This window comes from Anguilla anguilla, chromosome 9 (assembly GCF_013347855.1).
Source record: "Anguilla anguilla isolate fAngAng1 chromosome 9, fAngAng1.pri, whole genome shotgun sequence".
Taxonomy (NCBI): domain Eukaryota; kingdom Metazoa; phylum Chordata; class Actinopteri; order Anguilliformes; family Anguillidae; genus Anguilla; species Anguilla anguilla.
This window is the reverse complement of record NC_049209.1, coordinates 6,446,779-6,590,957: the sequence shown is the minus strand read 5'-3', so window position 1 is coordinate 6,590,957 and position 144,179 is coordinate 6,446,779. Positions and strand designations below refer to the sequence as shown.

The window sequence follows — 144,179 nt, the reverse complement described above, 5'->3', positions numbered from 1 at the left end:
TCAAGCACTACAGCATCACCCAGGGGAACTGGAGGTGGCACCACATGAAGAACAAAAGAAAAAAAAAAATGTCAAGATCATCTCAGAAAAGAATCTGCTGTACTATAAACTAATCCTTCTGTAACATGGTAACTTTGTTTAGGATTTGATGTTTTATTTTTCATTTACGTAGTTGTTAGTATTTTCTTTCCTCACCTTTCCCCTTTCAATTATAGAGGGGAATTTTATTTCGGTTTTGATGATTTGTGTATTTTGCTTTTCTCTTAGTATATTAGTGTAAACTATTTTATTTTATTTTATTGTCTTTTTTCCTTTGGGGAGGTGAATATGTTTGCAACAGTTGTGTTTGTTTTACCTTTGGTACCGATCCTTAATATCGATGAGGTCTTCAGGTGTCATTTTTGCACACAAGAAAAATAAGTACTGGCAAGTCTTTGATAAAAAAGCAAAGGGTTTGCTTCAAGTGAGAATCTAGAGGGTATCTAATAAATCTTAGTAGCTGTTTTTATTTCTTGTGATGTCTCGTTAACCATAATTACCTGTTTTGGGCAATAAGAAGAGGACTACAATATTTTCACGGTCCTTTTTTATAAGTGTTGTTTTTGTTGTTTAGGAAAAAGATATAAAGTTTTTTTTTTTCATTTGAATAAATTGTGAATTCAGATTTAAAAAAAGAAAAATGTAACTGTAAATATAATTCCAGTCACTGCATATAACACGTTCAAAAAAAGCAAGATACCATATTTTTGTGGTGGTTTGTCAAAAAAAGGCTGTACTGTGCTAAAGCAGAAAGAAAAGTAAAGGAACGGGTTCGAGCTCTAAACGGTAACTAAAATCTATTTGTGGCACAAAGGCCGTGACTGCCCCATTGATGTCTAGAACATATAGGAAACGCTGTTGGCTTGCTGTGTAAATACTGGAGGCCAAATAACTATACTAGTGTCATACCAGCATATTGACTAGATAGTGAGTTCATGTGTGCACAGCTTCTGAAAAGAACAAAAAAAAAACCTTTCAGTTAATGTCTTTCACAGGAGAACTAGTCATTTTACAGTAGTGAGAACTGACACACACAGATTCAACAAACAAACAAAAAAAACAGTTAAAAAATTGTTACAAAAGAAAATCCAAAGCACACTATTTTGTTTTGAAATATGAGACTGAATCTTGTCCAGATATTTCATAAAGCTATCTGCCTACAAACGCTTTTATACCACTGGTCAGAAATAAAATGTCTTTTTTTTTTTCTTACTTTCCCTGTTTTTTCCTTACAGTTTTTGGGAAAGAAATGTGATACTTGGCTTCAGTGTGGCAGTGGCAATATTCAAGGCTGTTCTTTCCCCTCCGTCAGTTTCCACACTTCTCCTCTTGAGTGAATTAGGAAGGCAAACGTTTTATATCATACCTCAATCCTGTGAGTTTTACCTTAGAAACATTGACAGATTAATTTATTTTAGGGGTAAACGGATGAAATGAATAGAGAATAATAAGATAAATAATTGCACTGTGACTAGTAGGAAAGAACTTACCGTTTCCAATTTGCACATGTTCATGTTGGCTGTTTTAAGTGGTCTGCACCAAGGGGTAAAGTATGAAGGATTATTTAGAATAATTGTTGCTGTTTTCAATACAGTCAGACATCTACAGAAGCATAGATGGGTAAACATCTTCACTGATAGTGACGAGAATCAATATCCTGTGCTGATGTCTTGGAATTTCATTATATGGGTATAAGTATGCCAACTTTTAATATTTCTAAAACGATCTAAAATATTGCAGGTATTTTAGATACAGCTAATAGAAGACACTGAATACAATGTTCATAATGTTAACAATAGCTGCTGTGCTAATTTCCTGTATATGTAGAGACTGGATTAGCTCAAATAGAGAGATATGGCATTTAATGAGACGATTTAAACTGCAGAGATTTTAAAGAAGATACTGGGTTGATTGATGTATATGCTGATGTTCTTTGGTTTTTCCTGCTGCCAATTTATTTTGTATTTTTATTTTGTCAAATTTATCCTTTTTTATTTTTATTTTTAAAGTTCAGAACAACCAGGTGAAGCAAAATGCTGGATGCTTTTTAAATAATATGGAGACTTGATCAAGTAATAATTTAAACAGAAAAAGAAAGCGATTATAATGTTATAATCTGTTAAAATTTAAAAGAAAAGAAATACAAAAAAATCTTTAAAAAAATAATAAAAATAAAAAAAAGATGTTCCTTCACTGATTTCAATTTTGAATCGGGGGATTTTTATTGATATTTTTGTGGTTGTTAATAATATTAATAATTATAACAATATAATAATGTACTGTACATCCATCAATTTCTCTTTCCATTCCCTGTCGCCTCATACAATCTTTTGTTGATCTTCATTGTATTTTGGTAGTGTGTAAAAAAAAAAAAAGGTAGAAAACAAAAAAAAACAAAAAAACACAAATTACCTTGTAAACAGAGTGCTGTCTTTGATGCCAGTGTAGTGGTCTATACTCTTCTTTGTCGTTCTCCTTTTCTCTACTGCTCTCTTTTTCTCTTTCTCTCTTTCTCTCTCTCTTTCTCTCTCCTCCTAGTAATTAGTAGTAGATGTTATGTAATTAAGATTAAGAAATAGATGTAGTTATTAGCAGATTTAGGACCAGTAAGGATAGGACTTTCTCTCATTGTCAGAGTTTGAAAACAATCGCAAACAATTATGTTACTAGTGATTTTTTTTGTTCCATATTTCTTTTTCCTTTGTTTTTGCTGATCTCACATGGTTTCAACTAACCAAAGCTCTCACAGAAGAAATATAGAAAACAAATTGCTGTAAGACAGAATCTTAAACAAGGCATTAATTGGATCCCCACCCTTGAATGTTTTAAAAGGGGTGTGCCATACTACCTTAAATGCTAATGCTAGATATGCAAAACTTTTATTTTTAATTATTTTTTAAGAGGGACACAAGCTATAATTATGAAAAAATTTATTACATGAAAGAAAAAAAAATCATATTTTTTTAGAAAGTTCTAATAGATGAATGATGATAACAACAATAATAATGATAATAGTAATAATTATTATTATAATAGTAATAAAATAAAACTGTAATATGTTTTGATGTTTGTACACTTTAAAAAATATCCCAGTCGCCTGTGGCACTACTATTTTTGGATACTGCTATGTTTTTTAAATTTGTCTGCCTAGATTACTGAGTACTTTTGTTTTCACTCATCAAAAACATCCTTTGAAGACTTTGTGAATTATTTTTATACTCTTGAACCAGGTCACCAGCTCTTTATTTTAATCATATACAAAAATTTGCAGATCTTGTCCAGTATGGCACAAGTTTTCAGTGGGATGGAAAATTGTTTGACAGTTTCTTCTCTAGAGTTGTTAGAACCCTGTAGCACATCAGCTGAATACAGTTTCAGTTGCACAGGAAACGTTTTTTTTTCCTGGTAACATATGAAAATAGACGAGTCACGATCGATAGGGCCCTTTTAGGTCTGTGACACACAATATATTGGAAGTGCGTCAATAAGAACGAAATATTTAGGAGCAATGTTGTTCATGTTTAATTAGTTTGGTCAGTTGTGTCCACAGTTGTGGCAGCTGGCTGTACTGGTAAAAAAAAAAAAAAGATTCAAAAAGCACTCAGAATATTTATGTGCTTTTGGTATTTTGTTTGATGAAGTAGTTTTGTGCAGTTCTAGTTAATCGCTACTAGAAAAAGGTGTTTGAAGGGGGTGCAGAAATCAACAGGTGGCCGAATGCCAGTGGACTCCCCTATTTTTATATTAGAACAGCTAATATAATATTGATAAAAAAAGCAGGCTGTGCTTTCTCTGTGATGGATTATGTGTGATGGAACTGTGAGTGTCTCGTTTGGGGAACCCTTGGCTCCTGTACAGTCTGCACAATCTGTACAGTCTTTTCTTTTAAAACGAGGCTAGCTTTTGATTAAAATGAAGGCCCGGTGATCTTTTCAGATAGTTTGTGCCATTTTTTATTTGTGTTTTATTTATTAGATTTTTAATTTGATCCTGTAGCTTGGACTTTAAGGTAGCATGGCTCTGTTGCTGTAATTTTATTTTTCATTGTACAGCAGTTTACAGCTGATGAATGTTACACATCTCGATAGACTAGTCAATTCATTGGGTAAATGTTGGTTTTAAAAAATGAAAAAGAAAAAAAAAAACGACCTGGAAGGTGTTGGCATTGGGAGTAAACTACCATTTCTATTTAAACTTGAATCTTGAAGGCAAGTGCTAGGCAAGGGCCAAATGATCACCCCATCTGTCATAAGTCACTCAGTACACTGCACATTGTCACTCACACGTGTGTGTGTGTGTGTGTGTGTTTGTATTTGTGTGTGTGTGTGCGCGTGTGTGTACTGTATATGTGCACACACTCGCATGTGTATATATATATATGTGTGTGTGAGTGTGTGACTATGCACACACCTACATATATATGGTGTGTATACAGGTGTGTGTATATCCTTTATGTGGAAACGTTTTACTAATTTCTGTTTGAAAATAAGTAAGATTCTACTGTACATTTTAGAGGAAACAAAATCCCCCTCTTTGTTCTGAAAAGCTTTGTAGCCAACACTGTTTGTGTCAGTCGCTGTTAAAACATTTGACATTAGTATGGTGAGTCCTTGTGCTATTTTGGCAAAAAAAAAATCGTGATGTACGAAGTGTAAACCACAGCCCTGGTCTAATGGTATTGTATACATAATACATTACTGATGACTGTTAATCATTAAGTGGGCCACCACTTGGTTTCATAATATGGGTAGTCTTAATGTAAAAGAGTGGGTGTACGTCTGTCATTTAATTCTTGCTATAAAAAAAAAAAACAGGCAGTCTTTTGTGACTGTGCAATATTACAAGGGTGGTTCTCCTCAACGTGCGACTCTCTTAACCCTGTTTGCCTGAGCAGAGGAGCAGCTCGGTGTTAAGGTTTGGTCATTCGCGTGCTGTCCTGCACGTCTGTCTACTCCGATTGCCTTGCCCATTCCTAACACTTGCCCGTTTTTAACGTTAACAGACTTTTTACGGCGAGAAACTGACTGAACTGACTGACGTCTTGAAAGCATCTTTCAGGTCTTCTTGTATGGCTTGCTCAAGCCCTGTTGTAAAATAAACAAAAGTGGATGGGGGTCTCTCACATCTCAGATGTGGAAAGTATAATTTTATATTTGTATTTTCAAATAATAATAATAATAAAAAATGTTTGTGAAAGGTTTCCATCCTCTACTGTGGTCCAGAAATCGATGTGTCTGTCTGGAAAAAAATAAAATAAAATAAACTGTTTTATCCTTTGTTTTACTTTTTTAATTTTGGAAAATGTACATGTACACACATTTATCCCAAAGTACTGGAACAGTATTTTGATTTAATACTGATTAAATTGGGAACATGTTATATTTGAATCTTCACATTTGTATTATTCTGACTGACATGTTTAATTAAAAATATTATTAACTGTTCTGAATTTGAAAGGAAAAATTATTTTGCAGTTCAGTTTTTATTAAGCAGCAAATTTCAGTGCTAAATGTAATTGGATATTACAGCTAGCAACTCTGTTATCACACAAAAAAAAAACATTTTAAACGTTAAAGATTGATAGCGATTAATGACCTGCGCAACTGGTGAAAGTTGCTCTGCATTTTGCAAAATTCATGCTGTATTTTTAAAAGACAATTTATGAAGGTACCCTCTCAGTTGTTACTACGACTACCGGCTTATTGTTGCCTTATTCTTCCAGGGACATTATTGTCCAGGCTCCGGCAACTAATAACACCTTGTATGTAAATTCTATTAAAACAGCGCGTTTCCGTGTCTGAGAGTTTTGAGGAATCGGACGGCATTTTCACTTGTTCATTAGATTGAGTGCGAAGCAGTGCTGAAGAAATCAGTGCCACCACCAAACTAATATTAATATTTTAAAAGAGGACGACGATAGCTTGTCGCAACTTCATTATTCCGTGTGGTGTACTACTGTTAAATGCGGTTTGAGTTACAATATTTGAGCATACGGTGTCGTCATTGCTCGCCTGACATAAAAAGGTGTTTTTAAAATAGAAATGCACACTGCAATAAATATCATGTAGCGCATTTCAAACCCAAATATAAACTTTCATATTGGTATTGGTTGTAATGTCCCACCTCCCTTACCTCTCAGAGGAGGACGTGGTATTTTTACATCCGTGTTAACACTCACTGAATCATCGTATTGACGTGCAGATGCACAAAGTGGAGGTGAATCCAACAGAAACACAATGTGGTGACAGACAGACAGGCTGAAAATGCCCCCCCCCCCCCAGCCCCCCCCCCCCGTGACCACAGACAACACTGCATTTAAGGACCATTGACCATGAACTACTTAATAACAACGCGATGCAGTGCTTCGTGAGAGCTCACTCACCCTAACCCTGCCCGATCCCAGACTCTCATGTTGCGGTTGGTTCTGCGCTGGTGGCGGCCATTTTACTAATGCCGGATCAGTTCTGGGGGCCGATGGCCCAGACCGGACCGAGAGGACCGGGCGCATATAGTGAACGTTGCTTTAGCCGCGCTGTTTGCGCGGTTGCTTTTTCTGAGACGCTTGCAGAACGAAAATGGCGGGAAGCGGAAAGCTGGGTAATGACTGTACGGGATTCGCTGTGCAGCGCTCTGTTTATCTGCCCTTTTCTACCTTGTCTGCTGGTCCCCCCCCCCCCTATCTTTTATACCCCCTCACTCCCACCACCCACCATCATATACTCCTCGTCATCAGCCCCCCCCCCCCGGCGTAGCCCACTTGGCACGCTAGGACCGAGTTCAGACAATCGGAGCGCATTGTAACGCTGCCATCTCCATGACGACCCCCGGCGCTATTAATCGCGCCGCCCACGACCCGGCGGTTATTATCCGCAATTATCGGCGGATTTGCCGCCTCGTCGGGCGACTGTGTCATCGCGTCCCACGCCTTAGCCGCTCTGGCCGAGGGCCGACGTAGGTTTTTCCGACGCCGTTCTCGCGCTGCTCGCGTAAGAGCGTCCGTCTTCCCTCAGGACGGGGGGCTGAAGCTTCGCCGTGAAGAGGGTACGGAATGGAAATGAAGTGGGGGGGGCCCGTTCCACAAGGAGGGGTCAGGGCGATTAATAGCAGGTCCGTTTGTGCTCTCTAGAAAACTAAAATTTCGTTATCTTCTGTGATCCTCTGTTTTTTTTTTTTTTTCCCCCAGGAAGGGTCTTGTTCCTGCTGTTCACCCCAGTTACCAAAACAATAGAGGACCTAGGACCAGGTTTTGCCCAAGGCACCTCTCGGTTTTGACTGTTTCAACAGAAAGTACAAAAATAGTTATACTTAAAGAATGTTTATCTCTCAAAATATGAAGACAAAAAATGGCCTAAACAGTACCCTCCTGGGTTCTCAAATGCATTGTCTTTCTTCAAAAGGAAATGGGATTTTTTTTGTGCACTTTTACGCTGTCCCTCAAGGCCCTCATAATGCATCCATTTTACGGAAGCAACAGTTCCGTCTGTACAAATTTAATCGACCTCTAAAAATCACATCTTAAAAACCCTTTGCAATGAACCCAAGCCACCTAAAATGCAGTCATGCTAAAATTGCACACTATGCAAGTTAAAATACATGTACAAGAACATTTGAAAATTGGTACAGAGGGCAAAGGACATAATCTTAGGGAGGAAAAACACGCTTGCAGGAACAAGCAGCGAAACGGGTTGTGGCCCACCAAACCAACGCCCTTCCCACAGACCAGCCAAATGTTTATATCCTCAAATAATTGATAGAACTTAATCAGCTCCTGTTTTACCTGAAATGGAAAAATGCGATGTGTGGCGTCAGCAGAAATTAATGTCATTTTTTTTTTCATTGGAGCCGCTGTCCCATTTTCATATTTTAAATTGCTCCTGAGGATTAAAGCATGACAGCTATTATAAATGTGTTGAAATCTATCTACCTGCCTCCCTCTCCTGCTCGCTTGCTCGCCCCGCTGTCTCGTTCTCATCTCCCGGCAGATGGAGCGTGCGCTCTGAGCGCTCCTCCGTTATGAAGACCGTCCTCTTCCTCTTCCTCCCTTCAGCCCTGCAGACCACCTGGATTCTACCTCCGCTCACCTTGGGGTTTGTTCACTCGGTGAACACATTGGTAATAACGCTTTCATTCGTAGTTCGCTTTTACACATTCTGTACTTTCATAAATGCTGCACAGCACAATAAATAGTCTTGAATTAAATTAGATAATTTATTGATACAGGCATATCATGCTGTACATATTACATAATTTTCTAATAAACGTTTTCACTTCTTTTGTGTAAGGGGAACCCTGTAACAGCAGGGGGACGGCCATGGATGTCTTCGTGACTCGAGAGACAGCAAGTGTTTGGAAAAATAGCTTCGTGTGCCGAGGACTTGAGGAGGACTTTGGTAAGCTCTCTTGGGACACTGATTAGTGTATAGCTAGGGCTGCATGTCTGCTACGTAAATTCACGTTGATGGCTTTTCATTTTACAGAAAGGCAATGCTGCATCAGCCATTTCCTAACTCATTAAGATCCTGTTTATTTTCTTAAAACCTCGTTTTTAGGAAATGCAACAGTGGCTTGTCTTCTTAAAGCCTGTCTCCTTCAGTCACTCCCTCATGTATTTCATGACATAATTGTCTTGTAGAGCCCTGGACCCCAGACCTGGGTCCAATAATTTATCTGAGATGCCTTACCCCTTGAGACACCTGTAGATTACTTACGATTTTCTATTAACATTTTTATCATTATTTTCATCGAGATTCAGAACAATATTCAAATTTCGTATGATGAATTTTAACATGTTTCGTTGAAAAAGGTTACTTTTTCTGATGTTACTGGCATCTGAGAGTTAAGGTATTTCAAACATGTAACTGACCCAGGACAATTTCCTTACAAACATCATCCACAGCATAAAATAAACCCTACTGCACACACATCGCTTGTGAAATACTGTAGTTATCTGTGTTTTGGTCCACATACTGTATAAAAATTCCTTCCTTGCCCGAGATCTGTGAGGATGGAAAAAATGTCTAAACCTAAATCCTTGTCCTGCCAAGATTACGGTGTAATATTTTTCCAAAGCAACCAGCTTTTCAAAGTTGCTTTCCTTCAAATTCATCCCCCCAGTCTTTTATATAGCCTTTGTGTTTGCACATAAAAGGGTTTTTGTGGTCCCTGGCGATAGTATCTTTAAACCGTTCTGCTTCTGAGGTGACCTTTCTGCAGGGCCGCTTTGGAACTGATCTGATCTGGATGTTCTGGAGGTGGTGCACTTCTAATTGTTATACAGATTATTGGGGGACAAAATAAAAGAAGGAAAAAAAAAAAGAGAAACGTCAGCACACATGGGGTTCTTGTGAAATGCCAGTCAATAGAACTGCAACCATTAGACTCAGCCTGTAAGTACCTGAGCCACCTCCTCTGCTCCTGGTTTCCTTCCGATAGTCATTTACAAAAAATGCCTGTTAAGATTAAGTAAGCACTTAATTAGCAGGGGTTAGTAGCAGGGTTTTCTCTAAGTAATAGTGGCACACAGAAATAATGCTCTTTTAAAAATTATGAATATAAATGTTTTGAAAAAATGTAATATTGAATGAAGGATGGTTTCGAAAGGCAGTTTTGTTTGTGCATGGCCTGACCTGAAGTCTGAACTGAAGAAATCAGGGGCGGTCTCTACTTTTCATGAGCTAAAGTTTTTTTTACTAATAACATACATAATTTTTTTTTATCTGACTGGTACATGTTTAATACGTAAGTATATTGTCAAATTTAACAATGTAAATTATTGGTAATGTCTGATCATATAGCATGAATCCTGAATAAGCACACGCTGAGCTCTGGCCTTCAACCTTACATAAACAAGCTCTAAATAAAAAAATCAATATTTAGTCTTTGTTGATCAGTTCGATTCTGAGTCCTAGACAGAATGGCGCAGAAGCAGTTCCTCCCTGGTATGGGTGGCGGGAGGGAGGATAAAGAAAATAAATGTTATAAGAGAGAGAACATGCCGTAAGTACATGCCATATTTCTGACTTCTTACTGTTCTTGGTTGGGAAGTTAGGGTGCCGGGAGGTACTCCAGCCAACACACCAGCATTATGCATGGTGATCTTAGCATTGCACATGGTGATCTTAGCATTGCGCATGGTGGTCTTAGCATTGCGCATGGTGATCTTAGCATTACGCATGGTGATCTTAGCATTGCGCATGGTGATCTTAGCATTACACATGGTGATCTTAGCATTACACATGGTGATCTTAGCATTGCGCATGGTGATCTTAGCATTGCGCATGGTGATCTTAGCATTGTGCATGGTGATCTTAGCATTACGCATGGTGATCTTCCTTCAGTTGTGTTCTTTAATTCAAGAAAACAATTTTGTAATACATGGCTTTATAATCTTTATGAAATTTATGAGGTTGTCGCTGGTGCAGAAATCCATGCTGTAATGCTGGATACGTCTGATGCTACTGGACATCGGTAATGCGGTAGTAGGTAGTAAAAAAACACAGCCTTTCTAGAGTTGAAACATTACAGACAGTCGTTCGCTAATGACACCCCCAGCACTGACTCATGTGGCTCTAAAATATCCGATCGGCCCCCCGATGAGTGTTTCCTCCAATCAGCTTTTCAGTATAGCCAGGGGATGTTGTGTCACTCCAGCGAACTAGACTGCTCCCAGCTCATGTGCAGGAGCTTGTCTTTTCAAAATACGACTTGGGGAAGTTTGCGTAAGAGCATAATAGCTGAAGATGTATTCTACCCAGGGAAGATTTAAATTTTTTTTTCTGTATTTTATCCAAACTTATGCAAATCAAACATACAGGTAAAGTGGGACTTCCACAAAGAGGGGAGATATTTTAAAAAATGCTGAAGTTTCTACATGGTGAAACCAAAATGTACAAAAAATGCTCTGAAACAAAAAACTGAGAATGTGCACTTTAACCAGATTGTGGATTACCGAGCTAAATCAAAGATATATGTATTTGTCCCAAACATTATAGAGCTTGCTGTGTACCTGTGGTGTACATGTTCAGAATGATAAATCATTCAGAAAAATCAGTATATCATCTTTTTTCCTGCCTTACGCCTTTTTATTATAGTCTTTCATCTTTTTCAAGCTTTCTCAGCCAAGTTTCACTAAAAATAGCGGACCATCATTAACCATAGATGTCAGACATGTAAGATATGGTATTGCGGTTGATACAATCACTCATTTAGACAAGGGGATTGACCAAATGTGTAATTTATTACAGGATTATGGCTAACTAAAGTTTCTTACTGTAAATACTTTTAATTTTAAATACTGTAAATATTTTTCAGAGACATACGACTTTGAACATTTTTATTAGAACACATTTTTTTATTTATTATCAAGTGCAATTTTCAGAATGGTCCAATGTATTTAGGTCTTGAATATTAAACTTTACAGATGATGAAATGCTTTGAGCTAAAATATATAGTGGTTAAAGGTGAACTTCAATGTTTTAGTGAACGTTGGCTAAATAAAATGATTTTTTTTATAGCAAAGTCATTTGAAGGTCAACTCACGTATAGGTTAGAATAGGTTGCCAAAGATGTTTTAAGAGAAATTAGGCTGAAACCTGCCTGCACCAACGGTGTCTTTCTTTAACTCACAAAGAAACCTGCCTCTCAGTAGGTCAAAATACATTGCGTAGCCTTCTCTGCTGTGTGACTTTTTCCTAACGGACTTAGAGATTTTCCTGCCCACTGGCCAATTATTTTGTCTTTCAGAGTTGGAACCACTCCCCAATTTATTGTTACGCCATTCACCTCGAAAGACAGCCTCATTTCCAGGACAATGCTGCCGCCAGTGTGAGTAAAGCTTCTACAGGAGGGGATATCTTCAGCATTTGAATGCAAGAGGAATGGTCCCATTTATTTCTCTCTCTCTTTATAGTTATAATGCTGACATAACAACACAGTAGCATTGTACCTGTTTAATTGCACAATGTTAAATATGATGTAAGTAGGAAATTATGCATATTAGTTAATATATGAAAATCCCTCAGCCCTCAAAGCGTACTTACGTGCACAATTCCACTGTTACATGACCACTGTAAGGTCGTCTTACTGTGGCACGTATTCTCATAAATACATGGAATATAAAATATGAGGACTGAAAATTTTTACATCATTTCATTTGTAACATAAATATGTAACTCCTTTTCTGTGGAACTTGAAGAAGCATGAGATTAGGAAACGCAGGCCAAAAATTTCTCCATAATGGACTCTCTACATGGCATCGTGGACAAAATGGAGTCACTGGCCGTGCCAGACTCTGCAAACAGGATTAGACCAGAGCGTGTGCTGCATTCTATTGTGGAGAGAGAGAGCTCCTCACACTGCTGAATTAAAATGTATTATTTTTATCATTCTCCTATGGGGCTTGCTAAGCACCACATATACTTATATATGCATTATTTTGGGTATTCAAGTTTTTTTTTTTTTTTTTTTACTTTTTGTAGTAACCTTTGTCTTATCTCAAGGGTATTTTGTTTTTTGTTATTACATACTTTGAAGATTGCTCATTATTTTTGTTACTTACTTACCTTAAAATATAATGCCAGTTCTGTTTCTTCTTTCAACAATTTCTTAATTCCCAGTTTTTATTGTTTTGTTGAGTTTTATGTGGTTGTTGTGCATAATTAAAATTTAAAAGCTAACTATGTGGCGTGGAGACTGACGCTTAACGAAAAGGCAAATAAATAAAACAAGGTGAACAGAATAACCAATCGGAAATCTCATCTCAGGGGCATAAAACTCCTATATCAACAAACTGCTTTTATCCCCCCCCCCCCTCTTCTGTTAGTAATCAATTAATAAATTATTTATTTTGAAATGAACCGAAATCCTGCGTGCTCGAACCCGGGAATTCTGCTCGGCCGTCGTTTCCTGATACGCGTGACCTCATTGCACTCCAGAAGCGATCTCTCCGGTGACTTTGTCGGATTGACTCTGCGTGCCCTCATCTGCATACGTAGCTGTCACAACGCTTCATAGGATCTGGCACCCGGTGACTTCACAATGCGCAGAATTACCGGTGTCAGTATTAATGTGACACCGAAATTTACATCACACGCCGCGGGGACCGGGGCGAGATTTTTCACGCAGCCGCACCGTTAATGGGTGGAAAGCCATTTGCATTTTAAGTTTGGGCAGTGTGAAGTGTAATCAAGCTTCGATCGGGGGGAGCGGCGGCGCGGTGGGCCGCCTCCGAAACTCGGGAGCGGTGCGCCGACTGACTGGGCCCGTATGCATATTCATGGCACGCCGCGCCTCCAGCTGAGCGGCTTTTAACCGGGGCCGGTCTGCGTCTCCTGCAGTACGAGTGAGGACAGCGCGCAGACCTAGCAGCTCCTCGGCTCTCATTAAGGGCCATTAAACGGCAGGCTGAGGCATTGGCAGGCTTAATTGCCAATTACGGATTATGTTAGGTTTGGGGCGAACGGGTGGGGGGTGGGGGGTGGGGGGGGGGGGGGGGGCAGCGCTATGTTTAGACTACCCCGGGGGTAAATTTGCAGACCGTGTTTACGCACGTAAAGTAAACAAGTAAAAGGGGGCAGACGATTCGCCGCGTTTCAGAATGCGCTCAGGCTCCCCCCCCCCCCCCCCCCCCCCCCCCGAGAACTGTCCGAAACGTATCTGGCCAGCCCGACAAACGGAGATAATCTTTCAGAAAAAAATAGAGCCCGTTTTTCGACGATATGAAGAGGGATGCCGAACAGAGTAATTGCACTGATCCATCATCGCAGCGGCTGGCGGAACCGTTAAACACACAAGTTACCGCTCGTGTGTTTAATGGCGGCCCCTCCAAGAAAATCCCAGCAATTGGGTTTCCACAATGCCTCACGGCCAGCCCACCGTGACCGCCACACTCCTTTACCGCGATGGCGAGAGAGACGTCGTTACTGCTATTGTGTCGTTTAGGACAAGCGGTGGTCGATGATTATGATTGGAGGGGAAAGCGATGGCTAGCTACAGCCTACTTTAGATTGCTCAGGTAGTTCTGCTGCCTCCTCCCTGGTGTGCCCCCCAACACCCCCCCCCCCCCCCCCACCCGCCCACCCCCCCGACAGCGCACTCTATCCTGCTGTAATTGACATGACATATTGATAGGCACTCTCCTGCAGCCTGGGAGATGAGCGCCTGCACACCCTTCCAGCTAATAATTACTGATTAAAAACTAGTTAAGAGCCCATGAAGACTGAAATGTGCATTAACCAAATGACCTTCTGGTGTGGGAAAACAGTCTGCCTCTGAAGTTAACTGGCTGGCTGGCTGGCTGGCTGGCTGGCGGGGACAGCCCCAGAAGATGTGCGCGTGAGCGCAGCACTTGAGCATGGCCGTTAGGAGGAAAATAAAGATAAGGGTGGAATAGGCGAGCTGTGATTGCATATTACCTTTTTATTTTTTGTTTATTTCCGGAATGCGTTTCACCAAGATCCTTTTTTAGCTTTCATGGATTCAAATTTCCTTTATCTTTATTGACTTCTTGTTCTCAAATTGCGCGCGAGCCCGTATATCTCGAGAGCGCAGAGGGTTCGACTGTACTGTTTACCACCGCAGTCTAATCAAGTATCTGCTGTAACCTTCGTGTAAGGACTGATTCAATGGAACATTTTTTTGTTGTGCTGAATACAATTCAGTGGGTAAAAGCAATAGTCCATTGTGGTTCAGTCCTTATATGTGATAGTGTGGACAACCACTGTATTGGTTATGAGCTCATAAAACTGGGTGTGATTTCAAAAGTCTGGAAATTTGATGACTAGAAATATTTTTGGTCATACACACTCACACACACACACACACACACACACACACACATTCTAACAGGACAGATATATTATGGATACAGGCTGTTTCATTATAATATTTCATGTGCTACAGGTTACTAATTATTACAGACGTGACAGCATGAATCCCTGTCCAGGAGAGAGCCGGTGAAAGGGTTAAACTGCAGAGTGGCAGCGGTACCTGAGGCCCTGCTGGAATCGGACTAATTACTGAATAAGTAATTAAAAATGGCCTCCTGTGTATTCCACATCATCAGAAAGGATACATCAGAAATCAGGGTCAGAGCCCTGGACAGTCTGACACAGTAGGCTGTGGAATATTGTTTTATTTATTTATTTTTTTCTTCTTCTGTCCCTAACTTTTCTTTCTCTACTTTATTAGCTTGTTAAATTAAAAAAAAGGCCTGCTCTTATTAAGCGATTATAATGAAGTGGCAGTTTGTCGTCGCTTGCGAAGCCGGCTGTTATCTGGTCTTTATTTATTACCGTTATCGCCATTAGAGATTTTATTCCCCTAAATCAATAACCGGCCTCGGAACAAATGCAATTGAGCAGCGTGCCAGGGACGCCGGGGGGAGACTCATCAATCATCTGGAGGTGACAGGACGGGGACGCCGAGGAAACAGCTGAGGATCTTAACAGGGCCCACCTAGCCTGGGCTGCTATCTGCGGGACGGTTCGGTTTATAGATGTGGGCCCACACAGAACCGAAACGCTTACCTGCACCCCTTTATTGGCATGCTGCTGTCCCCATTTTTTTACTGCTGCTTTCAGCTTTCAGACACAAACACACACACACATACACTGTTATCTGACTAGGTGCGTCCTCTGTGCAACCTTCAAAATGCACACTGTATAAAATGGCATGAAAATTGACTCAGGGCTATGGGAATTCAGAGGAAAGCAGGGGCATATTTTTAAAAAGCAGCCATCAGACATCTTAGTTTTTGGAATTTTTTACTGAGGAAGCCAGATCTGGCAGAGGAGGTTTCTCGACCCGGGAAATGCCTGGAACTTTAATTAACTTCAAATGTTGACAAATGGCATTCAGTTGAATGATGGAGAATTTCTGTCGCCTCTTGCGATCATTTAGCATTCATTTGCTGCATGCTTGTACTGACTAGTGTATGAAGTCTTTCCATAGCCTAACATTTACATATTATTAGCATGTATGTTTACCACTCAAAGGCAGAAGCCTACAAAGAAAAATAACAGGCTGATTTTAGAGCTGAATAACTTCCAAGACGGTATGCCAGGAACAATAACAGCATGTACACAATTATAACATTCTAATCTGAAAGTCCATGTTGATTTCCCCCCTCATGATATTGCATGTTAACAATAACAGCATTTATCCCACACACGGTGACCTTCAAAATGTCTGCACTCCTATTGTTCATAAAGCCTGAACGAAAGGGATTATAGGCGAAATGTTCTCCGTTTCATTTTTTAGCATACGGCCATGAAATGCATTTACCGGAGCTGATTTTGGGGCGGACGTATTTTACCGGCAAACCCGGTCGAATCTCGGCCTTTCTTTTTCCGTTTCAAAAAAAAAAAACTCGGAATCCATCAAATGTCGTGCGGTGCCACAAGAAGCAATTTGCTAACAAATGTTGCGACAATGGCTTTCCGTTCGCAGCGTTTGGTGCTCCATGCACAATTGAATACCCACAAACAATCAGTGTCGACAATGGATCCACAGATATTTCTGTATTTTCCTTTCTCATTATTGTTCCTGCGGTATAGAAAAGACAGTCAATGGCCCATATCACACAAATACATTATCTCATCCTGTCATCCTCTCCCTCAGCGCGAAGCTCAATTAAATCCAGCCAGGACCGAACAATATTCAGAAACTTGGTCAGGGGTTATTATGAAAATCTCTAGTTAATTGTTTTAAAGAGTGAGTGCTTCCTCCGCATGCACAAACACACTCGTGCACACTCGCTCATGTACACACACACACACACATACACACACACACACACACACACACGCACACACAAACTCCAATTAAATGTCTCTCATCAAAGATCAAAGCGAATAAATTCCAGCCGCCGTCGCCGGCGCACAGAACTTTCCGCTAACGTTGTGGTTAAGGAGCGTGTGCCGTGCGTGCCGTCGCGTCCTCTTGTGGTATATGCCATACTGTATGGTCATTAGCGGTAGCGCCAGCAGTGTCTGGATGATGGACTGCCCAAAACGAACCCAGCTGTGAATGGAGCCGGGGCTAAATAAAGCTTCAGAACCAAATCGATGGGGCTGGGCCCCGCACGGAACGGGCAGACCTGCGTGACACAAAACACCAACGGTCTGGAGTGTAGCACAGTGGGTAAGGAACTGGGCTTGTAACCGAAAGGTCGCAGGTTCGATTCCCGGGTAAGGACACTGCCGTTGTACCCTTGAGCAAGGTACTTTACCTGCATTGCTTCAGTATATATCCAGCTGTATAAATGGATACAATGTAAAATGCTATGTAAAAAGTTGTGTAAGTCGCTCAGGATAAGAGCGTCTGCTAAATGCCTGTAATGTAATGTAATGTCTGAAAGAAAGGACAAAAGAGACCTACGGTTGACGTGTGCAGAAACGGTAGTGAGCAGAGGGATGATCAGCACTTCACTTTAACAAACTGCCATTTTAACCACTAATGGTTATACGTGATATAGTGCTGAGCTGTCTCTGGCTTTTCTCATTTTACAAGTTATCATAAATATATGAATAACATATATTTCAACAATTCAGTTATGCAGTATGTGACCAAGTCAGAAGCCATTTCAGTAAAAGGATGACATTCTGGCATTGGAGTGGCTCAGAGAGCAAGACCATGATGGGGTTGGGTGTGAATGCGTCTGTATGCGTATGTATGTGTGTGTATGCGTGTGAATGCGTGTGTTTGCGTATGTATGTGTGTGTATGCGTGTGTTTGCGCATGTATGTGTGTGTGCATGCGTGAGGACTAGTGGCCCAGCCTGCAGCTGCAACATACCCATACTCATACACACACACACACAAACACACACGCACAGGCACACACACACACACACACACACACATGCACACACAGACACAGACACACACGCACACACACACACATACCCACACTCACATATACCCATAAACACACACACCCACACAGACACACACACACACATAGCATGTTTATTCCGGTAATAAGATCAGGGAGTTAAATATTTGGTATTCCACTCGTATGGAACAGGTTGTGCAGTGTCACTGTTAATTAAACGCCTTTTTGACTAATCCAGCGTCGGCTCGTGAATAGACTCTGCACTCCCCGCCCCCCCACACCCCCCACACCCCCTATATCCCCCCTTTCTCTCACTCAGGCTATTAATCACTCTGGCATTTGATGCTAAAACAATGGGGAATGCAGAGATATGCCTCGTTCTCTCCGTGTGAGGCTGCCGGGCTTTCCGCTGGTGATTTACCCTGTGTCTGAAATGGTCTTACTGTCGGCTGTAGGATTATAATACGGTACCTGACATGTTCAGGAACAGACCTGCCTTCGCAGTAGACGGACGGTCTTTTGTCAGTTTCTGAGCACGTCTGGGGGGGTTGGAATCGTCAAAACTCGAATATTTTCCTTTCGTTTGTTCGGCACCGTCGATAAAAATGGCAAACTCAAAACAGAAATGAAAGATTAAACGAGGAAGGCGAGTACCAGGCTGTTGGTTGGCCCATCCTGCTAAAGAGCAGGTTTTCTATGCGGTGATGTGCCTTGTGATCTAGTATTAAGTCCAGACTGAGTCAGTCCCGACTGTGGCCAGCAGCTCTGCCAGTCGGTGCGAAATTGGCCGTGGAGTTGGAGGGGGGGTTCCAATCGGAGGGGGTTCTCATCGCTGAAGAGCATCTCCTCTGGTTGATTAGAGTCCTGCAGACTACCTTCTGCCAGCTGGGCGTACTCCGGTGCATTTAGGGTCCAGCTTCGCTGGTGGTGGATGGCCAAGCGCAGAGATTCAGGGGACTGGCTGCATACGGTTTGGACGACACGCTTGCTTGTCTCCGCTCTCCTGAATTAATAGAGGATGCTGCAGTGTTCATGACAGGCCTATGAAGAGCACGCCACCAATACCGATCGTTGTACTCGTTTGGTTTTCAAACAAAAAGACAAAATATCAGACAAGTACACAAATTATTGAACTTACCATTGTTAAAAATCAAGCAAGGCTTATGTCTTTTATTACAGGGGAATCAGTAGGTTAGCAATACCACCAACTGTATCATAATAAATTGATTTCCATAAATTGAATCCATGCAATATCACAGACTACGATTCTGAACATGGTACATCATCAGACTGTAACTACTTGTGGTACATGCAATGGAAACATTGTGAACCTTGGCCTGTATCCATAAAGCATGGTATACACTCACTGGCCACTTTATTAAGTATATCTGTTCAACTGCTCATTAACGCAGTTATCTAATCAGCCAATCACGTGGCAGCAACTCAATGCATTTAGGCATGTAGACATGGTCAAGACGATCTGCTGAAGTTCAAACCAAGCATCAGAATGGAGAAGGAAGGTGAATTACGTGACTTTGAATGTGGCATGGTTGTTGGTGCCAGACGGGCTGGTTTGAGTATTTCAGAAACTGATGATCTACTGGGATTTTCACGCACAACCATCTCTAGGGTTTACAGAGAATGGTCCGAAAAAGAGAAAATATCCAGTGAGCGGCAGTTCTCTGGGCAAAAATGCCTTGTTGATGGCAGAGGTCAGAGGAGAATGGCCAGACTGGTTTGAGCTGATAGAAAGGCAACAGCAACTCAAATAACCACTTGTTACAACCGAGGTATGCAGAAGACCATCTCTGAATGCACAACACGTCAAACCTTACAGCAGTTCTGAAGGCAAAAGGCGATCCAACCCGGCAATAGCAAGGTGTACCTAATGTAGTGGCCGGTGAGTGTATATCCAGATGTACAAATGGATGCAATGTAAATGCTATGTAAAAAAAGTTGTGCAAGTCCGTTAAATGCCTGTAATTTAATGTAATGCATGGCCTTGAGTGGAGAAAGGCCTCACGTCCATCATTTCACCTGTCTCCTTACCGGACTCCGCTCAAACACAACCCTCGTGTTCCTTGTCCTCCTGTTTTGATGGGCACTTCTGTCATTAACCTTATTGATGTGTCCCCAGTCTTGTTAATAAGATCATAAAAATGGCTTTTCTCGATAAGATGGGCTTTATAGATTTTGCTTCAGGTATCAAAACAAATTAACCTTCAGATACTTCTTCGATCACACCAAAAGCACGCCCCCCTCCTTTTGTCTCTCACCCCCCCCCCCCCCACCCCCCAACCATCTCCAAACACGCCCACGTACATTCGGTCCTACGTGACTCTCGACGCGACCTCATGTGACGCCTTTCATTTGCACACGCATTATTATTTATGAGAGCCGGATTGGCGGTGGGCGCTGCTTCAGATTGGGCTTTGGGCCGGGATCCGGGGAGACGTGGGCTCAGGCAGAAACCCCGGGTAATTATTCCGGTGATGAATGGGACGAGGGGAAGCTGAGGAGCCGGTACAGGGGAGGGCTTTATTAAATATGGGGCCGGATGATCGAATCCGGCCCCGGCGCTATTGACCGCTGTTGGGGGAAAAGATGAAGTTAGAGAGGGCGAGAAGGGGACAGCCTGATGGATGCGTCGCTGTAGAGGCAGATCAGACTCATTTACACCCGCGTCTACACTGTAGCATTTGATCAGCGTCCTCAATACCTGCCAAACAGAGGCCAGCGCGGGGAAGGCTGTGCGCGGGGCTCGCCGCTCTGATAATGGGGGGGTTCTTCACGAGCGCGCCGGCGTTTGGAAACGAACGCGCAGAACGCCACAGCTAAAGCTGATGCTTATTTCGGGTTTGTGGAATTATCTTTTCGCCCGTTAACCTTGAATGAAGACATCTCGAAAGATCTGACACGCAATAAACCAACGAGCTGTTATTTTATTTATTATTTACTTTTATTTTATTTATTATTTACTAATTTATTAATTAGCATTTATTAATTGGATAACAGCAGGGTACAGTACTTTGCAAAACCAGTTCAAGAAATTCATTGGAAGTTATGAGATACAATTTACCAATCATTTTTGATATAATACAAATCAATGACTTTATTTTAAATATCCCGTTGATGAAGCGCTTGACAGACTGTGTCAGTGTAACTGCGTTGTTTCCGTTGCATTTGACATCCTGCGCGCCCCTCTACCCCCGCGCAGTCGTACACCTGTAGGTGTTTTAATGTGGATCACCGTCTCCACAGTCGGTCGTTGATGACCTCACGGAGTCCGCGCTGTCAGATGAAGGAGATTTGCCACAGTCGCCGGGCAGCTTACATTTAATAACGCTAAAAAACACTCCCGCTTCCTCGTGCACCCGGGGCAGGCCGACGATGTGTACAAGATTCGGAGAGGAGGGGATGGGGGGGGGGGGGTGGGGGGAGAAAAAAAACGCCTTTTGCCATATCTGATCTTGTCAAAGAAAGGCATTAAATATTGATCAGTCTGGAAGATACTCAATAAGCCGCGATTCAGATGTACCGCCGCGGGCCGGGGACCCGGAGTCGACCGCCACATGAATTATGGGTCGTGACAGAGCGGGGCAGAGGATGCTGGGAGCGCCGGGGACAGGGGGGGGGCGGTGTGATGCAGCGGCCTGGTGCATGCACTCGGGGGTGCGGGATCGTACGTGTGGAGATGTCATCCACCCCTGTCCCCAGTTCCTGGACCCCAGGTACAGGTGTCTGTTGTCTCTCTAGTACAGTACGGTAACCAGCCCTGTTCCTGGAGCTCTACCATCCTGTGGGTTTTCACTCCGCCCCTAACTAGGCACACCTCGTTCAACAGCGAAAGGCCTCACTGAGCTGCTAATTAGCAGAATCAGGTGTGCTAAATTAGGGTTGAAATTAAAAACCTTCAGGACAGCAGATCTCCAGGAGCAGGGTTGGTTACCACTGCTCTAGTGAGAACACTGAGACAGGGAAAGCCAATCTTAGGCTAGGAGGCCTGTGACTACGGCCAATCACAGCAAGGCGCGACAGTCATCCAGAGCAGCCAATTACTGTCGACCAAGGGCACTCACCCCTCTGTCATTCCTCACTCAGTGAATTTTAAACTTTAGAAAAGGTCATGCTTTGGTTGGTTTAATCACTGTGGCTGCCAGGCTAGCCGTTACATGACTGTTATCAGAAACCAGGATAACCTGAAGTGAGGCTACAGTAAGCATCTATACAAACTTCGATAAAGCCAAGGACACAAATGTGACAAGCAGAAGAAAATCATGACTGGCGTTCCCGTCGAAAGCACTGTACATCATCAAATGTGTTCGCTTGAAACTGAACATGAAAATAGCCACGTATTCTCGGACTATTTTTGGTGTTAACTGGTACAAAAAAAAAAACGAAAAACCTTTCACTGCTTGAATCATTCTGGGAAGCATCTTTGTTAATCCCGTGCTTCACATTGTCTTAAAGGCCTCAGACAGGTTGAATAGCCGTTGTCACTGAGATCTCTGCGTTTCTCAAAATGTAATATTGTTTCGAGCATCATTTTAAACTTGCTCAGCACGGGACATTTTAACCTGCGCGTTTTTGCCAATTCGACCTTTACTGAGCGGATTTTATGCATGGTTTGCCCTCTGATGCTTCAGGCTTGACTTCTTTGCTTTGCATGCATGATTAAGCTTCGGTTTGTTTTTACTTATAAATAACTTTGATATTTTCTCATAACTTCAAAGCTGTATAAAAGTCGCATTACTGTCTCAGCACATGCCTGTGTTTGCATGCAAATGAGTGCCAGTTTTGCTCACGGGAATGTTATTTTTTTTGTAGTAATATTCCAAAAGCAATTTGTTTTAAGAAAAAAAAAAAAAAAAAAAGCTAGGCCATCGTTAATGGACGGACGTTAGAGAAATGAAGAGGGAGTGAGTTGAATATCACATACTGCTGAATGTATGTGAAGCCTGAAGGCCTGAACAACCATAAGGCTATCTAGTTAAATGACTGACATTCACAGCTCTGTCGAAATGCCACATAATGTTCTCCAACTGTACAAAGCCCCAAGTCTCCCTGCCTCAGTTGCGTAACTAGATATTCATTATATCCCACAAACTCATTAGATTTCCGTGAGGCGCACTTCCTAAAACTTTCAATCCAGCGGAGATATATATAACCCTTCCCTTCCTGCTAATGAAGAAAACAATTCCCTTCATGTGCACCCAAATGAAATTATGTACATCTTGCAGAAAAACATATTTACTTGCCATTTGCCGGAGTTTTACGAAACAAGTTGTGTGTGCGGTGATTAATTGCTTCCAAAGACGGCAAAAGAAGAATAGGGAGCCAAAAAAAAAAAAAAGAACCCTCAAAAACAAAGGTACATGCGATCTAAAAATACCTGAGTTATCAGCGCTCCTGTTGTGGCGGTGAGTTTTCTTCCGGGCCGGGCTCCTCTCCGCCGTCATTTATCATAATCGGACGGGAGTGAAAAGCTGGGGGCCCTGTGGCGTAGTTTTGCAGCTGTGAATGTGCCTGGAGCCCGTCTTAATTGTCCAAGCCTCCCCTCTAACGTCCGTCCCCTCGTCCCGCCGCATGCAGCCCCTAGGTGGCGCACCACCCTTGGGCCGCTGGCGCGCGGGGGTCAGGAGAAGAACCGTGGCATTGGGTGAGTGCAGGCTAGCCCCCTGTGCCCTTCCACCCCCCCCCCCCCCCCCCCCCCCCCCCCCAAGCGCTCGCTGTCTGCACGGGCTGGACGTCTGCGAGCAGAAGCACACCCCTGTGCTTTGAATCACGAATGAGAGCGGAGAAGCATTACCATTAACTTTAACAGCAGCGCTGGAAGAAAGATTACGCTCATATTTTGTCATTGGAAGACTAAAAATACTGAAAATGAGAGTTTATTAAATATACGTGTGTACATTTGTCTCCATTTTTTGTTTGCATGCGTGATGAATTGTGGGTGTCTGAACAAATTGAATTAGCCAGCACACCTCTGAAAAGTATGTTTTTAATAATGAGGGAATAACCAGCTGCTTGTTATATACACAGTGCTGGGTTCTGAAGGTACAAACTATGTGCTTTCAATAATATTACTCTTTTAGATTTCTTATTATTTCTTATTATTTGAATAGAAATAGCAATCCTGTGATGTATCAATTTCTCTGTTGCAGGTGACTTTTTGACAGGTGACGGTTTTCATTCTTACTGGTAGTGGAATTTCAGAAGGCTCAGCTAGAACCAAGCCTCTCATAATGTTATTTCTCTGCATTTTCAATGCATTTACAAAATGATCCACTGTGTAGTCCAGAAGACCAGTTAAAAATATGATTTGGAATAATCAATATGACATATGGGTGAAGTCAATAATGATTTTTTTTTTTTTTTACTGGGATAATGCTGATGTGTGCATAGATTAATCTTGGTGTGTAAAATGTTGTGTTTACCTTCATTTCTATTCTTAGTTCCTTGACTTCTCTCCAGTTAAGTTTCGGTTAGCCAGAGGTAATCAAATAATTTTAAAACAGTAATCATTGTGGTTATCTTGTATGGTGCTCCTGCAGACTAAATGTCTTACAAAGGGCACAGTTAAAATTCTTCTTGTCAAATAAATTCTTTCTTTATAATACACTTTGTATAATAATAATTTTATAAACGTGATAAAATGCTTTATTTTTCCACGGGAAAAAAAATCAAAATGCAAATCAACAAATGAAAGAAGCATTCTGCCCCACCAAAGGGGCTGCAAACAGTATGGAGGAGATGTGCAGTAGCAGCCTTGCCGTGTCCTTCTCCGTACAGCATATAGTTAAAATTTCAACCGCAAGCTGTCGCCTCTTATCGTGAAGTTCCCGTTGTTTTCGGTCTACTGATGGTTGAGGGCAGAGGGCAGGACACACGTCATTCATCATTTCTCGCTATTGGACAGCTGTGCAATCAGTGGCCCATCAGGCCTCCAGCCTGCCAGGGCCTCTTTTGTCCCATTCTGCTACCCGTCATAGCCAGATAAGATTATCACTGACAACCTCAACTCTGACTGAACAGCGCCCGTCTGGCCCAGAAAGAAAAAGGAGGGCGCTCCTCTTTTTTTTTTTTTTTTTTTCATTTTTTATTTTATTTATTCCCCCCCTCTCTCCAAGATGAGTCTCTTCCTGTCTTGTCAAATGCTCTTATTTCCCCCCCTGTAGAAGGAATTGCCTTTCAGAACGCAATTTGTCAAGGAAGGCCTCGCTCCTTTTGAGAAAGGGCCCCTGACAGATGCATTGAAATCCCTTGGCAACTTTATCAAACAATAAATCTGGAAGATTTAAAGGCTCGGCGACGTCAATGCCCGGACGACAATTACAATGCAGAAAAGAGAAAGGTATAAAATGAGATCGCACAAAGCCGAGGACGTGTTAAGCAGCCTGCGTCAACGAGTGTTGAGGCGTCGTGCTTTGGGGGTAAATCCGGAGACGAAGACGTGTCAGATGCTGTTGATTGTTGGGAGGAGATTGCTCACGAGCTGATCGTCCTCTGCTAAATTTGTCGGAGAGTGAGAGTCACATTGTACATCACATTGTACGGCAATCGACATCAAACTATAGGCAAGGTTGCAGGCCACCCAACATTGTGCAAGAAAACATGGGGGAAAATACACAACCATTTCTCCAGTCACTTTGAGAAATAATTACAAGTCATGCCATGGGCCAGGAGATTGTGTAATGGTACAGGAACTGGGCTTGTACCTAGGATGGTGCAGGCTGGAATTTATGCAGTTTATGCAATTTCTCCTATAAAATATTTAGTTTTTTAGAACTGACATATACTTAGGTAATATATGAAAACAGAAGGCATTGAATTGCCATTCATAAGGGCTCATTCAGAGTAATATTATGTTGACTTTGTCTTCTGATAAAAAGTCAGACTTCACATACTGCATTCATAAAGCCTGCATTACCACACTGTAACATTATTTAAATAATTCATAAGCCAATGCAGATCTTTCTGAAGGTCACGTATTACGTGAAATTCCATTCTTAAATATTTGTAATGTCACTTGATTTGAGATCTGCCTTTTGACCAAAATTCCTGCTAATATGCTTGTTATTGATTTTTGAATACTTGACATTTGTGCTGTTTTAAAGAAGTCTGTGCACATGCTTTGTGTAAAGCATGGCCACATTTTCTTCACAGTGTCTGTTTTTAAGAATTTTATATTTGCTCAACATCTATAACACTAGCATGCAGATAATTAATGATTTTTCTCAACCAATGGAATACCACCAGCTTAAAAAGATAAATATATGCTGTTTTTTAATCTTCGTCGCTTCACTGAGCTGAGACAAAAGTGTTTTGTATTTTATTTAAAGACAAATGCTCTGTCGTTGGCTCAGGGGACAATAATGTGAGCTTCCACAGCCTGGCATTACCATATCCTACCTTTCTCCCTGTAAGGCCAATCAGATGTGCAGCAGGTGCTGGGGCTCTGTGCACGTGTGTGTGTGTACGTGTGTACGTGCGTGCGTGCGTGCGTGCGTGTGTGTGTGTGTATGTGTGTGTATGTATATGAGTGAGTATGAGTGAGTGTGTGTGTGTGTGTGCGTGCGTGTGTGTGTATGTGTGTGTATGTGTGTGTGTGCGTGCGTGCGTGTGTGTGCGTGTGTATGTATGTATGTATATGAGTGAGTATGAGTGTGTGTGTGTGTGTGTGTGTATGTATGTATGTATATGAGTGAGTATGAGTGTGTGTGTGTGTGTGTGTGTGTATATTATTGAGTATGAGTGAGTGTGTGTGTGTGTATGTATGTATGTATATGAGTGAGTACCTGTGTGTGTGTGTGTGTGTGTATGTATGTATGTATGTATGTATATGAGTGAGTATGAGTGTGTGTGTGTGTGTGTGTGTGTGTGTGTGTGTGTGTGTGTGTGAGAGTGAGTGAGTGAGGAGGAGGGAGACAGGGGAAGAATAGAGACCTGCATTATTTATTTAAAACCATAATTAATAAAAGCTGCTTAATCATCATCTTCTTCCTCTTCTGCTTTCAATTTTTAATGTTATCATGTGATGAAAAGAGAATTCTAAAGTCTCCTTCCCCTGATAGCCATGACAAGAAATGTTGTGTTCCTCAACGGTCTTCTTCGCTTGTTAGAGCCCCAATGTCAATATGCTGTATGCAAACACACTTTGTGCAAAGCTCCTGCTCTGCCTGGAGTCATCTGTGCGGAAACTGGCTCTCCAGGGAGCTGGTCTGTTCCTCTCAGCTCCTAACCCCTGTGCTAGCAGGATGAAGTCCTCATAAAGGCAGACTGAAATGTGCTTTGTAAACATGAAAAGAATCTTTGGCATGCTTGCTGGAAAGTAGATGATATTATATTGTAAAATTGCGCTTAGCCTGAACTATTTCATCTGTGGCCAAGACAGGTGGGTATTATGGTAGCGATTCTCAGTAATGGAGGCTTGTAAGCTTCTCCACCCAACCCTCTCCTGACTGTGGTAGGTTTATTCTTGATGATCATAAATAATGTGGGTTTATTCTCCACAGACAACGATGTGAATTAAACCGCAAGGTAGAAAGAAAAGAGATCAATTGGTGGGTTTCCCAAAACCTTATGCAGTTATTGACTACTTAATGTGGGTTACAATTCTTTGAAGTGTAGCCATTTAAATGTGACTGCCCACTCTCACAGTGGAGTAGGGCCGAATGGTTTCAGTTGGAGAGCACCCAATTCATCTCTACATGGAGCCTGCCCAAAATCCAGTGCGGTTACATGGAATCCCGAAACAACATCCTCGGTTACCCTCGTGTGCCCAACAGATTGTCCTACACGGATACACAAAGAAGACACACAAAAAAAGGCAGCACGCCCACGTTCGGTGTGAGAAAAATACCCCGGACTCCCAAAGCTGCAGCGTCTGAACACTGTGCCGTTCTCACTGACAGGAACCATCCGGCCGCGGCGCCCCCAGAGAACCCGCCCCTGGAGAACGAACAATCGAAACACACCAAAAACGGCTCTGAGGAGAGTGGAGAGGAAGGAAGGGCTTTTTCCTTTCAGAACCGTGTTATTTTTAATCCTCTTTTTGAACGGCGTGTAGCGGTGGCTTCGAACGCCCCGAGGAGGAAAACGGGGGGGGGGGGGGGGGGCGCGTCGACGGTGAGCACCTGCCCGTGTCGCGGCCCCTCCCTCGTTGCGGCCCCGCCCTCTGGCTAGCCCTCCGGTTTGCGCCCGGGGATAATGAGGCTGAGAGGGCTGTGGCCTCCGTTTTGCTCAGCCCGCCGAGGCCTCCTGCCTTCAATCTTTAATGCCCGGGCGGCTCGTGAGGCGGGCCGGGGAGGGGCCTCTTGATGTGGGCCAGGGAGGGGCCTCGTGAGGCGGGTCAGGGAGGGGCCTCTTGAGGCGGGTCAGGGAGGGGCCTCTTGATGTGGGCCAGGGAGGGGCCTCGTGAGGCGGGCCAGGGAGGGGCCTGGTGACGCAGGTCTGGGAGGGGCCTCGTGACGCAGGTCTGGGAGGGGCCTCATGAGGCAGGTCAGGGAGGGGCGGGGCCTCGTGACGCAGGTCAGGGAAGGGCCTCGTGACGCAAGTCAGGGAGGGGCCTCGTGACGCAGGTCTGGGAGGGGCCTCGTGACGCGAGTCAGGGAGGGGCCTCGTGGCGCAGGTCTGGGAGGGGCCTCGTGACGCAGGCCAGGGAGGGGCCTCATGGCGGGTGTGGGAGGGGCCTCGTGACGCAGGTCAGGGAAGGGCCTCGTGACGCAGGTCAGGGAGGGGCCTCGTGACGCAGGTCAGGGAGCGGCCTCGTGACGCAGGTCTGGGAGGGGCCTCGTGGGGGGGGGCGGGGGGGCAGCGGATGAGAGGCGGCCCAGTCCTGCCACGGCTCCGGCTCTTAAAACAATCCAGCCCTGTGGCCTCTCTGCCTGGGCTGCTGGGGAACGGGGGCTTGATCAATGGCGGCGTCTCCAGGGGGGTTCACCCTGGGTGAATCCCGTAATGCGTACTCTGCACGCAGGCCACGCCTGGAGGTTTTTAAGGCAGATTTGCAAGGGAGCCGCAGCTAAGCGCGCTGCTCAGCTGTGGAATAACGAGTCCCCAGCCGAAGAGAGAGAGAGAGAGACCGGGCTGGATCTTTATTTATTCTTAGCCTGGCTGGCAGCAGCAGGTGCACCTCTAACTTGTGGTTATGGCATCAATATAAATGACAGATAATTACTTTTGTGACAATATGCCAATTAAATTAGACTCAGCCAAACAACATAATGGCAATTTGTTATGCTCGGGTGAACAGTAACACACCAATCATAATTAAAAGCTATGACCAAAATAGCAAGCTGCTGTGAGCTGAAAATATAATTCTATTCTCACACCAAAAAAAGAGCTATCCCCACCTCTTGAGGGCATTTATAAGATTTTTTGGTTTACTTTTTGTTCAACAGACAATACGTACAGGTAGAGTTCATAATTTTCAAAAAGGAAAATACATTAAGAAAGAAGCAGCTGGACGGCTTTTGTATTAAAAGCAGTGGAGTGCATTTATTTGCTGCCTGAGAAAGACAAACACATGTTGTCAATGCAGGATAAGGCCAAATACGTGTATGTTTCTTCTTCTTCTTCTTTTTCTTCTTCTTAATATAACAACAACAACAATAATAATAATTAATAATAATAGTAAAAGCTAGTAAAAATAGATAATAATAATGAGGTGCTCTGAATGAAAAATTTGTAATTTAAATACATCACATTCCTTTTCTTCAATCAGTTGTAATTCAGATTATCAAACATTCTAAAAATTTCTCATTATTTTGAGATTTGGATGGATGTTGAAACGGAACAGAATGAAAAAGAAACAAAAAGCTCAGAAATACTTCTGTCTGCTCAGTGTTTTGAAACCAGTGAACAGGAATGAGATATTGTGTCAGTGTACAAAGCTCCTCTGAATGCATGTCTAAATCCAGAATGCCTGTGCATGACTTATTCAAATCTTACCTTAAATTGAGGCATACTTCTCCCAGCAACAGGGCTGGAATACCAAATATCATAACCAAAGCAAAAAAATGTCCAGCGGAATGATGCTGCGGATATCTGGCAGAAATCTGCCACAACAGATTTGTTTCCATAAAATAGGTTTTCTCTGCCATTTCAGGAGAGAAAACGATATAATTGCAAACAGCAGCCTATTCTCTCCCCCAAACTTGCCTCTTGATATGGCAGGGTATGGCAGGAGCGTGTGTGCCTGTTAGTACCTGTGTGTGAGAGAGAAAAACACACAGACACACACGCGCACACACAGACACACAGACACACACACACACACACAGACACACGCACACACGCACACACACACACACACACACGTGCACACACACACACACAGACACACACACACACACACGCACACACAGACACACAGACACAGACACACACAAACACACACCCACACACACACGCACACGCACACACACGCACGCGCAGGACACCTACTCCAAACAGAGAGCTTGGCCAGTGGCTGACCCGCTCATCAGCAGTAGATTAAGATGAGAGGTCCCAGTATGATTGAGTTCAGGGGGGGGAAGAGTACAGGACCGTGCGGGGCGGAAGGAGCTCCGGCCGTGGGCCGCAGGTCACTGACAGAACCCGTAACAGGTTAAAAGCGGCCCGGGGGCTGTGGGCGGATTGCAGCGCGTTGCGCGGTATTGCACCACCGCAGGCTCCCAGCGCTGTCTGTCCGCCGGCTCCCTTTCACACCGACCTTCCTGAGGACAGCGCGCCGGCGGTGATGTGCAGGGGCGCCGGCTATCCGACGGGCTGGACGCTCCGGCCGGCCAGGCAGGCGGGGAGGGGAGGGCGGTTTCGGCTCAGCTCCGTTCCAGTTTAAATTGCGAGCCCCGATCGGATTTTTTTTTATTTTTTTATTAAAGCGAGCTTATAAACGAATGCCCTGCTACGTACAATTAACGCGTATTAGGGAGCCATTTGGCACGGATTAATTATAAGGCCAATTATTCGTAATCGTATCATGTGAAAGGTTGGCTGTAGGTGACAGGGGGAGAGGAAACAGACCCGGGGTGATTTGCTTCGAGTGAGCTCGTGAATTTTAATGGCGTCTGAAGTGGCGAGTAAATTGCACTGACCTGGATGGTGCAGCGCTGTCCAAATTCATTCATGTGGTTCATAAACTGGAACGAAAAAGGGGGGATTTAACTGAAACGATGCAAGTACGGAATTGGGATTTTATTTTTGCTAAAATAAATTTGTTAAAAATATAAATCGGTTTGTCAAAAAATGCATTTGTTAGGACAAATATGAATTCATTTTTTACAGTCAAATCCTGTTTAGTTCTTAGGCTCTGTATCCAGTGGTACAATGATATTTCAATACTCTACGCGTGCTCTCATGAACACATATACACACACACTCACACACACACGTGCACATGCACGCACTGTATACGTACATACATACATACATACATACATCACTAGCAGCACTGTACTGAACAGCAGTTTTACAAACATTTTGTAAATAATTGCATAAACCTGCCTTCCGAAACATACTTTGTGTTCAGTCAGTGAATTTGTAGATTTGGACTTCACTCTTCCCATCTTAATGTGCTTCCACTGTCCAGGAAGCTGGAGTGGAGTGACTCAGCGGAGGAAGTCAACCTGTTTAGTAAAAAAAAAATGTCCTGGTGTGCTTTCGCTTCTCGCTAACAAGCGCAGTAGTACCCAGAAGCGTAAAAAACCAAAGCAAAAGAGATCTGCTCCCCGCACTCACAGGGGATGACATTCCTCCCGTGAGCTTCACCTTTTTGGTGCCAAACATACGGCCGGTGAGCATGTCTGTAAAGCTCCCCAGCGTCATTAAAATGCAGTTTGGTGAATTCATGCTGCCTCTTTCTGTGTCATGGTACGTGAGCACAATGCTCAGGCAGATGAGATCCTGTAGTGGTTTCTGAATGCTTTCTAATGCCCGGAACCTCTAGAAAAAGTGCTATTTTTGTGTTTGGGAGTTTGCTTCCTGAATCTAATTTTGTCACAGGAAATGGTGTTTATTTTCAGACTTATTTTCACCCTTAATGGCCAATTGCATTTATATATTTTTGTTTATTCTTGCAAAAATCTATGTTTCACATATCTTAATTAATAAAATTAAAATTGTTTTTTTTCTTTTCAATTTAAAATTTGTTTAGGTACTGCACCAAGGTCTTATTTTTATATTTCAGGAGCAACATTAGAACATATTATGTGTTTATCATGAGTATTATTTTAGTAAAACCCATTATTTACAGAAATATTCACAGATGTTGTAGATTATTGATTTAATTTTATTAATGTAAAGATCCCCAATTCAATAGATTAAAACAGAATGCTAATAATAAGAATGAATTATTTTAAAGAATTCCCTCACTAGAGGCAATATTTGGGTAACATTTTTAGAAATAAAGCATTCTTAGATCCCAAATGCATTGTTTTAAGAAGAAACTTTGCCCTGCATTTCAAGACAATTTTGAACTTAAAGGACTTACATCTTTGTGTAAAAATGTGCCCTGAACTAACCCCAGTGATATTCATGTGTTTCTGTCAACCATCACAGATTTTTGTCACACACACGTTTGTCCTCCCACTCATGAACTACTAGTGAATGCCTCCAGATCTTTCAAAAGTTCAAAGGTCGTTGCAGCATTCCAAAGGCGGAAAACAAAACAGCAGACAGCAAAAAAAAAAAAAAAAAAAATACTAATAAATGCTGTGGAACTGTAGGCACGACCTTGTTCACGAAAGCACGTCCCTAGGCTAAAGAGACTCGCGTGTAACACGCAGAGTCAGAACGCGATGGGAATAAGTACTTAAAAAAAAAAGAAAAAAACTGATCCCGATCGATACCCTGACCGCAGCACCTCGGCGTTGCCCGACGCTTTTTGAAAGCCGGCCCCGCTACAGGACAACAAAGGAAACACTGTGTGCGAACGGCCTTCAAACCCCAGCAGGCCCCGAACCTGCCATCGATTATGCTAATAGCGTTTCGTAGTCCGGTTGTGCTGCTCGGATGGGGGGGGGGGGGGAGAGTGCGCCGGGCCTCGTCGTCTGCCGCGCTCCTCCTTCTCCTCTCCAAACGAAGGCGGCGAGACGATACTGACAGGGCCATATGTTTCTCATATTCAGTCTTCGTTTACAACCCACTTAAGATTGCCCACCAGGGGAGTCTTCAGCATAATTCATTGTTATTATTATCTAATCGGTTTGCAAAAGGCTTAATCTTCCTGCAGGAATTAACATGGGGTGGGGGGGGGATTGGGGGGGGGGAAGGAAGGTAGAGGATTTGAATAACTAAGGCTCGGGGAGAGAGGAGAGACGCCCGCTCCCGCTCGGCTCCCCGACTGAAACTTGGCAGCACCTTGGGCCCCTCTCTCGGGGGGCGCTGCGCGCGGTGCGGAGCGGAGCGCCCCGGTAATGAGAAATCAGTCACGGCAGCCAGAGCCATTGTTGTTTATGCGAAACAGACGCCGTTCCCCTCGCCGTTCCCCTCTCTGCTCTCCGCGCACTTTGATGCCTTCACAGCCTGCCGGAGAAACGCGGCGGGCTGCTGCGATGCACGCGGGGGGGGGGGGGCCGGGGGTGGGGAACCTCGAAAGTTAATCATTAGAAGAAAATTTGTGTGTGTATATATGTATATATATATGGGTCTAAAATGGGTGTGGTGGTAATAATCAGTGTAGCCAGACGGTTGAGTTGCACAGGGAACTTTTTTTTAAATTTTTTTTATTTTTTTCTCTCCCCCACACCACTTCCTGTCAATAGCGCTCAGAGCGTGGCTATATGAATAATATATCTTCTGGCATTTGCTGTTTTGGGCTTTAGGAGGGATGAAGGGACCGCGGTGCCAGTCATCCGGGCGAGCAGCGTGACAATTGTTCTTCCTCGGTTGTCATGGGGACTCGTATTTATTTATTCACTCTTGCGTTCCATCGGGGGGGGGGGGGGGGGGGGGGTTTGTTTGAAGGAGCCGGTATTAAAACGTACTCATTTCGCCCCCCCTGTCCCCCCCCCCCCCCCCCCCGTTCTCCCCGCCTGCATTCTCCCGCTGATCGTCATGCTCTCCTGGATTTACTACTTTCACGCCTCTTACTGTCTAATTCCGTATACACCTGGGCCTCCCTGCGTCTGAACGTCTCCATATGCCTCCCACTCGCCCTGCTTCCAGCGTTTCAGTCAGACGCAGAAACACACACGGACACACGCACACACACGGACACACACGCGTACACGGACACGCACACGTACACGGACACACACACACACACACGGACACACACACACACACACAGACACACACACGGACACACACGGACACACACACACACGTACACGGACACACACACACACACACGGACACACACACACACACACACACGGACACACACGCACACACACACACGGACACACACGGACACGGACACGCACATGCACACCAGTCACATTTTACACTTTATACTTTTTGCTGAAGACCATGCCGTCATCACGGAGAGGAGCGAATCGCTAAATGATTACAGAACGCACACACACACACGCGGGCGCACTATTGCGGACACGTGCGATCGGTGTTGCGCGTTCACCTCGCATCGAGTGGAAAACGCACGACAGCAGCGCATCGCGGCTTCAGCAGGGACGCTCGGCGTTCAGGTTTCTTCCTCAACACCTGTGTGTGCGTCCTTACCCTGGAACTAGTTTGTTCGCGGTGTTGCACTCTCCCAAAAATTTGTCGCAATATACTTCACTTGATAATCCTAACCCCCCGGTACGTGGAGCGACTTTGGCGAAACATTTTTAAGTGGGCGGGACGCTGCAAAACAAAAAAATAAGGCCGCCCGCCGTTGGGTTTGACACGGGCGACGGTGTGCTGAGCGCACTTCAGCAGGCGGAACGCGGTCGGGGCCGCCGCGTGGAGAGCAGCGGTGCAGCGACACCCAGTGGCGGGAGACGGAACTGCGCCCTCTCCGAACTGTGAAATTCTCACGGCTCCGGGCTATTATTCAACAATGACATTTCCCAACCAATCAATATCTCATCATTGGTAGTCAACACAGCCTGATCCGAGTCCCTGGAAACAGCGTGAGTGCTAACTGCACTGAGACGTGTGTGTGTGTGTGTGTGTGCGTGTGTGTGTGTGTGTGCGTGTGTGCGTGTGTGTGTGTGTATGTGTGTGTGTGTGTGTGTGTGTGTGTGTGCGTGTATGTGTGTGTCTGGATGTATGTGGGCATAAATGTGTCCATATAGGTATGTTTATATACAGGCAAGTGCACACGTATGTGTGTGCTTCCATGTTTTTGCTGCATGTATGTACATGCTTATATTTGTGTGTTATATCCAGCTCAGTGTGGTCATTATAAATTGTGTACTTGCCTATTTTGTATACTCTTAATTATCATTCATTTTTGACAGTTATCACAGAATTATGTACAGCATTTACATTTCACGTATTAAAACGTAAATTACAAAACGCAGAGCGGAATAAAAAGATTTATCCCTGCCTAAAAACACAGTGGATGCACAATGGATTTTCACAGACAGCCTCATTCTCGGTCTCCCGGCAAATAACTCCAAGCGATACATAAACAGTGAAAACAAAATGCACATCAGCCTGAAATGGGGAAATGTCAGTCACAGTTCATAAGCTAATCAGTCCTGGGAGCCCAGGAGAGCTGCTCTTTCTCATTCCGGCTCCCTCTTATCGGGAGACAAAGCTATTGAAGACAGGGGAAGATGGAGGAAGATGTGGAGATAAAAACAGACTTTATGGTAAATATTAGGAGCAGGATATAAGATGCCAGATGAAACAAGTCTCTCAAAGCCGTCTCTCTTCTCTTTCTTGCGCGCAGTCATATTTGAAAGCTGTCCGTCAGAATGACTGGCAGGCCGTTCCTTATCGGGAACAATGGGGGAGGCAGTACAATTAAAGATCCAGAACCTGCGTAATGTCCTTTTGTTTTCCACGCTGGTCGAATAGGAGGCGATACAGGAACACGCTGGTAAGGACATAAATTAGAATAATATTAGATTGTAAAAAAAAAAAAAGAGGGGGACTTAGTATTTTTGAAGTGTACACTAGCAGCCTGATAAACAGGAAAGGCTTTAGCTGAAAGTACATGATGTACAGTTATGATGTCATTCTGTCACTTCTCACATCAAAGCGGCAAAGGTGTGAATTCTGCTTTAATTAATGTATGCTTACTGGTGCCTGAGGACAAATCAGTACATTAGACACACCTACACACCACCCACTGGGCTAATATCAATGAGGAATGGCATGTGTGACAGCTCCCACCTGCTCCCAGACAGTCAAAATGCCAGGTCTGATTTCTCGGTTAGTTTGTTTTCCTTTATCTCGAAAGAATTAAATAATGAAGCCATTGTACAAAAACAACTGTATGTGCAGCGAACACACGCACACGCACACGCACACGCACACACACACGCGAGCACACACACTAAATGTACAGTCTAAGACCTCTTTAGATGGTACAAATTTTGATGATTTGATTCTGAGAATATGGATGGATGAAAAAAATGAGTTGAATATTTGAAAATAATTCTCAACCTAGCATGGCTAATAAATATGAAAAATGCACAACAGAAAATGCAGATCCTCGCTCCTGACACAGGATGACTAAATGCGCAGTAGCTGCCATGACAGGGGTGAATAACCACGTATGATTTAATGTTTGTTTCTAAGTACGGATGCATTCTGATAATATGCCTCTGTCTTTGTCGTGTTTTTCGTTATCAGGAAGGTGGCACTCGTCAGTGAATTCCTTAATGTTTTCTGGAAGAACCTGGAGAGGGCCCAGAGCTCTGTTCGTGAGAAAACAACTTGTACCAAGGTAACCCTGTCCCGTTGATGGGTGGAAGGCGTGGTTTGGGCGTTTTGAGGCGGAGGAGGTCACCGCGGGGGCCAGGAAGGCGGGGGCAGCGGGTAACGAGGTTGGCGAAGGGGTGGCTCCGGGGAACGTCCCGGGGGGGGTGGTTTTTGACGTCTGCCTCCACCTCCTCCAGAGGCCCGCTCCACCCCGCGCCCCTCGCGGCTGACTGACGCGCCTTTAATGGGGGCGTCCCGCCGGCGAGTGAGTAATCTGCCAATTGATCTCGGTCAGGAGGCGGGGCCGCATCATCAGAGGCGCTGCTCGGCCCGGTCTGACTGGCGAACGCGCGGGGTGGGGTGGCGAGGGGGGAGGGGGGGGGAGAGGTCAAGGCCTGCTCCTCGTGATATTAATTGGTGGTTTTTAGCACGGGCGCCCCCCCCCCCCCCCCCACCACCACCCCACCGTTCTCTGCCGCCTGGCGCCGCTTCCTCTGATGCCATGCCAGGCGGTCTGAACTTCCGCCCTCCAGTCCGCTCGAGTGACGGAGCGGAAGGCTTATCGATCAATTGCTTTCGGCGCTCCACGCTCAATTGAGATCATTTACATCCCCGGATCCTTGCCAGGAGTCAAACCGAAAACTTAATCACCTGCCCGGGAAGACGCTCTTAAAAAAAAAGGAAATATCGAGAAAATCCCTGGTTTTGTGCCAGCTGAGCACCAGCTCGTCCCAGCCCGCGCTGCCTGAATTTCCGCACATCCACAGGAAGCTTTCTTAGCGCCCTTCAGTCGGAGACAGCTCACTACACCATACTGCTCGTGTGTCTTTACACCATAGAATGTACCTGTGCTGACAGACACACATAAAGAACACAGACCGGGACACTGCGGCACATTCATGGCGCTAGAACTTGTGAACTGCTAGTAGGGAACTGATTTGCCCTCGTTGGAGGGTCCATTTGGGTTATGAGAGCCCATCCAAAAATGAGGGTGAATCATAATGGAGAGCGTTTCAACTGCCCTGAGCCTGATGCAAATCGTATTTCCTATTTATCTTTGGTGGTATCTTCTTTTCCTCAGGTACACGCACACACGCATGCACACACACACGCACACACGTGCGCACACATGCACACACATACGCACACACGTACACACATACACATACACTCATGCATACCCGCGTACACGTTCACACACACGCACGCACACACGTACACACACGCACACACACAAACACAAACACGTGCATGCACACACACACACACACACACACACACATTAAATGCCTTCGCTGATCATTCATTGCCCAAGAAGCTTAAGTAGAGGAACAAGTCCTTATTGGCTTCACGGTGGAGCCATGTGTACACTGGCCATCTGCTTTCAGCAGCCAGCGGGGTCTGAAAGCCGATTGTTTTCTTTTCTTTTCAGTTTTTTTTTTGTTTTTTTTACAGTTTTATATCAATCTTTTTCATCGCTGTGTTTATAACCCATCTCCACAGCAAAGCCAGTCCCTCTTATCAGCAGGATTGCTTTCCAGTTGATTGTGTGCGAACAATCACGGCCTCCATTATCATGGGGATATTTCTTCCAGTAACGCAGGGCGAGAGAGGGAGAGAAAGAGAAAGCGAGAGAGAGAGCGAGCACCGAGATGAGCATTTTCTTTTTCAGTGTATAAAAAAAAAAAACAAGGTTAATAATAAGAAACAGCACCAAGGTCATTGCTTTCAAATGACTGTTAACCCGATCTCCAGTGTGTCTTTTGTTGGCGGGAAGGAGAGAAAAGGCCATGGTGAAAAGCTGTAGGGTTTTTTTTTTTTTATTATTGAGAGCAAACACCACAAAAAAAAAAGCTCTGTTCATTTAACCCCACGGCTTTGTAAGCTTTCATTCGATGATTTCTTTTTAAACGGATGCTGAACCGCAGAGCTGCCTGGTGAAGCACAGGATCAATCTCTCTACAGGTGGCATGACATGAAGGAGCAGGCTTGTTCCCGTGGAGATCAGGCGGAGTGGTATCCTCATAGCTCCGGGCCAATCGCATTGACTTCCATGGATTTCTTGGCGCTGCTTTGATGCTGAGGGGCTCCTCAGAGCTTTTCACCAGGGCCAAATTGACGAGAGGCTCACTTTTTTGAATTGTTACTCTCACGTTACACGTTACATTTTAAATTCGTTTCCAGCTCTGCCTGCTTGAAGTGATGCAGCCTGATAATGTAGATGAATGAAGCCAGTGCACACGTCGCCTACAGAACTGTCAGAATGCGTTCCCATTTCCACAAATGTGTCCTATAAGGTGCGGGGCTTTCACTTTGCGCTTGGTGTTTAATAAAACCATATTCAGGATGGACATGTGGGCATTACTGGTATTCTGAAATAACATGCCAGACTTTGCCAGACTGTCCTGACAAATGAAATAATGGCTAATGGTAGAAAATGGCTGTATTTAACAGCAGGTTTCAGCCGTCCCATGTTCACTGTGTAACAATGATGTGGCATGGAGTCTACTGTTGTCCACGGCGCAAAAAAAAAGCTCCTGCTGCACAGGAAAGTGCAATTCCATTATAAAATGGCGCAAATAAAAAAGAGAAATGGCGGTACTAAAACGCGTATCCTGCACTGATACCTGTTTATTGCCTGTAACATGCGCCTAATGGGAAGTTTGCAGTTTTTGCGGTCTGGCCCCAAAGCGGGGGGCGAGGGTGGAGGTGGAGGTGACGGAGGTGTCCCCTGAAACACTTTCCCTGGTCCCACCCTTCCCACGCCGCTCTTGTGTCACGGAGGAATCTCGTTCCCCCGTTTGTCAACCCGGGCTGTTGTAATGGGAGGCGCCGTCACGCTCGTCTCGGGGCGACAAAAGGGAACGAGAAAGGGCTGACAGTAAAAGCCAGCGCGGGACAAGAGATAGTGTCAGCGCGCCGCTAAGGAGACGGACCTGCGGGCGGTGGGAGGGGAAAGGGGCAGACGGGGAACGCCGTACGCGAAAAGAGAAAGGACCGCGGGCTCAAAGGTGGCGGCGTCCGCGGGGCGAAGAAGACCTTCGACTGGAGCTGGAGTGGTGCCGGCTTTCACCGCCCACCGATATCGTGGATCATTTTCATTGCGAGCTGAGCGCCGTCGTTACACACACACACACGGCATCAATTTGAGCTTTTACAATATGCACTTACAGATGTCAACAGAGAACAAGTGGTAATGCTATCATATTAAGAAAAAAATATGCCGGTTGCTAGGGTCTTCTCTCCCGCACATGCTGTACATTTCCAAATCGCTCACGCCCTATAAGCGAACGGGGTGTGTTATTAAAGACTCGATGCTATCATGGCGCTTTTGATGGGACCGCCATCTAGCTTCAGCACTTGTCTTTTCTGCTGCTTATTAGTCTGCTCCTAAGGCCTGGAGCTCAACTCCATTTCACCCTGAATCACTGGCTTTAGTATCTCCATTTCATCAGAATTGCTCAAGCATTTGAGAAATATATCGACGTTCCCTCTTGATCGTTCCGCGCCCCTCAATGTTTTGTAGAGTTGTTCGGCGAAGGATGGAAAAAAGAATGACTAAAGTATTGGAGAAGAGCAAATTAGGCACAGACTGCATGCGCATTACTTTATGGACATTTTAGAGCACAGCTCTGTTGGCAACTGCTACGCATCATTTCAGTTTATGATTGCTGTCAGATGTTTGCCTCATACGCTGACTTCGTGTCAGTCAAGCTCAACACCGACAGCAACAGGTGATTATTCTGCACGCCATGCTAACCTTTATCCTTGTTTATTGTTTATTGTTTGCACTATGTCCATGTTTATGTTTATTTTATTTTATTTATATTTATTGTTATGCATCATCAGACCAAAGCAAATCCCTTGGTTATAGGTTTTATATTTGTATAATTATATGATGATACTGTTTTAATTAAACTGGAATTAATTATTTAATGAATATTAAATTGTTTTAACTATATAAATATTCTTGGGAGTTTATTGTGGTCCTTGGTATTTATATGAAGGTATTATGTGTGTTGTTACAATTGCCCCCATATGCTGTTACAATCGCCCCCGCACATGGGGGCAGATGTAACATTTGACGTCTAGTGTTTCAATCAATATTGTGACTCTAACATTGCGTGTAAAAACATTTGATGACTGTTAACAAGTAGAACACAGATACAAGTTACCTACATAAAAATTGTATCCAAATAGTTAAAGAGGTTTTTGCGTAATGACATAAAAACCAAAAATTGTTACAATTGCCCCCGGTCTCCCCTACGTGAAAACCTACTTGGCAATAAACCTGTTTCTGATTCTGATGTCCACGAATGGCGGCTGTATTTTGGTATTGAGGAAAAACGTCCAATTTTCTGTTCTACCATAGAAATTCCATTTTGAGCTAACAGTGGAGGTTTGAGATAAGTTCACACTGATGAAATAGCAAAAAAAAAAAGAAAAAAAGAAAAAGAAACAAAAGACTGAATGTAATTGGTGTTGTTTTCATGGTTAGTAGCTGATGTTTGTGGTCAAAGAAGGCCATCTCCAAAGCATCTACTGCTGTAAAATGCCTTTTTATGAACTGAAGAATACTTACAGCAGCACCGTTCACAACAAGAATTGTGGAACTTGCTGATGCACTCACTGCAAGGCACACATCTAGAAGATGGATTTGAAGAGGCTTACAGCCGTATTGAGTTCACATGGAAAGGCCATGTCAGTTATACTCCCTCACTGTCTCAGTCCAGTGCCCCTCAGAAGCTTTACCTTCCACTCGTGAAGAAGAGCACTCCATCCTCTATGCTCCCCACTATCTCATTGTGCTCCAGATCAGTACATGCAGAGAGAAGCACACAGTTACACAATAAAACAATCAGCTAAATATACTGTAATAATGCAGTTGAATTATGACACGTTTTCTCCACACATTTGGCGAGTCCAGTTTGTCTTAAAAGACAAAATTGCCTTGAGTTCAGTATTGTAAATTTCCACCGAAAACTTCTTCAACTGCCAAAAATATTTCATGAAAATACATGAGACAGTAACACTTTTCCTTGGTTATTAGTAGTGAAATCCTTGAACGATAGCACCACCTGCAGGTTATTCAGATGAACTAGAATCATGTCTGAATCAATTTTTCACTCTCAACAACTTGTCTGCAACGATTGCTCACATGAAATATTTAGAACATTGCTGAACTCAGACAGCATAAATTGTTAGTAAACGTTGCTATTACAGATTCATTTTACATCTTACATTCATCCGAGTATAACAGACACTAAGGTTTTTATTAGAGGCCCAAGCACTGCAGGTTCTGGAACCGTGTTGGGATTGTTCAGATTTTTATTAAAGGTTTAAGCACCACAGGTGCTGGAAACCAATTGGGAATTGTTCTGATTTTTATCAGGGGTCCAAGCACAAAGTGCTGGAACCCTAAGGTATTTGTAGTAGTTATTATTATTATTATTATTATTATTATTATTATTATTATATATTATAAACTTTACAGAGGGAGCCAAGTTAGACACTCATTGGTGGCACTATAGCTCTCAGTTGAATATACTAACTTGGAAAGGGCACAACTCCTGCCCTGTTTGATATAGAGACATTAAACCCCAGCAAAACAGTGGTACTTTTACAAGGTACATCCGGTAGATTTCCCACCATTTTGAATAAATGTAAAACACATAAAAGACATCTCCTATACATTTTGACCAAATTGCATGAGACTTGGCATGCTGCATCTACTCAAAAATTATTTTTTAAAGTTATATCATCATAGTTGCTACACTTAAATATGTTATCACCGGAAGCCAATGATTTTGCATGTGGGCAGGGCCTTTTACAAAACTGCTAATATTTCCCAAAAGGTTTGACATAAAGAGATGAAAATTGGTGGGTCTTTTGATAGCTTAGTCCTGAGGACAAATGCAAATAATGGTGCTTAGAAAAAAAAATCTAAACATTTTTGTTGTTGACGAAAGGAATAAGCTGACCGCATTAGAAATATGCATATGCATGTTTTTCATTTGCATATGAATTTGTGACTGTGAGTGCTTAATTGCTGCTTGCAGCTATATGTCATCAACTTCTTCCTCTGGAACATATCTGTATACCTTATGTGTCAACACCATCTTGGATTGCTTCCATGGAAATGCTATTAACCATTTTCCTCTGTCCCCAGTAATAATATGAATGAGACCTATGAAACTGGGCATTTTGGTAGAGGGGACCATATGGTGAATCCGTGATTTTGGCACTGAAGGTCACCATTTAGAGTTTTCCACCATTTTGAATTTGTTGAAAAACCTTTAAACAACATCCCCTCCTAGAACGTTTGACGTAAAACCACTTGACGAACATGGTCGTTTTGGCAGAGGGGACTACCAAATGGTGAATCGGTCATTTTGGCAGTGATGTCCACCATTTCGCGTTTTCTGCCATTTTGAATTTGTTGAAAAACCTTCAGAAGACATTTTCTCATTTGATGTATCAACACGGAACTTACAACCCTTCTACTTAAGGACAAAATGGTCGAAGATAAATGAATAAACCACGGTTAAGGCAGCCTGCATGCGTTTCCAATGCCAAGCAAAGCAGCGCCACGGTCTTAGGACAAAGACTGCCAATTCCCTTCTGTAATTTTCCTCCGGCGTTTGAATCCAGAGGATATCTCCTATGACCAAGTTAAAGAGACAATTCAATTCCAATTTTTAAAGAGACAATCAAATCTACAGTGTTGAATAGAGGGCAATTTATTCAAACATGATTATGTCAATACTGAGTTACACAACGGAGGGTAAAAAAAAAAAACGAAAGGCCGCAAACTTGATAGAATCCCTTGTGCAGGAGATTGTGGGCGTGACCTCTTCTTGATGGGTTCTTCAGAGAGGCTTCCTGTTGTGGAGTAAAATCATTGTTTGCTTGGCTTGGGCTGGTACTGAAAATTGCACACGGAGAAACCCTCATCATGATTATCTCCAGTATTTGTGGGCGCTAGGGGGTGGGTATAGGAAAGGCTCTAGTCTTTCAAGAGCATCATTGGACTTGCTTTTATATCATTACATTATTGTGGGGTGGAAGGCCCACCATCCAGGGAATTTACAGATTAGTTTGAATCACACCATATGTATTTAGCTCAGAGTTGCTGTACTCTTGAAAGGGTTTCCTTTACTTGCCCCTGTGTATGTATAACCGTCGTCTTACTACAGACAAAAATGTGAAATTTCACATATTATGTTTTGTCAAAGAGTGAGGCAGTACCTCAAGTGCCTTGGATCAAGTTTGTTTATTTTTAGAAGTATAAAATTACTTACAGTTAGCCTAAGTGCTTGCATGTAACTTGGCCCTTGGCCCAATCTTACCAACTGAAGAAAATATATTCTTTCAAACATTATATTTGCACAAAATATTGCATGTACAAATCTTTCTCTAAAATACCGCCCACCCTCTCCCCCCACCCCCACGCAATTATATTAGCCGGTTGTCACTCTAGAGGTACCACTTTATGTTCTGCACCCACACAAGAAGAGTTCCACCTGAAGTGTGTGTGCTTCGCTCATGCATTCTCATGAGACATGGAGGTACTGTCTGGCACACGCTACACTTGGCAATATGAAGCCACCTATGTTATCCCACAACAGACTCTCAGTCTTACCGAGCTGATTCGTACCTGTGCCTTAAATCTACAGTTACTGCACAGGGTCAAGCCTGTGTCTTAAACCTACAGCTACTGCACAGGGTTAAGCCTGTGCCTGTGTCTTAAACCTACAGCTACTGCACAGGGTCAAGCCTGTGTCTTAAACCTACAGCTACTGCACAGGGTCAAGCCTGTGCCTTAAACCTACAGCTACTGCACAGGGTCAAGCCTGTGCCTGTGCCTTAGACCTACAGCGACTGCACAGGGTCAAGCCTGTGCCTTAGACCTACAGCTACTGCACAGGGTCAAGCCTGTGCCTTAAACTTACAGCTACTGCACATGGTCAAGCCTGTGCCTTAAACCTACAGCTACTGCACAGGGTCAAGCCTGTGCCTGTGCCTTAGACCTACAGCGACTGCACAGGGTCAAGCCTGTGCCTTAGACCTACAGCTACTGCACAGGGTCAAGCCTGTGCTCCTTCCCCAACTGAGCCACTTTGGAGCCCATTGTGGATTTGAGAATCTTATGTCTTCACACATATTCAATATAAGGGCACAGCTACTTAGTCTAACTTTCCACAGGATATCTGCTGTGTGCATATATGACATCCCTTCATGGCTGCTAAAACCGACCGTTTCCATCACAGAAATGGCTATTAGAAATTAATTCGAAGTAGCATTGAAGGCAAAGTGTGACAATGCTTCGAAGCTCATTCTATCGCATGTACCTTAAAATGTGGTGACAGGAAATAAAGGCCAAAGTGAATATTTTGTTTTATTGCCTCAATTAATGGTTTTTATAATCGCAGACAATACTGTACTGTACAATGTACTGTAGCTGAGCTAAAACTGGTTGCTGTCATGAAAGAAATGAATGGAAATTACGTCAGAAGACTCTGATTTTGAACTTTGTATCAGAGAGACTCCAGTACACTGTATTGACGAGCAAGAATAAATGTCTGCAAATAAAACAAAGTGAATGTGCTAAAAATAAAACATCAACGTCACAGTGGCTGAATGGACTGCTGAAACACAAGGGTTCTGTGGGCGTAGTGACATACAGTATTGTTAGATGAAGTCGGTTAAATCTTAAATGGATTAAATTGCCAGAAAGGCCTTTGTCAACGTATGTTGTTTGTATGCAAAGAATCTTGAAGAGAAGATCCTGGCCCTTGAACAATTAGCATTTTTATAGCCCAGATGCAACACAATAACTATTATACAGTATTATGCTCTAGATAATAATTCTCAGTAAATGATGTTTGGATATCTTCTGAAAAGTGAAACAAGAAAAAGATTATTGCTGCTGACTTCTAAGCCACAAGCCTATGCTTACTCCAATAATATCACTAACTACAAAGATGACAAATGCCATTCATCAATAATAAGATTAAAGTTCATTTTATTATTAGTGAACAAGCTTGAGTTTTATCTGTTAAAATACATAAAATGAAATACATTGTTCAGAATAAATGACTAAATGAAATATATTTCATTTATTTCACTTGTTGAATTGATGATATTAAGATGGTTTTTCATTATATTAATATAAAAATCACATGTAATTGACTCCTAGAAATATGGTTTAGGGTAAAAATTAAGGATTCGCTAAAGGCAAGATTAGGGAAGTCTTTGATTTGGGCCAATAAAATTTAATCACTCTTGTGGTGAAAAAACACTATAGAATGTAATACAACAACAGTGTATTTTAATAATTTTCAATAGAAAATAATTTTAAAGTTACTTTAAAATCTTTATTTTACATGTTTAAAATTGACAATGTATATTGTTTATTACCATGCATAATTATAATTCATTAATATAAAAATCAGACATTTGATGACATATAAATAAGGTTTAGGGTTTGGAAAACTGTAAGCATATATTTGAAGCAAGATAAAGATTATTTTTAGGGACAAGGGAAAGGATTAGTGCAAGGGATAGTTCTTGATTTGAATGATCAAAATGTTTTTCACTATCAGAGCCTAACACTATAGCCTATTTTCATATAGTATGTCTTCATATTTTTTCAGTGAAAAATTGTTTTCATATAAATTACTTTTGCAACCTGTCCTTGTATTTCTTTTGCTGAATTGATGATATTTAAATTGTTACATTCCATCTTAATATGGGGAATGGGTTAGCGCAATATTTTCAGTATTGGGATGTAACCTATCACCGTGGGCATTTTGATATTTTTCACTGAAATACTGTTTTGACAATACATTACTTTTAAAACATTTGTGTGTGTTTGTTTCTTTTGTTGAATTGAAAACATTTACATCATTTTATATTCGATCTTAATATAAAACTTTCATTTGATTTGTTGACTCCTTAGGACCCTCCAGGTACTCATACATTGTATGCCATAAATAATAAAGTATACACATTTAAAAAAAAAAAACACAGTCAAGGAAAAATATGAAACCTGTTTTCCCCAATCTGCGATCCAATTTGCTATTGTGTGTTATTGGCCTGGTTCCTTTAGTTCAGTGACTGGGTGCAGCACACAGTCATTAATTGCAAAGAATCACAAATACACACCTTTATTTAAGATTATGTTAATTTGTCCATTTACCTTCGGTCCCCTAAAATGGGATACTGTGTGTAAGAGGGCTTGTGAATCCCTTATTGGACAATTCAATGTTGAGCAGACACCCTAGTTGCACCACACATACTATCCACTAGATGGCAGCACAAAACTGTAAATAAAAGTGCTCAAGTGAACGTCTTGAAAATTCTTTTGGCAAAATAAAATGTTATAGAATCCAGGACTTTTTTTAAATTAAGTACATTCGAAAAAATGTACTTAATTACCATTACCTCTGAATATGAACTTCAAATATAAAAATCTTGGAAAGCACTAGTACCAGTTAAGATTCCTTCCGAAACATTTTGCAGAATTCACTCAAAACACACCGTTTTATTTTGGTCTGGTTTTGATAACTTTATTCAAACGTTACTGCATTTTTGTACTCGTACTCTTGTACAAATTCAGAATCGCTAAAAGTAAATATGACACAATCTCCACACAGCCACTTTAATCATCAGGTCCCACAGGTTTAGAGGGTCACGTATCCCAAAACACAGGTAAGATTTATGTTAACGTCTAACAGTCCAAAAACCATTTACAAAGGATTTTAAATACAGAGATTTGTTTTTTTTGAATCTTACGTTGTCCATACAGGTGAAAAAACAGCTTTCTTGTTTTAAATATAAAAGCTTAAGGGACATTCAAGTTTTACATCTCCACTTTAAAATGAAAAAACAGGTGGAGGAAAATAGCCAAGTCATTAAGCTCAGGAGGTAGAGACCAATAATGTCAACCCATTATATACATATACACACAATAATTCAGTGGGTTTTTTCAAAGATCTGGAGAGTCAAATTAAAACAATAATATTAACAAAATGAAACAATAAAGCAAAAACAAATAATAATTTTTTTTTTTTCCAGTACTCATTTCTACATCTCAGGAGAACACACAGATACAATTAACATGATTGGTTATGCATTTTTCATTTTTGCTTTTTTCTTCTCTCAATAACATTCCCATAACTTATTTACACTTTCCAGTGCAGGCTATTGAATTAAAAAAAAAATAAAAATAAAAAAACGAAGAGAAATGGACTGACACATTGACATATGAAGAGTGAAGGACAAAGTCACTATACAGTTGTACAAGAGGTACATTATCGTCACACCAGAAAGGTTCTGAACATTTAAGCTGAAGAACAGCAACATGCTCACACATCTGTAGATCACAGCAACATTTTTTTTAAAGTTGTTGCAACTGTCTTTGTATACAAGTGTATATTGACTTCTGCCTAATCCTGTAAATACTTCTTAAAAATAAGATAAAATTCACAGCTCTAAAAATGTACAGGCTAGGTAACCTTCGATACAGCAGTACTGTTCAGTTTCCATCGACTCGCTCTCTGTCAGCTACCGCCTCCCAGTAAACCCATCCATTATTAATGGTATTTACACAATATTTCATAGGCCATGAGAACGCATGTCATGATGTTTGAAAAGAACACCGACCATATTAAAAATACATTGAGTAATTAAGCTCTGATGGCGTTTCTGAGCAGTGGCAAAGCAGAGCAGTGGGGTGTATGTACACACAAGCGAATATATGGACCTATCGCCCAGCGTAACGAAGGGAACAGAAGCTGAGTCGCTGTCTTCCTCTTTATGAATAAAGTCTCTCAGTCAGAATACTGTCAGCATTGTGGCACCACCCTCACCCCCACCCCCACCCCCGCCCCCGCCCAGCAGAGCTGCAGTTCTGGCTGGCGGGAGACAGGAACAACAATCTGAGGACCTGAAGTGACGCCCCTCTCCAACGGGTGACAGCCACTGCCAAGCACCGCAGTCATCGGTCACACACAGAAAACCTTTTTTTAAAAAACCTTCGGTCCGGATCGGGAAATAAATTACGTACTATGGTCTGGAAATGGTTCGCCCACATCTCGGAACCTCTCCTCTCTTCAGCTCTCTTCTCAAGTATTTCCTTCTGAAATGGTTATTTTGGCTTGACTTGCGGGTTGTTTTTTTTTTTGGGTGTTTCATTCTACGACCGGTCATTTGCATCTCCATACGGAGACGGGCCCTTGGGCAGCTAAACAGCTGCTAGATGCTACAAGAAGGGTATAAAGCAGTATTAAAAAAAAAAAAAAAAATTTAACAAAATAAAACAATAATAAAAATCACATGCAGGGGTGGGCGTGGCCATTTTGTATATATTACACTGCGTCGGGGCGGAGCTAACACGTTCTTTGTTGGGTGCAGTTTGCAAAGGGGCCAGGAACACAAGGCCCCGGCCTGTGTGTGTGTTGCACCTGCAGTAACATACGGGCGCAGGTGTGAGGAAGGGTGGGGGCGAAACCCTGGATCAGACCCGCTGGATGGGAGTCTACAGCTCACACAAGGGCTAATAAGAGCTCTGACACCGAGCGGTGCCCGGACGCCCCCCACGCTCGAACCCGGTCACGGCGCCCGCTGCGCGCCTCGACCTTTGACCCCTGCGCCAGACGAGCAGCGCAGGAGCTGCGGGGGGGGGGGGGGAGAGAAGGAGCAGAGCAGCCCAAGGGGGTGAAACCGGGCCGTACTGTATAACAGTAATCAACATTCGGACGCAGCACCGCCCCACAGATCGAACGCAGAGAGCCGGGGGGGGGGGGCGACGCGTCTGCCTCGTCTCCGCGGACAGACGCCGCCGAGGGGAGCTGGGCCGCGGCCCTTCAGCCGGCGAGTCACCGGGCCGGTCCCGGTGCTTTCTCCATCGCCCCCTACTGGTCTGGAGCCGCTCCTTCAGATTGATCCGAACGTGCAGGAGCCTCACCACGCCTCGCTAGCAGCTGTGTGTGTGTGTGTGTGTGCAGGTGCGCGTTGCTCTAACGCACACCCTCCGATTCAGGCAAAGGCTCACACACACGTAATACCCCTCCCTCCTGCACCCCACCCCACCCCCCTCTCCGTCCCTGTCATAAGTGGTCGACTATTTAGAAACTTCATCAGTAGATATTACAGTACGAACGTGATCAACATTGCTAGTTCTAGACTCCAGTGAAATGCTACGTAGTTCTGCTATGTCTTCAGTAGTCTGCCGTGCGCTAGAGGGTGGGCTGCTGGTGTGTGTGTGTCCGCAGCGTTCACAGTCTATTCCCACACCAGGGGGGACGGGGGCATCTCAGACGGCTGGGCCACCGTGGAGCTGAAGAGGGGGAAGGGGGAGGGAGAGAGAGGAACACAACAATGAGGAAGAGCGACTTCTACACACCTCTTACACACGGCTCTCTGCTTCATCTGCTCAATGACACAGCCTGCAGTGCAACTCACGTCGAGCCAGCTCGCTAATGCGAAAAACAGCAAAAAGAAAACCTCCCAGAAGGGAAAGGTATTTTACGCTACGCTGGAAGGCTGCTGTTGAAGCAGGCATCCTGAGAGAGCGTGCAGAAGATGGCGGGAACACAGTCTGGGAACACAGTGTGGGACACAGCACAGGAACACAGAGCAGGAACGCAGCCCGGACGCAGGCGTGAACCTGGGCTTCTCACCGTACCTGATGAAGCTCTTGAAGGCCGCAGACTGGGGGTTGATGCACAGGGGCACCCGGCTGCCCTTCTGCTGCTCCAGGATGAACTGGTGGATGATCTCTGCGGAGCGGGAACAGCGACAGGGAGGGGAACAGGTCACTCAGCGCTCACCGCTAACTGTGTCACTGAAGAGCGCCATTCACCCGGCCAGCTCAGCTCAGCATATATCCTGACCAGTGGGATGCGACGCTTTGAAGTGTCTATTTATATACATATATTATGCAATTTACGGTCAAGTGTTTCCTGCTCGTTTTTTAATCTCATGCCTGTTAAATGTCTGTACTTTTATGGCTGTCGTGCAAAATGTGGTCTGTGTTGTTTTAACCTTTGTATACCTGCCTGCAAAGCAAATTTCCCTTCGGGGACAATAAAAGTATTGATTGATTGACTGATTGATTAATGTCATGATACCAGAATTTTGAATTTGATACCAATACCAGTTTTAGTATCGCAGTTCTCGATGCTGTTTATCGAACGTTGAAAAAATGAAAGTCAACATGCTCCGCTCCCCTTGGTTAAAGCATAAAGAAAACACTATTAATAAGTTAAATTTTAAAAAATGTGAACTTCTCCTAAAAATAAACAACTCTCTTAACATCATAGATAGCAAAGAAGAGCTGAGTTTCATCACTGAATTTATTGGGATGGCAGGAATTCCATCTGCCAAGATACGTCTTGGCGAGGCGTGCCCCATACCTACACAGCACCGAGAGCTTCCTACAGAAGTGACCACAAGACTCCCAGCCCTTAAGAACATTAACTTCTGTACCTTCTGACCTCAGGTAAAACACACAAAGTACAAATACAACATGTCCACACAATAAAGACCCAAACATGGGTTATTGGGTTTTCTTTTTCTTCTCTTTCCTGCCGATTTCATCATCACAAATGCTCCAGTCCCACAATCAATAATCATCATATAAGGCTGAGAAATACGAAAGAAACTGGTTTTGGTAAGCCTAGGGGTTTGGCCTCTGTCTCTGACTGTTTGGAGCATCATTCAGACAAAAGGGAGCAAAACTCAATAATTGCAAAGGGCCTGGTAGGCCAAGGAAGACCTCTACAGTTGTCGACAAATGGCAGCAACAGACTCCAAAGGTCATCAAAAGTCTGGAATCAAGACGATATATACTGAAAGCTCTTATGCTTGTACTAAGAAGGCAAGTGAACACCTGACTCATAAGTCAGGCCCCGCTGTTGCGGTCCAGCTGTGCGGTCCAGCTGTGCGGTCCAAAAATGCTGTGATTTCTACATGGTGAAACCAAAATGTATAAGAACCTTTGATTAAACTGAGAATCTGCACTGTACTGAACCGTTTTGTAACAAATCTAAAATTGTCGAGTACAGAACCAAATCAAATTATAAATACTGCATATACAAATAATTTCTTGATTTGGCTCTGTACTCCACAGTTTTAGTTTATAATGATTTCACAGGTGCTTAAAGTTCAGCTTTTATGAATGGGTATTTTTATACATTTTGCTTTCGCCATGTAGAAATGTATTTATACACTTTCTATACATAGCCCCGCCCCCCCATGTAAAATAAACCTTTGAAACCAATTCACTAATAATATACACTTTCCAGGGAAGGTGTTACAGTAGACAGCAGTTTGACTGAAACATAATTAAAATACAGGAAGTGCTACTTAACAACGTTAGAGAAGAAAAGAGCGTGCTCTGTGTCTGACGAAGCCTTCCAGTAAGGACAGTAGCTGTGTGTCCCTTCCGCCGCTTCTGTGCCACGGATTCGCTGGCCTTCACGGCCGCATGGCCCACTAACCAGTATAGCACTGACCCAGCCGCGGGGCATTGTGGGAAGCTTTCGCGTTAATGAACGGTTAACCACCTCGAAGCCTGGCTAATCCCTCAGTGGAAAAACGTGCAGGGAGGGGAAGGAGCCCGGGGTTATTTTCGGCTACCTCCAGAGCAAAGCCAGGCTTAAGCCAGCCCAGTCTCTAATACCTGCTGACAGAACGGGGCTCCGCGGCTCTGGGACCCAACTGCTGGAGCCTAATTAATAACTGGGGCCTAGCGAAGGATTTCATTACCGCACGGTGATCTGCACATTATTATTTTGACCCCTGTCTTCCTTTAAAAAAAAAAAAAAAAAAAAAAAAAAAAAAAAAAAAAAAAAACTTTTCCCACTCCTTCTTGTCTTTCTTTTGTCCCTGAAAGTTGGATTCATTACCGCAGCCTGTCACTTCGCTTCACTTCGTCCCGCATCCACTTTGGGATGGCGCACACCGACACACGGGCCTCTCTGGGGTTTCTCCTGGGTTGTTTTTGGCGGCTTGGCTGTCGCGCTTGCAGAGGAACGTGCCGGAAAGCGAGAAGAGGGCGAGGGCGAACTGACCTTTCACCTGCCGCACGGAGGTCAGGTTCTTCTCGAAGCCGTCGTCAAACTTGGAGCTGGTGACCGGCTCGAAGTCGCTGGTGTAGACCCGCCCGGACGAGGTGGTGTAGCAGCACTTGCACATGCAGGTGTGGTACCGCAGCCGCCCCTCGTCCAGGTAAGGGTGGGCCAGCGCGTCCTTCGCCGAGATCCGTTTGGACTAAAAATACAGAAATGCGGCAGTCACAGCAGAGCCCGAGTGTAATGCAGCTCTTGCGTGCCTGTATCCATTTTACAGTCTTTGTAAAGAGTCTGAAGTCAGAGCTTTACTTTGTGTCTTTCAATTTTGCTCACCACTGCAGAAGCTGCAAGGGCTTTTCTCTTCTGCACATTCTATACACTGCTACCATTAACAAACAACCACTAGAGGGCGCTTTGTCGGACCATTTCTCTTACTCGCAGGCATCACCTGCTGATTGTAGGATAATATGGATCCTCAATATCCATGTTGCCCTTGGCATAGATCAGCCTGTGTGTCTATATGTGAGAAATCTATACATGCAATCAGCCACCTGCACGTAGGAGCAATAAATCTCTCCGCCATCAATTGCAGCCTATTAATCTAGAAGGAACACTGCCACAGGTGTTTATGGACAGTTTCTCCTTGGAGGGTCCCTGTGTTTATGCTCTTAGGGTCAGGTGACGTGATGGCCATTGTAGCAGCGACTGGGCGTCGTAAATCTTGGACCTTTTTATTGGCTGGAGCCTGGTCCTCACCGCGAACAATGAACTCATCGGAGAGCTAGGCCCCTCTAGGCCGTCGGGACACTCCCAGGCAGAGCAGAGCACAACGGCCAGCCGCAGGCTAGTGGCTGAAGATGCTTATACGACCAGAAAATGGTCTTAATGTTTGTGTGGGGGGGCTGTACACAATGGCACTCCTTCCCATTACTATAGCAAAAAAACAAAAACAAAATGACATTTGTTTTTATTTTATTTTTTGTACTGCGCTTTACATTATTGGATGTCTTATTGTATCATATTCGTAGCCATCAACGTCTGGTTCTTATTTGGTCATGGTTTTTGAAGTAAAGAATTGGAATGTTTTTTTTTTAAAACAGAAAAAAAGCCAATTTTTTTTGTGGAAGGCATATCCCACATCACTTCCTGCTGTATCCGACTCCACCACTCAAAAGAGCAGAGTTCAGGAGGTGCTGGCGACAGCGCTGACCTTTGACCTGGAATAGGGACGTGGAAATGATACGTGCGTGCTTAGCCACTCGTCGTGCTCACTCACGGGGTCGAACACCAGCATTCTGCACAGGAGGTGAACGGCTTCATGGGTGGCCTGGCTGGACAAGGTGTACAGGACAGGAAGTGATGGCTGCGGAGGAAAGGAAGTGACACGGCAGTCAGTTACAAGACTTTCACCTTTAGCTTTGAAACACTTGACACTAAATTTGCACACATGACAATAAACTATAGCTGCTAAAAGGGCTGGTCGGATTTCACGGCCGACATGATTAAAATCTTACTGAGGAACTACAAGAATATAAGATTGCCCATGTGTTTTATCGAGATAAAATCACTTCTTTCAGGGAACACTTAGCTTCGGCACATCTGAGGAGGATGTGAGGTTGGGGCACAATGTGCAAGCTATTTTTACCCTGCCTAATTACTGCCCCCGCCCTCCTCTACCTCCACCACTGTGATTGAAAAGCCCAGCAGAAATCATTTGTTTTCCTTGATTAGGTTCTTGCGAGCGCACAGACGCAGGCCTTACTGGTGATTCACACTTCAGATTGCACACTTCCTTCACACAAGCTGTTTTTTTTTTTTTTTTTTTTTTTTTTTTTTTTTGCCCCAAGGTTTCTTCCTGTTGTTTGAAGGCAGTAAATGAGGGAGGGAGTTTCAATATCACTTTTAATGGTGGAGAGAGGGAGCAGACCTCAGTATTGTATGGTTAAGGGTGGTAGAGAGAGAGAGAGAGACAGAGCAGACCTCAGTATTGTATGGTTAAGGGTGGTAGAGAGAGAGAGAGAGCAGACCTCAGTATTGTACGGTTAAGGGTGGTAGAGAGAGAGAGAGAGAGAGAGAGCAGACCTCAGTATTGTATGGTTAAGGGTGGTAGAGAGAGAGAGAGAGAGAGAGAGAGAGAGAAGACCTCAGTATTGTATGGTTAAGGGTGGTAGAGAGAGAGAGAGAGCAGACCTCAGTATTGTATGGTTAAGGGTGGTAGAGAGAGAGAGAGAGAGAGAGAGAGAGAGAGAGAGCAGACCTCAGTATTGTATGGTTAAGGGTGGTAGAAAGCGAGAGAGAGAGAGAGAGAGAGAGAGAGCAGACCTCAGTATTGTATGGTTAAGGGTGGTAGAGAGAGAGAGAGAGAGAGAGAGAGAGAGCAGACCTCAGTATTGTATGGTTAAGGGTGGTAGAGAGAGAGAGAGAGAGGGAGCAGACCTCAGTATTGTATAGTTAAGGGTGGTAGAGAGAGAGAGAGAGAGAGAGAGCAGACCTCAGTATTGTACGGTTAAGGGTGGTAGAGAGAGAGAGAGAGAGAGAGAGCAGACCTCAGTATTGTATGGTTAAGGGTGGTAGAGAGAGAGAGAGAGAGAGAGAGAGAGAGCAGACCTCAGTATTGTATGGTTAAGGGTGGTAGAGAGAGAGAGAGAGCAGACCTCAGTATTGTATGGTTAAGGGTGGTAGAGAGAGAGAGAGAGAGAGAGAGAGAGAGAGAGAGCAGACCTCAGTATTGTATGGTTAAGGGTGGTAGAAAGCGAGAGAGAGAGAGAGAGAGAGAGAGAGAGCAGACCTCAGTATTGTATGGTTAAGGGTGGTAGAGAGAGAGAGAGAGAGAGAGAGAGAGAGAGATAGCAGACCTCAGTATTGTATGGTTAAGGGTGGTAGAGAGAGAGAGAGAGAGGGAGCAGACCTCAGTATTGTATAGTTAAGGGTGGTAGAGAGAGAGACAGAGAGAGAGAGAGAGAGAGAGAGAGAGCAGACCTCAGTATTGTATGGTAAAGGCTGGTAGAGAGAGGGAGCTGTAGTGGACAGTGTCATCTAGTCTTGCTGAGGTCTGGATGGCTGACCTCACCCTAGTGATGTCATTTTGTCACAGGGCTAATAAAGCGTCCATTACATTACATTTATCTGGCAGACGCTTTTATCCAAAGCGACATACAATAAGTACATAGCGAAGGTCAATGGAACAACTACAAAACACAGGTCCGATAAGGTACGATACTCATTTTGTACAGTTATTCATAGCTATGAACACATTAAGTCCAGTTCACACAGTAAACATTACTCTGACCTAACCTGTGCTAAGTCAAACTAGGAGGCATTACAACAAGCTAGAGCATCAAGATAATGATACAAAGTACAAAAAGTGCTGGACGGAGGTACATGCAACATGGACGTGGCTTCCACAACCAGCACAGCCCAAAACACACATATCTCACAGTGAGAAGCCACTGCTCACCAGCAGAGCCCTGTCAGTTCCATGAGCACACATTAACTCATCAACAGGGACAACCCCCCTAGGACTGGCCCCCTCAGCGTGAATGAGCTCAGCTCATCGGTGCCGTCCGTCAGAGAGACCCTGCAGTCCTGACGGACAGCCCCGGGCTCCAGAACAGGCCAGAGCCCTCCTGTTCCCCTCCGGCCCTGGCGCTCTGCTGTAGCACCCTCTCTTAGACAAGAGAGACACATGACCTCACCCCCCCACCGCAGCGCTATCCCACGCTATCGCTATCCCTGACGGACAGGCCCGGCTCCAGAACAGGCCAGAGCCCGTTCCCTTCATCCCTGGCGCTCTGCTGTAGCACCCTCTCCCAGACAAGAGAGACACATGACCTCACCCCCCCGCCGCAGCGCTATCCCAGGCTGCTCCGCGTCTCCCTGGTGACGGGGGGGGGGTCCCAGCTGGGTGGGACGGCAGTGAGTGCGCGCCGGAGCGCCCCCCCCCCCCCCCCCTATAGAGGGTGACCCGCCGCGCCCCCCTCTTCCTGATTCGTGATCTACCCTCAGAACCGCTGCTCTGGGCACTCAGAGACGTGATGAGCAGAGACACGGGCGCAGGGGGGAGGCACGGCGGCCATGAAGCAGCAGGCGTGGCGTTATATAATTTATTAAAACGCTTGTTTATCTCCCCGCATGTAATGAAGCATTTCCACTCCCGTTTCCTGCTGTCGAGCGGACCCTGTTAGAGTCTGCTCCGCACTCAAGGGTCCCGCCTGGGTTTACCACAGGAGGTCATCTTCACGGTGTCGAATATGCACATGAGAGCACGCACGCACACACAGGCACACACACACACATACACACAGACACACACACACACACAGGCACACACACACACACACAGACACACACACACACACACACACACATACACACAGGCACACGCACATACACGCACACACATACACACACACACGGACCATACACGCACACACACACACACGCACACATACACAGACAGACACACACACGCACACACACCAACGCACACACACACACACACACCAACCCATGTGCGCACACACGCACACACATGCACACACAAGCACGCAATCCTGCTCCCTTCTGCCCTCTCTCCCTGGCTATCTCTCCATACCCCACACAGCTGGCTTCAGCAACCTCTTGCAGAACTGACAACCTCACCTGGGAATAGGACAAATCAAAGAGAATAACATATAAACATAACAAATGCATGAACCTGGAGGCTGGACTGCTGACCCCCTCCTGGTTTACACAAAGACCAAAAACTGCATCCATAAGCAAACAGACCCACTGGACGGGAATTACTAAAACTACCCTGTAATGCAACTGAAAGTAGATATATGATTTCAAGGAATAAAATCTGGATGTTTTGAAACCAAAAATAATCTGCGTGTCCCAGCAAACGGCTCATATTTGCGAGGGAGGCCACTTACAAAACCAGGCAACCGGCTACAACAGATAGACTGACTCATGCGTGGAGAACGAACCAATACAGGCCTTCACAGCAGTTAGATAAGAGCATGCTTGGGACACAAATCCTTCCTCACAGCATACAAAAACCACAATATCACATATCATGTTACAAATACTTTTTCTCGTACAACACATTGCTTATATTATTGATATCAAATTTGAAAAACGCTCGTGTTCTAAATGGCCTGAAAATAAGGTTCAGCAGCAAGCATTCAACGAGGTGAGAGAACGGTTGCAGACTGACCCCGCCCCCTCAGGACTGCCCAGGGGATTAAATGGCAGCTGCAGTGAACGTGGACTGTCCGTGATTGCGATTGTGTCATAACGGTAATTCCTCCCATTATTATAACCATCATAATCATCATCATTATCATTAATTGAGAGGCCATCTCTCATCCGAGAGACGGTCCCCGGAGGGGAAATCGCCCTTCCAGGAAACGATCCGCTGGCTCGAAGTATGAAATGTTCCGACCTCGAGCCCCCCCCCCCCCCCCATCAGGTAGTCGTCGCTGCTGCGCTGTCGTTCAGCATAAAGCAATGATAATTAACCCAGTCGCTTTCTCCGCAGCTGATGGGAAATACACTGCCTCGCCCAAAAAAAAAAGTCACCGTTTGGATCTTTTTTGGACAGTGCCCACTGCACAAGCCTCTGGATATACAGTGTTATGATCTGGGGTTGCTTCAATTGGTCAGGTCTAGGCTCAGCAACTTTATGCGGCAATAAAAGTCAGCTGAGTATCTGAATGTACTGAATGACCAGGTTATCCCATCAATGGATTTTTTTCTTCCCTGACGGCACGGGCATATTCCAGGACAGCAATGCCAAACTGTGGTTCAAATTGTGAAAGAGTGGTTCTGGGAGCATGAGGAATCATTTTCACACATTAATTGGCCGCCAGAGTCCTGACCTTAACCCCACTGAAAACCTTTGGGATGTGCTGGAGAAGACTTTACGGAGTGTTCGACTCTCCCATCGTCAACACAAGATCTCGGCCAAAAATGAATGCAGTTCTGGACGGAAATAAATGTTGTGACGTTGCATGAGGTCGTCGGAACAATGCCACGACGAACGCGCGCCATAATCAAAGTTAAAGGCGGTCCAACGAAATACTAGAGTGTGCGACTTTTTTTTTTTGTCCAGGCCATGTAGGAAGATAACGAGCGGTGCCGAGCAGCCCCCTGTGTTTCCTCCAAGCTTAGGAGCTGCAGGAAGGCAGATTTTCACCCGAATTTCAGTGCCCAATCTCGGGCGAAAACGTGGCGCTAGGCAACGCGCCAACTGAAGAGCACTCCGACGGCCCCGTGCTAGCGCTGCGGGACCGGACCGCTCGGCACGGCGAACCGAGGGCAGGGCGGGGCCGGCTTCCTCCCGTCACCATCCAAGCAGGGGAGACGGGCTAAAAAATATTACATAAAAAACAAAGTCCGGGTTTAATGACACAAAAAAAGGGCTTCCGCAGATTTAAACCGCGTCCTCCTCGCGCAGGCGCGGGATTTCATCACGCAAAAAAAAAAAAAAAAGAAAAAAAAAGAGGCCCTGCAGCCAGCAGCCGTTGTGAAACAGTCGCAGAAATTCTGAATTGCGAAACATGACGAGATTTACAAAACGCTGCGGCAGAGGGGGCGGGGGGGGGGGGGGGGTAACGTAGAGAGAGAGAGAGAGAGAGAGAGAGAGAGAGTGAGTAATTTCAGGGCCCGTGGTGCTTATTCATGAGGGGGGATACAACACGCTAAGGGAAGGTGGGCCGAGGAACCACCATCTCGCAGAGATAATCCGTGACTCGTTTAGGCGCTTGTGTATAACCTACAGCATCAGCTATGCATTTGCACACATGGTGTTTTTACTGTAAGCATTAATGCACAAATTACATTACTGTACATTGCTGACAGGACACAGGGCAGCACGGGTGTTGTCATAACGACTGAAGCTTACACCACACCTCACGTGGTGGGCGGCGACAGGACAGGGAAGGAGAGCCAATCACCGACGGATTACCCGCACAGCTGCAAAAAACACACAGAGTCACGAGCCAGTCTCTGTGGAGGAATATATTCAGTAGAAACCTGCATTCGTCAGGCAAACGTGTCATGTGATAAAAGATAAATAAGATCCATACAAGCGTGCTACAATTTTAAAGATGCTATGAAGACAAACTCAGTCTTTTGTGTCTGAATCAAAATTGTGCGTGAGTGTTAAGGGTCAGTAATTTACATGCTGGATAAAGGGGGACCACACTCCAAACCCCAACACCCATTGAACTTTAATTCACCAAAACATATCCTGATAGGCTTATTTTCAAAGCTAGATGAATCATGAGACTGACTGAGGGTGAACTGTTCACAATGTTTAGAATCATATATTTATCTACCACCGATCAAGCCAGTACCGCCTGCAGTACTGTTAGGGATGAATCACTGTTCGCTTGAATTTTGATCACGATGTGATCTCAAAATGCACTTCTGTTTATCTTACGGAATCTGATGCAAAGTGAGTTCAACTTTAAAGGGAAGAGAGTGTGAAGCGTTACAGTACATTCATAAGTTACTTCCGTTTTAAAAAAACTGTTGGATTGAATTATCGAATTGTTACGGCTTGTTTCGCTAATGACAAACCATGGTACTGGACAGATCGTTTCAGATGATGGACAGTAACAGTTTAAAATTTAATTTAGATGTCCCCACCATTGCAGTTTGTTCAGTCGAAAGACTATTACAATTTGCTTCCATTCTAAATAAGTAGATAATAAGTAGTATAAAATAACAAGGCATTTACAGTGTGCTTATATGAGAGTTTCAGTTATCAGACTGTTACAGCTTGTTTCAAGTTAGACAACTTGAAGATTGTTGGTTACAGAACTACCTCTGTGACACTGACCCCTTCAAGGTGATCACTGTGCAGTACTGCCCAGGTGTTAGTGAGCTGCCGCGCTCCTTAAAGGTGGCAGTGCCATCCACGACCAAACATGGCGACCCATCCATATCGCTTTCCCCTGTCCTTAATTCAGGATTTTCAGAGTGCTCACTGATCATTCCCCAAGCAGAGAGGGGCCAGCTCTCTCAGAAAGCACCTCCGTGGATGAACAGAGGTAACGACATCCCCACTGAGAGGTTGAAGACCTCTCTTCAAAGTCACAACATCTAAGATTTTTCTTTTCCACCATCTCCGCCCCTTCCTCTTCCTCTCCCCCCCCCACCAGCCTTTGCTTCTTCTTTTGCCTCGCGTGGACTGATCTCAGGAGGCCCGATTGGTCTCGCTCAGGCCTTGAACTCCTCCCTCCCTCCCTCTCCAGCTCCCATTGTTTAAAGAGGGCCTGACCGTGCAGTACAGATCCCCAGCACCTCCCCCAGGAGAAACTCCTGTGACCCCCCCCACACACACCACCCCCGCTCTCTCCCTCTCATCTCACAGCACTCTTCACCTCAGCCAGAGAAGAAAAGGGGAAAGGAGAGAGGGAGAGAAGCAGACAGGCACTGTCCGGGCAGCTGTGGTCTTTCATAATGACCCTTTCATCTCAGTCCCCCCCATCCCCCCCCCCCCTCCCCCTGCCACCCACCCCCAGGCTCGCCCATCTCTCCACCGTGCAACCCCCCCCGGCACTCTCACAGACCCAGGGACGCCACCGCGAATCACAACAAAACACAAATTTACATTTTCCCCGATGCTTATCGGCTTCTCAGGAATTCATTCCAGACTTCGCTGGCGACGCAAGTAATGCTGGGAAAGCGCGACGAGCACGGGGGCGATCCTGAGGGAGATAAGCCGGCCCCCGTCCTCTGCAGCGAGCGCTCCGTCAGGCCATCTTTCGCGGGGCTGAAGCCCCACCCCCATCCACGGACTACCGAATGGCGTGCGTCCAGCCCAAGGATGAGACACGGAGTCATTCTTCTTTTCTTTAAGGCTGGGAAAGATGGAGTGGAGGGAGTGGAGCCACAAGTGGGCAGCTCCTCTCCGGGTGCATTTCGGCTGTAGCCATATCTTGCATTTTCCAGCCAATAGAAAAGCCCCATAATCCCTTTCTTTATCCAGTAATACACTGCAGAGAAGTCTGTCTTAAGCTTTTTTTTCCCTCTCATGTAGAAACTGGCTTCTTTTAAGTTACTTTTTACTTGACAAACTTGTCTTACAACCACTGGCAACGTTTTATTATTTTTTATTTATTTAAACTTTATTCAACCAGGCAGGCCACTTAACAAAAAAATCTTATTTACAAGGACAGCCAGACAACTCTTGAAATGAGTCAAGTGAGTCTTTTTGACTTATTTAGCAAACAAAAAATGGAAAAAGTCTAAGCACTAAAATACTTGTTAAGATGTTCAGTGTATGCGACAGCCTTGGTTTTGCCTCCTCTTCCTCTGTAATTCACCAGCAGTCAATAGACGTGATTAAAAGATCCCTCTCTGCAGGCTTTGAAGCAAGAGCCCCGAGCCCCAAGAGTTCGGCCAAGTCTGGAGTGGGTAGAGACCCGTGCAGCCGGTGGAGTGGGGAGAAGTGGTGCTCAGCAGGGAACTGGGGTGCCACAGCTGCCAGGACCGAGGGACCCCTAATCTCACCCTCTTCTAGGCCACTAGTAAAAATATAAAAACCGAAAGCGTTTTCACCCCACTGGAGCTCGACCTCAGAGGTCAACCCGTCCAGGAAGGCCGGCCACCCAGCAACACCGAACTGCAGGGTGCCGCACTATAACCAACGGGGACAGGAAGTAAACGGCACCGTGGCAACGTGCACACCGCTTCCTTTCCGACGGTGTAAAACCTCCGCATTTCCCCCGTGATTATACAGTGCAGGTGCCAGCACTAATGCCCCTCAGGGCGCCTCATTTTTCCAACAGCCCACATTGTCAGAGACGCTAATCTGGCATTGTGGCGTTGTCTGTGGCATAATCCCCAGATTATAAAAGGGTAGCAATGTAAGAAGCTCTGTGCTGTGTTAATAGGGCTCATTATTAGGAGTCTGCTTATGCAGGCAAATTAAATTAGGTTCTTCATTAAGACAGAACAGGCTCATCATGTACATCATGTTCGCACAACACGACTCAAGTGTTTTCATGAAAAGTGCTGAGCAAGTAAGTATTTAACCACAACTGGAACGGTTGAAACCTGGGACACTTCCCACTACTCTGCAGTTACCCTGATCTATTTAGGCCATAATTCCACCCTGCCAGGGTATCTATTCAAACGCTTCCATGCTCACCACGAACGCAGCCCGGATCGACATCTCGCTCGTCCTTCTCACCGTAGATCGTTCTACCGTAAGAAGGACGAGCTCCGCCCAGACCCTTCAGAGCCACCGTGCAGCCGTCACCCAGCAGGTGACGGACGCTGCCCAGGTGACCGACCGAAGGCGCGGCCCAGAACTCACCTGTTTGTGGGGACCCCTGAGGATGTGGGCCCGGGCCCCTTCGCAGGCAGTCCTCATGGCCTCCAGGGACGGGGTTCCCAGCAGATCGGTGATCAGATCCAGCTGCGAGGGAGAGAGAGAGAGGGAGAGAGAGAGGAAGAGAGCTCAGCGACTCACTGGTGTCTGGCCTCCCAGGGCACAGTTATCACGCAGCCATCACGTCCTCTGTTCAGCGGGATTGTGGGAGAATGCTGCCTCCACAGGAGCCTCACTCAGGAAATAATTTATTGCAGAACACTCTTGCGAGGCCCAAAGGAATACATTTATATTACATGACAATCAGCCAATACAGCTCACTAATACGCTGAGAAGCTTGGATTACACACAAAGCTGGAGGCTACCAGCAACATACATTATCTGCTACAGTCCACAAGGCAATAAAATCTAATAAGACATTCACAGCACATCCATTTCACTAGTTCCATTGCAAGAATACACACATTACCTCCACATACTCAGCATCAACTCTAGATATCCACAAAACTTTAAAGGAATTGTTACAGCATACTGAAAGAGTCTTAACTGTGATTGATGTCAGTGCGTTTTTTTTTTTGAAAGACAGCAATGAGCAGTGGCACCCTTGCCGTCAAACTCCCTGAGGGGAAGGGGCTAAGTTAAGACTTCACCACCACGGAGCAGGTATTAATAGAATGTAGGGCTCCTTGTCCAAGAAAATACTTGCACATCAAAAAACCAGAAACTGAGGTGCGACAGCAAGACCACATACCAAGGCTTTGCATGCCAACATCCCCTGAGGCAAAAACAGGCCTGGTATTACTGCGAACTAGGCAGGAGAGGAAGCTCATGAATTTCAAACATGTACTGCCCTGCAGGGCTATATACAAAATGCAATGCCTACTGTACATCCTGCAGGGCTATATTATAAACCAGCCCCATCGCTGCAGTTCCCTCACACGGTTTGAGAGGTAGCACACTTCCACATAAGCCCTGCCGTGAAACGTGTTCAGTCGGCTGGAGAACTGTGGAAATGATGGGGCTGGGCACAGAGAAACTACAGCCCCCAATGAACACCTAGTCGGGATATCGTGTGGACAGACAACCTCCTTTCCTAATAACTGCACGTCACCCAACGGGACTATCAGCCATAGTCAGCACCAAGTGCCTCTGGGAAATGTAGGCCTACCATTCCGAAGACACCTCTAAGAAGCACCCTTACCATGAGGCATCTGGGACAGCCTCAGGGGACGGGCGGGGGGGTGGACTATGGGAGGTGTCCCGGGCGGGCCGTACCTGCTGGATGGGGCTCTGGGCCTGGAACAGGATGCGTCGGCCGAGGAGCTCGGCGAAGATGCAGCCCACGGACCAGACGTCGATGGCGTTGGAGTAGTGGCGGCTCCCCATCAGGATCTCCGGGGCGCGGTAGTACTGCGTCACCACCTCCTGGGTCATGTGACGCGACTCGTCCAGCTCCTCCACCCGGGCCAGGCCGAAGTCACAGATCTGTCGCAGGCGGAAAAGGCAATAGCGGGTGAGGGGCGGGGCGGGGCGGGGCGGGGCAGGACACAGATATACCAAAACTGAGAATCACAGTTATAGCAGTAACTGCCCCCAAAATTCATACTAGAAGGTAAAAATAATATAAACATGAACATGGAGGGGAGGCATAGAATGCAGTTGGGAATACAGGTACAGACCTCACTGCAGTGGTCTCCAACCCTGGTCCTGGAGAGCTACAGGCTCTGCTGGTTTTTGTTTTCACCTTAAAATCAGCACCCAGTTGAGACCTAAGACACCAGGTGAGTTGAGCTAACTGTGTAATCAACTGCTCTAATTGATTCATGAAGTGCAGAGTCACTGTGAAAACCAGCAGACCCTGTAGCTCTGCAGGACCAGGGTTGGAGATCACTGCCTTACTGAATAAAGATGAGCAGCCCGTGTTTGGAAAATCAAGGGTTAACATCTGATTATTACTGAACGGCACCCAGCATGACAAGGAACGTGCAAGAAGCTTGCAAAACAGATCATTGTGATCCCTGGAGAGATCCCTGCACTCAGTGTGGCATATAGTGGCATGTTTACACCAATATGGTCTTCTTCATTGCTGCCTGAAGAACAGATTGACTGAAATGCGTTGCTGTCTACAAATAATTAAACGTCGCTTGAGTGTGTGCAAGTGTAGCACCATACGGGGCCAAGTTGGAAGCTGACCCCACCCTTCAACACGCTGCCAACATTCAACATGCATTCTGCAAATAATCGAAAAGCAAAATAGCAGAATTTGGACAAAACTCAAAATTTCTAGCATAGCTGCCTGCGCTAAGGACCAAACTCAAGCTTGAAAAATGAAGCCTCACAGCTCCCACGCATTTAATAGATATTAATTAGCACATTAATGCAATTCAGTTGACTTTTAGAGATTCATGCTGCACTCTCCTTCTCTCGCACAGCTTGAAGCAGGCAGTCTCTAACTCTCGAGCTGGCAGTAATTCTCTGATGAGAAAGGGGTCCATTAGTGGATACTTGGCATTAACCTGCACCTCAGGAAGACCCAGTTCTTCTGATAAAAACCCCTTGAAATGCAAAAGCCGAAAACCTGAAAACACCTGAATACCCTCTGCTTTCCCCCCCCCCCCCCCCCCATCAGTTATGTTCAGCTTCACGCTGGCCAGAAAAGTAACGATTCGGAGGAGGTAACTGACGCAGTGCATGGAAAGGCTCTGGAGGCCAGAACAGTTCCAAGCTGATCACGCCGCGTGCTAATCCGATAGCATCAATCATGCGAAACTCAAGGAAACTCCAAGGAAACGATCTTACGGTTTCAAGGACCTTGTACAAAACCTAAATGAATTATGCGGTTCAGTGAGAACGAATATTGACCGGTAGGAGAGAAGAGCAAGCCCCCCCCCCCATTCCGAGCCGGGCGGAAATTGAGCTACTGTCGGAAAGGCAGTGGTCGCTCTGAAAACGTAGCGAGTGAGGCGACAGCGTGGGCTCCTCCTTCTGGAGAGGGAACTGAAGCCCTAAGTGAATAAATGAATGCTGAGCGTTCCCTCTCCAGCACCCTCGACCGCGCAGGATTAATCTCCCCCCCCCCCCAAGGGCCCCTGCATGCGTGGTGGAGTGGACCCGGCCGAGCCCGACTTCATTTTGGGCGGCGGCGTGAAGATTTATGGCAGGAGCCTAGCGCGTCGGCGTGAGAAGTCCCAGAATGCCAAGCGCGCGCACGGCGTAGACGCATAGCGTGGAGCCGTAGCGTGGCTTCGCGTGGCTGGGCAGGACACATGGCATGACATGGCATGGCGTGGAACGCTGAGGAGGCTCAGATGTCTCTGAGATCGAGTGTTTCCCTTTCCAGTTTTTCTTTTTTTTTTTGTACAGTGGCAGACTAACCACATACAATGCTTACGACAAGCACTGCAGAATTGTTGAGGTAATGCTGTGAAAGAGAGGCTCAGGTAATAGGAACAGTGCCCTGCTGTTGATTACTACTGTGAAGAAGACTGCAGAATTGTTGAGGGAATGCTGTGAAAGAGAGGCTCAGGTAATAGGATCAGTTCTCTGCTGTTGATTACTGCTGTGAAGCAGTCCTGTGAAAGCAGCTGCGGCCCGTGAAGAAGGCGTCCTCCCCAGCCCACCGCACTGTGCTCACGGGAAGGGACGTAGCACAAAATTCTGGGCCCTATACACAAGCAAGTCTCTGTGGGCCCCCTTCCTCTCTTGATCCATGTCTCTCACGCATCATTCCAGGCTTTTCGAGGGCCCTCCCCCCCATTCAGGCCCCTGGGTAGTCAGTCCCGCTTCCCCCCCCCCCACCACTCTGACGCCCCTGCTCACGGCCGGGCAGAAGGAACGGGAGAGAGAAACGCAGGCCCAGATCAGGACACCGACCTTGAGCACACAGTTGCTGTTGACCAGCAGGTTGCCAGGTTTGATGTCGCGGTGCAGGATGCCAGCGGAGTGCAGGTACTTCAGCCCTGGAAGTGAGAAAAGCACAGGATCAGAGTGCGGCTCTCCAGCCGCTGCCTCACACTGCGTTTAACGGCATGCAACAGACGCCGCGTTAAACAAGACCGGGTTAAAACCTAGTGTATGGCTGGGCAGAACCGGCCGACGTCACAGACAAGCGCGGTCTGTCTGTCTGTCTGTCTGTCTGTCTGTCTGTCTGTCTGTCTGTCTGTCTGTCACTCACTCACTCACTCACTCACTCACTCACTCACTCACTCACTCACTCACTCACTCACTCACTCACTCACTCACTCACTCACTCACTCACTCACTCACTCACTCACTCACTCACTCACTCACTCACTCACTCACTCAGTCAGTCAGTCAGTCAGTCAGTCAGTCAGTCAGTCAGTCAGTCAGTCAGTCAGTCAGTCAGTCAGTCAGTCAGTCAGTCACTCAGTCAGTCAGTCAGTCAGTCACTCAGTCAGTCAGTCAGTGACAGACATTCGCTTTTGTAGGGCTGGCCCCGCTGCTGCGGTCCAGCTAAAAAGGTCTAAATGTGAAGAAATACTGAATCTATAGCTTTAACAGCGTCTCATGTAAAGCCAAGCAAAAAAAATGTTGCTCAATATATTCGGTCTGCAAAATTGTCCAATCTAATTTCAAATAATGAGCACCATTTAGAATTGTGTGTCAAAATACAACCCTCATTTTTAAAGGTTATGTTTCTGGCTGGCATACTCTAATGCCATATGTTGCGAAAGCAACATTCAAATTTAAAATCAACTTGAGTTGTCATAAACAGATTTCTCCCCAAGTGAATAAGTATGGCATTAGGAGATACAGTGAGCACCATAATGTTTGGGACAAAGACATTTTTTCTTGATTTTGCTCTGTGCTCCACAATTTTAGATTTGACAGGTGGCTTCACAGGTGTTTCTGATTAGTCACGTGTGTTCAACTGCTTTCTTAGTGAAGGTATAAGAGCGCTTTCAGTATTTAGTTTCAATTCCAGCCTTTCAATTGCCTTTGGAGTCTGTCATTGGCATTTGTCAACATGAGGACTAGAGTTGTGCCAGTGAAATTCAAGGAAGCCATTGTGAGGCTGAGAAGTAAGAGAAAAACAGTCAGAAACAAAGTCCAAACCTTAGGCTTACCAAAATCATCTGTCTGGAACATCATTAAGAAGCAAGAGAGCACTGGTTACCTCAGAAATCACAAAGAGCCTGATGGTCCTCATGTTGACAAATGCCAATGACAGACTCCAAAGGGAATCAAAGGCTGGAATCAAAAATAGATACTGAAAGCTCTCTTATACCTGCACCAAGGAAGAAATTGAATACACCTGACTAAAGAGAAACACCTGTGAAGCCATTTGTCCCAAACATTATGATGCCCTAAAATGGGGGGACCATTTATGAAAAGTGCTGTAAATTCTACATGGTGAAACCAAAATGTATAAAACACCCTTAAACACAAACTGAGTAAGTGCACTTTGACCACATGTGTATTGTTTGATTACCAATCAAAAATTGTGGAGTAGAGAGCCAAATCAAGAAAAAATATGCCTTTGTCCTAAACATTCTGGAGCTCACTGTATACAAGGCATATGGGGTTGCAGTGTAGTATAATGGGTAAGGAGCTGGTCTTGTAATCTAAAGGTTTGTAACTCCCATTTTACCCTTGAGCAAGGTACTTTAACCTGCATTGCTTCAGAATATATCCAGCTGTATAAATAGATGCAATATAAATGCTACGTAAAAAGTTGTGCAAGTCGCACTGGATAAGAGAGTCTGTAATATAATGAAATGTAATATTGTAGTCAGTGAGTCGGGTACAACTCCTGCTATGAATCTCATGTTTAATCGCAAAGGATGCATGTTAGAAGAGTGTGCCATTCACAGGTTAGTGTATCTGCAAATGTATGTTAGAATAAATCCTATATCTATATTAGAGGCAGAAGAAGAGTAGTCCCATGAGAGCACCAAATGTGCAGTTTAAGTACCTTTACATTAATTGAATTTTATTTCTTCCATTAAACTAATTATCTACAATGCGCTTTGCAACTATGAAAATACTTTTCATAGCTTAAAAAGCAATGAAATGAACTGGACCATTTTGAAACGATGAAATGCATTTAAATTTTAATATACACAATAAAATAAAAGATAATTTATTTCAAGAATAGAATGTTGCAGGGGCAACTTGGGACTAATTAACAGGACTGTTAAATGACTGGATTGGCTTCGTTTTCAGTAATTAAGAAACAATGGCTTATTAGACCCAGGCAGCATGCCACTGTTTTAGGAATGTTTGAGCTGAATACAATACATGCTGGCATAAACGCAGCCACCGCAACAGTTGGTTCTCTATAAAGACGTACTGTGTGTAGCACAGAGCTGGAAGGAGCGCTTTTGACCCGTGGAATGGTTAGCACGGGCAGAGAGATCGGGAACAGCCCACGACGGCAAAACAGTGCGCCGTACGGCAACGTTGCATTTTACCATCACGTAAAATTAGCTGGACCACTACACCAATAAACCAGAGTGTGTGGATGTACCGCTCTGTCATCAAACTGCACTAGTTTCTCACTCAAAACAAGGGGTCTCAAGGGGCCTACAAGCTTCTCTGCAAGGCCTACGCTACGTTAGCGCTAGCGCCAGCCCGACCCACAAGAGGCCTGACGGCGGTCGGTTACCTCTCAGGATCTGGTAGAGGAACACCTTGACGTGGTCGGAGCTGAGGGGCTGCGGGGACACGATGATCTTGTGGAGGTCGCTCTGCATCAGCTCCGTCACCACGTAGCTGGACGGGGGCGCCGAGTCAAGGAAGGAGGAGGAGGAGTGGCGGCACGCGATGGAGGAGGAGCAGCGGCACACGATGGAGGAGGAGCAGCGGAACGCGATGGAGGAGGAGCAGCGGAACGCGATGGAGGAGGAGCAGCGGAACGCGATGGAGGAGGGACAGGCGGCCGCAAGAAGGCGCTCACGCGGGGAGAAGGGGGGTTAAGGGAGAGGGACAGAAGAGACGGACCACAGAGAGGAGGATAGAGGAGAGGGAGAGAAGAGAGGGGGATAGAGGAGAGGGAGAGAAGAGAGGAGGATAGAGAGGGATAGAAGAGAGGGGGATAGAGGAGAGGGAGAGAAGAAAGGAGGATAGAGGAGAGGGAGAGAAAAGAGGAGGATAGAGGAGAGGGATAGAAGAGAGGAGGATAGAGGAGAGGGATAGAAGAGAGGAGGATAGAGGAGAGAGATCGAGGAGAGGGGGATAAAAGAGAGGGATCACAGAGAGGGGGATAAAAGAGAGGGATCACAGAGAGGGGATAGAGGAGAGGGATAGAAGAGAGGGATATAGAGGAGAGGGACAGAAGATGGGGATAGAAGAGAGGGATGTAGAGGAGGAGGGGCAGAGGGTCATACACACAGGGGGAGCGGCGGTGCTCTCCAGCCCTCAGTACAGCAGTGGGCAGAGATGAAAGGGGAGTCCTGCTCATCCGGGGCCCAGGGAGGATTCCTGAGAACCGAACGCTCTGATAACAACGGGTACGCCTGGGCCCTCCCCTCACTGTCATATTAATGAGCCCAGGAGGAGATGCGGAGGGGGGTGGAGACACTGGAAACTGCCCAGGACTACGAGGCTTTCTGATTGGGTCCCTCTGGATTACCCTTACTGACAACTGCTGAATATAGGTGATATCCTAAAAATCAATGCAGACGGACTGACATAATACACAAGCAGAAACAGATGGAACACGTGTAAACAGTGTTTTAAAGAATCATTCTAAATCTAGGCGCCACAGCGAATTTAACTTCAGGCTAAACGAGAATGTGTAACAACTGTACCATAGTGTTACCACCGTACTTTACGATGACAGCCACTGTGAAGCACTTCATGTGTTCATGAATAATGTACAGTAGAAGCACCATTCTCGTGGTTAACATGGACCACATTAACTAAATGACATGTCAGCATATTTAAAGGCGGAAGCAAACGTAGTGTTCAGGCCCTGGTGCTGTGGTCCGTGCTGTGGGGTTTTAGGGGGAATGAGGGGACGGGGCAGGATGTAAAGGTGAGGGCCAGAACAGACCCTCTGGATATGGATCACGTGCCTCAAATGCATTTATATAGCACTTTTATCCAAAGAGCTTTACAATTGATGCCGCTCATTCACCCATTCACACACACACACTCACACACCAACGGTGAAAGGCTGCCATGCAAGGTACCAATCAGCTCATTGGGAGCAATTAGGGGTTAGGTGCTCTTGCTCAGGGACACTTCGACACGCCCGGGGGGGGGGGGGGGGGGATCGAACCGGCAACCCCTCCGAATGCCAGACAACCGCTTTACCTCCTGAGCTATGTCGCCCTGAGCCTCAGAGAGACTCTGGCAGGGCGCTCCACACGCCAGCACAGCGATGACTCAAGCAGGAGCCCACAGGGGGGACCGCTTGGGTGTGCGGTGCCTCCTTCGCCTTCTCCCCATCTGCACGGCACAAGAAAGAAAAACCCACTCCGCATTCTACCGGCCCGATTGGTTTCTTTTTTTAAATTTAGTTTTGTTTTGTTTTGTTCCTCCTACGTAAATTTTGTTGGCTCGTCCTTTTTTTTTTTTCCCTCTCTCTCACGTTCTGGAGGCTATGCTAAAGCGCGACCTTGCGCCAGGCGCCCGATCCCACGCCTCAGCCAAAAAAAGAGATCGGCACTGCCGGATTAGTGCTGATCTCACAGCATTACGTCATCTGCCCGTCGCTGTCCAAAACTAAACCCCTAACCCCGCCCCGCCCGCCCCCCTTTCCCGCCCAACACCACTCCCTGACCAGCACATCGGGACTGTCGTGGTGGAAGGTGTGTTCATCCAGGGTTTGGGAAAACGGCGGGCTCTTGTGCAGTCGCTGCTATTTTGGCAAAGGGATTTTTTGAAGACAAATTGTCCCGACTGCCCAAAAAAAAATTTAAGAGAAGGGACTGAGACGAGCCAGGGTTGAGAGGGACAGACGTACCTCGTACCCATACGCAAGGTCCTGCTCCCTTTCGGTCATTTCTCAAGCTCCTTCCAGCCTGAACCTCTCTGTGAGACATATCCAAGGCAGCCTCGCCCAGTGGAGGCAGGTGAACCGAAGTGACCGATGGGAAGGTGCCGGTGCTCCACTTCTTTTTTTACCAGGGTGTCTAATGCCTTTTTTTGCTGTAATGAGCTGTCCTCATTACGGTAGTAATACAGGGATGGGCTCCCCAGGGCGATGAGAGCCCACACTGCTCTCTTCAATCACAGACCAAGATTAGCACAGGCATTTACCATGCAGCCGTCCGACAAAAAACCACTAGGGGTACAGATAGCCGGTGAATGCACACATAATCCTTTAAACAAAAAACCCCGCTATTGTTACCAGACAACACACAAGTGCAGAGACATTTGGAGATAACATACACTAAAAGAAAAAAAAAATCCCTCACAGCTTAGCTTGGTGCCAATTAACCTACTGCAAGGGACCTATGAGATACAGCAAACCCCCTGTCAGTGAGATTTTATTTTTAATTAAACCCTGTGCACCCTCATTTTACACCCTTTCTGACATTATACACTGTCGAGTACAAAATCAGAACTTCTAAAACATGCCTCTAATTAATCCTTCCAATTAATATATGCAAGGCTATCCACCACCTTTCACATCATTGATGAATGGAGTCACACACGATGTACCATAAACCTCAAGATATTCTATATAAGTTATATATTCATTATTTAAAAGTAAAATAAATATGGATAAACTGCCCTAACAGTGACTTGCAATTAGTGTCCCTAAAATAACTGAATAATTTTCAGCTATACATTTGGAATACTGAACTCACTCATTTACAACATTTGCTGAGTAATACGCTTCTGCTGTGACACCAATTTGTTTTCAGGCTGCATGCTGTAATTACATATCATCAACTCCAGTCATATTAGCTCACCTGCCTACTCAGCATCCCCAGCTTGACGCCACTGATGAACTACCACGGGAGGAAAAATAAGACCACTGCTCCTGCAAGCTCTCGAGGCAAAGATCCAAAACTGATTAACCAACGTCCAGATAACAACCACAACCAGGAAAATCCCAAGACTGGGAACCAAGTAAAGCACTGGATGACCCCACCTGCGTGTTGAGGAAGATCTTTGTCTGGAAGTGAACTAAATCACCACGTAGCCTCCACAATAACAAAAAAGAAAAATCAGGAGTCAGGAAATGGGATGAGCTGAGAGAGGAAGAAGCAGCAGGTAGATAGGAGATTGTTTCGTGGGGGGGGGGGCGGAACAAGCTTAACCTGCCTGATTAGGACAGAGGGCATCTCAGCACTGTTTTGGCAGGGGAGCGACCAGGATGAGCCGAGAGGATGGCGAGGGGCCAAAAACTGCGCCGAAACTGCCCACCTGCGCCAGGGGGGTGCGCTGGCAGGACGAAGAGGGCACAGGCGTGTATGCACCCCGCTGCCTGGTCACCAGCTACCCCCGGTTTTAGACCCCCTCTGCTCTTTGGGTGGGAGCGGCCTGCAGCCCACGTTCCACTGCCAGCACGCCGTCCCCCGTTAGTCAGAACCGGAGGTTCTCTTGATAATGCGCGGTGCGCGACTTTCTCAGGAGCAGGTGGGCCAGAACTTTGACAACATTCCCAGGCCTCGCCCACTCCCAAATCTTAAAAACCCCCATCAGACGTTCTCCAGGAAAACAAAAACGAACGCCGCGAAAACGAAGGGGGGCGTTGCGGTGGTGACTCAGAGTCATCTTATTTGCCGTCTAAATATAGAGACGCAGCAGTGAGCGTCACGTCACGACAGTAAGTCAACAGAACGCCGGTTCTTAATAAGAATGGCGAGTAGGAGGAATGTGAAAGAAGTTGCGGGTACAGGAGTGCAGGGAGCGTATAAGTGTTTAATCAGAGAGGAGGGGTGGGGACTGTGATCCCCCTGTGGCGGGGGGGAGGGGTGGGGGGGGGTTGTGTACCTGCCAGCCCTGAGGGAAGGTGGGTGTGCTACTCGACAGCGATCGTCAGAGAGAGGGTGGAGCGGGCGGTGTTGGGCCTGCACACGGAGGCTCTCTTCCCTGGTGCAGATGGCTGAGCCCGGGCCCTACATGGGGAGGACTGGAGCGGCACCACCCCAGCCATCTCCTCAGGGACGCAAACCTGCGTCAGATATTCCCTCCTGCACACAGCAGTGTGTGTGTGTGTGTGTGTGTGGGGCGGGGGCATGTGTGAGAAAACAGTCATTCTTGTATTTGTGTGGTTTGTATGTCTATTTGTGCACATATGAGTGATCTTGTGCATGTATACAAGTATTTTGAGTGCGTGCGTGTGTGTGTGTGTGTGTGCGTGTGAGTTCCCAACCAGCCTGAGTAATCACAACAAATCTATGATTTGGGATACCTCAGCGCATAGGAAGGAACACTACTGCACCCCTTGCTTGTGTGGAGGACACAAGGTTTGCTCTAACGGAGAATCAAGACTTCCACAGCAAAAAAACGAGGACTTGATGGAAGACAATGCCTCTGTTAAATCACAAAACCCATTGATTGGTTCTGAAAAGGTCAGACCCCCAGCAGATCACACTGCTGACACAGCAGTGTGCACTGCATCATGGGGAATGCAGAGCAGCACAGTGACACTGAGCAGCAGAACCGTCCACTTCCTGCCTGGAACCTCTTGCTCACCTCTACGCCCAGCGTTCGGAACAATGTCACTTAATGATTGACCCAAGCGATTCAGAATCTCAAACCGAGAGCAGTCAAATAAGGTAAATTAAGTCAATTTTTAACCAGTTTTCTCGCTCGCTGCTCAACTATCACACACATTAATGAACATTCCCTGCTGACCTCTGGCGAGAAAGCTATCGAAAGTAAGACCAAGACCAAGACCGGTAGAAAATCTGACGGACAGACAGAAATTCAATTCTGGAATTCTGGAATTCCTCATAAGAGAATTTCTTCTCTTTTTTTACAAAGAAAGATGAAGAACTGAACCAGTACTGGCTTATGTATCCGGTATTAGACAAGGCTATTTGTATTGGACAATTAAAACACCCTACAGTATTGCAAGGACAATTGCCAAGAGAAATTAGAAAAGGAACACTTGATTTTTACAAAGATACCTATTAACTGAGGGGCTAAGGTTGCTCATAATGTGTCTCAAAGACTAAATAAGTATACACTGAGGAAAATGACATTAAAATGATGAAACTGTGCACCGGTTTAGAATACATTTTTCCCCATCATGAGGTTCTGCTGGTTTGTTTTTGCAATTTCAAAGCACTAGGAGAACTCAGGAAAAAAAACACAGCAAACAGAAAACAAGGCTTAATGCAGCACAGTTGCCATAAATCAGCCTTATCTGCTGTCACTGCGCTTAGCTTTTCAAAGCGATGCAGTTACACAGATAATGCTGGTGGAAATGTTTTCCTCCTTAGCTAATGTTCGGTAGCGTTCTGGCGCAAAATGGCAGCCGTGCATCACCCAGGTGGGTGCCACACAATGCTGGTGGGTGAGGCGAGTTCCCACTCATCACTGTAAAGCACTTTGAGCGTTCGAAAAAGTTCTATACAAATGCAATTATTCATTCACTCATTCCTCCTTTACGGAAGGAGACTCGCACCAATGCTGACAAAACGTACTGGGGTTCTGACTGGAGGTAGCAGCACTGCTCTGGAGAGCTCTCCCTGTAGCGCTGAGCGGGACAGTGTGAGCTAGCGGCTGGGGAGTGCCTGCCTGCCTGCGGGCCCTGTCTCTCATGGAACAGCGCTGCCAGCTTCAATTACCTGGGTCAGGCACTGGCTTTCCCCCATTTACACACAGGTCTCCTGTACTAAAAAAATGGCATGTCGAGTCAGTTGACTCATGATGTGACTGTTCCAGATAGATTAGCAATGGCAGGATGTCTAAAGCAATCCCCTCCAAAGCAATGCGGGACAAATAACAATGACAAATGATCCTACAACACAACACAGCTCAAGAGTGACACTTCGATGGTAACTTACGGCAACATGTTTTGTCATTACGGCTCAGTTATACGATCCCAAATAGGCAGTATTAGATAAACAATGGAAGCATGACTTATCAGCTGAAAACCAACTCTTATACGCAGAGTTGTTTTTTTTGTTGACAAAATGCAATGAAAATAGTTTGGTTAGCCAAGTTAAATAGCTTCCTATATCTGAACCTTGATATGTGGCATTAGCCAGCTTACTACAACGGCTGAAACAGCCACTTGAAACGGGAAGAGCCAGACATGTTTACCAGGGAGAGGCATTACACAACCCACGAGCAATATGAGAGGAAATGATCATTGTAACGATGTTCTCACAATACACAAAACCACATCAAACAAATACAGTGACACCGCTTACGCCATTCCTAGAATAAATGTTCTAATTTCCCTTGCTCAATCACATAACAGATAGATCATATCTTCTAGATATAGAAGATCATATCATATGTTCTGTGTACAAGGTCTCATATGTGTACAAGAACTGTTGAGAGAACAGATTCAGCAAAGCGTTACAGAAATTGTGCCGGAAACAGAAGGTCTTAAGAATGTCCTAACCTTTCGTATGCATCCTATAACGTTGCTGCTTTTGTTTACTGGAGAGTCATGGTGGAGGATTTCCATAAATCTCACTAGGTCCTCACCCGGCAAATTGGAGGAACACCTTAATCGGAAAATTGACTGCTGCTCCTGTTTACACGTGACACGGACACGGAAAATTTCCTCCGGGAACATTTACGGGTTAAGATGCACGTCTGACAGGGGCTTTTGTCTCCTGTGGCGCACAAGAAGGGGGGTTGGGGGGGGTTTATGGGATACTGACTCCGGCTCAGGTAATGCAGAGGGAAAGGAACATTATTCCTTGAACTGTAGTCCCCCAATCTAAAATCAATGAGGCAAGACATAATTGCGTAATCTCTGGTACACATTTATTGAGTTCAGCGTGCTCCAGGGCTGGAGGTATTCCTGACCAGCCATGGTAACTATGCGGCAGCAGCAGCAGCAGCAGCTATAGATCACAGCAGAGGCCTGCGTGCAATCTGCAGCAGTAGCATTTATCCAGGAGCTACGGCCTCGCCTGACCCTGACACCATACGCCTATGGCACACTTAGCCGCCAGGACACACGCAGCCCCGCCTGACCCTGACACCATACGCCTATGGCACACTTAGCCACCAGGACACACGCAACCCCACCTGACCCTGACAACATACGCCTATGGCACACTTAGCCACCGGGACACACGCAACCCCACCTGACCCTGACACCATACGCCTATGGCACACTTAGCCACCGGGACACACGCAGGACCCCGCCTGACCCTGACACCATACGCCTATGGCACACTTAGCCACCAGGACACACACAGGACCCTGCCTGACCCTGACACCATACGCCTATGGCACACTTAGCCACCAGGACACATGCAACCCCGCCTGACCCTGACACCATACGCCTATGGCACACTTAGCCGCCAGGACACACGCAGGACCCCGCCTGACGGAGACAGCCAGATGAGCCTTCGGCTGGCAACGCACCCCCCGAAAGTAATGGATCTCCCCCTCGGCTACGACCGCGCCACGTGCGATTACGGTTAGCCCAAGCGCCTTGCGCGTGCCTGGCTGACGGGGGCGGTGCTGTTTAGGATACATTTCCTCGAAGTAGTCGATGTGCGGTGGCTGCAGGATGTCGATGGCAGAGAGGACCTGCGGAGAGGAAAACAGTGTCAGGCATGCGAGGGGTGGGGGTGGGGGTGGGGGGGTGTCACATGACCTGGAAGCCCTCTTACATGGGGGATGCTTCACCAGATAAGAATGAACCTCCATTTGATAGCATGGAGGAATGCACGTGTAAAGCATTAAACAATGATAATAAAAAAAACATCCACACAACATAATAAGAATATTTCACTGTTTGTTTCTGAGGTATCGGTCCAATGCTGAAACCCACGCACTTACTCTCAGCTCCAACTCGAGTCAGAATGTTAAAGACAGCCTTATGGTCCACAGCAACACAACCCATTGGACAGCAGCACTCCGTACCACTCTGTAAGCTTCCATTCCAAAGAGATATCAAGTAATAGCCAAATATTAAAGCCCAAGCAGAAAGTAGAACGGCAGGGGCTGGAATGGATTTAAACCTCACAGCCAGGGACTGTGTGCAAGAGTTAGGAGAGGCTCATCACAATGGTGAGGCAAGGAAAATACCTGACATGACATCACCAAGAGAGTAATAATGTCAGGCAGTGCCCTTAAGAGCATACCACATAGAATAGCCCCACGAGGTCAGGATAATTATGTTCACAGTCTTTAGAACAAAGATGCCGAAAAGCAAGGTTTTTAGTGATAATAAAACCCCAGCGCGTCGAGCAGCGTATGAATGCGCTCACTCAGTGTCTGAGCTGGGTGAGCTGGGTCAGCTGGGTGGGGCCTCCTGCCCACAGCAGGCCCACAGGCCTCGAGCTGTTCTCACGTCGGTGAGAAAAGGGGCTGAGTCACTGGGACCCGGGTAGGACGGGGGTTACTCACGTTGTCGTGCTTACAGAAACAAAGCATCTTCAGCTCACGGAAGACCCTCTTGCAGGAGACGAGATTCTGGAAGACGTTGGGCATCTTTTTTAGGGCAACCCGCTTTCCGTCTCTTGGGTCCGTAACTGACCTGGGGGGGGGGGGGGGGGGGTGGGGGGGGGGTGGTTGGGTGACAAGCCAAATCACACATAAAGACTTTAATGTTTAGCTCCTCAGTCATTATTTAACATTACCGAAATGCAAGCGAACTTCCATTTCCCTGAAATGACACAGCTCAGGAAACGGCAGCTACTACTACGAAATCTGGAGCTCACTCTCTGGTCGGAGTGACAGGAAGTTCAATAAAACACAGGATGTGGTGTGGCAGTGTGCCACACTGGTGTGCCAGTAACTGCTGCAGGTTAAATTCTCAGGTGGGTGCTCAAGCAGTAACTATACCGCAAAAAAATAAATAAAATAAAAAAATTGATGGAAGACGAAAGGGCCTACAAGCTCTGTCAGTTACCCTAGGCAGGGATGTATAATAGCAATAGTAACATTATTAATAACCGCAATGGTAAAAGAAGTAGAAGAAGAATAAGAATAAGAACAAGAACAAGAAGAACAACTGTCTAGCTGTCAGTTTAGCCTGTTCGTGGTCAACCCAAAGACATCACTAAGGAGGGACATACGAGAAGTTATACAGATTTGTTTTTCACACAGCATACATGTATTGGTAAATGAAACCTGAGCAAACTTCAATAAATTCTCCTAAAAATGTGTTTTCTTGTGCTTTTGCTGTTAAATGGCAAGATAGGCTAAGGTTTGATTTGATGTTGATCTCTGGTTTGTTCATTGGCATTTTTGTTGCTGTTCTTGAGTGCACATTAGCAGGGAAACAACCTGATTAGCCATATTTTAAATGGAGACAGGAGTATGTGTGGGGCACAGAAATCACTTTTCAGTCTTACCAGTTCTACTGCCATTAAAAAATGAAATGTTTTCAACGCTGACATTTAGTTACAATGTTTGGGTCAATTACATCAAATTGCACAGTCAGTATGAACTTAAATGTCTTCAGTAAACTATTTGCTTTTTAAAATTTATCTGCAAAAAAAAAAAAAAAAGAAGTCTGCGTTGACTGTGACCTAGGCTACATGTTTTCAGGCTACAATCTTTTTGTCCATTTTGTCAACCAATAACTGACCTGTTGTAGTTCAATCGAGCCACCACAGTGCAAAGCATTGGGCCCTGAGAAGGATGACCCATTTATTTAAGCCAGTGAGAGCCTGCATTGATCTGCAGTTTAACGATTAACCAGGGGACCGCTTGGCCGGGGCCACACCAGGGCAAGCGCACAGCATGTGAGTCAGGGCCCGGATTAAATACCGTAACACTAGGGAGAGGGTGACGTTTCTCCGCAAAGCGCCTCTCTGCAAAAAACGCGCCACAGTAAATAAAACTGATTTGATTCGAGAGAGAAAAGGAAAGTGAGAGAAAGCAGAAAGGATAATGAAGAAACGGAGAGTGAGAGTGAGGAAGAGGAAGAGAGGCTGGCTGCAGCCAGGTATCCTTTTTGGGCTGCAGCTCAAAAGCGGCTCACGGGCGTGAGTGACGCCTCTCCTCGGCCTGTCCGTTCCCACGCCAGCGTGAAGGTGGAACCTGACACGGGGGACATCATCAGCCCTCTGACAGCAGAGAACACAGCAAACACACACAGGTCCGCAAAAAAACCTGTTTCAGCAGCGAGAGAGAGAGACTCACCTCCACACATCCACCCATACACACACCGCCACTAATGGGCGTCTTCGGAAACAAACGTGAAGGAGGACTGCAGCTGGTCCCTTCTTGCTCACTGAGAAATACGTGAGCAAGACACACCGACCAATGCCCGTTTCACAAAAAAAAACATCAACCCTTCATAATTCAAACTAACCGATACGAGCAAATGAAACTCGAGTGGAAACTCAGAGTTCTCAGAACTCCAGACCTTTGCAGCGCACTCAGCCGCTCCGTGTCTCTCACCAGAAAACTTCTTCTGCCCTTTTGTGAGAAAAGTTACGCCGTCAGCTCGAGCCGGGCTTTCAGTTTCAGCCGCAACCTTCAAATTAAGTGGCACAGGCAGCGCACCGACAATAAAATAAACTTTTTTTTAAAGAGCGTAGTAATGTAGACGAAAGATGCTATTTGATGTTGATGTGGCAGAGAAGTGCAGCTCCTTTGAGCTCATAATTCAATTCAATTCAATTCAATTCAATTCAGTTCAACTTTATTGTCATTGTACATTGCACAGGTACAAGTAGCCTACAACGAAAAAAGTGAGCTTGTGATCTCCCAAGTACAGTGCAAATAAGAAGGTATAAAGGGAATTTTTTGGGATGAGGTTGTGATTTCACTGGCCTCTGAGGTCTCTCCCCGGAGTCCCACATAGCAGCTGCAGTGTCCCGACTGGCAGGGGTCCTCGTCCCATGCTCTCCCAATCTGACTGGTTCGGCCACAGTGGTCATGCATGCGACCCGTGGGACAGCACCCTCAGGTGAATTCATCTGGACCGCGGCTCAACCACATCATCCCACATCTTCCATGATTTGGATGGAAGTGGTAAAAATTAAGCAAATGATGTGAAGAGCATTTTGCCACATGCAATTGTTTCATAAAATACAATAGAAATTCCACCCAGTCACTCGCCCATTTCCTGGAGGACCCGGTACCTCATACCTTCCCAGAACTACCCTCTGCTGCCGGGTTAGTCACCAACACGGCCTGAGGCCCGTGCTGGCTCTGCTAATGAACCTTTAAAACCGCAGAAAACTTCAGAACACCAAACAGCAGTGAGAGAGAGACGCACCTCCACACATCCACCCATACACACACTGCCACTAATGGGCATCTTCAGGACAAACATGAAGGAGGACTACAGCTGGTCCCTTCTTGCTCTCTGAGAATATGTGAGCAAGATACACCGCCAATGCCCGTTCCACAAAATAGCCTACATCAACCCTTCATAATTCAAACAAACCGATAAGAGCTATATAAAACAGAAATCCTCTGTATTGATGCAGCCAGCACAAAAGATAGCTGAATGACACAAGGCCAGAGCGCTTCTCCTCCACGACCTTGGTCACAGACCGGCCCTCCACAGCACGGGGGAATTCCTGCCCACGACAATCCGCTACGAACCGCTACAACAGCAGCTCGATTCTCCCCGCAAAGTTCACTCAGACTCCTCTCCTCCATACGCAAAAAAAAAAGCCATCAAATAACTCTACAGGAAGTGCACTGAGAAAGGGGGGGGGGGGAATTCTAAACAATCGAAGACAACCGAAGCAAACCAAGAAACAAAATTGCAACCACCAGTGGATATGAAAGCTCCAAGTTCACGGAAGAGGCAGAAGACTGAGAGGAAGGGGTGTCTGATGTATGTGGGGCAGGCAGCACCATCTTATTTGTGTGATTTAATTAGCCCCCGACTACTACTATTTTTGAATCTTTTTTTACAGGACTACGGTGTCACACATTCCCCCCACGGTCACTGTGGGATGGAGCAGGCCATCGGACGTACAGCTGTCCGGTAGAGGGACTGAACTATGTACACACACAGCTTTTCCTTCGCCCCATCATGAGACAGCTAAACCACAAAAAAATCTAAACTACTAACAGGCAGTTGCAGTATTAAATACACGTACACAGTAGAAAGTACGGTGTGCTTCGCGTCATCCAGGGATTTTCAAACGTTTTCAGAACAGCCAGACGGCTGACTGAGGTGTCTGTCACCTGCGTGGCAGAGATAGGGAGCTCACCGTCACGCGAGGGTTGGACTGGCAATAAGAGAGAGATTAAAGAGGCTGTACAATATGTCCGCCAGCTGCGCTCAATCATTTCAAGGCCCTCTGCCCATTTAGGTCAACGACCTACATATCCTCAAACATTCCATGTGCGACTGCATATAACTAATGCTTTGAAGGCATGGAGGACAGCGGAATAGCACAAACGGGGAATTTAAAAAAAAACCCAAAACTCCAGCAACATTTGTTAAGCATGGCAGCAAGTAAAGTAAGATGCCTATACATATGGCTGTGGCCCGGATTAATATCTCAAGAGCGAGGCTCTCGTCACGGTCAAATATCCCAGAGCAGTCAATTATAGTAAGAAACGAAGGGAAGAAATCTGCTGTTAGGGGATAACACAACACAGCCTGGGATTACATCAAATACACAAGGCTCAGCATATGTTTGCACAAAGATAGAAAGAAAGTGCACTTGTCGCCATCCTCAGATGGAGTACTATGTCAAATAAAAGTGGTTAAGTTAAGTGTTAGAGTACCTTGGGAAAAAAGGGAAGCCAGTGCCATTGGTCTGCTACCCATGTGGCGGCAGTGTAGCACAGTGGGTAAGGAACTTGGCTTGTAACCAGAAGATCATAGGTTCGATTCCTGGGTAGGACACTGCCGTTGCGCCCTTGAGCGAGGTACTTAACCGGAATTGCTTCAGTATATATCCAGCTGTATAAATGGATACAATGTAAAATGCTATGTAGAAAGTCGTGTAAGTTGCTCTGGATAAGAGCGTCTGCTAAATGCCTGTAATGTAATGTAATGTAATGCTAGCTGGGTTGAGTTGCTGAGGCTTCTAAGGGGCTGTTAAGCTGCACCAGAGGCCCAGTGTTTGACAGAGCTAAGGATCCACATGGCGTCCTTCTGTGAACTCCTGTAATTCTGCTGATGGGAGGGAAGAAAACGTAGCCAGTCATCACTGACGCAAGTCAAGTTTTAAATTTAGCTACTTTCATCTATTGAGAAATACCCTGTTTTCTAAAAGTGCTTTGCTGCATACGACGTTTTTTAACACTAAATACGAGTGCATGCTCAGCACTCTGGCATGCTCCTTATAGAAATATATGGCTTCTATATTTCTACTTTTTTTTTTTTGTTCCGCTCTCAGTGTCAGTTTGCACTGTGCAGCCGATAAGCGTGGAGGACGTGTGCAGAGGTTCGAGATGCTGCGTCTTGTGTGTCGTAAACACCCCCACCAAAAAACCTCTGCAGTCATTACAAAACCGTATCCTTCTTCACCGTTTCAGATTCAGGGCTATGAGGAAAATAAACCAAAAAATGCAACAACGAAAAAACCAGCTACCCAGCAAACTCTGACATCATTACTACAGCGACATATGGGTACAGAATATTACTTGCTAAAGCAAATACCATTTTTCTATTCCCCCTACGTTGTCGGTGCGCAGAGAAGTGCATTTAGGTGTCTTCTGAGAGCATTTTCATAAACAGTAGTGGCAGCAGAACAGAAAAGCCCATTTTCTTATGTCAACTGCAGGCTGCTTGTTTGCCTTGGATTTTCAATAGAGAGATATGAGATTGTGGGCTGTCCTGAGAGGCTGCCTCCTGTCTTCCTGCAGCACTCCGCTGTGCTACAGTGACACTGGTGCCAGACAGAAAACCAAGGCACTGAATCTGCAGCCACTCAGGAGGCACTCTTGTGAATTTGTACATAAATAGCAAAACATACATAAAGAATCATGGAAAAACATGGGACAGAATGTATTCGCTTTGTTAAATGTTTTTTTCTTGTAGGCTTTGAGTTAATATGTGAAAGTGACAGCAAAAAGCAACAACAAATGTATTCATATAGGCTAGGCACATTTCTAAAGTGGCAGAAGACCTATTGGAAGCAGTAAGCCGACTCAATTCTCAATGCAAGAAAATTTCAATTAGTCAATCATAGCTTGATTCTCCCAGCCAGCAATGCGCTATAGCCCTTAACACAGATAAAATAAGATGAGATAAGATAAGATAAGATATAGGCTACTTTATTGAACCCTGTGGGGCAATTTGTCCTCTGCATTTGACCCATCCTTAGTTACTTAGGAGCAGTGGGCAGCCACAGTGCAGCGCCCAGGGACCAACTCCAGTTCTCCAGAGTCTCCTTGGTCAAGGGCACCTGCAGGAGCGCAGCTAACACGCATGTCTTTGAGTGTGGGAGGAAACCGGAGTACCCGGAGTAAACCCGGGACTTTCACGGGAGCTTCAGCAGCAGCTTACGGATCAAAATCAATCCTCTGCTGGTGCTGGTAGGCCTACACCACATGCTAACCACCGTGCAATCTGTGGTACATGGCCACAGATTCTCATTTTTCTGAGGGAAAGGTAAGGCAAGCAGGAGAAAGGCCGCGCGCAGTCACTTTCCAGTGGCCGATATTATTGGACGTGTCACTTCCAGAGACCGGTCCCTCCAGGGAGGGTAACGCCTGGCAGCTGCCAGGCTGCCAAGCGCTAGGAGGCGAGGGGACATTTGGGAAGGCACAGTGGAGGACAGAGACAGCCTCGTGCCTGTCGCTTCCCATCGATAATTGAATACTCCCATACGGCCGAGGGCCCAGGATGTTTATTATTAATGAGGGGAGAGGGCTGCAGTGCTGCATGGAATGGAGATACTCTGGTGACTGCAGTGGCTGGAGAGGTTAATGTTCAGCACTGGCAGACAAACAACAGGGCGGTTTAGAGAAACGGATGAGCAATCCTGAGCAAAACTGTGATTTTTACCCACTGAATCACCCAGCACCAGTTCTTACTTACGCATCAGCCTGCTGTCTGTTGTTTTATGTTAAAGTGGTACTCGACAGGGAAGCCATATCAGGGGCTATTTTTCCCTGTCAGTCTATTGCTAGTTTTAAAAAAAATCATTTTCATTAAACAATTTTACGGACGGACGGAGTGTAGCACAGTGGGTAAGGAACTGGGCTTGTAACCGAAAGGTCGCAGGTTCGATTCCCGGGTAAGGACACTGCCGTTGTACCCTTGAGCAAGGTACTTAACCGAAATTGCTTCAGTATATATCCAATGGATACAATGTAAAAAATGCCATGTAAAAGTTGTGTAAGTCGCTCTGGAAAAGAGCGTCTGCTAAATGCCTGTAATGTAATGTAATGTAATTTCTCGTAAGGATGGGCAAAACTCGAAAAATTGCTGAACACGGAAGAGAAGCCGCACGATGGGCAGTACAGAGCGGACCATTTCGAACGCGTTCAGAGCGTACAGCAGTAAGGTGCTGGGCGCAGTAGCGCAGCTGCTGCACCGCTCGTCACTCACAGTCACTGTCGAGCGTTGGTATCTTACGCCATTTCGCGTGGTTCTGTGGGAGTACCTCAGCTCAGGGTCGCAAAGTTTGCATTTGACTTCATTTTGTGAAATCTGTTCAAAGTGAGGCCAAACAGCACGTTTCTCTTCCATTCTTTACGAAGCATTTCGAGGATTGTCAGTTTGATTTTTGCCACATGGGCAAGCAGATCCCACGTTATCACTAGAAAGCGGATCAAGGAACTATTTCCCATGTCCGTATCACAACTTCATTCAGTTGTCAAAAACCGACACCAGATACTTCTCAACTGAGCCTACAACAATCACAGTGAGAATAGGACACTGTAACAGGAAATGGTAATAAATTATTTTAGCATTAATAACGCATAAAATGTGTTTAACTGCTTAGAGATTGTCTTAAATTCGGTGACGTTCAGTGATTAAACATCTCAGGCCACAGCCGGAAGGGTTGCAGGATTCGGAGGAGGGCAACAGCTGCCCTTTTGAGCAAAGCGCAAGGCACTGCTTCAGCGAGCACCCCACGGTACAGAAAGACAACACACAGGTACAGTAATGCACAGTCACTCTGGATAAAGGCGCCTGCCAGGAAAAGTGATGATGTCACGCGGAGTTTGTAGGGGGAAAGAAACGGAACCTTGAAAGTGCCGCTCAGAAGCAGCTCGTGCAGCAGCAGGAGCAACGGTGCAGAGAACATGGCGCGCGCGGCGGACGCATGCTGTGCAATGCTGAAATATAGAGGAGAGCGCAACGTGCGCAACTGTGCTGGCTGTCACATCTGATCAGGCCTACACAGGGGCATGCCTCGGGTGGGGGATTCTCACGCTTCCCAAATGAAAAACAGAGAGACAATTGGAAACCTGTTGTGTTCTGTGAACTTTTTGAAAATATACTGACAGTGAAAAAAAAATCTGGACTGCTATTTTTTTTTCCAGCCATAGCCACTGTAAAAAAAAAAAAAAACCCTCCATTCCCCAAAATCAAATATTTTTTCTCATCTCTCTTCAAAGATGTAGCGCGATGTTAAAAATACAGTCGGTGGTGAGACATTTCCCTAGAGACAGTATGCCTCCATTTCGCTCGGCTATGTTTGTGTGTGTGTGTGTGAGTGAGTGAAGATGCCCCTGCGCTCCCTGCAAGGCTCCTGACGTCCACTGTGCTATGCCAGAAAGAGACACAAATGCCCTTCAAGGAGTGAGCGGCTCCACTGGTTGGGACTGGGTTAGCGCAACTGTGTTAGCGCTCCCACCTTCGGACTACATTTCCCTCTCTTCCCTCAGTCTGCCCTATGCCAAGCCCTGAGCTACTGCACCTGTACAAAACCAGAGCACGAGATGTTCAAATAGAGCCAAAAGAGTTTAAATAAAACAATAAAAGTGGCACTTCCGACAACAGTTAGTAGTTCTTTAAAAAGTCATAAGGTGGTGCAAAGCTGGAACCAGACCCAACCATTTTCCTGTTAATAACAGATTGAGCCCCTCGTTGGCCATTAAGACAGCCTGGATAACAGCTCTCGCCCCAGGACATTAGCTTCCACCCAGCTTCTGGTCCAGGCCAAGGTTCTCTACAGTCTAGATTACACAGCCTTGATTTGAAGCCTCATAATGGCTTCCTTAAATTTCATTGGTACAACTCTGGTCCTCATTTTGGCTAATGGCAATGGCAGACTCCAAAGGCAACCAAAAGCCTACAATCGAGACTAGACACTAAAAGGTCTCTTATGCCTGCACTAAGGAAGCAACTGAACACACCTGACTCACCAGAAACACCAGTGAAGCCATTTGTTCCAAACATTTGGTGCCCTGAAATGGGGAAACTATATATAAAAAGAGCTGTAATTTATTCAGGGTGAAACCAAAATCTATAACAATACCCTTTTATAAAAGCTGAAAATCTGCATTTTTAATGTGAATTGTTTGCTTGCAAATCTGAAATTGTGGAGTACACAGCCAAATGAAGAAGAAAAAAATGTCCAAAACATTATGGAGATCACTGTATATTTGATATTGAATATTCCCTCATGTGGATATCTACTGTCAACAAAATATTCTATCAATAGTGAATTATATCAGTGGGAAAGTAAACAAACACAGTATTGCGCAGGCAACAAAAACAAAAAAACCCAAAACAAAAAAAAAAACAGCTGACCACCTTGGTGGTGCTGCCTGTGACATGACATGTGTCACTAGGAACAAACTGTTCCTCCCATCCCCCACGAGACCCCGACATAATCCTTCTCAAGACTGATTAAGGAGAGGGGAGGAAAGGGGGGCAGCCACGCATTAGCCAAACACTGGTAATTACCGGGAAACATTTTCGCAACGCTGTTCGGGGGAGTCCAGGAGGTACAACAGTAATAGCAGCAGCAACAACAACAACATACCAACGTCAGCTGCACCACGAAAGCCAAGGGGGGGCCGATGCAGTTGTGAGGAGCGTGCTCCACCGACAGCGTTGGCTTGACAGCAACAGGAAGAGCGTTTGGGGGGGGGGGGGGGGGGGGAAGGCCGATACAGACCATTCACTGCTCGTATCTCCCAGTGGCCAGCAAAGAGCAGCGGTTGGCTGCTGCTCGCCCTCCAGCCATGTGCTGCGCTCTCTGGGGGGGGTGGGGGGGTGCGGGGTTGGGGGCGGGGGGGTTGATGGCCATCCGCTGGAGAGAGAGCCGTCTGGGAGCCACGCTATCTGTGAGCTCCAGGCAGGACGTGACACAGCTGGAGCGGCCAGAGACGAGAGCCCTGCTAGCCGTGCCACAGACAGCTGTGCCGGCCTGGCGGGGCCTTACACCCTGCCTCCCTGCTCCTCGCTCACAATGGCTACATCTCGCGTCATTCTTTTTGCCCCGCCCTCCCCATAGCTACCCGTCCAAGCTATGTACATTAGATTAGATAAAATATATAGAAACTGCAGACAGGTCATGACATTGACAATATTGACAGTGACAAGAAATATTCTGTTTAATTAGTGCAGCTATAAAGCTTAATTTAAGAAAATAAACAGTGATGTAATCAAACAAGTAGGAGTAAGGATCTCATAAGAACATGTATTCATTTTTCTACAGTAATATTCTGAACATTAAAATTCACTGACCTGCTGTTTCTGCCCTTTTTTTCGCAAACTGTTTAATTTTGTTCCTTTACATTGAAAAACTGGTCCATTTTCTACATGGTATTCTAAGGAATAGTGCCAAGACATGCTACTTCATTTTCGAAAGTATTTCATGTTTCCAATCAGCGAAAAGTGTGAGGCGTTTCATTTCATTCCTCCTTTTTGAATCAGTAATGTAAGGAACTTGACCAGTTCTCGATTCAAATCCCATTTGGAAGAGTGTTTAGCCCTGAGGTTCTACCATATTCAGATCTGCACCTGTACCAGCAGACGCACAGGCCAAACTGCATGGATTTCATTTGAAAAGACCATTTAGATGTACAGAAGAAGAAAAAAAAAAAACTCCTGACATACAAGCCCGTCCAGAATTCAGTAGGACTTCAAATACAGCACAGAGCTTCTCGGGTGAATTTGTATTGAATGAACACTGTTTTCTGCTCCTTTTCTTTCTTCCCAGCTGATCGTGTTTCAGAATGTCGAAAACATCCCAACCAGCCACAAGACGCTCATTTGAATATCTATTGCAGCCACAAGGCTAATCTCACAGGGATGGGGAAACGTGTCAGTGTGTGTGTGTGCTTTATGTCCACATTTAGAATGACAAAGCTAAAGCTAGGGCTACTTGTCCCAGCTGCCAGAGTGGGAGTCAGTAACACCAGCGGCTACTACATCTAGCAGCCGTCCTCTTCCTGGGTGAGACACGGATGGCATCTGGCACGCAAGGCTTGCGCTGTCTTGTGTGGAGACCTGAACCACATCTTTAGCCATCTCCGACATCGGCTTGCGCGGCTTGCGCCGAGCGTGTGGTTAGCGCTCTACGGGCTGCGCCACTAGGGAGCCCCCCATCTCCGACATCTTAAAGGAGGGTGGGGGGGGGGGGGGGGAACTGGCGTGCCGGTACCAGCTGAAGAGGAGGGAACGGGTAATTAAGGCCCTGGGGCCTCGGACACTTCTAATCAATGGCCTCATCAGGCTCCTTTCACATTTCCTCAGGATGCTCTAATCAGCGGCAGCCCCCCCCCCCCACACACACAGCCACGGCTAGGGGAGTTAACTCTGCTTCTGCCAGGCACGCTACAGACAAGACCCAAAATTCCCACTTCTGGTTCTCAGCCATGAGCTCCACTTAATGGATCACGACAATCATAAGTCAAATATTTGCTCTTCTTTAAACAGACAAAAAAAAAAAAACCCCGAATTCTTTTTTCTTTCCTCATAAATATTTATGAAGGAAAGAAGAAAGGCGAAGAACCCTGTATAAAAATAACAGATAATTTCTTCCTGCCTGAAAGGGTGAGTGAATATCCACACAAACTTCATAGTGAGTCACAATTTACACAAAAAACTGAAGACAACCATCCAGGGCTAGGGGAGAGACGAGGGGTTTGTTCATTCAATCGTGGGAGTCGTGGGATATTTGAATACCAAATCAACTGAAAATGCACTCCTCTAATGCATCGTACCAGTATTCCAGCCTGGACAACAGAGAGGGGCTGGACAGTGGGAGTACACCACAGAATAGAGTGTAATGGTTTGCATGTATTAGCCTACAGGAGCCAGATCCATTATCCCTACAGAGTCTAACCATAAAGGTGCCCTATAACATTTCAGGCTGAGTTGCGTTCCTTATCAAAAAAGGCTGTAGAGATTCTAGAACGATGCACAGGCCAGGGACCAGTCAAAACAGCCATTCAGTGCAATATTTTTTTTTCCAGCCTCAGACACTAATGCAGGAAACGTGCATTTAAGAGAAAATTACAGGAAAAAGCCTCCACCACTACATAGCCTATATCAAATCTATCAGAATTTGTCCACTCTATCTTTCATGCACACTACTAGGACTAACTGTTCCACCCTTACAATCGACAAACAAGTTACAGCTGTGTCCTTCCAACAAAATTTCTTACCAAAACTGTCAATGACGTTATGTTAAAATCCTGTTTGGCTCTAACAATTCAAACACACCTTAGCTGCAGATTTCTTCGTCAGGTGCATTTAAAATGGCTAAAAAAAAGATATTTCTGATTAGTTGAGATATAATTCAACTGCATAAGGAAGATGAAAGTCAAAAGGAAATAAGCTAAAAAAACAGGAGTTTCCAAAACTGGAGTTCAACAAGTATCGCTAGATACAGAAAAAATGGGACTCCTAACAACGGTGCAAGAACTGATAGACAACCAAAATTATCACCATCACAACAGAACATACTTTCATCTTTCTATCTACTATCTTTGAGAAATAGGAGGAAAAAAATATCAACCTCCACGCATGCTTCAGATCCGAGGAAATCCACAGGTATTTCTGTCAATCCTTCCACTGTGAGAATTCAACTCAATGTTTCGAATCTGAAAGGATGTGTAGCCGTCAAATAGCCACTACTAGGAAATAAACAAAAGAGGAGAAAATTTTCAGTAGTAAACCAAAACTGATTTTATCGACCTATGAGTATAAACTTAAGATTTTTGAAAGTAAGAGAAGGCAGTATGCATGCAAACAAAGCAATGAAAGACTCTCAGAAGCATGTCTATGACCATCAGCCTAGCACGGTGGAGGATCAAGTGTGCATTTGGGGTTGTAACACATCTGGAGTTGTTGATTTAGTTTTTATTGAAGGCATCATGAATGCTAATAAAAACAAACCAAATGCTAACATATCATGCAATAGCCTCAATGTTTGACTGGTAGAAAATTAATTCTACAGCAAGATATTGACCCCCAAGCACACTGCTAGAATGGCCAAGAAGCATGGCCAATGCATGGCTAGAATGGCCAAGTTTACAAGAAGCATGGAAAAATATCCCTGCAGGTCTCTTTGAAAAACTCAAAGCAAATGGTGGACACACTAAAACTGAAAGATTTAGGACTGCACATAGGCTAGTTGTGGAGCATTTCTTGTAATTTTTTATTAAATACATGTTTGCTGTATTATTTTCTGGCATTGAAAAATAAATAACTTGCACTTAACGGCTGTTTTCACTGGAAAGTAAATCAAAGAAAGGGTGATCTGACTGTTTCATAGCACTGTATATCCTGTGAAAGCGTCCATTCGGGAGCCTGTTCTTGATTGGCTAATTCCCATCGGCCAGTACAATAATGCCACATCTGTGGAGCTTCCCGTACATAGTGGTGGTCATTAAGCAACATTCACTGGAGCTTTTATGCAGCTCAGCGAGCTAATGGGCATCCTGCTTCTCTGAGCAGCTCCATCACACTGGGGGGGAGTCACATGGTCATCTGGGCTGATGATAGGCAGGCCATTTCGAACAGGGAGGGGACTTCCCAGCAGGAGCCCAGGAAAATGTCACTTTGTTAAATGAGTCTGTCAAATGTTTAAAAAGGTCAGCAAAGACCTGCCCCTTCTACTGTACTTGGCTCCGGGTCCGTGGACTGCAGCTACTGCCGCTCGCTGGCTGAGAATTCCTCCTGGCTCTCCAACCCATTCAGAATGGGACAGGGCTAGCTACAGACACGTGTGTGTGCGTGCCAGAAGTCTGCTTTGCATAGCGCACATTGGACAGGCCGGTACGGAGATCTGGAGTAGAGGTCAATCGCATTTAATTTCCAATGCAAACAAATTCCTGTTTGTGGATGCCACAGTTCCCTTAAAAATACACTGACTTTCTGGGGAAACCATTTTGCTTTTGTCCCTATAAATACATTTTTTGAGCTTTGCTATGTTTTCCAAGGGTACAATTTCAAAAGTCATGTCACAAGTATTTTGTAATGATAAATTTACCTATTAGACATTAAAAATATATCTTAACAATTCTTATTGAAAATGTTCTCTAACTTCTACACATGAATATATATTTTGACCAGTATGCACATCAAATAAGCCCTATCAAAGATGCATCACATAACAGAACGCCAAATTCCGCATTGTCTCTAATCGTTTGTGAATTTCAGCCCATGCACTACCCATAGTAAGATGGTGATTCACAAAGCCAAGCCCAGATTTTGATACTGAGGTTCAAACAGTAAATATTATTACTATTATTACCCTTTTTTTATACAGGGTAATTTGACTGAGCATGCATGCTCTCTTACAGCAACGTCCTATTAATTCCCCCTCCCACGTAGCCTCAGCTCCATGTCTTCGGACATTTTAAAAACGATGAAAAACTCTACTGGCACAGCAGGTCTCTCTCAAACAACGAGGTCCTGAAAATTCTGTTGGTGGCAGTTGGCAAAGGGTTAACAGACAGTTTTTGGCAGCGCTCTCCCTCCTCCACTTCAAAGGTAAGTCGGGCCCTCGTCCTGGGCTGAGCATCTGCCAAATACAGACCCCTCTCTCTCCGAAAACGTGCTTTCGAGTGCCGTGAAAGCCAGGCCTGTCAGTCAGCCTTTCATGCTAAAGGTCCAAAAAGCCCTGGAGTGCTGCTTCATTTATACTACTCTGGGAAAACAAAGACAAAATAATGCATGGGACTGGGCAGCAAAAGCCATTCTGTGCCCGTGTGTGCGCATATGTGTGTGTGTGTGTGTGCGTGCGTGTGTGTGTGTGTGTGTGTGTGCGTGTGTGTGTATATACAGCTTGTGCACAGATACAAGCAATGTCTGCACCTTGACAACTTTACTCATAATTAAACGCTGGTCAATGTCCTCAAAGGCTTATAAATTCTCCACTCATAAACCACAAGTCATCAATATGACAGACTTTAAAAACACATTTTTTACCCCACTACCAATGGGATAACGGCCGTGTAATTGCCAATTGAACTGCATCCATTTTACCTCAAAGGCAACAAGCAGTCAGGGAGAACCTGCGTAAAGGGAACTTGGGTTTTTTTTCTGGAGAAGATAAAAACCCCAGGGAAAGTGCATTTATAGAATAAATAATGGCCTGTGAGCTATCCCTGGATACCTACATTATCTCAGTGGTTAAAATGTCTAATTGTCACTTGCACAATGCAGCTAAATTGAGATCAGTCTTGTCTGAAGGTGATGCTGATGTGTTGGTGCATGTCTGTGTCATTTCCATGCTGGCTTATGGAAATGCTTTGTTCTGCGGTTTATCTGACTCTACTCTGCAGGGGCTCCAGTCAGTCCAAAATTCTGCCGGCTGAAATGCTCACCCATACATGCGATATAGCACATAGGCCTAACTCCTGACCTTAGGTCTTGGCACTGGCCCCCACTCAGTTATATCCTCGGTTGAGTTTAAGATATGCTCACTACTAAAAAAAAAAGGCTGTTTGTGCACTTGGGCCTTTGTACTTCCAGGATCAGATTGAACCTTGTGCTCCATGTCACACTATGCATTCAGCAAGTGCTGATTTCCTGGAAATCCTGTACACTTGGCCAAAAAAGGTGGGGGGAGGATATTTCAGCTGCTCTGTACTTTGTGTTTGGACTACAGTTCCAAGCCATATCCGAGATGCAGCTAAAATGGTCTCTTTTAAAACTGATCTAAAGACTGGTCATTGTGTGACTTTTCCTTTTAGTCTGGACTTTATAAGTTTATTTAGAGTTTACCTTTGATCCTACTGTAAAGTGTCCTGGGATGTTTACTGTACTGTATCATACTGCAAATTACCTTTGCAAAGGCCATCAGCTGGCAGAATGTGAGATATCTATCCTAGCCAGCGCTTTACTTTGCTTTAGTTTCTTTTTTAAAAAGAAACAAGAAAATTTTCCACTTCTCTCCACCGCCCGTGAGCCCCCAGCTCACACACTACAGGCCACACAGTGCTGCAGGAATGCTGCCACTGACGGGAAGAGAGGTGTTTTTCCGTGTGATGACAGCTGCCTGGCATGTTGTTCAGAGGAGCCAATGCAGCCCTGGCTGAGGAACCCTGGCCACCTTTAACTCCTGGGGGACCAGAGCCAACCATATCCTGCCACCACAGACTCCTGTCCTGGCCATACTCAACGTTTGTTAAAATGAATATTATGAGTTTCAATTACTTCAAAAATGTTTATTTAAAACTAAAATGCACACATAAATATGAAATAACTCGCAATCATTTTTCAAAGATGCATCTTAGAACTGCATGCTTGGTTTCACAGCCCTTATTTATATATTTTAATGGCCTCAAAGTTTCCTGTGACTCATAATCACAAAAATAATACGCATGTTCTTGACTAATTGTCAGGGTTGCACAGTAGAGCTTAACTTTAGGATGAAACTTTTTTTTCTTGGAAACACAAATTGAACAACTGAAAAATATTTTGTAATTTTTCCAATTAAACTTTTTCACAGTTCTCTGCCCAGATTTTGACATGAACATTTTTTGTTCTTGCTCTCGCAGAAATGGAAATGGATCTGCCTTGAATGCTGTACACTGGGAATGAAACCATGAGCATTACTGGATCAGCAGCACTGAGCTGTTACATCCCACTTCCCAGCAAAGATGTCTTTCAGAAAGGCCAAGCCACAGGGCCACTTCTCTGAAAAATGTAGCCTATTTCAAGCTCACTAACCCGCATATGTTTGACTTGAAAAAGGCCTGAGCGGAAGTTGAAGAAAGGTTAACCCTTTAAGGTGTAAGACCACAAACATGCGATTAGAATGTACTTGACTGAACATTCTAATCCTGATGTAGCAATCAATACTGATAAATGAAATCAGTGGAGTTCTAGAACACTGAAAAAAAAAAACCAAAAAAACATTCCAAAACACTTGCTTTTCAATGAGTCAAAAAGATATACACAATACATTTCCAAAAAAAAACCCCTGAAAGCACACAATCCTGTACTGATGGCCCAGCACCACCCTCACCATCAACTTCATCATAGAATGGTACAGCAGCAGCCCGCAAAGAAGCTGTATGATGATGTTCACAACCATAACGGCTTTATTGATTTCAGAAATAAAAAGCCATGGCGTGTCCATTGCTCAATGCTGGCCTGAACGCAAAGGCAAGAGCCGCCACGATTCGAGCTAGCATGCTCTGGGACGCGCCACCAATCAGGCTCTTCAGCTGAGACGTCTTCCTGTAAGTTCATGCATCAGGGTGAGGCCAGAGCTGTTCTCCGAAAAAAAAAATGTTCCTTAAGTGTTTGCGGAAGGCATTTCACACTGGGGCGATTTAATATACGGAGTGTGTGTTCACATGCCACCATATGGGTTTGCCTCCAGCGCGATTATTGAAGCCTCTTCATCACGGTCAGAGAATTAGGACCAGTGAATGGCCAGAACAGGCCTCTTCCAAGACACCCATGAGTACCAGAGCCCTCTCCCACATCGCCTGCAGTCACACAACGCTACCTTACAAATCCACGTTTCATAAGTGCTTGTTTAATTTCAGGCCTTCTCGTTTTTCGGAAGTTCTGACAGAGGCTTTTCCGTTTTGGTACAGAAGTACGCTTCCAGTCAACAGCCCAACGGCAAGCAAGGGACCAAGAGCTTGAGGGAGGCAGAGGGCAGTGGACAACAAAAAACTGAGGGAGGCTAACCTTCCCAAAAATACATCAGACACCCGGGACCCACAAGGTAAAGCTGGGACACAGCCAGGAACCGGCAGGCATGGCAAAGCTGAAGCATAAACAGTCTCATCATACACCTGCCTTCTGCTGCATTAAAAAAAAAAACATGCATCACAGGTCTGCACACATGCACACACAGTCAGACACAAAAACATGTGTGCATATGTCCCGTTAGTCCCACACAAAAGCATGCATGCATGCATGCACAGGTTAATCCACCCACACTCCCGCCAACCTAAGCAACACACACACACATACACACACACACCAATGCAGAGAGCACATAAATCTTTTTTACATTGCTTAGATCGTTAATTATAACCTTCACGTTTGTCTTTCAACTCATTATAAATGTTTCTGTCATGCCCCATAGCACAGTACCATAATTTCCTAGATCTAATTTTGGGTTCTATATAGCCTACATGTACACATGCAAACATAGAGGTCTATAGTTTTCTCATACTAATTCTCATACTCAGTTTTTAAACATCACTGCAGTGCATTGATACTTTACTATTTAAACTGCAGTTCTGCATCCGTCCCATCTATCATTAAGTTTTGTGAGCAAGTTTATGTTCTTTAGGACTCAGCCTAATATTTGAACATTTATGGTTCAGGAAACAGAACATTTGATGTATCTCTCTGCTGACAGCTTCATTCAGGGATCCGCTGCTAGTAGTGAAATCAATAGATCTTATGTTTCAGGTGAACAAAATATGACAGAGCAGATTTATTTCCTTCTTTTAGCACGGGTAACGACAGACCACCTGCTGGCATTGTGCTCACAGATATTTTTAGGCAATACACTGCTGACCTGCGCAGGATAAAAGACTGGTATAAGAATGAATTTTTATCCTGAAAAAGCTCGGTCCCACCCGTGCCTCGGGCAGCTAAACAAAAGGACACAATGATCTTCAATCAAATGAGGAAAAAGTCAGTTTTCTGCTAATTTCAGAGTCGCTGTCGTGGCATTGACAAACACTCCCTATGCAACTGAGACCCCGCCACACAGATAGCACACGGCTACAGTCGCATTCATCACGTCGATGGATTTTTGTCCCTGATTTGGACAGCCTCACAACCTCTCCGACCTCTCGTGTCTTTCACTGAGATTTTTGCAAAGACTACAGCCCCCAGGGTTCAGTCAAAGGCATTAATAAGGTCTGACACCATTCCTACCAGACAGGAAGCCATAGCCTTCTCGGGCCGTGGCGCTGAGGGGGCAAGTGTAGGATTGAGAGAACTCTCAAAGCGCATTTCCTGACCTGCCTTCAGCGGTAGCTATAAATACACTGGGCAGCCCTACAGATCACTGCAAACAATGAACAACAGGAAGAGGTTTTTTTTTCTTTTTTGAACATCTTCAGGTCAGGCTATGACTGCAGCACCGGTAGCAGCATGGAGGAAAGGAAAGCGTGTGCTATTGAAGCCCTGGCCCCAGAACAGAAGCAGACCCAAGACCATAGCCCCCCCCCCCCCCCCCCCCAACCCCCACCCAAAGCTCTGAAACCACAAGGACCTCACAGTAGTCTCTCACTTCTCACAGACAACGCGGCAAAATTTCCATGCAGACCCCATCACTGGAATGCTTTTGCACAACCTGTGAGAGCTACACCGTGACTGCATTTATACACTGACTTAACAGACACGGGGGGGAAACTTGCACACACAAACCTAACAACTGCAATGTTAAAATCCAAGATATGAACATGTTAGTTAATATATAAACATATTCTATAAGAATGTATTTCAAAATTAGTTTGAGTCCTCATAAAATGAATATGCAAGCTTCATGTACCCATGGCAAATCTATTTAACTAGGCCAGTCATTAATGAAATATTACTTAATCTTAATTTGCTGACATACATGGCCCATCAATCAGGAGCAGGAAGTATATTGAAAATACTATATAAAATATCCATTAAAAAGTCACAAAAAGTTGGATGTTTCTGAGCTAAAATGTAAAAAAAAAAAAAAAAAAAAAAAAGAAAGAAAGAAAGGGTATGACAGAGTTCTTGTTATATTTTGATGTGGATTAGATCATGACAAGATGTGAGAAAAAGCAGCCTTGAATGGCAGTCAAAGAAGTTCCTTGAATGTGAGGAGCTTTTGAAAAACCTACCACTCACATGATCTGCTATATAAGTACTAACCCATCCAGAGGCAACGAGAAAACAGACCTGCAGATCCATCACTTCTATGGCAACAACAGGGCACAGCTTACAATGGATACGGTTTACTAGTGAACAATCATTTACAGCCAAAAAAGGTTGAATTCTGTCCATGTTTTCAAAGTTATTACACCACACCCTCAAATATTTCTGAAATGAAATGGCACTTTAAGCCAAATGTTTTCTTAATCATGCTGTGTAACTTGACTATGGTATTTCTGGAGTGTCTTAATTGTTGAAAACCCTAAATCTCTCGAGTTTTTAAAGCACAATATTGAAGTTGAATCTGAAAGACTGAACAGTTCTTAGCGGTTTTCCAGAAAGCTTTCTCCTCAGCTTCAATATCTCAACAGCCAACCATATAATCTCACAGGCCCTGCCAAACTGACATCATAATACAGCAACGTAAAGCTCCTTAAAATATTAAAATGGAAATGAAAAGTGAAAAAAGCCCCGGAAGAAAGCATGAAATTGAAAAGAGCAAGAAAAAATAAAAACAAAAAAGAAAGCTGGAAAGTTAAGAGTGTGTGAGGGAAATGAAAAATTGAACATTTCCAGGACAACCGATAATGCTACTCGGAAGTTACTCAATGTTGCTGGTCTAAGACACACACACCTTCTTGTCATCAATCACTCCACCCACGCCGTGCAAATTCATAATTCCTCTGACCGTAAACAGTTTGCGCTTCCAGGGAAAGATTCCAATTTCATAGACAACTGGTTTTCTTTGTCTTGTACTTTCATTATGAACAATAAAATACCAGCATACAAAGACGTCAAAAGAATTGTCGTTCGGCTAAGAAAATGAAAGCTAATGATCAAAGATGATCAAAGCAACAAGAAGTGACAGTATTTAGACACTTGACATGCTGATACACTCACTCACCAGACTACTCCAAACGCTCCGTATCCAATTGGTCTGTCAGGCTCGATGTCCAGTGGCTGTTGTAAAAGGTGTGAATGTTGGTGATGGTGATGAGCTTTAACCGCCGCGGCCTGAACTTGGGCCGGTGCCGCAGCCGCGGCGGGACCGGGGGCCTGTCCAGGAGCTGGCGAGGGAAAGTACGGTTGCTGCTGGCTCGGATTCAGCATTACAGCCGCAGCGGCGGCAGCAGCTGCAGCAGCTGTAGAGGCGTGCTGCTGGACTGGGTGGACTGCAGCAGCTGAACCGGGGTGTAGGTGATGCTGCCCCGGGTGGTGGTGATGATGTTGGAGATGGTGTGGTGGTACATGCGATAGTTGGTGGTGATGGTGTGGGTGATGTGCTGCCACCGCCGACGCGCCGCCGTTGTATGCAGCCATCATTTTTGCAGCGTTGGAAGCCGTGGCTCCACACAAAGCCATTCACTCAACAGCAGCGCTCGGAAGGCGGAATAAAGAATGGGAGAACTGGAAATAAAAATCTAACTATCCGCTATCTAAGGTCTTAGCAGCGAAACGATAGACACGAGTTGTGAGGGGAATGGGAGCCGGGCAACAGGGAACCAAACGGTCAAATACGCGAACACTAAACCGGGTAAAATTAAAATGAAGCTGAAATATATGTATAAAATAAATGTAAGCCTGTTAGTTGTCAATTTTCTCTGAAGGTAACCCTAATTCGTACAGTTTCATTTTAATTGCAATAGGCTAATCTGACCTACTTCGTTTGATTTAGGCTAGCTATAGGCCTAGATAGATCTGCATGTATAAAATTAATATTTAAATGCTATTCCACGCACAAATGAAGATCGCTGGTTAAAATAATTAAAATGGTAAGAATGTTAATGCGACACAAAACCCCTCTCCCCCCACAATAAATAAATACTCCACGGCCTTAGATCTCCCACATGTTGGAAGTGACTGTCCCCTCTCCACTCACAAAACCAGGACAATTTCCCATTTTTGTAGTAAAAGAGGGTAACCTGTGCGTATCACATAAGAAACGGGGCGGTCATCTGTCAGAATCTCCCATCTTTGCCTTTTCATGATGAATCCATCGTCATTCGCACCGCCAATTGCTGCATGGAGGTTACTTCATAGAAGTTGCTATGGTCTCAGTTGGGCTACTTGTTTTTGGCTATGCAAGAGACAAGAATGTTTCGTGTACAACAAACACGAAACTGTAGGCAAGCTCTAAATGTAGTCAAGCAGTGGAAATGTTAGGTTTTTTCGGGCCATATGACCCACAAACGCGATAATTAAGATGATGCTCGTCTGTATTTGTTGATTTCCCGACGCCGTTGTCGATGTTATGTTTAAAGAAATCTGTGTTCCTGGCTCTCCTTCAAAAATATCGCGATTCTCGCTGCACCCCATATCCAGAAATCCAGATCATTTTGATCAAAAATATCCTTTATCCTGAAGTGAAAACAGCAGTCTTCCAGAAGCGATCAGTCAACTTATTTTTTCCATCAGATTCGGCGTTTGCTAGCTTGCTCGTTGCACTGTCTCCTTGTGTTCGTAGACACAGAAAATAAATTAAGGAAATATAAAATGAAAATAAAATATCGAGACCGCCTTCTTCGCAGTCGCAAAACAGACGGCCACAGTTGATTCTCCTTGGCCGGATGGTGCTGCCTGGAAAGTGACACGCGCAGCCTGAGCAAAGCTACCAGTCCGTTCCTCCTGTGATTGAAGGTCTTCCAGCCAATCACAGTACAGACACTGACGCTTCTGATGTGATGATGTCATTCAACTAATCAGATGAAGGAGAAGAACCGTCCATCAGATATAAGGGTAATAACTTGAGATTTACGCCATTGTGCTTCTAAAGATATTCAGTTCTTCCTGTTATAAAACGGAGACTTTAACAGTGGCGGGCAAGGAGCTCGGCTGAATTCAATAAATGTGTGTGGACTGCAAACAAACCGTTCGCTCCTAAAGAGCGCTGCTAGTCTGAAATGATTGCCATGAAGTGTTAACCAATGACTGACGTAGCTCAGTCTAGGGCCAGGGTTACGACAAGGCCGGATAACACCGGTGTTTTCTTTTATTCCCGTTACGATTATTTTTGGAGTAAAGCCGTTGTAAATCGTGCTTGAATTTCCAGATCGTACAGGCGCGAATATGAGATATAAACAATGCAGGAGTATTAGCGAACAGAGCAATGCACACTTTATTAACCTCACTCTTAAAAATAAGTGCAAGTAGCAAGTATCTCACGTGCGGTCCGCCCCATGCGGGCGCCAGATGAGGCAGGAGCATACGCCCCCAATGTTTCACTGTCAGCAGTCAACTGCAAGAGAACAACTTTTGTCTTTATTTTATCTATATTTAAATCGGAGAATGATATATATATATATATATACGCACACACACACAGACTGCAAGCACATTATGCTTTTCGTAGAATGTTTCTATGGCCCCTAATTTCAGTAAAGGTGACTGGTCATGCTTTAACATACTCATCAGAGCAGCATTCCTCTCGTCAGCAGTTTTGAGGTAACTTGAACAGACTGACAGCAACTGTGAATTCCAAACAACTGCAACCAAGTTCATCATCATGGTGACATTTCTCATGACCAGCTCAGTGTCCACTTTTGAATCACTTTTCATGTTGGACTCCCACACGTCCATAAACGACAGGCAAAAATCAGAAAGGGCTTCAAATTAAAGTAGGCACGAAACAGAAACATAACAGGAAAGACTAAAAATGCATAGCTGGGGAGACTGAGAAAAAGTGGTAGAGCATTTGACTGCAGATCCAGAGGTCCCCAGTTCAAATCTGGGTGTCCCCCTGTAAAAAAATTCCAAGTGCCAATGACCTTGATATGCACTTTTTTATATGTCGCTTTGGATAAAAGAATCTGCTAAATGTAATGTAATGTAAATAGGGCTTCAAGTGTATATGTGGGAAATTAGTTTTTTACATTTCCTTTTTTTCAGAATTCCAGATTACCTATGTAATAGGTGTATGCACCTTCCTCACCTTCCCCCAACCCCTCAGCCTTCATGCAGATCAGTTCCTAGCTCCATAACAAACATTTATAAAGACTTTATTAAAAGATCTTTGTAGCCCCAGCATAACTTGCATAATTTAAATATTTAAAGCATTTGGCGAAAGTGGAGATAGATGATGGAGATAGCTGGAACAGAAGTCGGTAAATCTGGGAAAATTGTTGCATGAAGCCTTGACTGATCACATGGAAAATTTAGGATGCATCCACACCATGTCCTGCACCTGAACGACTTCTGAAGGGGGACAATGGGATTTTAAAACACGCAAGTGGTTAAAGATGTTTGCTATTCAAACAACTGGAAATTAAGAAGCGGTAAGACCTTATGCATGATGCTGCCTAAGTGTCAACCTTAACAAACTAAAGAGTATGTGGAAAAACAAACAAAATAAAATTTCTAATTTGCAGTGAGAGGCATGAGTGTGGCTTTGCCCCACCTGTGCTTCTCCATTGCACACGGAGTACTGTAGTCCATTACAGGCATAAACTCATGTCCCATCAATCCCAGCATTCATTATAATTCAATTGCTGAAAATGCTTCCCTTTTTTTAATTCCCTCCTACAGTTATATTTCACCTATCAACATACCAAAATAATTGTCATCACTACAAAATATACACCTATCACATGTTCTTGTGTTGAACGGTAGTGGTTTGTTGTCAACTGAAAAAGATTAATTCATGCCATCTGATTTAACCCCTCTCATTAGAAGTACAATTATACAGTTAAAACCTTTAAAAATAGACCAGCGCAAATCCATCTGTTCTTCTGTTGTTTCGGATTACTGTGGATTATCACACAACGACTGTGTCACTGAGCAACGGGATAAATATAAACCAGAGATATCACCCACACAATGGAATATCAGATTTTAGAAGTCTGTGTCAATAAAGTGCTGCATGCTATTGACCACCCCATCCCCCCTCCCCCTCTCTTATGCAAGCCATTCTGCCTAAGAACACTGGATACATTAATACATTATTACAAGTTTAATGGTATAGTTCAAACTCTTTATTTGTATTATATGACTATACCAATATTTCTATTATATTACTATAATATTTGTACTATATTACTATAATATATGGCCAATTTACAAATGAATTACAGCCCATAACTGCAATAAGCCCACACAGCTGATTGGGTTGACATTTAACACATATCAGTCTACTTATATTTACTTAATTTTGATGTTTTTTTACCACACCACTAATTGTGCTCAGTATTTCACTAAAATGGGATCTCATTGCAAAACCAGGGATCTAACAAATCATTTTATATCAGTCCGGGAGGTAAATTCGACCAGGTACAAAACATTTAGTTTTTTCCCATCATGACTGTGTTTTTGAAGTGGCAAAAGATTGCGATTAACAGAGACCTTAACTGCTAGTGCCTTCTGGGATGGATGAACTAACCATGGAAGTATTTGTCTGAAAGCAGCATATTCAGGCTATTTTAAAACCAGCTACATTGGTATGCAAATGCTGGAAATATAAGCGGTTGTGACTGGAACAGTACATGACGTGCTGCATCATCTGTTCTCTAACATTTTCTGATCATTCAATCTCTATAAAAATCTGTGATATTCATATTTGAGAACATAGTAGAAATTGCTGCAAAAGCTGAACAACACCTCAGTGACTGCATCACCCCTTATTTGTCACATTAGGAACATCATGCAATGATTTAGGCAATTTGTAGAATGTGAGTCCTGGTGAAAAAGATATAACATTAATATCTAAAATTTGTATTTCCTTTTAATGTTTATAGAGTTTCTCCCATGGGATCTGATATATGGCACATCGTTCCTTATATTTAATTACATACAGTACGAATATATAAAACTATTCATAGTTTAGTTCCTTCTCTTTTAAATCATGAAATAAAACACATTTTCACATCCACTCGCCCAAAGCAAAATAGCAAAGAAAAATACAGCCTTCCTTATGTAAAGTAAATGACTCAGCTGTACCTGACCAGAGATATCCTTCTGGGTCCAAGGCTTAGGCTGGAGCGCGGTGGTCAAACTTGACACCTTTATGTTTCTCAAGCGAAGCGGTAGGTCAAAGGTTGTCAGGCTTGTTTGTGCTATTTTAGGACTTCTGGAACCAGGTCGAGAAAACCAACACCTAAGGAGAAAAACACGAAGAAATTTTATAACAATCCTTAAAGCCAACTGTCCCAATAATTCAAATTAGAAATTTGATGCAGTGATTTGTACAGAATAGAGCAGGAGGCGTGGTTAAAAGATTCTTACTATTACCTATGTCACACCGAACTGAATTCCTGGACAGCCCAGCTGGGTGGTATCAACATTTAAAGTGTTCAGGCAGTCTAGCTGGAGCAGTCGGGTTGCCAGTTTAGAGTATCTTCTGATGGTGCATGGCTTGCTCTTCAGTTTAGTAGATTCCAACTCATATTGACAGAGCATCTGATATAATTCTGTGGATTTAACTGACCACTTCCATATTGATTGCAATATAATCTGACCAAAAAAGAAACACTGAAGTCAATGCAGTAGCACTTACAAGAGGTCACTGGTAATTTCAGTGGGAAGGAATGGAACCCTGAGGCCAATGTTTGCAAGACCACAAGTGCAAATTTAATAATGTTGACAAAGTAAGAAATTTTGCTTGATGCAATCTCTTAGTGACCGTAAAATAAAAGGGACATGTGCAAGTTCAGTGCAGTATACTAAAAGCCACACATTTCCATATGACACCTCTTCATTTACTTGGTATTTTTCCATTAAAGACTAATAAACTGAAAAAAGAACAGAACTCTGCACAATCCATTTTATTGTTTAACACAAACCACTGTGCACAGGACATCCTTAGACATTTTAAGTCAGACATAGAAATAATATAGTACATTAACAGTTATGCTGGAACAAATAAATAAATTTCTGACCTTTGTGCAATTTTTGAGGTTCGATGGGGAAAGACCATGGTAGTGTGGCATCCAGGATGCGTTTGCTGTAGCATGTAGCACTTAATATATTTGTCTGAACTGTTTATAAAATAGAGAGAAATTCCTCTTGACACAATGAGGTGGCCAAGTTTCCCAGACCTCTGAGACAAACAGGCTGTTCTTTTGGAGCATCAGAGGCATTATCACATCTGTTTTTAGAAACAGTGTTGTCTAGAATCACGTTTTTCAGCAGGGAAATGAGATGCGAAAAGAGCCAGCCAAATATAACAGCCATTTAGCATTATAAAATAAGCTGCCTTCTGTGGAATTCATGTCTCTTTTCAGTTGTGTCACCAAGCTATCATTACAATGGGTGACTGCATTTTAATGCGAAGCAAATACTAGTTGATTCTTAATTAGGGGCAAGGCTCACTACATGAGCAAACATTACAGAGAAATTATGGCTACATACAGTCATATAAGGGCAGTTATGGCTTTTATCAGACCTCATTAATAACCAGGGAGCGAGTGATGCAATACCTTGAGAGCCTTTCACCTGGGTCCGGTTCACAGTTTGAGTGTGAGAATATAAAAGTGTGCTGCTGCCCCAGCCATTGAACCCATTGAAGAGCTGGTCTGGTGCCGTGCCAGGATACCTCTAAACAGTTTTACATGGTGAAAATGTTGATGTCAGTGTCGTCAGCTTTTCTCACTTTGTTCTTGATCTCTGCTGGAGACCAACCACTTCTGTGATAAACCCGTGTGCAAGCAAAACAAAACGAATAGACCCAATGGAATCCAGTTTCTGGATAAGTCCCAGACTGATAATAACATACCTCAGATTAGTGGCACCCGTCCTTTCATGATTCCAGCAGTTGCTGGGGGCTACGCATATCATTGTAAGCATGACAAGAGGCTAAAATCATTGGCTGTCAAGGTTTATAAATGTTAAATCTTACATATTTCCTTTCTGTGTATGTTTGCATGTTTTATGAAAGAACAGCCAAATCAGTTACGGTCTAAAGATGTGTACTGTGTTGGCTGGATGGGCAAATTACCTACTGAAACTGTATTGATGCTGGTCTAGGCAGGAAGACCACTCTGAACCTAAACACAACATGCACAACCCTAACATTGCAGGCCGTTCAATTTAAACAAATTAAGTTCCATTTAAGTGACATGTTAATGGTCTGCAGTGAAAACTATTTACAATGTTGATCTACATATCAATAAAATGGCATATACCTTTTTATAGATGTCTGAAAGTGCTTGCTTTTAAGTTGTTACAACAAAAGTTAGGGGAAAGGGAGTGGTACAATTACAGTACATTTACAGAAGGGCTTTATGAGAACATCACAAATATTCAAATTTACAAAGGAGATTATGGCAATGAATATGTTTGCATGCACTAATACCATGATACTCATTTGACTAACAAAACACTTCCTGGCTGGAAGGAGCATGCTTTGTGGAATATAAGATAGCAACGAATATCCCATGTTATATAAACAGCCCATTGTTGTCCTTTTAATTATTATTTTTAAATATTTTAGATGTTTTATATACAATATATTAACCTGGTTTATGCATATATCTTTTCCCAAAAAGATCACATATGAGCAGACGTGCAAGCAACAGACGGAAGGGTGTGTGAAAGGCACTATTTTCTCCCTGCAAATTTATACGTTTTTTTTGTTGTGTATGCTGGTAGGCTATAGGTCACCGTATTATTAAATTAAATATATTCTGCAGAATATCCGTATATGGACACCATTGGCCAGTTCGCGATGTGCTCCCTTCCTTTTAAAAAGCCCAAATTCATATGACAACGTAAGCAAATATTCTAGATATTTAGATGTCGCCACCAGAAAGTCTTGTCCTTTATTTTTTCATGCACTATAACCGAAACCACAAAAGTTTTAGATAAACTGGGCTAAATATTAAGCGTTACAGATTAACCTTTCAATTTTGTGGTCGTTTTTGTTATGTTATCAACGGTAGTTTTCGTCTTGGATACACTAATAGACAGCAGTCAGTGTCATACAGATTTTGCCCATTAACTTTCCGACGGTCGTCTAAATTAGGCGATTCAATAGCGCCCTCTCATGACTCAAATTTCAACCGTAGGGTCATTTGTATTGAGGAAAGCCTGACACAATTGCCTTGGACTAATTTGAAACTGTTTTTCATAAGTCTTTTTGGTTGACTACTGAGCCCCGCAGGTGACACTGAATTAGGTTTTTTTTTAATTTTCTATTTTTATTCGTGCCACAAGATATAAATCGTCCGCACGAATTAATGCAAATAGTACGCAAGAGCTATAAATCGTGGGCACGGTTTAATCCAGACTACACAGGTTTAAAGACATAAAACCGTAATTTTACATGCTTGCCGAGTGTCTCCAGAAGCGTCTGTGCTGGGCACAATCACTTGTGTAACACCTGCTGGTATTTACTTTAAGTAGCTAATATACAAGAACTTGTACATTTAGTAAAATATACTTGACAACCAAGTATAAACATATGTATTCTTGAGGAGTATGCTTTCTGTAGGTATTCACCAGCAGTTTTGTACATTCATTTAAATGTCTTGCATGAGGTAATTTGAGGTATTTGACACTTTGATGTGACACAAAGTTTGCATGACATTGTAAGACGGTAAGATTAATAAACACAGGGCCTACATTTACAGACTGTCACTAGCCCACAGCTGTAAATAACAACTGTGTTCTATGTTCCTTGTTTATGTTCATTATGATGCCGCTAAGTGTTTTAAATTCTACCTCTGAATGAGACATAATGCGCTGTTGTCCCGACTTTACATTTCAGCGCTCTTGTCCTCTCTCCAGTACTTAGATGTCAGCCAGCAAGTATTTGGAGTGTTTAGTGGGTCGGACTTTGGAGGGAGAGGGTGGAATGTTTTTTTTTTTTTTCCCAAAATCCAGCACTCTCTAGCTCCATTTTTCCAAACTAACACACTGCACCTTTAAGCGATATATGACACCATATCATAGAAAGTGGAGGGTCCCAAGTTTTCAAAGCACCACCATACCATTGAGACGCTATGTTAGGGGGAGGCATCAGGATAAAAGTGATACATTCACCTGCACGGGCAATAGATAGGAATAGACTGTAATTTGACTAGGTGTACCACAGTTGGACCCCAGCCAACATTTTCTGTAAAGCTTATTTGATATCTGTGATGTCATATCATGTACTGACGGGTTGTACATTTTCCAAATACCCCATGCTAGGAGGATACTATGTCTAGTGGAAGCAGTAAAGCATGACATAGGTCATGCATTCATTTGTACTTGCAGAAAATACTAATGGGTCCCAGGTTTTCAAAATACCTCCATATTGATGCTTCATACAGAGAAGGCAAGAGACCATCATAAACTGGATGCATTTATTAAGCATTAGGGACTTAATCAACCAAATTTTTCTTCTATACAATTGTTTAAAGCCAGCCAAAAACGTCATTTTTGATTACTATTTGATATAACAATACAAAAACACAAGTGATCACTTGTGATCTTGTGTAGTCAGAATTCAGTTCTTCCAGCAAAATATGGCCAACTGCAGTTTCACTGGATAATTACGGCAGCAGATTCAAGCGGGATGGGCTAGAGCGTTTCATAAGGCCAAACCCTCTAGACTCCTGTAAACTACCGAATGCACGTTCACCATTTATAATTTAGTCAACAGCATAATTCAAATGTATTTGTCCTAGAGTACCGAAAATAATCACTTTTGAAACCATAATTGGCAAATATACACAATGTAAATGAGATATGAATAATGAGACTTACCCAGTTTGTTTTTAAATACATTTTAAAACGATTTAATGAGAACAAAAAAGTTAAAAACACTTAGAATTCCACTCGATTTTAGAACATTCGTTTGGACTTTGAAACACATTTACATGCTTCAGAGAAGAAAAACAAAAATAAGGAACATTGATTTACATGGTGACGCATTTGAAACGGAGCAAAAATAAAACCGAAAAACAATTTTCAGATTCACAATTTTCTCTCGTCACCCGAAACGGCAGAATGTGAAACTGTAAAAGAAATGGGGAAAGAAAAAAGAAAAATCCTACTGTTACAGCCTCCTCTAGTTTAGCCATTGAATTTATGTGCACGTTGATTCAATATATATCAACAGGCACTAGTCATGAGTAATGCAGAGACAGAAGAGAGAGATGCTCGGAGGGCAAAGATTGACTTGGCACCAGACGAGTGTGTGGTGAGCGACACAGACACGGCTACACCGGGCTAGCGGAAAAAGAAAAAGGGCGTTCCAAAAATATACTCAAACTAAAAATAAAGCACGTACACACTTCCCTTACACGGACACGTTATGCAACACGTGACATGTCAATGTGACATTTTTCCAGACTCGCAGCATCATTATCATTTTAAAAGAATTATTATTATTATTACATTATTATTTTTAATTCCACAGGAGGCCTAGACAGCAGGAAATGAGACGGGCAAAGAGACGAGCGGGACACACACAGCGTTTAGGAGGCCAGCTTTTCCTGTTACAGACGATCGATAGCTGGATGAAAGAAGCAGCACTTCCGGTATTTGTAACTGTTTATATTTACAAGTCACTCGATCTACTTGGTTTTAATTTTGGATTCGCCCGCGCACGCGCCCGTGCGCTCGACCCAGCGGCGCGTATCCGCAGAGGCCTAGACGCAGCCCCACCCCCGCCCCCGCCCCCCTCCATTGTGCCTCGCTGGCTCCGCCGCACCGCCAAAACATGTCCCGTCCCAGGCTGGCAGTGGGAGCCACTCCTCACCCTCAATGAACCCACGCTTAAAAAGTTATGAAGCCCTCTCCAGCACTTCATCCACTGGTATTAAAGATTCTGCCAAACGCTTCGGCTAATTCACAGTAGAGATATGCGTAACTCCGCCTCCTGACCTGACCTCTGCGCATATTAAGGTGTGTTCTGTCCGCGTCGCCAGGTCTTTGGCTTTGCGTAACGACAAAATGAGAGCAAAATTGCGACCGTCACTTCCATCTTTTCCTAAAGGCTGCCCCTATTCAGACCAGGTCGAGAGAGGTTGCCAGGAACGCTCGTGCTCAAGAAATGGGTCCCGAAAAAAATAAATTGAAGGCCCAATTAATGTCAAATTTTACATAATTAACACTGACTATCCAGTAATTGACTTTCCTTAAATAAAACCCATTCGTTTCCAGGTTGTGACAGACATGCTCTCCTCATTCTGCTCTGAGCAGCAGTGCATTTTAAATCTATACTGTGTATTAAAATAAATTAATAGTAACACACCTGACTAAATGACTAAATTAAGATACAAATACATGTTACTCCGATATTAATGTACTCTCTCATCAGATTACTGTAAAACAGAATGTATTTGTGACTAGCACAGAACCATAAATCAGAGGATGGACTGAATGCAATGTATATACCAGTTAGCCAGGTTATTTAAAATGTAACAATGTAGGATTATCAATAAAGGATAAGCAGATTACATCAGACAAGTTAATAAGCACTGACAGTTTAGTTCAAAATATTTGAAACTTCCTAAAGAAATTTCAGGGGAAGCAACAAAGAAGGGGAAAAGACAAAAAAAAAAAAATACAACCTATTCAAAACGATTTCTGGAAAAAAAAAAAAAAGAAGAAAAAAAAAACAAGACATGGCACGTAAAACTTTGAAAATCATTTCAAATGTAAAGACAAAAAGTAAGCAATTATCAAGTTCATCATTTTCAACATCTGTCCTTTCGAACACAGGCAGACTAAACATGGTAAAACCAGACTCCTGAAACAAAGAAGTTTGCATATCGTCATTTGTGAAAACTCAGCCAGTCATCCAGTCTCACAGGCACAGACACGCGTACGCAGACACACAAGTTCAGGGACTGCACCAACTCTTAACTGCTACCGGCCCGTCATTTAAAGACCACAAAGGCTCTGAAGCCAATGCCTGCCTAAGCATTTTTGTGGCATTTGAATGTCTTCGGGGTATGCAAACACAGACCAAAATTTCTTCAGAATTCCTCAACTTCCTTTCCAAATGCCAATCGCACTCTCATTCGGTCCACTCAAAAGCTTTCCAGAACGGTCCACACACCTTTCTCACACACCTAGACCCACAACTACTAAAATAGCCCCTCATTCCTGGAGCAATTTTTTGGTTTGGAGGTAACATTACCTTTCAGACACATTTTATTCCGCACTTTCCAAATGCATAAATATAACAGTCTGGGTTTGAATTAAATAAGTGCTTTAAAAACATTTTCCCCAGGGAAACTGAATGATTAAACTAAGGAATTAACATTTCCCCTGCATTCTAACCACTAATAATGCATCTCATCCAATACTGGACTCAGCAAAAACCTTTATTTCTCACTATAAAATAAGTTCACAGAACAATGTTTGGGTTAGAAAGGTCTAATGCAAATGCTAAGGCTGACTGATCCATTTTTTTTTTATGCAAGCAACACCATTAGACATGCGCAGAGACCGTTTGTAAATCCAAGACACCTATACAGGAAAGCAATAGATGCAACTTATCAACTTTACAAACCAGGCTTATAAATATTCCATTTCAAAGGAACTACCGTTACAGCCCCCAGGCCAAATATTCTTCCTGTTTTGGGAGGATTTAAAAGAGGTATTGCTTGTACACAAACTAACACTGTGGGGAGGCAAAGAAATGATTTCAGTCATTAAAAATCTTTTATCACTAACTGTGCAAACATAGCTGGTTGTCTACAGCAATTTGATCAATGAGAAAGCCATGATAGATTAATACAAACAAAAATCTCAGCAATATGCAATAACGCAGACAGCTAAAAGCAGTATAAAGATCTACGGTCAGGAACGGGTCCGGTTCTCTTTGATTTTTCTACTGCAGCCAAGGTGCTCCCAGCACACGAGGAGCCCGAGACCGATCTGACCCAAGAGAGAGGAGCACTCTCTAGCACAATAAAAATTCTGAAATGGATTCAGCGTGGTTGAGAACAATAACTACAACTTTCCTAGCCCAGATAACAGTAAATGAGTTCGTTTCTCAGTTCAGAAATCCACCATTTCTTTTGAATATGATTACAGGAGACAAGTAATACTTATGTCCAAGTCCCACAAATTAGTATGCGACATATCAGGAAGCAGTAGTATCTTGAAACAGAAGAATTTTGATTTAATAATAACAATAATAATAAACAAATATAAAATGGAACAGGACAGAAAAAGCAGGCCCTTCTCTGGCACATGCTGAGACAGATGCAGTCCGCACAGAGAGAACATTTTTGTAATGCCTTCCCCCATTATCTCCCCAATTTGGAATGCCGCGTTGCGATCTCGGCAGCCGATGTGGGAGAGAGCAGACGAACGCGCACTCTCTTCTCCCAGGCACGTCACGTGACATCACCAGCTGCTGCTTTTCACGCTGCAGCCCACAAGCCGCGCCTGCGCAGACATGAGTCGGAGGAAGACACTTCACGTGCAGCTTTAGCAAGCAGACCGCAGGCACCTGAATCAGCAGCAGGCGTTCTCTAGATAGTGTTGAGATGTGGAGCCCACCTATGAGCACTAGAACGATAGTGGTGGCTCAGACACCGGAGCTGTCAATAACAAGTTTAACATCAACTTAAACTGAAATTTTAAGAGTGGCGTCTTGGAGGGACCAATGTAGTGCCATTTCTATTGCGCTGATGGCGGCTGTGGTGGGGGTGGGGGGGGGGGGCATTTCTGTAAGACTTGGACTTTCTGACTGCAGGGAATGTGAACCACTTGCTTTCCACCTGCATTTCGAAATGGGAGCAGCAACAGAGCGAAACATGAACACTGCTGAAAACTTAGAGAGACTGGGGGGGGGGGGGGGGGGAACAGCTGCAGCATTAATCCAACTATTGCATTAGCCCTAAACTGACTTAAGCCTCAGCTCACACAGATGCCCTTCGCTGACAACAAAAAAGTCAAGTACGATGCTAACAGGTTCAGACAATTGAAAGCAGTGCAACATGTGCTTATCTGTGGGAAGAGCCAATACCTTGATAACATACGCAACTCAATGCTAAAAGTAGTTTCAAACTGAACCATTTAACTGTAAAATTCCCCCACACCAATTAAATGTGCCCAATGAGAGAAAAAAAAAAAAAAACGAAAAAACTTTTCATTTTTCATTTGGCAATTAAACTTTGCGTTGGTCTATTTTCTAAGGTCATGGCTTTCCTAATTCTACCTGAGTAAATTTTTTTTTTTTCTAATCTTAAACCAGCCCAAAGCCTTTAACGGGGTTAGTATTTCATATACGTTATATTTATATATAGTTGTACTCGTTAACAAAAAAAAAAAAGTTTACATAAAGTGCAAAAACTCTTACGACCAAATGAGTCATGATGGGGATATGAAATTCACAATCTAAAAATAGAAGTGGAGACAGGCACGGCCCTGAAAACTGAAACCGAAACAGTCTGGGAGACAGCAGGATGAATGACGCACCAAACCCACCGCTTGGGGAACAACTCTCAGCAGACTGCGCACACTTCCGTCACGCGTACCCATCGCTGTGCTCCACATAAGGCTCCAGAGAGCTTTCCCCACACAGGCTTCAGTTCAGAAAACGTGGGTGTTATAAACCCAACCCCTTCGTGGGGCTGGCACGGCGTCTTCCCGATTTGTGTTGCAAATATATTCTGCAGGAACCTCGTCTGCTCGGCTACGCACACCGATCAAATGGGTCTGGGCTCATCCCGGACCCGTCTACACCAGTTCTCACTGCCTACATTGTGCAAAAACTCATTCTTAAAACTAATTTTAAAAAAGGATCAAGGACTAATTAATCAATGCAGGATCAAGCTCTTCAGCAGAATTAGTCAAGGGAAATGGTGCAAAACATTGAGATGAAATGAGCCAATTATCCAATGCAAACTTGGGAGACACACCCATGTGCACCAAGATGAAAAGTTACTTTTAACACTTTAGCAACAAAATTTAAGAAACTTGTGTTTCTCAAGCCTTATAGAACGAAGAAATAGTAAAAGATGAAATACAGAAAGCTTTTGTCCTGTCAACCACACACTACCGCACACAGTTCAGGAGACCTCCACAGTCAATCCGGAAATGGAATTCCAATTAGACATGCTTTGAAATGACTGTTACATGAATATTTGTTTTGAGTTTTTGCGGTAAACACAGACCTTCAAACGAACTAAGGTTTTCAAGGGCTTAATTACCTAATAATCAAACAAAACAAAAAAAAAAAAGGTATACATATCAACAGCATTTGCTCCATTTGAATTGTGAAACAGGTCAATTAAGCTGTAAGATGCCCAGGTGGGATTAGAAGATTGCTTCCTCTGCGGTCGAACGTTCCTCTTTCCATCATTCTGGTAATCCATTGCAATGGTGCGCCTTTAGTCGATAAGCCATGAAAGAAAACAAAGTGTCACCAGCTAAAGCTATCCAGTGAGGTCCTTTCTGTCCTGGACAATCTTCTTTCCAAAATATATTTAAGACAACTGTTTTCCCTGTCACTTTCATCATCTACGTAATATTTATAACTCTAGTTTACCTGCAGCAAGACAGGACATCAAATACCTCCTGCCATTTAACTGTTTTGCTTTTTGCTATTAATATCAAGGCATTCTTTCTAAAAGTACATGTCATTTAATTTGTTTTCATTATGAATTCAGACAAGCGCATATATTATTGCATATGTATACACAAGAATACATATACATATATAGACATATTAAACCGATTTGAATTCATAAAGAAACAAAATGACCGAGGCAACCCATTTACGAACAGAGTTGTCTGTCCTCTCTTGACACCAGCAAAACACATTTTAAGGAGGTGCGGCCAACTCTACCCTCGCAAAGGTCGGCGTGGCGAGCTGTGAGCCGTCACAGCGGGAAGTGTCCACGGTTTCCACAGTGTCTGTGATCGCGACCGCTTACGAACAAAGTCTTTGAGCTCAGGCATATTCTGCACCGCGTTCCAGGTGCCGTCTGCACTGTTCTCCAGCAACTCCCCACTGACTCCAGTGCTCAACTTTGCATAAAGGCGTGTTCCACTTCTTCAACACCACCCCCCCCCCCCCCCCAACCCACCCCCCCCTTTTGCTCCTCTGCATTTCACTGCTCAGAACTTCACCTTTTTGTAGTCTTTTGTGGGATACTCCTTTCTTAGTTCCACTACAGAAGTGAGGGTTGCGATTAATTTGAATATTTACTTTGAAAAGGAGCACATGTAGCATTCAGAGCAAGTCCAACTGCAGCTCCCCCTCAACCTCACTGGTCAGGCCTGTCCTTGGTCTCGTCATAAATGATTACTCTTTTTGGATCTGCGGGAGAAAAACAAGAGAGAGCGGGTTCAGTTAAGGCGTGTGGAAGCAGCAAACAAACGTCAGATGATACAAAGCGCTTAAAATAAAAGTTTTCAGTTGTGGACTATGGCATGGAATAATTTGAGGGTTTTTATCAAAACTCCTTGCAAATATTCTTGCTGCAACATACTAGATCAGTTTGTAAAGTTTATTTTGGTGTACAGCAATGTACAGCAAGCAGAAATACAACAACTTTCCCAATGGTATCTGGCCCAAAAAATGTGATTGCTGACACCCAAACACGTTCTGTTGTGCTAAAACACAAAACCACCATGCCCTATTACATCACACAATTTTATACCAATTAAGAAACAACCTACCTTGTTTTTGCAAATTCAAAATATATTCAATTTCTGTTAAAACAAAGAAGGAACAGAAATTAGGTCACACAAATAGGAACACGACTCAGTGTTGCACTGGTCAACCCTAGTTTCTTTCTTTTCCCAAGATAAAATAGAATTGCTGTTTTGGGATATGGGGAATTTCCTAAACAAATCATAACCTTCATAGTTCACTGATAAATAAGGAGATGAGTAACAATGAACAGGTACAACAACTGTCACAAAACCTGTGGATTTCCAGGCAATTTAAACATGACTAATCAGTGATAAAATTCCAGTATTACGCAATACAAATACCACCAGGTGCTCAAGTCTTGAGTACAATTTCAACCATTTTTAAGCTAACATGACAAAAGCAAGAACAATACTTTACGGACCTGATCACGATGTAGTTATTCAAAATGCTCATTTTCCTAATCAAAAGTCAGCTTATGTCAGTGCAGGACATCAACACCTTTGTTTCAAGAAATTCTGACGGGTGCCATAGGGAGAATTACCTTTAGTGTGATAAACTACAGCAGCTTTTAGATCGAACGACCCCCAGCTACACCTTCTGTCAAAGCCCTTGGCCTGGCTCTGCTCTTTGACCAGAGCCAACGCAGAGTCAGTCTGGGAGGCCTGAGGTGGGTCAGCACTGGGGTCTTTAGAAGAAGCGAACACGATTGCACCGAGACTCCCGATCTCGCCTTTGAGCGCGTCCAGTCCCAGAGGGTGGGTCTGCGTCCCACCCCCACTGACAGGCACTGCAGGGGGGCAGGCTTTCAAAACACTGCTAACGGGTAGGGGGCTAGTCCGTTTGTCCGCCGCGTGAGCCGCCGGTGGGAAGGGAGGGCGGTCCCACGTGGGCGGGGACAAACTGGAGTCCTGTGCGGCCGTGGCAACGGGGCACCTCCCCTGAAACGTCACCTCCGCTGCGCTGCCCTCCTTACTCTCCGGCCCAGCGTTGGGCTCATTGATGAAGGACAGCCCCCACTGGTTCCGGAAGATGTCCCCCAAGGCTTTCTGATTTGTCTGAGCAGGAGGCGTGTCCACTTGGCGGGCACTGGGGAGCGCAGGTTGCATATTAGTCGGGGTAAGAGGGTAAACAAAAAGGCTAGACTTTCTCGGTTCGCCAGTGGCTGCCACAGGGGTTGTCGTAGTGCTACTGTCATTGTCAGGAGAGGATGCTACATCGTCGCCCCCTGAGAGAGGAGAGGCCAGCGGTACAGTACTAGCAGCAGTGGTTAAGAGTGGCCCCACTTGGAGGCAGCCATTCCCCTCTCCGGAAATGGGGCCGTTCGTAAAGCTAGCTGAAGTGATGGTTTTCAAAGCGGACATGGGAACCAGCGAGAGCCGTCCGGGCTCCTGAGGTGGGAGGGCGTCGCCCCCGCCGGCCTGGGCTGCCTTGTTGAGGTTCTCCTTGACTTTACTTGCATAACTGATCTTGGGTGAAATTTTAGCACTACTGTTGTCCACGGGGAAAACGGGAGGGGGCTTGAACAAAGTCCACGAGTCCTCTTTCGCGCTCGCCGGGGCGACGAGCCTGGCTTTGCCGGGCCTGTCCTCGAACTTTTTCCCCGGGGCGCCGGCGGCCTTGCCCACCGAGTTTTTGCGCTGCGGCTCCCCCGCCCGCGCGGCTCCGGCTCCGGCCTCGGCCTTGGCGCCGGGCCTGCCGCCGTCCGGACGGGGGGGGCCGGGCGGTTTCTCGGGCTCCGGGCTCGGGGGTCCCGCGTCCGGCCTGGCGGGAGCTGCGCTGCCCTGCTGCATGGTCTCCTCCTCCTCCTCCTGCGGCGCGCTCACGTTCTCCGCGCCCCTGAGGCCGCCGCGTCCCGCCCTGCGTCTCCCGGGAGTGGTGTAGCCGTTCTCGGAGCCGCCGCCGTCATCGTCGAGCGCCGGCTCGCAGGGGTAACCATTGGCGACGCGGCCGGCGCCGAGAGACACGACCCCGTTCGGGAGGGAAAGGGAATCCTTCTTGTCCAGCAATGACTTGCCCTCGTGGGGTGAGCAATCTAAGGGTTTGTCATTCTCGCTGTCCATACTCTTCGTGCATTTACAGCTGCCTCGGCTCCCCGCTGCTGACAGAGTGCTAAAGGCCTTTCCTGGCTTCTTCACTCTCGAGTTAGCAGCGGCTACTCGCAGTGGTCTGCTGCCATTGCGGCTCACGGGATAAAGGGTGCGGGCTGGATCGTTCGCAGAGAGCGTTTTCTCTCCCTCCGTGCTGCTGCCGTTTATTCTTCCATCGCCTGGGAAAGACACGAGCAGAAGTTATTTGAAATGCCACGGGCTGCAGCAAGGCCACAAAGTTCCACCGAGCTGAGCCTTGTGGCTGGCCCTTTCTGCGGAGGACGTGGCGGCTTCCACAAGATAGCGTGGCGCTAGGCTGAATGTTTAGACTGCATGTGTCAGGTGGCGGAAGGCCAGACCCACAGTCACTGTCATATCTGATTTCTCGCATACCTGCCTTTTTGGAAGCCAATTACTCAGGACACTTGCCCTTTTTTAGTCGCCGCAAACATTTATCGTACTTGCGGTTTACACTGGTGTTGGTTTGAGAAACGACCCAGCTAGGGATCCCGCGTAAAATAAATCCGCTATATAATAAATATGGTGATGGCAGCCAAGGCTAAAGTCAGGAATAAAGTACACTGTAAATTTCTCCACAGTGAAATGTTACACCCTGTTCCCAGAACTAAGAGATGAAAGGCAGCTAATGTTCAGAAAGTTGACTGGCACAACACAAATTAATCAATGATTAGCTTTCCAGTCACTTCTCAGCTTCAAAACAGGCAGTGTAAAAAAGGGCAACATACAGTATAGGTGTACACAGACTGCCCAGCGATTGCTGTGCAGTTTACTGCAACTAAGGTCAAATAATTTGATCAAAACAAAGTTTTTATACATTCCTGTGCATTTTAAACTTTTCCAAGAGAGTCCTGAATTGAAAATCATGCCTAACTTGCACCTAAGAACACTGGATGGATGGTAAGAAAGGTCTGCTGCATGTCATATCTTACATCCCTTTTTGACAGGGAGGGTTCAAACATATACCAATACCTGGTACCCACCAGAACCTAACACATTACAAATTCTTTGGTTCAAAAATGCCAATATTTTAAGATCCAAATTCACCAGTTACTCTGCAGGCACTTGTGTGATTGACAGTTACAAAAAAAAAAAAAAAATCAAATGCATTACTTCCTTTGCAACACCGTAGGCTAAAACCTCAATTTGTTCTTGTGACATTATTGAATACCAAGTGAGAAATGCTAGCAAACTAAATGTAGTCTAAACATCCATCACACACTACTGCAATACAACTATTAGTTTAACTAATAAAAAAACTGCCAACTCCAACAATGTATGAAACATTTCAATGTCATATTCCACTCGGACAATAAATAAAAAAACAATTCTAATCTGATAGTCCTACTTTGAAATACCAGCTTCATGGGCAAGGAGATCCCTAAGTGCCGGCTGTCAGCTAAACGGCCGACTGCTTTTACACATATTTAAGGTGCGCTAATCAATTTAATAAAAAAAATGTAATCGTAACAATTTGTCTCCCTGGCTACTTTTCTCACCTGCCTGACTACTCACAAATTTGGGGAAACCTCTTGATGAGTCCCCCTCACTCTTCTTTCATTTGAAAACAAATCAATAGCACCGCAGTACATACCTTAATTCAACGTTTAGTGGCTAAGAATGTGCAAACTGGATGTTCTGGATTTTTTTTTGCTCTACACAATGAGAAAAGTGCTAGGGGGGTACAGAAGCTAAGTCCGTAGGCAAGTAATACAGTCCGTGTATATTAACCTCCTTTTCTACTGGCCCCACTCATTCTGCCTTGCTTCAAGTCCCTGCAAGCTCAGCGATTTTCATAAGAGGCATATTGTGTGTTTTTGGGCAATACATACTACACGATATTTGGAACAACTTGTGAAAGTACAGGTTTAGCTACTTAAAATAATCCAGGTCATTTTGTAAAGACAAGCGGAGTCACGTAGTAGTAGCTAGTCAGCAATTATCTTACAGCCTACATTACCCCTGTGTAAATGAGCTGGACCTTCCGTCGTATTTGGGTAGAAGCTTGCCTGTGAGCTAGTTAGTCCACCTTCTCATTATCTTTTGTGTTTTTTATTTGGTTTTAAGTCAGGAACCCTTTTATTAAGGGTTCCTGACTTAACTACAGCTAGCTAGCCCCATGCCGCTACTGCAAGAATTAGACGAGTTCGCTAACGTTTAGCAATTGCACAACTGATAGCTAACACTGGATGTGTTCATATGATTGACTGAAAAACCTTGTACAGACAGGCTTTTGGTTATCTAGTCTAGCTAACGTTAACTACTTAATGTTAAGAGTAGTGTGTTCGAAGCTTAATTATGTGACCAGCCGATTAGCCAAATATCCATTACTTTCATGTTAATGGTAGCCATCTACCACTAGTCAACGAACGTTTATCACGCATCGTGCAGCTAGTCTATAAATTAACTAGAGTAATGCTAGCTAAATGGTGGATTAAGATATTTCACTACGTCCAACTGACATTGACGTTGCTCCACTTTCAACTGCACGGTTCACATTAAGATAACGACGGGCAACATTTAACGTTATGTTAGTTTGGTTAACGTTAGCTTTCGTGGCCACGCCGGTATAAATTTTACACTACATAAAAATTTAGTGCACGATACTCCCAGAACAGTTAGCTTAACAACATTTGTTCTACCATCGCTTGGGAAATGCTTATTGTATTTGTAATCGGGCGGTCCGAAGACAAATCGGACATTTGAGCGCAACAGGCCCAACAGTACAAATCACAAATGTAGCCAACGGTAGTAGACTAAGCGTCAAGTAGCTTCCTAGCTAGCCACATTCTCAATAGCTCTAACGTTACTCCAACTGTATTAGTCTAAGTGTACACAATACCTCTGGTAAAAATGTCACTTGAAGTGCATTTTCTGTGCCACGGACACACTGGTACAGTTTAGACTTAGCAAATTCCATAGCCGGGTAGCTAGCCAGTAGCTGTGTTTTGTCTATAAAAAAAATACACATCCAACATGGCGGACAGGAAATAGAACCTGACCAGCGACGAACATTCCAGCGGAGCCGGTGTGTTGCTGGAGAGTCGAGCATACACGACTTAATATTGATACATTAATACAATAAAACCCTTATTTTAAGTCGACATAGACAATAAACGATCGAAAAACATATTTACATTGCAGACAGTCCGGCCAGGCGCTGTTAAACCATCATCAAGGAGGAGTCTGAAATGTGAGCAGGAATGATGGTGAAACCGGTGTACAAGGTCAATCTCCATTTAGCCAGTCACTTCTACTAGCTAACTAGTTTACCAAATAACAAACTGTAATGTTAACTAATGCTTTGTGGAAATTAGAAATCTGTTTTACATTGCTGCTGGGAGGCATAGTTTGCCCAGAGGCCAGCAAACTTCCACTCAAATGATTTCCCTTCGGCTCGTCCCTCCACTACTGTTGTCATCTAGCTAGCTAACAAACTAGCTAAAGTCATAGCTAGCTGGCTAACGTGAACTAGCTCGATTGCTGAACATCCGACCTGTTTTCTTCGTCTGCGTTTCCTGGTGCTGGTACTGGCACTGACTTTGATCATTTTTCAGCGATATTTTTGGTCGATTTTGGCTCTTCTCTTCTCCATGATGACAGCGTTTCTCGTGCGCCTGTTCACGGGGCCTTTCTTCCATTGAGGAGCTACAAGCTACAAGTCTTTCTCCGGCTTCCACCAGCATGCACTGTAGCTTTCAGAGCAAGTTGTGTAGAGACTGCCTTACTGCCCAATCAACAGCTGCGATTAGCGGAAGCCGCCCCCCCCCAAGCCGAAGTTCCGTCGCCTGAAAGCAAAGAATGTATGTATGGAAAGCCTTCTGAGCTTTCATTGACTTGTTTTTGATATCAATAATTACATTTTTGCTATAATTCAAATTCTTGATATCAGTAATTCGTTAACTAGTTAAAACGTGTTTTTATATCAAGAATTACTTTTGAACGAGTTATAATTGAAATTCTTGATATCAGGAATTGAATTTTAACTAGTTATAATTCAAGCGTCTTTCCCGTTCATTTCAATGGGACTTTTCATTTTTGATATCAAAATAGGAATTCTTCGTATCAACAATTGAATTGTATTTGGAAACAAAGAATTTAGCAAGTGCAGAAGGGCGTTTAAATCGCATATCGGTTGTGGACATTAATTCTTCTTTGCAGAACACATACCAAAATTTAGTTCAGATTAAGGCTGGGATGCAAAGGACATAGCCTAAGCCTCATCACATTTGACATATTGAACATTCTCCTCGCGTGACATGACATTTTCTTATTATTCATAATTTCATAGACAGATAACAAATTCAGAGTATTCTGTCGGCGAGAATTTTTTTGGCTGGACCGCAGCGGGGCCAGCCCTACACACGCGAATGTCTGTGACTGAGTGAATGAGTGACTGAGTGATGAAGTTACACCATTGGTCGGCCGGATGAAGTGTGTTAGGTCCAGCCATATACTAGGTTTTGACCTGGTCTTATTTTTTTTCTGGCGACAAAACGTGACATTCCTAGTTAGGCAATAGGCAATTATTTATAAAACATACTCACTGCAGGTTTATTCTATGTCCCCTGCTTCTTGAATTTTACAATGCATCTCATTAACGCTATGACAGCTGATATATTGTATAACAAATGACCCAGGAACACTTTAAGCCTTTAAATTTTAAACTCTATGCACACATTTAAACTCTTAAACATATTGGAACACAGAAGAATAGTACTTATATCACTTGTGTTCTTTGTCGTTTGAATAAAAGCCACATTTAAAGAAATAAGAAATATTTTATTTGTTGACTGTGACTAAGCACAACTCTTTATATGACGAATAAGATTTAAGAAAGGCAGACAATAATTAATGAAAAAAAGTCCTGACGTAATTCCTTAGTACAATTCATACCTGTCTTGTTTAATCAAAACCATAAATTTAACAAATAACTATAGCCTATTTTTAAATTTTACTTGTCATAGCATGGCTAAGCTCATAGCTTGCTGATTACAGAGAACTTCCCATGATTCCATTAACAATGGAGCAACTTTAATTTGACAAAATTGTATCAGACTGGCCAACAGATCTAATTTAGCATTAATGAATTTGTTGTAAAGTGAGATAATGTAGTTGTCAAATTACGCCATCAAGTGGCGCTAGTTATTTTTGCCTCCCATTGTTTTCTATTAGAAGGGCAAGACGCAAGCGCAACTCCGAGAGCATGCAGCCTGTTTTCATGTTCAGCTCTGCATTGAAAACGTAATTATAGGCTAAAGGTATAATAATAGATCCAATCATAAACTCCGCAATTTATTGCACATTGTTCCACTCTCCTGTGGTTATCATAGAATAATTATTCTGTGTTTTTCCCTTTTGGTGCTTGGTCCTTTCAGAAAGTAACGCACATGTTGCTCCGCCTTCACTGACACATATAAACGAAGCTCATTAACATCACAACTAGTTGAAATTCAATTAACTACTTCAAATGTAATTCTTGATATGAACATTCTTATTTTAAAAAGTAAAAATGTAATTTTTGATAATCAAGAATTAAAATCATTACTAGTTAAAATGTAATTGTGATATCAAGAATTTGAATTATAGCTAGTTAAAATTGAATTCTAAATAAAATCTTAAATGGCTTGCCATAGTAACAGCTCCTATGCAAGGACTATAACACCTTCAGCAGTCCATAAAAATAATGAATTGTATTTGTAAAAATAATTGTTTTGGTGCCTCTCTCTACAATGTCAGTGAAATGGAGAATAACATTTACTCTTTGATAAAATAATCATAGACAAAATAATCACTGAAGTGACACGGATGTTGAAATACTTTCTTTAGTTTGATTATTACCCCATGTCTTTCATTTGCCAAAGAAAAGCAACATTGACTTGGCACTGTTAAATATACAATAGCCTACACATAGCTGTTTGTGTTATTTCTTTTCCTAATAGCTTAGCATATATATATATATGAAACCCTGAAAGTTAACTGTCCTTTTGAGAGGTGATATGTAGTATTGAAAATCTGCCACTAGAGGGAACCCCAGGGGTTATGTACCATGTACAATATCCTGAGCCATTAATGGTTTCAGAGGTTCAGTACTAATTTCAATTAATAAATTAAATAAATACTTTTAAAGGAAAACATCTTTCAACTCAGAGTCACAACCAACTAGTATTACAGCTACTTATCTTACATGTGATCAAGTCAATGCTGTAAGGAAATATTCAAAACTTTATATGGTGACTTTTGAGTGCTTCTTTAACAGACACTGAGTAATCTCAACCAAGGATAAAACAGTTATCTGATTGCCTTTTGCATTATTATGTAATTTAATCGTAGCCAAACAGTTGAATACCCCTTCAGGGTTTGATGACATTTATTTTTGTCTTGGGCACAAATAATCCCACGCTGTCAGTACAGAGCCAGATACACACTGATTAAATTAAAACACTTTACATACCAGCTAGATAAAAATAGTTCAGTCAGGACAACTCGCATAGTTAGATTAAATATTTTAATGAATATGTAAGTACATTTTTTTGGGTTTGCCGCTGAATGAACTTCGCTTCAGGGAGCACAGTGAGAAATTCCAGAACCCCCCCCCCCCAGTACCTAGAAGCAGATCCAAGCGACTGGTTGTGGCTGGGGTGATGCAGGCTGAGTGCAATTTTGTGCCATAGCAACCAAAGAGTGCAAAAGCAGCGCAAGCAATCGGCAGCACTGGAGAGAGGTCTGACCGCTGGTTAAAAAAAGGCATTCCATTGGTGACGTGCACATGTGACTATATGGTTATGAGAAAATGTGTTGTGTGCATGTGACTGCTTGATTATGGAAACACGGGAGTATGTGATTGCTGAGGTCGTCCATTGCTTGGCTGCAGCGAGAGTTTCCTGACCGAACTTGCTTTGCACATTTTTTGCTGTGCAGGATGTAGAATATATATTTAGCACGTCAAACATAATAAATGAAGCTTTCCTGGTTCCTTCAGTGCTTCGGTGCATAGGAGCCTCTGAATCAGTGATCAGTCAATGAGAAGGGCATTCGGTTATTCACATGTGAAGTGTTGAGGCAGTCCTAACCAGACGACAATTTCAGCAAATGACCCGGCTGGGAACACCAGCTATGGCCAGCCATGTTCCCACGGTGTGTGGTGAAGGCTGAAGGAGGGTGAGGACCCTCAGTCAGGAGTGACCATAACATGAGGAAGTGTCAATTATCATTGACAGCTGTCAGAGTGATGAGCTGCCTGTGCACTGGAGACAGATTACCACCCACAAGAAATAACAAGTGCAGTGTGTGTGTGTGTGTGTGTGTATTCAGTCCTCTCATATGTATGACAGTTCATTGGGCTTTGAATTGGTCACTTACTTGCTAGTGACTTGTATGCTTTGCCTCACTCTCAGCTGGCTACTGAAATGCTACGCAACTTTGAACAGCTGCATGGCTGCGTACAATGTATATATTTTTAACCAATCTGTTATTTTTGAAATGTACTGAATATGCACACACTGCACCACATCTTTTCTGTATTTTTGATTGGAAAACAAACAAAAAATCTCAATGAAGGCATATTGAAAAACATTCCATTTTTTTCCCCACTTATAATGTAGCTGCCATGTTTTGATAAAGTTTTGACGTGCAGCAGAAGTGATCACTGCATCCAGGCTTTCATATGTACCATGACAATCTTTGGACAAAATGGAAGCGTGCATAATCATGAACTATGAGAAACTGAAATGTGAGTGAAATGAGCAGTGAAACAGTGCTTTCTTAACTGAGTAGGATTTCAGATTATTCTTTAAATTGTGTTAAAAACACACATTGATTTGGCTTCAAATCAATTGACAAGACAAATTGCCCTGTTCAGTTTCCTGGTTGTCTAACTAATTACTATTTACAGTACCGTTGAGTGTGTTGTTCTGAATACTGTATATACTTGAAGAATGTGCTAAATTGATGTGTGATCATGCTGCAAACTGAACCCAACCTTCCCTGCTTTTTTTTATTATATTAATATTCTTGTATAAAGAACTTTTTATATTGACCAAACAAAAAACAAAACAAAAAAACACAAAAAACAGGTCCTGTATTTTCAGTATGGGCATGCTGTGCTCGGAAGCTTTATTAGTCTAACTGCCAATATTTGTATTTTTGGTAAGTGGAAGACAGGTCAGGAGGCAGTATGGGCCAGTACACATTCTTGAGGTATAACTAGGAGTATCCACTGGACATGTTGTGGCATTGCAGTCCTGAAAAATGCAGGCAATTGCTGTTCAGTCAGCCGGGCTGTAAATCACTGATCAGAGGGACCATTGTTATTATCCTGGAGTGAAAATGAACAGGGTTTAATTGTACCACATTGGTGGGGGTAACCCACATTCAGAGGACTGGTAATAAAGGAAAAGAATATACTTGTTATAAGAGCCTTTGGTAAGTGTAATGCACTTTTGAATGACAAAATTGGCATCCTTCTTAAAATTTTGCAGTTAGCAGCCCATGTGTCCATCATTAGAATGACCAGTAATCTCATTGGCTGATGATGGAAGAAAGGAAGGCCCCTTTGTACTATAAAATAAATCAATACTGTACATTGCTCCGGTTGAGTGTGTATTACATTGTTAGCCTTACAGTATATAACTGTAAGGCCTTACAGCCTGTCTCAGGCTTTCTTTCCAGTGGGTGAAAGGGGAGACACGGACCAGGTTAGACTGTTTAGAAGTTAGATTAGGGGAAGCCCTCTGCCACCCGATAGAGTGGGATCCTGGTTCGATTAGATGGCACCATCACCCAGCCAGCCAGGTGGCACACAACACTGCCAACAGACAGAGGGAGAGGAGTAGGGACTGGAGGGAACGTGCACCAGCAAAAGCCCGGTGCAGATTTACTGCTGCCTCTGGCTGCCTCCCTTTACCCTCTCATGTCACTTCAACCCCCTCCTCAGCCCATGCTTTTACGACCCCCTGAAAGTTTTCAAAAATGTCTAAATGCATGTCTAAAGCCAAAGCACAATGCATGGTCACACTGAAGGTCATACAGGATTGATAACATTGATATTCTTTTATTTTAATTCATGCAAAGATATGCTGAATAAAGTGAAAGTAAACTGAATACATTCTAAAAATGTGTAAAATTAAAACAAATAGATAGTTAAACATTCAACAGCACCGTAAATGTGCAAGAAATCAAAGTGTTGTGTGAAAGCTGTGCTTACACAAAATGGTTTACCGAAATGTATTTTCCATGGAACAGCCAAAGTATGAGTTTGGCTGTGATGTCCAATACTGACTGATTGGGTGAGAGAGAAAATGTGCATAAACACAAGGGAAACCAATACCAATTTGTAGCTTTTAGTGAGGTGAGAAAATTCCACCTTTTTACTCTGAAAACCTGTATTTACATTCCATTGCCAAGTCACGCTGGCGCCTGCTTACTTATTACCTTAACTACCTTTGTGGAAATATTTATCAATAAACTATGGCCTCAGACTACTGAGAACAAGCAACCAGCGGCCTCTCATTACTGCCACTTGGCCCAGAGAAATTGCTAACCTCAGGTTTGGGGGGCAGGTTCCTACTTGTAAAAAAATGTTTATTTCTTGAAATATGTCACAAGGAGTCCCATAATGGCTCTGATTTATAGATGGCAACTGATAACTATAAATGTCTTGCCCTAAGCCAGAAAGAATGGGGCAAGGATACTCATAACTGCACATTGTAAACATGTTGTCTGTAGCCATAAATCTGCTATGAAGCACATTTAAAAAAAAATAATAAAAGGATTGTTTGTTCACCAGTCCACATTACGCATTAAAATATCACTGCCTGGAAAACAAAGTTATTTCTGTTATCAATGATTTAAAACTGTGAGTAGCATATCAATTAGGGGATTATGAAATGGTTTGAAGAGATTCACAAATTCTCCATGAAGAGATTATTTTTTTAGAATAGTGCTATTGAATAGACTTTGTAGAAGCCAACCAAATTAATCTGAACACTAATAAAGACATGCCTCCATAAAACATTCACAGATTAACGTATTACAGTCTTACGCTTGACAGATTTAGACATATTTAAGAAAGACTTAAAATGAAGCTCGATAACCGGTGAGAGTGTGTAGAAACCTCAGTATGCAGCATCACGCCTTTGAATGAATCCAGATCCCCTGTGCTTAAGTTAAAGTTAGGAGTGCATCTCTGCTCTAAACTGCTGCTTCCAGGTAGAAATAAGGGCCCCCACAAAAAAACGCCCCGAAGAGAGCTGGACAGACACTCTGTGGTTCCCATGCTTAAAGAAACCCCCAATTATCCAACCTGACCATCAGACATTGCCCCCCTAAACTACTTTGCTTCCCCCCCTCTCTCTCAACCCAGGGAAAAGAAGGCCTTTCCCACAGACCCGCTGGTGTGGTGCCTGGTCTTCCTGTGCACTGCATGTGACAGAAAGGAGGGCCAAACCCAGTTACCTTTTCCTACACCTTTTTGCTCATAGCAAAGAAGATACATGACTAATTATACATTAAGGGCTCTGTCTTGGACCCCCTACTAGCGCAATGCAGCAGTAACCTAAACACTAGTGTCTTTGTTAGTTTCAGACAGATGCAGTTGTCATTTTCCCATTTAGTGCCTACTCTGGTGGAATAGCAAATGACCCCATGTGGGCATGCTGATCTTAAAATGTGGCGTGGTCAAATTAATTGTCGGCATATTTTTTATTTTGAAGCAGCTGAAAGCGTTTACATTATGATCAACCAAAACCTGGTCTTAAATCATGCCACAGATTCATTGTTATTTTAAGAACAAAATATTAAGATAGTAACGTGCCTACACAGGGGGGTGTGCAATGCGCATACACCTTCCTGACTGTTACACAAACCGGGGCACACACAAACATGCATAACATATAAAAATTCAATGTAAGTGTAAATGAGAAGATTTCCATATGTTCAGCAATTAAATCCCCGTTGATTTCACCTGTTACTCAATACCTGACTAAATGATTCTGAAGAGAACTAAAAAAAAAAAAAAAAAATAAGCCTTTTTTGAAAATCTGAAACAATAACAAATTTGCACCGCAACAGACAATTCATTTAGGCAATTTGAATGAACTTGCGCATGAGCAGGCCTTTTTCCTCATAGGTAAACCTGTCTTGCTAAATGTGCTATTATATTAGCAATCTGCCAAGAGGAGATTGGTTGGTTTATTGCATGTTACACCCAAGACACACCTATTTATTCATTAAGCCACTAAGTCCATCACTTTTGAACCTGTGCCTTACTTTACACTTGAACTATGTGCTGTCAAAATGGGTCTGGCCACACCCAAAATGTACTTGTGTGTTACGCTTTAGACCGTGTGCTAAGACCATTAAAACAGCACTAAATGTCATTGGCAGTTTTCTGCTTTGGGACACCTTTGTTAACCAAACCGAATGTTTTTACTTTAATACCATGATTTTTCTCTTTTCATATGCTTGCATGTCTTTATATAGTTCTTCAACTTTATAATGACAATTTATATACAGTATATGTAGTAATTATATAAATTATTTAACATAGCAATCACAAATGATTAATTTCACAGTGCAGCCATTTTGTTCCTGTGTATTCTTCCTGTGGGAAATCATTACAATCTATATTTTTATATTTCCTCTAGCAGACCCGTGATTAGCAGGCAAAGGTCATGGTGTTTACACCTTATTCCAAATTACAGAGTAATGATGGAATGTAATGACTGGTGCTCTAACTGCATTCTAATTGCAGACCAAAACATGAAGGCCAATGTTGTAAGGTTAACAGCATCTCTTTTCTTCATTTTCTTTGGAAAAAAACTGTTTGTCCTTTGTTTGTAAAGTTCAAGTTATTCCACCACAACATGAACACCATACTACTGTATTTCAGATTTTGGACACTAAAATAATTTCATGAATGCATAATGTCCCCAAAAGGGTAAGAAAACCAATGCAAGTTGTTGTTTTCAAATGCAATACATTGTGTCTCATTTCAGACACAATTTCTATGTCATTTAAAAACATTGTCTCAAGCCTGTATACAGCAACCCCTCTCAACATGTCTTCAGGTCACTTATTTTCAAAGAGAAAAATATTTTGTAATTGTAGAACGTATTACATCACAACAGCTTCTCCGTTATAGATATAACTCATTAATCTTTTGAGCCTGAAACGCGTTAGCATTCACATTACAGATAGAGAATTTCTTCAAAGCTAAAGAAGGAACTGTGTGGTCATTTGTTCTTTGTTGACTCAGTGAGTCTGCTTTCCAGAAGTAATAAGCACAAATAGAAGCAGTATATTTCTTTAGATGAAAAATAGATCATTTTAAAAATCTTTTTTCCTTCTCTTGCACAATAACCTAATTGAAAAATAACTGCTATGGCTTGGATACGTGCCATTAAATTTATGCAAGGTCTTTTCAATGACCTGTCTTTGGTGGTAAAAGGATCATGACCCCTTCAGCTCAGTGGATATGATTTTCAGCCTTGGAGGGGTGCCCTGTTCTAATGGTCAAGCAGCAAGCTGCGGGATCCAGGGTCCAGGGTGCGATGCCTCATTACCGCCGTTCACACTCTCGCCAAACTGAATTTCCCACAAGGGCACCCAAGATGGACCCAGCAGAGCAAAAAAACCTACCAGATACTGATGTATTGTGTAACATTATGGAATGACTTTGAAGTTAAGTTGTAAATTAAGGTCTGTAAAGCTACTGAAAGCAATAATCCTTGACTTAATAATGACCGTGCCTTGGAGGTAAAAAGAAAAACATGAAACAAACATGCATAAATGAGATTTGTTGTGACCGAATTTTGGCCAATTCTGTTTTAAAGCATCCAGAGTATGTATACATATATCTTGTTATCCTGTAAACAGACTGTTGATTATGCACGGGAAAACTTTCTTCTTTTCTACTATTTTCTACATATTTTACTGTACATATTTTCATCTTCAAATTGAAACACTGTTTCTTGATTAACTATCGTTGCGGAAAAAGAACATTGAAATGAACTGTTCCTGAAAATGCTGAACAAATTATTTAACTGTATCAAGCCTTACTATTGAATGAATTAAAAGTTAAGTGAAAGACAAAACAGTGAAATGTCTGGCTGTGAGAAGTATAACGCTGACTGAAAATGAAGTGAAACCGCACAACTTAAGTCAGTCTTTTCCAGTTGTCATCGATTCACAGTTTATCACCCAGAGCCTATTTGAGGCAGTGAGAGTAACTTTCTGGGTTAATTCAGAGGCCAGTTTAAACTGAAAAAAAACAATAATGATCCATTAAGCACCTTGCAAAAACAGTACTGAGAACTGTCCAGCGTAAAATAGGTTAAAAAATAAACAGAAAATAATACACAAGACGAAAACATTTCAATTTACAATTTCAGAGAACATCACAGGCCTTACTTATGGATAAGTAACATGCATGCTCAAGGGGATCACGGTTCCCTGTCAGAAAAAGAAACATCTCAAATCATTTGGACCAGATTACAACTGGACAAACATTTATGCTCTCTTCAAGGTTTTAGTTTGGCTCAAAAGGAGAGGGGGAAAAAAAGCAGAAACAGACAGACAGGGAACTGGGTGCTTTAGGCGACAGCAATTGCAGGTTAGAATAGAGAAATGCTCGCTCTTGTTTCCCTGACTTTGAAGCCCTGGACCTTATCTGCTCTTGTCCTCGGGGATGTGAGACACTGATTTATGCCAACATTGAGACACCCTAATTACACCCTCCCTCACCTCCACAACAAGAGAGGAGTGATCACCTAATAAGGCACACTTTATTGGAGCCATAGACATATCTACAGTATAAATCATTGTGGTTAAGTGTTTTCCTGGCCTCCCAGCTTGGGTGAAGTGTAAAAGGACATGTATCAAATGCTGGTTATCTGATAAAAGTGAAAAATGGTCCCAAATGGACACACGCAAAGAACTAAAAATAGAATGGGCTGGTTAAGACCGTTCTGGAGTTTGGATGGGCCTGGCGGTCTGGTATTGAATCCATATCATCCCATTGTCAGCTGTGGTGCAGAGGTGCAAAATACACCATACTGTTACCCAGGGAGAGAGGGATTCAGTTGGCTAAATGACTGTGTGTATCAGTATGCATCAGCTCTCTGGTTGATCAAGTGCATGGAGTCTGTTTATTAAGCTGCACACAAAACTTCTTTTTCCAACTCGTGTCTGTGTGAGCTCAGCGGTGGACAGTGGAGAAAGAACAAATAACCTCTGACACCAGTACACACACACTACATGGCTAAATGTATGTGGACACCTGACATTCAGCATCTCATGGTCCAGCTATAACAACCACCACTCATCTGGGAAGGCTTTATATTAGATGTTGGTGCATTGCTGCAGGGATTTGCTTCCATTCAGCCGGAGCATTAGGTTGGCCACTGATTGGGTGATTATACTTGGCTCACAGTTGAGGTTGAGTTCAAGGTTCTGTGCAGGCCAGTCAAGTTTTTCCACACCATTCTTGACAAAACCAACATTTCTATATGGACCTCGCTATGTGCCCAGGTACACTGTCGTGCTAAAACAGGAAAGTGTCTTCCCCAAACTGTAGGGGAAGCACAGAATTGTCTCGAATGTGATCGTATGCTGTAGCATTAAGATTTACCTTCACTGGAACTAAAGGGCCTAGTCCAAACCATGAAAAGCAGCCCCAGACCAAGGGGTGTATATACCATGTAGTGTATCAGAAAGCCAGCGAATGTGGGGCTTCTGGGCGACGCATCCTGTTCAGGCACTGTTCTAGTTCACGGATGGGCCCCACGCTTTACTGCGCTCTCCAAAAATCAATGGTGGAGACTGAGGCAATGAGTGCTGGTAAAAATAAGATTGGGCATTCTAAAATTTGGGGTAAAATGGGATAGAAGCATTAAAAACAAAAAAGACAGCTTTTGGGTTGAGACCAAAAGACCGGCTGCACATTTATCGACATCACTCAGAAAACTAAGCCTAAAGTCTTAATTCGTAAGTTTTTCTAAGCAAAACAGATGATTTTTTCTATGTGAGTTTTAAATAAGTCATTTTTTTTTTGGAGATGTCTTCAGCATTTCTTCCTGTCTTCCTGTAAACTTCACAGCAATTGAGTGCATTACAGCAAACGCCATTCGTAATCGATCTTGTTGACAATGTGCTAAAGTGAATGTTTGGAAAGCCGCAAGGTTCCTGCAAAAAAAAAAAAAAGCTGGAGGCGTGACTGGAGCATTAGCCAGTGCTTTTGCCCGGAGGGCTCCCATAAACATAGAGCACGGAATTCTTCGCTGGAAGCCACGCCATGTGACACTACAACGGAACAGCCTTTAAAAAGCAGCCTGGCAGTCAGGAGGAAGCAGAGTTGTGTCAGGGGCTCTGGGGGAGAAAGGTATTGGCTGAATATTGAGAGAGAGAGATAGAGAGAGAGAGAGTGAGAGAGAGAGAGAGAGGGAGAGTCACCCTAGGGACAGCAGCTTTCAGACGTGATGGCCAGCCCGTCTAGTTTTGCAGAATCAGAGTTCTCTGAAGAGGAACGAGCGATCAGCCCGTTGGCTCAGTCCAAGGATGTCACAGTTGGAGCCGGCGCCGTGAAGCCTCTCCCGGACAGCGAGCGCTCGGCCAGCGGCCCCAGCAAGGCCAGCGACGGCGGGTCCGGGAGGAGGAGGAGGAGGAGGAGCCGGCCCGCGCGCTCCAAGGTGCGGCGGGTGGCGGCCAACGTCCGCGAGAGGAGGCGCATCCTGGACTACAACCGGGCCTTCAACGCCCTGCGCCTGGTCCTCCGGCACGACCTGGGCGGGAAGCGCCTGTCCAAGATCGCCACGCTGCAGCGCGCCATCCAGCGCATCTCCTCCCTGTCCGTCTTCCTGCAGGCCCGCCCCGCGGCGGCGGCCGCCCAGCCCTGGGGCCACGGCGAGGGCCGGCGAGGGGCGGGCTCGGCGGGACGGGAGGGAACGGGAGAGGCCCTTCGGGTGGTAGCGCCGGAGGGCCACCTGCGCCAGCAGCATCCGCCGCCCCGCCCGGCTCAAACCCGCAGCCACGGGCACTCTCTGCCCTCTCAGCAGCAGCGTTACGTAGACACACCGGGACTTCCGGTCACCTTTTCCCCGCCCTCTCCTCGCTACCCCGCTTACGCCCCTGAAACGCAGTTCTACCTCCCCCAGAACCACTACAGGAGCCCCCGGGAGGAGCTGCACAGCCCCCCTTTCTACAGCACCAGACACAGTGCTAACCCCGGCCACCAATTTGGGCCTTGTACACCTTATGATGAGACCCACACGGACACCTTTGTAGACAGCTGTCCCACAATGCCCCTGTCCTGGCAGCTTAATCATCATCTGTGGACAAGGCACAAGCAGTCTCTGAGCATGCACTGACACTTGAAAGCCTGAAGCCAACAAAAGATAATTAGACAACGAAAGGCAATGCTGTTTTAAGTGTTTTAAGGGAAACATAAATCATGTAAGTGCAATCATGCCCTCGGTTTTGAGTGGAATTTCCACTGATATTTAAAATGCTGATTAACCACATGACACAAAAATAACTATATAAAAAAGTAACTGATATACATACTGTGTATTGTTTCTCATGTGTGAAATTGCAAATGAGACAAGTGTTTCTGTGAAGACTGTAACAGTTCACTCTTCATGGTTTTAATGTTTTCTAAAGCAGATGTGTTTATTATGTTACCTCATGCAGTATCATGGGTGCACGTTGCATCATGAGACTGTCTGTAAGATAATGTTTGCAACCTCGAAATAAAACTGTCTGTCTGTGACATTCGTCTTGCTAACTTTTGTTGGACAGATTTCGACTTAATAATAAATGAATAACAAATATAATGCTGTATATTCTCTGGACAGGCAAACATTTCCTAACACGGTCCTTGAATTTGAGATGAATGGATATAAATCGCCCTGCTCCTTCCTTGAAGTGGATATTTTGAAAACACGTCAGCTGTAAAAGTCTAATGTTCCCAGTTTTGACAATGGTTCATTTTTGCAATGTTAAGATTTGTTAGCAAAACTGAAATATGGAGCAGGCAGAGCCCCACCATCCTTGAATGAAACCACTTACGATAGCTTGCTGTCAATAGAGGATGGAGCACATCATGATAGAGACAAGTTTTCATTCACATACGGTATTGGACTGGTTTCCCTTACCTCTGTTTATAAGCTAATGAACATTGCATTCAGGATGTTATGACGGTGGGCCTCTGCTCTTCACAGGGACAGCCATTTACGACATCTCCCCATTGTCCTATAATTACCACTGCTGGCGGCATTCCGCTTTTTTGTGTGGAATGTCTGTCGAGCTAGGAAACAAAATAGAAAGAAATACTCCCAGAAACGCGTGAGGACTGTCAATATCAAATGCACGATACCTTACTCTGATAAAGTTTGTCGTATGTTGTTAACCGTGTCGTATGTTAGTAACCGCGAGAGATAAACATTACATTTTGCTCTTCATTATTAGGAAGGTCATGGAGGTGTAAAGCATTATGGAAGATTGTAGCTCCCAGGCAGTTCAACTGTAGTGTATCATCAGTATAGTATTTTCAGTAAAACCCCTGGATGGCAATAGGGCAGTATGGCAAGGAAAAAGGATGAGTGTGACATCTGTGTGTGTGTGTGTTAGTGTGTGTGTGTGTGTGAGTGTGTGTGCATATGTGTATGCAACCAGGTCTTATCTTCCTGCCCAATGATGACAGAGCCGTAAGGAATCCCTGCTAAAATGACTGCTTGCTGTCTCCCATAACACCTCTAGAAAGACGAGGTGAATTCCAATGGCGATGTCACTGCTTGGGAGTTATTTAGCTGTTTGAGTGGCAGGTAAAAATACCACATGCATGAAAGATTTACATCCAGTACTCTTTGTACATTCTGTACTGAAGCAGAGCATGCACTATATACTCGAAGATACATTCACAGAATTAAGAAACAAAATGTTACCTCCAGCACTTACTGCATATTGGCCACTGGAGGGCAGCAGCCTTCCAACAGAGAACAATAGGAAGAAACCGGGCTGACAATCTTAGTTTTTCATCTTTGCATTTAAATATAAGACTTTTTGTCCTTGTTAGAACTTGGATGTTACCAATCATATAGACCCAACTTGAGGTTTAAAACCATGTAACACTCACTGCTACTGGCTAAAGTGCCAAGCTATTTTTCCCCAATAAATAACTATACACTTGGATTTCTCCTATAGGACAAAAATGTTTGTGGAAACATTGAAGAATAGCTGCATATTTGTGTCCCACCTGGTGGTTTGCTTGTTTCAGTGCTCATTTTCCTTGATACACAGTGATATAGTTTTATGGTTTATGGCTTTGCAAATGGACTAGAATAAGATAGAATGTAGTAAAACACCACACCATCTTAAAATATTTTTTCAAACAGGATAAAGGAACATTTACAGCTTTTGCCTAATTACTGTATTAATAATTGTCATAGGATGAATAATTTCACCCTATGCCATAAAATAATATTTTTTGGAATAGGATGAAGTGTTCTGTCAGTAGATGAAAAGATCACAGGGTTGCTGTGTTGGAAAAAAAAAAAAAAACACTTACCCATCAATCCTGCAGATCTTCCAGGTCTCGAGCATTTGAAACATAAACATGTATTAATTTAGATACTTGCATTAGATTTTCCCTGAAAGACACCTGATTATTTTATTAAAACTTGTATGGAATAAGACCTATAAGCCTCCCTGGCACTCCAGGAACATGGTTTCCAAGAGTACCCCTGTATTACTGTATCCTTTCCCCTCTAACCTTTATGGAAAATGATAAATCCAGTTAGCACGGTGTTAATCTTGTGAATTTATTACAAATTAAAATCAGTATTGCTGTCTGCACCTTTAAGACTTCATTTTTCCAACAGTTACCACTACCTTTCTAACCAGTTTTTTGTGGAATATATTCACTATGGAATAAATATTAATCTTTCTGTATGTACTGTTTTACAAACGATAAGCCATTTGAATGAAATGTCTTTCTATCCCAAAGCAAAGATATCCGATTTTACTTTGTCAGTATGAAGAGTCAGTCTGGCAGACATGCTGACAGTAGGTTAGCGATGTCTATAAGGTCCGTTAGTTCGTAATCTGTGGCCTCACCCCGCAGGCCGCTTCCTTAAAGATCAGCCATTTAGGTTTTGTGGCAAATAACAAGTGGAGGAAGTGGATAGCTGCATAAAACTAACACAGACAGAGCATTGGCTCAACAATCAATAATGCTTATGTATGTGCTTGCTTATGCATGTTTTTCGGTGTTGCATTATTTAAAAAATGCAAATATCACTTATTTGTTCTTTATCATAAACTCAGTAAACCCTTTTGACACTAAAATGCATCAAAGGGAGTTGGGCTTAAGAAATCCCAGAACAACCCTTTCTTTTTCCACAATGATATAAATGAATTTACCTTGGAGGGTTGTAAACAATTGCTTTTACTTTGGCACAAAACAACCATCAACAAGTGTTGCTTATTGTTTGAAGTTCTCAAGCTATATCACCGAGCCCAACAATAATACTTTAGAAAATATGGTTTGCCAATTTTTGTTAGTGGTTAGTGTCTTCCAGACTGCACTAACAATATTATTGCAATGGACCAGGAATTAGAAGTCACAGAGCTGGCCACATCCTAGTAAAAATCCATTATGGAGTCCCCAGTAAAGCTGTCTGAAGGGGTGGGGGTGTCTTTAGTGACTTTAGAGTCCTGACTGGTGTGTATTGACACACACTGGCCGAACAACTGGAAATCACACAGGTGGCCATAGTTCTCTACGTCGTAGAAGAAATCCATTGCACTGTGCTCAGGTGAAGCGACCGAGGGGACAGAGCAGTCAGATGCAGCCAGCAGTCGCTGGACAGAAGTGTCCCAGTCCATGTCCTCGAGTGTGTCCTCCTGAGTCTGAGCACCGTCTCCCCCTCCCGGTCCTGGGACTGCACCAGTCTGCTCCTCCACTGCACCGCTCGGAGTCATTTCAGCCTCGGTATCGCACTGGAATATCCTCATAGCGTCAGCCAGGGAGAGTACCTCAGGAAAGACAAAGGCGGGCCCGTCTCCAAACGCCTGCAGGCTGGGAAAGGTGGGCGTGGTGCCGCAGAGCTCAGAGGCCTCCTGGTTGTGAGAAGTAGAGCAGATGAACTGTGGAACGGCAAAGCTTGGATGGGACTGAAAAGGGATCTGAACCCACTGGATGAACCTGTGAGACCACTGATGGCGGGTCTGTCCTGCCATGCACTGACTCTGAGGGAGATCACCATGCTGCATGGCATGAGGAGTCATCAGGCTTTCAGCACTTTGTGTATCTACAGAAACCAGCCAGGAAAGCAGATGAACATGTACAATTTGTACATGTGTTCAAATACTTTGATTCAGTTTATTTGCTTTTCTCAGCATATTTATTTTAAAAAAGGCTTTGAAACTCTAAAGCAGGAGCCTCACCAGGGGAGAGAAACACAGGTGCATCGTAGTTTACGACGGCTTGGTAGTGTGAAGCTAACAGCTGAGTCCTGCCTTCGGACACTGAGATGACAAATTCACCCCACTGATGGCTATTTCCAGAAGAAACTTGAGACATAGCACCCTTTTCTATACATGTGTGACAAAAATTCTGTTGTCTTACTTTTTTGTTTCTTTTCAAAATTATATTCATTGTGTTTCCATGGAAGTTATGTTTTAATTTGAAACGACAATAGAAGGTTTAGGATTCTAGATTTAAATATATTATTTAAAATCAGTTTTAAAATGTAAATTTCTTCTCCCATTACTGTATCAATCCAGCTATCCACTTGACAGCTCGTAGCTTTGCTATTATTGATCATGCTGTGCAACTGACCAATTCAGATTGACCATTCACAAAAGGTGGCACGACCATTCAAAAAAGTCACCGCACGGCAACAAGGTCCTGGGTTCGAATCCTGGCCTGGGCCTTTCAGTGTGGAGTTTGGGTTCGCCCTGTGTCCACGTTGGTTTCCTCCGGGCACTCTGGTTTCCCCCCCACAGTCCAAAGACATGTAGGTAGGCTAATTGGAAACTCTAAATTGACTATAGCTATGAGTGTGAGAGTGAAAGGTGAGTGAATGGTGTGTGTGCCTTGCGATAGATTGGTGGCCTGTCCAGGGTGTATTCCTGCCTCTTGCCCTATGCACGCTGGGATAGGCTCCAGCACCCCCTGTGACCCTGGCCAGGAATACGCGAGTATAGATGATGGATGGAAATGTTGTGGAAATGATGAATAAGAATTAATTTATTTATTCATTTGGACTTTCCCTAAATGGTGTTTTTGGCACAAGCGTGGTAGGTTAACCAAATTCAAAATGAAGATGTCCTTGGCATTTGGCATTTACTATTTTTGGCTTACGTTCATTTGCTCAATTTATTTATTTTCCAGAACTGCATAAATATTTCAGTATTTAATCATTTGAATGTAATGTTTTGTATAAAATCTAATCCAAATGTATAATGTTATTTTAGTTTCCATGGTTTGGCTGAATAATCTAATAAAGTAACCACATTTGGTCATTACAAAAAGTTAGGATAAATCAACATTAAGTTGAGACCTGAAACCTGTCAGAATACACATTGCACCAACTCATATTTGTGAAAGCCACATATCCTTATTGTCCACCAATTTCATAAGATTTTGTATCTGCACAAAACTGAAGCTTTTGTTCAGTTAAAATCTTTGAGGTGAAACAACAAGGACATCATAAGCCAATGGATCAATTTGCAGCACTTTCATTTAATATGAAAATAAATAAATCTTTGGTGCCATTAGAGGAAAAAAAGTTATTTAGAAAATTGTAATGTAGGCTCCAATATTAGACTGTATACCCCCAAGGGAAATAATAATGAACAGATCCCCAACATGTTTCATCTCCTTAGTGCATCTGACAGGAATACTGCGGAGTTGAAACGCATTAGTAATTGTTCATTTTATTTTTTTCATAGGTATAGCAGTCAAATATTCAGTCAAATAAAGAAATTATATCTAGAAGAGTGTTTTGGAAGCTTCTCCTTTTTCAATTTATCATTTGCATCTGTTTGATTTTAAATTTTTGTTCCTTTCCATTTAAAGGACAAGTATTGTACAGATTTGGTTCACAGCATGTAGTATAAGGAGCTGACAAGCTCAGATTTAACTTTTCTACTTTAAGATGAATATTTCTCTATCTCATCTTACATTCATGTTAGTGGTATATTCAAATGATGCAAAATCATTTAAACACAATGAACACCTTGCCAGAAAATATATTTTCTTTTTTTGCTCTTTATTGTTTGTAATTACATACAGTATGTTACTTGCTGTCAGGGCCGGCCCTCGGGTTTTGATGGCCCTAAACAAGTATGTCGAGCGGGGGAGGGGTGGGGGGGGGGGGGGATGTGCTGTTGGATTCTGTTGAGCGGGGGTGGGGGGGGGGGGCATAAAATCACTTGATAAAATCCTTCTTATATTACACTGTTATGAAATGTTCTGTTGCCTTTCCATTTTCAAATTTATACCACTAATTCCGCGATAGGGGATGAATAATACGAAAATAACGTTATTTATCTTTGATAAACATTGCCTCGTGATCGTGTGGCCCCCCCATAGCGGTTGTGGCCCTAAACAACCGCATAGAGCGTTTATGCCGGGCCTGCTTGCTGTTATGTTTTTATTTGTCCTACTTTTGTTTTAACACTTGCCGTTCTTTATATAAATTGCTGTAATGTTCTCGAAATGAAGTGCTGTGGGCACACAGTTTGAAAAGGACTGCATAAACAAGATATATTTTTGTTATTCAGCTTTACGAACATAATATTTCATATGAATGAACAGCACAACAAAGCTGTAGAATAAGAGTAACTGAATTAACTATTTACGTACAATACAAACCTCAGAGGTCCAGACAGCTGGTCAGCTGAACAGGGCATGAGCCAAGGGTAATAAAATAGGCATGGGATGCTGGTTCCTAGCTTTCATTTATAATTTCAAAACATTAAATTAAATGGCATTGGTACATTTTAGGGGGATTAGTTCATTTGATTTCAAGAACTCTAAAGCAGTTTTAAAGTTTATCGTAAAACATAAATGCATCAATGTTTTGCAACAACCAAACAATCTATAAACAACTATTACAACTGTAAACCATTACTTCAGAGAACATGGCATTTCTATTTTACTTTGATATTTACTTTGATACATAAGCCAGTGGGAGTGAGATTTTTTTGTCAGTTGTTCAGCTTCGCTGACGCATCTCCCCTTGAATCCATGGAAAACAAATATATAAATCCAGGGAAAGCACTAATGAAATCCCATGGAGACAACCTGGGGGAGAAAAAGGGGACGGAGGCACCTGTGTTACCTGCCTGTATTTTTCATCTGCGCGATAGGCCAGTTCAGCAGTTCACCCGCTACTCATGGCGGTAAAAATAGCAACCCTTACCTGGCAGCAGATGTCAAATGAAAGCAAGCACTCTCCCATCATGTAATTAAGGGCAGAGTAGGCTTGGGAACATTCTGTTTGTTCCAACAGTGTGAATTAGTGGAGGATGACAGGTGATGTCCCCAGACACTATAAATCTGTTTCAGAAAAGCAAGCGATAAACACGACTTAGAAAGGGGCCTATCTAAGGAGATGGTGTGATCTGTTTACATAACGCACGTAATGAATAATCTAAACAATCTGTGATTTGTGGTCGAATAAAGAACAGGAAATAGGTTTCCAGGCTTTCCATGATAATGTTTACTGCATAGCAGTCAACAAAAAAATTATACACTGTAGATAGTCAATCTGCAATGTTATTGTTATGGAGGATTTTGCTAAGTGCAACATGGAGAAATAAAAATATAAAAAGACATTGTCAGCAGCAAGGAACTATCAGAAGGTACATGCGGGTCTTAAAATATGTGTACATAATGAATTAAAGACAGGATCATGCAAATAATATTGACCCCTTATAAATGTTTCTGAAATAGCTGTCATCATGAGAGTCATCATATCTCAGTTGGGAGGCTCTTCAGAATAAGAAAGAGAGACAGGATAAAACTCAAGTAAAGGAACCTGTCACAGCTTTGCCAGGTTTCATAATTTCTTTTTGATTGGAAAACTCTTGAATAACAAGCCTCGGACTGCATGCAGTTAGTCAAGTATCAATAATTGTGGCCACAAGGGGGCAGTGCAGGATTCATGCGATGAGAGGGGGCTGCACTTACACACTCTCTCCAGGAAAACTGATATAAATGACAGGAAAAGGGTACAAACAACAGTGCAAATGTTTAACATTCACATCTACAGCCATATAATTAACATCACGCATAAGTAGCCTACGTTAAAACAGCGGTTAAACAACGGAAACAGTACTAGAGAAAAGAGAGGTAACACTGTTCATATTAGAAACAGTGCAGCTCGAAGAGTACAAATCAACAGTACTGATAGCACAATTAACTATCCTGATGAACATATTCAGCTAGCCTGACAGCATTTCTACAATTAAAGGAAGTCTGGTTAACCCATTGTGGGTGTGACAAAGTACCACTGTCTGCACAGGGACACAGTGACGGGGCAGCTGTTTAGCTCTTCTTCACAACAGGGCATTGCACATAATTCAGTCAATGGGGATAAGCCGTGGCAAAGATCCCACAGTGGAGCTCCTTCAGGTTTTTCGGATTATCTTGAGAGACAGAGAACCAAAAGGCTAAAGCACATACATCAACACGGAGAGGTGCTCGATCCAGTCATTTCTGAACCTCTCTCCGTCCTCCCCCCCCCCCCCCCCCCCCCCCCAGATCATCCCCAGGACAGCGTTTCCCGAGATGACGTTCCACGGCCGGGCAGCCGCGACTCATTCGGGGCTGGGCGCGTTCCGCGCGCCTGTCCTTCCCCGGTCCGCTCAAAGTCACGCCCGTCACGCGGCCCGACGTGACGCGCCGGCGCTTACTCTCGTCCCCCGTCACGGTCCTCCCGTCCAGTGATTTACGGGAAGCGAGCGAGGAGGAGGCAGCGGGGAGATGAGACGAGAGAGAGAGAGAGAGAGAGAGAGAGATGGGGGGGAAAAACCCACACAGATCTCCTTCGCTCAGACGCCCGGAGCCCTGACAGCCACGGGCGGGGGGCTCATTCTTCACCCTGTCCTCTGGCCCAGAGACGCGGAGGCCTGGGCCTGGCTTTTCATGGATAATAAAACAGCTTTACTTATCATCTCAACCAACGCTGGGTTTGCAGGGGTGCAGGGTCCACAATCCCACATGTCACTCTTTGGACATCCTCATCTGATTTGTACTATTGCTATCTTCTCAGGGTTATAATAAGGTAATAATTATTATTATTATAATCTGCTATTCAAGTAATAACTTTATTTGTATATGCGTTTCTAGGGAAAAAAAACAGTTTAAATGGCAGAAAGAAAAACTAATATAAAAGGACCAAAAAAAATAACCATGTTGGCTGATTCCGGACCAGCATGCCAGAGAGGTGGCGGTAGGCGGCACACAGGGACTGCCAGGGACCTCTTTTCTGGATCAGTGACAGGCGGTAGAAAGTCAGCAATGCAGACTGGGATTAATGACTCAGGCCTTCATCGACAAAAATAGCTGAGCCACTTTTTAAAATTCTAAACAAGCCCAGCCAAGAGGGCCAGCAACGCTGGAGACACATGACTCAGAAAGAGCTGCGTCTTCTCTGGAATGACATGGATGCAGCAGGGGTCCTGTACAGCAAGAGAAAAGCAGCATTTTTCTCTGAGATTTCACAGAGAAGGGAAGCCAGGGAAGCAAAAACGGCAGATCTGATACCTCTAGCAGTGCCTGCCGGGGACAGGTGGCGATATCACTTAGGCTTTAGTCTTTCGGCTTTAGGCTAGCCTGCTTTTCTTTCTCTCCCTCATTCTTTTTTTGGAGATCGCAGCGAGGTAAATGCATCACCAACGGAGCTGAAAATAAACCAGGGCCTGTGGTGATCCCATCTCTACTCCATCACCTCCCGTCCGCCCTCCCCCCCGCCTCTCCCCACTATTATTTCTGCCCTGAGATGACTTTGTCTCGATTGCCAGCCACTGTGACCGGGGCCACTATTGATCCGAGTGAATTCAAGAGGCAGAGGGGCCCTCTGCACTTGACTGACAGCTCGAGCCCCACCTATGCCAAGGCCAGTCTGCTGCACTCTCTTCTGGGCAATTTGACTTCTCTCATTTCACAGCACATGGCTGACAT

The 144,179-nt window shown here is 44.0% G+C and overlaps 4 protein-coding genes and 1 long non-coding RNA gene across 6 annotated transcripts in view; 3 read left to right on the top strand and 2 right to left on the bottom strand.

Annotated features, from left to right (window-relative positions):
• LOC118234938 (RNA-binding protein Musashi homolog 2-like) overlaps window positions 1–5,317 on the top strand; it is an 82,775-nt gene extending 77,458 nt beyond the window's left edge. Inside the window, exon 7 of the mRNA XM_035431822.1 lies at window positions 1–5,317. This exon is cut by the window's left edge and continues 73 nt beyond it. The gene's annotated coding sequence lies outside the window, so the exon portion shown is untranslated.
• A 2,664-nt stretch (window positions 5,318–7,981) lies between these two features.
• LOC118236716 lies at window positions 7,982–12,456 on the top strand. Its single transcript, XR_004767070.1, has 3 exons — window positions 7,982–8,151; window positions 8,322–8,429; window positions 11,782–12,456. It is a non-coding gene; the product is annotated as an uncharacterized LOC118236716 (long non-coding RNA).
• Window positions 12,457–47,339: 34,883 nt separating this feature from the next.
• On the bottom strand, window positions 47,340–100,971 carry LOC118236124 (serine/threonine-protein kinase NLK-like). Its single transcript, XM_035434205.1, has 11 exons — window positions 99,249–100,971; window positions 78,571–78,700; window positions 77,693–77,748; window positions 69,725–69,831; window positions 66,970–67,055; window positions 64,372–64,581; window positions 63,082–63,183; window positions 54,046–54,132; window positions 52,770–52,968; window positions 50,381–50,474; window positions 47,340–50,032 (listed from the first exon to the last, which is right to left on the bottom strand). The coding sequence occupies exons 1-11, from the start codon at window positions 99,704–99,706 to the stop codon at window positions 49,978–49,980; spliced, it is 1,584 nt and encodes a 527-aa protein (XP_035290096.1). The 5' UTR covers window positions 99,707–100,971; the 3' UTR covers window positions 47,340–49,977.
• Window positions 100,972–109,025: 8,054 nt separating this feature from the next.
• On the bottom strand, window positions 109,026–121,741 carry LOC118235982 (nuclear fragile X mental retardation-interacting protein 2-like). Of its 2 annotated transcripts, XM_035433917.1 has the most exons (5): window positions 121,485–121,741; window positions 121,126–121,174; window positions 116,425–118,149; window positions 115,907–115,939; window positions 109,026–115,544 (listed from the first exon to the last, which is right to left on the bottom strand). In XM_035433917.1, exons 3-5 carry the CDS (start codon window positions 117,941–117,943, stop codon window positions 115,492–115,494), a joined length of 1,605 nt encoding a protein of 534 aa, XP_035289808.1. In that variant the 5' UTR covers window positions 117,944–118,149; window positions 121,126–121,174; window positions 121,485–121,741; the 3' UTR covers window positions 109,026–115,491. The 2 variants fall into 2 exon arrangements, with proteins under 2 accessions (XP_035289808.1, XP_035289809.1); XM_035433918.1 differs by lacking the exons at window positions 121,126–121,174; window positions 121,485–121,741 and adding an exon at window positions 120,831–121,100.
• An 11,723-nt stretch (window positions 121,742–133,464) lies between these two features.
• On the top strand, window positions 133,465–134,352 carry LOC118235825 (class A basic helix-loop-helix protein 9-like). Its single transcript, XM_035433664.1, has one exon. The coding sequence runs from the start codon at window positions 133,465–133,467 to the stop codon at window positions 134,350–134,352; it is 888 nt and encodes a 295-aa protein (XP_035289555.1).
• Window positions 134,353–144,179: the final 9,827 nt, after the last annotated feature.

Coding starts and splice junctions, on each gene's coding strand:
- LOC118236124 (XM_035434205.1), bottom strand. CDS start 99,706: ATGGCTTTGTGTGGAGCCACGGCTTCCAACGCTGCAAAAATGATGGCT. Junction 69,832..77,692: donor ATCGACTACTTCGAGGAAAT/GTATCCTAAACA, acceptor GCCCCCGTCCAG/CTACGTGGTGACGGAGCTGA. Junction 63,184..64,371: donor CCCAGAGCCCCATCCAGCAG/GTACGGCCCGCC, acceptor TCTCCCTCGCAG/CTGGATCTGATCACCGATCT.
- LOC118235982 (XM_035433917.1), bottom strand. CDS start 117,943: ATGGACAGCGAGAATGACAAACCCTTAGATTGCTCACCCCACGAGGGC. Junction 115,940..116,424: donor TGTAGTTTATCACACTAAAG/GTAATTCTCCCT, acceptor TTGTTTTAACAG/AAATTGAATATATTTTGAAT. Junction 115,545..115,906: donor TTTGAATTTGCAAAAACAAG/GTAGGTTGTTTC, acceptor TTTCTCCCGCAG/ATCCAAAAAGAGTAATCATT.
- LOC118235825 (XM_035433664.1), top strand. CDS start 133,465: ATGGCCAGCCCGTCTAGTTTTGCAGAATCAGAGTTCTCTGAAGAGGAA.